Raw genomic sequence first — 118,703 nt, forward strand, 5'->3', positions numbered from 1 at the left:
CCCCAAGAGTTGCTGCACAACCAGCAGGCCTTTGTCATTGAGTTCTTTGATGAGGATACGCCCCGCAAGAAACGTTCACAGTCCTTTACACACACCCCACCCGTAGACCCCAAGGCTGACAAGCGCCGGGGCACCGGGACTGCCGACAGAGAGCGTCCTGGTGTCACGGTCCGTGCAGCAGGGAACAGCTCGGGACCCCAGAGGGCCAGCTCACTCAAGAGAGAGAAGACGGAGGAGCGGCTGGGCAACACTTCCCCCATCCCCCGTGCCTCCACACGCCCCTTTGGCAGTGTGGGGCGCCGCTCCCGCCTGGCCCAGGACTTCATGGCCCAGTGTATGCGGGACAGCTCCCCAGCTGCCAGACCTGTCCCTGAAAAGACACCTCCAGTGCTGCCTGCCCCCCTGACACCCCGTGGGGCCAGCCCCGTGACCCCCTCCACCACTCCACCACCTCCCACTGACCCCCAGCTGACCAAGGCACGTAGACAGGAGGAGGACGACAGCCTTAGCGATGCGGGCACCTACACCATCGAGACGGAGGCTCAAGACAGAGAAGTCGAGGAGGCTCGGAAGATGATCGACCAGGTATGGCGTATGCCCAGATGTACTCTCGTGCAGGCTGTGGGGCAGGAGGGGACTCCAGGGCTGATGGTCATGTTGGGGGAACAGATGCTGGCCTCCTGCTATCAAGTCATGTGTCTAGTCCAGCTGGGCAAGAGGACTCGGAGGAGGGAGGGCCCCCGGCTCTGCCTCTTTACCTTGTCAGAGTAGGGCTTGTTTCCCACCCGCCATGCCCAGCTGAATAGTTGGGGCCACATCTGGGTGGGAGTAGAGATCCAGGCACCTCTGACCCTTGGTACTGTCTCCTTTTGGCAGGTTTTTGGGGTATTTGAATCCCCTGAACTCTCTAGGGTGTCCTCAGCTACCTTCCGCCCAGTCATCAGAGGTGACAAAGATGAACCCAGTGATGGAGGTATGGCCCAGCGGATGGCTTTGCTGCAAGAGTTTGCTTCCCGAGCACCAGGCATGGCCCCCCAGATGGAGCAGCAGGTATGAGGCTGGGCAGCCACCCCAAGAGCAGTCATGGTAGCAAAGGCCATAGCTGCAGAGCCGGGACTGAGTCCTGATACACTGATGAGGCTGAGCACTTGGTGGTGACCGGGGTCACACGGGCCCTGCTGGTGGCTCTTGGAGGGGGTGTTGCCTGTGGCAAGTACAGCGTGAGTGGGTCTCTTCTAGACCCTGGCCCCTGTTCTGGGTGTGTGCCTCCCTTGCCGTGGGTATATCTTCTTGCCCTTCTCTCTGCAGAGCCTCTTGGTCCCAGGCTCCCCTGGAGGTCAGAAGTGGGTTTCCCGATGGGCTAGCCTGGCTGACAGCTACTCAGATGCTGGCTTGGCAGGTATGTGAGCCCAGAGTTGCTGTCAGGGTTGGAGACCATACCCAGATGGCCTCAGATCCTGACTGTAGACAGTCTGCCTCAGCCTGTGCCTGGAAGAGGGTTGGGGCTCTGTGCACGTAGGACCTGCAGGTCTGTGGCCATTCTAACTGCATTGTCCTTGTGCTTTGCAGAGGACGGTCCTGGGCGAAGAACTGGAGACCCTGAGGGGGCCTTGCCTGTGCGCACGCGGCGACTGCTCCCTCAGTTGCCCAGTGATAGGGCTGACAGTCCTGCAGGCCTTGAAGCTGCCAGGCGGAGTGGCCCAGGGCCACCAGAGCTGGGCAGTGAGCAGGCTAGTCGCCTTATAGGCCAGGAAGATCTGGACCCTGATAGCCTCAGTGACGCCAGCGGATCAGATGGCGGCCGTGGCCCAGAACCAGGCCCAGAACAGCAGGAGGAGCTAGTGTGGGCCAGGGGTCGGCGCTCACCAAGAGCCCCTGGGGAGCTAGCCCCCACCTCTTTCTTCATTGGTGATCAGAATGGGGAGGCCACCTTCCCCAAGAAATCATCTGTGGCTTCTGGAGAGGTGGATGGCCTGGGACGGATGGTCCAGACCAGCCCTTCAGCAAGGGATGGCCTCTACGTCAGTGCCAATGGGAGGATGGTGATCCAACTGCGCGGTGGTCGGTCCCCAGAGCCTGACACGGCTCCACCCAAGGAGGCCCTGGCCTTTGCCCGGCAAGAGAGCTTCACCAAGGAGCCAAGCAGTGGCCCCCCAGCACCTGGAAAGCTCCCTCACATTTCTAGTCACCCACTCCTACAAGACTTGGCTGCAGTGCGGGCCTCTCGCATGGACTTCCACACGCAGGACACCCACCTGATCTTGAAGGAGACTGAGACGGCCCTGGCAGCCCTGGAAGCCCGAATACGCTCCAAGTCTGCAGATGAATGTGAGGGGGGCAGCACCCCCAGGCCTCCAGAGGACTCCCTATCTGGGGATTCAGATGTGGACACAGCCAGCACCATTAGCTTGCTCAGTGGCAAGAATGGACCCAGCCCAACAACCCCCCAGACTCCAGGGCCACAGAAGGAGAGCCTGCTGTCTCCACCAGCAGTACCAGACCCAGGGGGTGCTACCCAGGGCAGTGCCCGAGATCGATTGTCAGAGAAACAGCTCCGCCCACCAGGCCCTGCAGACTTGGGCCATGGAGAGCCGTCAAGGCGCCTGGCTATGCGGCGTGGCCATGGGTCTCGAGGGTCCCTGGACTGGCCTGAAGAGGAGCGAGGCTCTGGTCTTGCCCACATGCCCAATTCTAACCATGAGACCCCTGAGGCCTCTGGGACAGGTCGACAAGGGCCCCGCCGGAAACAAGTGGCGCCCCCACCGTCCCCAGCTGCCCGGGAGGAGCAGAGCCGCAGTTCCGCCACCGCGCAGAAGGTGCAGCAGGCATTGACCCGCTCCAACAGCCTGTCTACCCCGAGGCCCACCAGGGCCTCCCGACTCAGGCGGGCCCGTTTGGGGGATGCCTCGGACACCGAGGCCGTGGATGCCGAACGAGGGACCACAGCCAACCCTGAGCCAGCAAATCGACCAGCCCCTGAGCAGGCCAAGAAACTGACACGCTTGGACATCCTGGCCATGCCCCGGAAGCGGGCAGGCTCCTTCACGGGACCCAGCGATTCTGAGACAGCCCCGGCCCGCACCGGCTTCTCTGGCCGCAGCGCTGAACTCTACAGCAGCAGCCGCAAGCCCACGATAGCCGAGGCCCGTGCTGCTGCCAGGAAGGCTGCCGCCGCTGCCGCCGCCGCCAGCACGGGCCCCCGCCAGCCCTTCAGCAGGGCCCGCCCGGGCAGTGCCAGATACTCTTCCAGTGAGTGTGGGGTGACAGGTAGTGGGATGGTGGGCGGACAGGATGGCCAGCAGCAGCTGAGCCCCTGGGTAAATGTGTTGTAGACCTGCACACACATGTACACTGGCCAGATGTGCCCATGGCTCCTGTGTGGCAGAAGACCCTCCCCAGGGTGCCTCCCCTCACCCCAGGGGTCTCGATGCCTGGACCTTGAGGTTGGCACTGCCACTCTTGGTATCCCAAGGCTAGCACTTCTGATGACTGTAGGGGCCCTAGCTGCCCACCTGGGAACCCAAGGAGGGCTCTCCCAAAGTTCTCTGTTCCCTGTCCCCTGTGCTGCTGTGGCTGTGAATCCCAGGGAAGGGTATCTATCTAAGGGGAGCCTTTCTGACACCCTTGAATGCCCACAGAGCCCCTGGCCTGAGAGGGTTGTGTCAGTCCACATGAGCAGTGACCTCTGCCCCATCCCCTGAGCAGTGTGTACAATAAGAAGGGACAGACGGCTGCAGATGCTGGAGCCGGCCCCATTCCTGGGATGGCCGGGCCCTGTCAGTATAGCCTCTGTCCCACCCGACCCAGGGAGCTGTGCCATGCCCCAGTGGATTGAGTGGATTGGTTTGAGCCAAGGTGCCACAGCCCCACCCCTTGGCCTTGCTGTTCCTGGCTGTCTCCATTTACCCCCTCTGCCTCCCAGCATCTTCTCATAGACCCCTGCCTGCTGGGCCCACTGGGAAGGGACACTGTGGCTGCCTTGATTGAGGACTTTATTTGGCAGAAACTGCTGTCCCTAACCTGCCACACTGCTTAGCATGCAGGCCCATCCACCCTTCATCCAAAGTGTTGGCTGTCAGAGCTGCTTGGGGCTCAAAACAGCCCTAAGCCAAGGAGTCTATGATCCTACCTGGGCAGCCATACCTGAGGATGTGAGTCTGATGAAGGCTGTGGGAGCCTGGCATGGGCTGGCAGTGGCCTGACCTCACCCACCTGTGTGATCCAGCTGTGCAGTACCATAGCTGGTCCTTGTGTGCAGCTTATACCATTTTCTGCCCAGCACCCTTTCCTGGTGCCCAGGGAGCAGCTCTCACCTCACCAGGCACAGGCATCTACTACCCTGACCCATCCCATCCCCCTGGATGTTGCACTGGCCCCAGGAGTGCCCAGTCCCTGGCTCTGCATGTCCTCTGGGCTGGTAGTGCTTCTGCTGGGGACAATTGTGATGCATCTTGTCCTTCAGCACAGGGCCCTCATCCTGAGGGACCCTGGGGCTACCGATGCACTGAAATGTTCTCTGTTCTGTTCTCGCTTCTGAAACCAACCCACTCACTCAAGGCACACGGCGGCGGCAGCAGGGTTCGGATTACACGTCCACCTCCGAGGAGGAGTATGGGTCCCACCACAGCTCCCCTAAACACACACGCTCCCATGCCTCAACAGCCACACAGACCCCTAGGGCCAGCAGCTCTGCCCGGGCTCGTTCCCAGGCCCCCGGCCCCCGGGACACAGACGATGATGAGGAAGAGCCTGACCCTTACGGCTTCATTGTACAGACAGCGGAGATCGCGGAGATCGCTAGGTGAGTGATCAGGCCATAGATTCTTCCTCTTGGCGGAGAGCTCGGCTGCGCTCCCGACCCTGAGTAGGTGTGGAGATTGTTTGGTGGGTGGTGGATAGATGAGTGGGTGGCTGGGAAGATGGACAAACGAGTGATAAATGGGTTGATAAAAGTGGATGGATGAGTTAATAAGTGGGTTCGTGGATGGATGGATTGGTCCCTGGTGATGGCTCAGTAGGTAAGTAGATATTGGATAGATGGATGAGTAGGTGGATGGGTGAATGTCTGTCTAGGAGGGTAGGGAACTTGGAGTTCAAGTAGCTAGTGTGACCACAGTTTTTATTCTAAATAAACTTACATGGTCTTCTCTGGGTGTGTTCTGGGGAGGGGTGTGCAGGGGTGAATCTAGTTGAGGTATATATGGCCAGTGCCTTGATGGCCAGGCCCTGAAAGGTAGAGGACCCCCAGGACCTATGTGGACTTCCAGGGGTGTTGTTGAAGATGCTGAACTCGAGAGCTTCTGAGGCACTGAGAAGGTGACCAGAAGCAGATGGCTCTCAGGAGAGTGGCCGTGTGGGGCTGGGGACACAGTTACTGGAATGAGGTCATCTAGGGGACAGGGTAAGAGAGATGGGTTGAAGAAGAGAGGCCTCCTGAGAAGCAGTGTGGACTGTAGGGGGATGCACAGCCTTTGGGTGAGAAGCAGAGGGATGGGCTCCCCGGGGCTCAGCCTAGTGTAAGGAGGAACAGGAAGAGACATGGTCCTGTGGGATTCTCAAGCTCTAGCATGCCAGCCTGCTGGGCCCAGGAGACGGGCGCAGTGTGCCTCTTACAGAGAGGAACCAAGAGTGGCACCGCTGGGGGAAGTGGCAGAGCCCTTGGTGCCGTCCAGAGTCAGAGGGTCCTGCTTCTGTGTCCTCTTGATTTCAGAGCCATGGGACCAATGACGGGCCCAGACAGCCCAGTCGGGGGACCATGAGGGACTTTCTGGGGAGGGACAAGTAATGGCCCTGCGGCAGCTGGGACCAGATCTCTGGCCAGGGTGCAGGTCCTAGGTAGAACCCTGAGGATAGCCATAGGGTAACCCGGGTCTGGTGTAAGGGTTCAAGTGGGTGGACCGTGGTGGTAGTGAGCCCCAAGAACCTTTAAGGCAAGAGACAGGCTGTGGGACCTCTTTAAAAAGGGGTTCAGCCGTGTGCTTAGGAGCTTGGTTAGACCCAACCGGGGCCTCAGGGCAACCAACTCAGGGAATTGCTGCTGCCTCCTTGGTCCTCTGTCTTCTGGCTGCCCTCACTGGGACAAGCCCAGGACCCTTGTCAGCACAGAGATATGTTCCCCCATGGTGTGAATCAGAACTTAGTTCTCAGCCATATTGGAAGAGCCACACGGTCCCTCTACTCAACTCCAACCCTTGAAATCAGGAGCCCCATATGGTAGCTATGGTGGTCTCCATCCACACCTCCCCTGCCTCCATTTGCCTGCTTGCCAAGGTGGTGCCCACACACTCTGGCTGGGTTGTATCCATGCTGGGAGGGCCCAGCAGCCACTGTGTCTAGGTTTAGTGCACAGGGAGAAGAGACAGTCTGGAGGATTCCTACTCACTCTTCTTACTGGACCCTTCCCCAGGCCCAGCTCTGATAGGCCACATACCCCGGGCCCAGGCCTTTACCCAGCATTGCCTCAGACAGTGGAGTTGTGCTCCCCTAACTCAGTGTGCATGGGGGTTTGTGGGTCCCCACCACCCCAGAGGACCTCTAGCAGAGCTCATTTTTTTCCTGTTGGCCACAGGCTGAGCCAGACACTAGTAAAGGATGTGGCCATCCTGGCCAGGGAGATTCATGATGTGGCAGGAGATGGGGATTCACTGGGCTCACCAGGACCCACTCGCAGCCCATCTCTTGGAAATATGCCCAGCACCCCTGCCTCGACCATCTCGGCCCGTGAAGAGGTGAGTCCCCAACTTCTCAGGTGCACACATTGGGGAGGGTGTTCATCCTCCAGGGTAGAGGTCTCACCTTGTGTTTCTTAATTTGAGGGCTTCCTACAGAGTCCCTGAGAGTTTGTGGTGTGGGAACTTGTCCTCAAGCTTAGCTTTCTACTTCAAGGGCGTGGGTATTGGGAGGGATCTTGAGCAGATGGGGCTTGGGGCTTGGGGCTTGGTTTATCCCTGGTCCATTTGGAGCCTTGGAGGGCTCTCTCCACCCCTGGTGGCTGTCTGCGTCCAGGCAAGCCAAAGGTGCCTGGCTCTGTTCTCTGCAGCTGGTACAGCGCATTCCAGAGGCCAGCCTCAACTTCCAGAAGGTGCCACCTGGCTCCATGAACTCTCACAACTTGGATCAGAACATGAATGACAGCCGTGAGGATGCCCTGGCCAATAAGACAAGGCCTCGGAACCGTGAGGAGGCACGGTGCCCCTCCCCCAACCCCACCCCACACTGTGTAGATGCGGGTCAGGGAATGCTTTGGACAGTGTGTCTGGGTTGTAAGATGGAGGCCAGCTAGCTGGGGGCGGGGGGTAGGGCTGCAAGCATACTAATGCCCAAGTCCTTCCAGGTGATCTTTGATAATCTGATGCTAAACCCGGTGTCCCAGTTGTCACATGCCATTCGTGAAAACACAGAGCATCTTGCTGAGAAGATGAAGTAAGTAGGCAGCCCCCTGGGTGCAGTGCCAACAGGGTTACACGGGCTGGGCCTAGCATCAGTATCCGAATGTGCAGCCTGATAGGCCGTGTGTGGGTAGCGAGCTCCGCATGCCTACACTGCTCCCTGAGGTTGGGCCCTCCTCCTCTCTCCAGCCCTCATCTCCATCCCAGCTGCCCCTGCCGGAGTTGTTCTTGGCTGGAGCATCAGGCAGCTAGTTGAGTTCCTGCTCTGGGCTTAGTTTCCCTCTTAACTCCAGCAAGGGATGGCATCAGCTTCACTATGGCAAGAGAGAGAGAGGTCTGCGAAGGTCCCATTCCATGTCTCTGTCACTGTCCTTGTCTCTGCTCCCTCCCCAGGATCCTCTTCCAGAACACAGGCCGGGCATGGGAGGACCTCGAGGCCAGGATCAATGCTGAGAATGAAGTGCCCATCCTGAAGACATCCAACAAGGTCAGGGACAGAAGGACCCATCCTTGGGCCTGGCTCCCCACCCCGTGGGCTTGGCTGAGCTGGTGTGGACCGTAACCTCAGTCTTGCTCCCAGTCCATCCGGAGGATATGAGGCCCCTGCATGTTCTTACTGTAGCCTACCTCCTCTCTGTCCTTCCCAGGAAATCAGCTCGATCCTGAAGGAACTAAGACGTGTACAGAAGCAGCTGGAAGGTGGGTGTGGCCCAGGCCTAGGGCAGGCAAAGGCAACCTTATGGGCTTACAGCCAGGTTCTCAACTGGCCTGACTCTTGGCTCTCTTCCAGTCATCAATGCCATCGTGGACCCTAGCGTGAACCTCGACCTGCTCATGGGAAACAGAGCTCCTGCAGGGCCCACTCAGCCAGGGCTTGGGAAAGCCCGGCCAGCAGCTCAGAGCTCAACTTCACCTGCCTCTGTGGACACCTTGCTGCCAGCCCTGCCCCTCAGGAGCTTCCCACAACGGGCAAACTGCGGGCCCCCTGGCCTCCCGGAGCCTGCCTTTCTTCCTGATGCTGAGAGGTTCCTGATCTAATCTGTGGATGGGCAAGGCCAGCCTTCTTATGCGTGTGTCCTGTGCCTGCCTGTGCATCATCCCACAGCCCACCTGCCTGGCTGCAGGCGGTTCTCTGTGAAAACCCCATATGTGCCATAACCCCATGGACGGGTGCCTCCCAGGCCCCTCCTCAGCCAGCACCCCAACCACTTCATCCAGCCCATGGCTACCCCCACCTTCACAGGCCTCCTAGCCTAGCCCCTGGGGTACGCACTGCCAAGGGCCAGCCGTTGAGGCCCCATATTCACCTCCTCTCCATCACTGTTGTTTTTGTCCCTAGCTTTAAAGGAAAGAGTATTTTGCCCCGTTGCAGGACTCCACCAGGCCTGACTTAGGTGCAGCTCCAGCCCAAGAGGCCCTGTATCGTCTCTATGTGCTCTTAGGCCAGACAGAGAAAGGGGCTGACCCTGGAGCCAGTCAGTGCCAGACACAGAAGCTGGATGGGCCTGGCATGTCCCCCGGCTGTCTAGGAAGGAGGCTACTTGCTTTGTGGCTCCTGTCTGAATCCGTGGCCGGAGCTGCTGCAGAGTCCATCAGCCTGGGCAGATGAGTGGCTCATGGAGGTATTTGGGGCAGGAACCCCACGGCCCTAAGCCTTTGGTGCCAACGCAACTGCCAAACCCACTGAGTTTGGATACTGTCCCAGCAAGTCCTCCTGAGTGGTTTCTGCCCTACTAGGGACCTTGGACTTCCTTACAGTGGGACTGGATGTAGCTGGGTGGGCTAGCAGTCCCTTTGGTTGTGGTGAGTGCTTTACCAGTGCGGCAGAAAAAGAGATTTGGAAGCTCCTGGCTTTGTGATCTAAACCATATACCCCTGCCGTCCCAGATGCTGTGGGCACAAAGTGGTAACTGCAGCAGGCCCCTGTGGCCTGATCCTTTGTGGGGGCCTGGCAGGGACAGGCCCACTACTGGTTATGCTTTCTCAGGATTTGTTTGGCTGGGGCCTGCCAGGTGAGCAGAGTGTGGCTGCCCTGTTGCTGCCCCTTGCTGATGTTTCTGGAGGCACTAAGCCAAAGAGCCCGTTGGCTGGAATGGGATGGGGAGCGTCCCATGTCAACCAGGCTGGCGTGGGTATACTCTATGCCCTGCCTGATGTGTGTGTGGGTGTTGCTCCTGAACAGGACCTATCTGCTGGGGCCGAGGTAGCTGCGGCGGGAGACCTGGAGCCCTCAGGGGTAGCATGGGTCTCCCTGTTTACACTTAGATGATAGAGATTCATGCACGGGTCCTGTGTGCCTCTGCCCAGCCCACCTGATGTTTACGTGTGTATGTAGAACCTGCCGTTTGTCTGGAGGAGGTGCCAGCCCAGCCTGTTGGCTGCTCCCCCTGCATGTCCCACACATTGCCCACAGCCTGCTCCCCATAGTAAATGGCTGTCCTTCTGCAGAGTCCATGCCTCCCACCCCTGGTCATCACTGTACAATTTTTTTTTTTTTTTTAATGCACAAATTGGTGTTCCTCCTCACATTAGCTCCTTCGTCCCTCCAGCCTTCGACCTGGCACTGGTATCCTACTTGCCTGGCTTCTTGAAGGTATCTCTGTACATTGTTCTCAGGTGGTCTTGTGGATGTCTATCAGAAAATGGTTATTTTATATGATTTGTCATGGAATTTGTTCTAATAAATCATTCTTCCACGTGGCAGCACACCCGCGTCTGCCGCCTTGGCTCTCTGGGGATGGTGTTGGGGTAGCTGTGTTGTCTTGACACAAGGAATCTCTTTGTGGGTTCAAGACACCAACTATGCTTATGCCTTTGAACCAAGAACTTGGGAGGCAGGGATCTCTCAGTTTGAGGCCAGCCAGGGCTATACAACAAGACCCTGTATGTATGTATATGTATGTGTATGTGTGCGTGTATATGTGTGTGTGTGTGCGTGTGTTTAAAAATTCATTCGTACAATAATCCCTACTGCAGCCCCCTCTCCTCCCAGTTACCCCACTACCTCCCTTCTCCTGCAGATCCACTGCTCCTCAGTTTCCCTTCAGAAAAGAGCAGGCCTCCCAGAGATGTCAACTAAACATGACATAACAAGATGGAACAAGACTAGGCAAAAACCTTCACATCAAGACTGGGCGAGGCAACCCAGTAAACAGGAAAAGGGTCCTAAGAGCAGGCGGAAGAGCCAGAGACACTTCCCCTCCCACTGAAAAGTCCCAAGCCAAACAGCCACAGTGTATGTGCAAAGCACCTGGCACAGACCCAGGCAGGCTCCTTGACTGCCCCTCCAGTCTCTGTGACCTCTAGGAGCCCTGCTTAGTTGATTCTGTGGGCCATGTTCTCCTGGTGTCCTCGACCCCTCTGGCTCCTACAAGTCTTCCTCCCCCTCTTCTGAGGGGTTCCCCAAGCTCTGTCTAATATTTGGCTGCTGTGGGTCTCTCTATCTACTCCCATCAGCTGCTGGAGGAAGCCTCTCTGATGATGGTTGGACAAGGCACCAATCTATAAGTATAGCAGAACATCATTAGAATCATTTCATTTTTTTTTTTTTTTTTGCCAGTTGTGTTTGGTTTTTGACCTTAAAGACATCATGAAATTTGCAGGCAAATAGAACTAGAAAATATCATCCTGAGTGAGGTAACCCAGACCCAGAAAGACAAACATGATATTGCTCACTTATAAGTGGATATTAGTTGTAAAGTAAAGGATAACCATGCTCCAGTCCACAGACCCAGAGAGGCTAAGTAACAAGGAAGGCTCGATGGGGGTTGAATAGATCTCTCTGGGAAGGGGAAATAGAATAGATTTCATGGGTGGACTAGGGGTGGGTGGGGATGGGAACAGGAGAGATCAGGTTGGGGCAGGGAGGGATGGGAAGAAAGATGACTGGAATTGGGGAGCATTTGTGGGGTGAGCTGGAAGCCTAGTGTAATGGAAACTCCCTGGAGTCTACAAGGGGGACCCTAGTGAGGACTCCTAGCAATGGGGGAATATGGAGCCTGAATCAACCATCTTCTGTAACCAGGCAAGGCTTCCAGTGGAGGGACTGGGACACCAACTCAGCCACAAAACCTTCCACCTACAATTTGTCCTGCCTACAAGATGTGCTGGGGTAAAGGTGGCACAGATCTTATGGGAGTGGCCAACCGGTGACTGGTCCAGCTTGAGACCCACGCCACAAAACGGATCCCACTCCTGACACTGCCCAGAGGGCCAGGAGCCAGAGACTGGATAACCCAGAGACCTAGGATACAACTCAACATGACTGGCAGGAAAAAAAAAAAGATACTCTGCTATACTCATAGACCAGAGCCTAGCATAACCATCACCAGAGCGGCTTCATACAGCAGCTAATGGGGGCAGATGCAGAGACCCACAGCCAAACATTAGGTGGAGCTCAGGAATCCCATGGAGGAGGAGGAGGAAGGATTGTAGGAGCCAGAGGGGTCAAGGACACCACAGGAACACAGCTCACAGAATCAACTAACCAGGGCTCACAGAGAGTAAGTGACAACCAGGGAGCCCGTATGGGTCTGACCTAGGTCTTCTGCATTTATGTTATGGTTGTGTAGCTTGGTGTTCTTGTGGGACTCCTAACAGTGGGAGTGGGGGTGTCTCTGATTCTTTTGCCTCCTCTTGGGACCCCTTTTCTCCTACTGGGTTGCCTTGTCCAACCTTAATGTGAGGACATTGTGGGAGGCCAGCTCCCACCTTTTAAAAGAGTTCCTATGAGGAGGAGAGAGGGATAAGAAACTTTTAGATAGAAAGATAGTGAAGAGGAGACAGACAGAAACACAGGATAGCTTCAGGAGGACCTGGGTCAAAACCCACTAGCCCCTTCTGCCTCTTCAAAAGGGCTTTTTATAACAACGCCAAAGGGCAGGCAAAAGACCTCCCCCTTGCTAGATCAAAGCACATTGCACAGCCACGTGTAGACCCTGTGTAGACCCTTCCAACCACCTGCTCACCACGCCCGTGGTCAAATCCATCCCCTTATGCAGCCCTGCGGGGTAAAGCAGACTCAGATTCTCGGACCCTGAGTAAGTTCTCACTAGGAAACTTCTGTGGGTCTCTACAGGATAGGTGCCGGTCAGATTGTAACTTGTCATGCTGTGTTTGGTTGGTATCCCCAGGAGACCTGCTCTTTTCTGAAGGGAAACAGAGAAGGAGTGGGTCTGGGAGAGAGGGGAGGTGGAGGAGGGACTCGGAAGAGAGGAGGGAAGGGAAACTGCCCATCAGGATTTAATATATGAGAGAAGAAATAATTATTTTTTTTAAAAAGGAAATAAAAAGCCATTGCTGAAATTCAGATGTTGCCACCAGGTGGCAGCCTAAGCCAGGGAGCAGCAGATGTTTGCTTTGTTTAAAAATTGTGCATGTCGGTGTTCTGCCTCCGTTTATGTATGCACTTGTGCATGCCAGTGGAGAGCAGAAGGGGCCGTTGGATCATCTGGAACTGGAATTAAGATGTTTGTTAGCTGTTAACTAAATCTGGTCTCAAACACTGAGCCAGCTCTCCAGGCAGTTCTTGACAGATCAGAGAGCGAACAGAACCAGGCCTGAGCTGTCACCTCCAAAGACCCTACAGTTCCGCTTCTGCCAACCAGGCCCCACTTGCTGCATCCACAGTCTCCAAAAACAGTCTTACCTGCTGGGGTCCAAGTAGCCAGATCATGAGCCTGTGAGGGGACAGTCCAGATTCAAACCACAACGAGGAGTCATGGGGATGACAGGACAGACTACCCCCTCCCCCCAACACACACACACACACACACACACACACACACACGCACACGCACACGCACACGCACACGCACACGCACACGCACACACACACACACACAGCAGCTTTCAGATATGGGACAACAGACAGAGCAGGACTGTCATCCTCCTGAAGGGACGAGTGAGCTGATAGCTGCCCTCTATGGCATGGGAAGGGCTAGTTACCCCAGACATCATGGTACCCTGCTGAGGAGAGAAATGTCACAGTAAGGAGGACAATGCAACCCCATGCGGCAAGGAGAGCGTGGGAGAGAGCAAGCTCTGGGCTGCCTAGATTGTCTGTGACCTGCGCCTGTGCGAGAAACTGCAGAAGGCTATGGAGGCCAGCAGTGGGCAGGGATGGAGGCTGTACACAGGTCACCATTTAGAAAAGAGAGCTCAGGACAGGCACACAGGACACGGGCCTTAGTCTTCAGTGGCTTAGTAACCACCCCAGTGGTGCTTACAGGCAAGTCTCAAGAGGACAGCTTTGGCAGGATAAAGTCAGTATTCATTCGGAGGATACAACAAAATCCAGCACCCAATAACATGTCAAAAGTGACCCAGCATGCAAAAGTGCACACACACACACACACACACACACACACACACACACACACACACACAAAGAATGTAGTGGATGTGAGTCCAGCAGGGAGACATGTCATAAGAAAGTGTCGTGCTTTGCTGTTTTTGTTATGAATGGAAAGATTATCCTCCAGGATTCCCTGCCACCCCAGTCTTTGTTCTTTGCACTTCTGAAGCAGAATTCACGCTGGGCACGGGTGGGTTAGGCAGTAGTCAGAGTTTATTTTTCGGTAGATAAGAAAGCAGAAGTGGGTGGAGAGCCGATGGAGCAGGGGCAACAGCAAAGGACTGTCTCAGGTGCCTCTGTTTACCATTTCTGCTGCCTGTGTCCACTCCTGTGGTGGTCTGGGTGGTCTTCCTGGAATCTCAGAAGTCCTCCTTACCCACAATTCACTGTGTTGCAGTTAGATGCATTGGATGCAGGAAAGTATATAATAATGTAATAAAGATGTAAAGCCCCATAAACTGAGAAGTTGGCTAGAAGGAAGAGCAGTGCCCTTGTGTGCTCCCCAGGAAGGGAGTCGTGAGGAGCCAGCTGAAACTTGCTTTGTAGTTTTCCCAGAGCCCCGACCTTCCTCTGGTTAGCGTGGGTACCTCATATCCAGATGAAGCCTTCTTATTTATTTCCTCACGTCCCTGACCTTGCCATTTAACCCCAACATTTATTTGAACTGTAACACTTTCATATATTGTAGATAAAGCATGAACAACACTCAAAAATGCATCACAGAAGAAAACAACGAAGCATTCACAGTTTATGTGATAACACCAAGAAATCCAATTTAAGCAGGACAGCGGTGGCACACACCTTTCATCTCAGCACTCAGGAGGCAGAGGCAGACAGATCTCTGAGTCTGAGGCCAGCCTGGTCTATAGAGTGAGTTTCAGGACAGACAGGGCTACACAGAGAAACCCTGTCTTGGGAAAAAAGAAAAAACAGAAATCCAACTTATAAGTAACCACAATTCCAGAAAAAATCATGACAGAAAAAAATGTTCAAAGAAACAATGACAAAATAATTTCCAAGTATGATGAAAACTATAAACCCATGAGTCCAATAACCCAACCAAGAAAAGTACAAATGAAAATACTGAAAAAACCTCTGAGATGGCCTTTTGACACCATGACGTGATACCTGCCGATGGTGTAAGGGAGAGAGTTTTGCTTTGGTTCTTGGTTTCTCACATTTTGGTTCAAGGTCAAGCACATAGGAGATGCTGGGTTTGATCCTTTGCACTGCTGAAAAGAAAAGGCCCAGTCAAGGTTAGCTGGGTCCACTGCTTTGGGCTGGGGGCCAAGCAGAACACCATAGTGTGGGAGCTTGTGGCAGAGGCAACTGTTCACCTCCCAGCAGCTAGGAAGCAGGCAGAGGGAGAGGAACTGGCCTGGGAAGAGGTTCAGATCCTAGGAATATACCCTCAGTGACCAGCTGCCACCAGCCAGGCCCAATCTCCAGAAGTTTCTAGCCTTTCTCAATAATGCCATGAAATTGTGACCCTACCAGAGGATTAACCATATGCCATAAAGTCATTTTGGTGGTTCACACCTGTCACCTGACACACGGGCAGCTGAAGCATGAGGATGAGGATTTCAGGTCTGCATAGTAAGACCCTGCCTCAAAAACAAAAAGTAGCTGGATGTGACACTGCACACCCTTAATCCTTGTTGTAGAATAGAATATTTGTTTAACTAAGTAAAGCTGTATTGCATTTGTTTGTGTTGCAGAATAATTGTTTAGCCTTCTAAAGATGTGCTGCATTTGTTTAATTATGTAAAGATGCGTTGCTGTTTTACCTTGCTGCCTAAGACACCTGATTGGTCTAATAAAAAGCTGAATGGCCGATAGCTAGGCAGAGGAGGCGTAGGCAGAGCTGGAGGGTAGAGAGAAAAGGGGAGCCAACTGGAGGAGGCAGGAAAGCAGGATGGACAGTACACAGATGAGGTAAATGAGCTTCAGGACAGCACACATATGAATAGAAATGGGTTGAGTTAAAGAAAAAAAAAGCCAGCTAGAAACAAGCCTAAGCTAAGGCCGAGCATTCATAATTAACAATAAGTCTCCATGTCATGATTAGGGGTCTGGTGGTCCAAGAAAGCCTGCTACAAATCCTAGCCCTGGAGAAGCAGAAGCAGGAGGATCTCTATAAGTTCAAGGCCAGCCTGGTTCTATATAGTGAGTTCCAGACCAGCTCGGACTACAAAATGAGCCCCTTTCTAGAAAAAGAAGATGAAGAGGAGGAAGAAGATGAGGAGGGAGTATATTGCACTGTGATTAGAAAAGATGCTTTGAAGGGACCTCAGGAATTGGCCAGACCCAGGCTCAAGAGTGTGAAGGCGAAAGCTCATGTGGCAGGCTTTGCACTGAGCAGAGTGCCAGGATACCCATCGGCGCTGTCCTCTGTCATAGCTTGTTTTATTACTGCTGTTACTGTTACCACAGAAACAGCAGATTAAGCTGTTTGGTGTGATACAACCATGTGTTTATTTCCTGACACCAGAGTTGAAGACTTCTGATTTGTCCTAATGTCAATAAAGCAAGAATCATAATAAAACACTCTTTTACAACCCCCAACACCAAAGCAACCCTCACAAACCTTTTTGTATAAAAAAATGAAAACCGCGTATTTTTAAAAGAAAATACTATATCACTTCCAAACCATTGGACATACAAGATCAAGCAAGTGTTAAAAAGATTCATTAATTTCAACAACGAAAAAGGAAAAGGGCATGAAGGAGGCTGGGGTGTGCTGTCTGCAGACCGCTTACCTGGCGTTGGCCAGACAGCCGTCATGGTGCCTGCTGTTGTAGCGCTCTGGAGGTGGAGGCAGGAGGATCAGAAGTTCAAGGTGATTCCCAGCTACACGGGCAGTTCTGTGGTCGCCCTGGGCTTTGTGAGACCCTGTCATAAACAAAAACAACAAAGACCCCGCCTTCTGTTTCTTCTTTTAAGCATCGAGGGAAAGCTTAGGAAATCAAGCTCAACGCGGGGTGTTAAAGGCCGGTGAACAAAGGCATGTCAGTCAAGGAGAGAGCACATGCCACAGCTGAGAAGACAAGGGAGCTGGAAGCTTCCTCACACCCAGGGACTCCACAGCCGCCATCAGGAGCCAGCCTATGACTCACATGTGTGTGTGACACTGGCGTGAATCAGCCTACAGCATTGCCCATCCTGTGAAAGTGTGGCCTGTTCTTTATGCACAGCATGTTGTACTTGTGATGGTGATATCATGCTGATGGAGTCACCCTGCTGCATTCTGAATCAGTCCTAGAGTGTGCTCCATCAACCTGTGATCAAACAAAACAGGGCGATTTCACCAGCAGCAGCCTCATGCACTTTAGTGGTTGTGTGTGTGTGTGTGTGTGTGTGTGTGTGTGTGTGTGTGTGTGTGTGCATGCACTTCAGGGGTTCTGTGTGTGTGTGTCTGTCTGTCTGTAAGCCAGAGGAGTCTGTTTTGTCCTGACATTTTCTCTGTGGCCACTTTGTCCTACAATGTGGCATGAGAAAAAACAAACCCCAAAGATGGTTCAGCATCCCAGCTGTTTAGATGCTGTGTGGTGAAGCTGAAGTCTGCCGAACTCTGAGTGGCCAGGAAGGACCATGAGGGAAGAGTCAGGCTGCTCCACAAAGCAAAGGCTGGAGAAAGACCAGCTCCTCGGGGTGTGGGGACAAGTGGGGACAAGTGGGTCTCACTTGGGTCCTCATGGACAGTTGGTCTCCTTCAGTCTCCAATGATCAAAACCAATCTGTTTGTCCGAGGCAATCTGGACACAGGGTGTCACCAAGCTTCCAGTCGTCATGTTGCCAAAAGACCTGTGCTGGGTGTCCACCAGCCCCTATGGGTCCCCAGGCTCCCTTAGATAGACTCAAGCTGAATCTATCCCAAGGTGGTGCCACATGCCACACCCAGTCCTGCCTAAGATGTGGCAGAGGAGAGGAGCTGTGGCTGACGGGCTTGGGCTTCCTTGAAGCCGCAGGGCCAGTCAGTTCTTCTATACCTGAAAACTACTTATTGAGAGCTTCAGGAAACCTAAGGTTCCCTGCCTGCCCTGCCCTGCCTTCAGGAGGAAAGCCCCTGTTCCACTGACCAGTACAAGAAGACACCGACCGAGTTCTATCCTGCCATGGTTATTGTGGTCTGTTTCATTCAAAATCCCTGAAGAACCATCCCTCAGGGTGTGTACCTGGAACACAGTGGTATTCAGGCACGCAGTGGCTTAACCTGAAGAGGCCACCTTCTGTGTCCTAAAGAGGATAACCAACTCCAAAGTTATCCCACAGGAAGTGAAGGATGGGACTCTTCCATGCACTTTCTCGACACAGGTCACTGAGGTCAGGCCCTGCCCTCAGGAATGCTACCCACCCTGTGAAGTTGGCCTCCTTCCCCTGAGGACAATCTGAGGCCAGACCCTGAATAGAGGCCCATTTGCCTGCCGAGGAGGAGGAGGGAAGTCAACCTAGACCCCATTCAAAGTAGGGGCTGTTCTCAAGACCCTGATCTAAAGGCAACGAGGTTTGGCCTTCAGGAGGTCCATCTTGGAGCGTGAGGGGAGACAGAATCCCTGCAAGGAGCCACTAGCCACCCTACTTTTATGGTCAGACCAGGGAACAGCCTCACCTGAATTCCTCAGCAGGGTGGGTCATGGCTGCCTCCACATCCCAGCTTCCCTTGCAGCTAGGTCTGGCCCTGTGACCAAGTCTAGATCAAGTTGTAGGTAATAGATAAATGGAAGTACCTTGTTCAACCCCCAGAGATCTCCTCTAGGTGTGCTTCATTGTCTCCTAAGGACATGGAGGTGATGGCTGAGCTTCAAAAGCCATTTTAAGGCTGTGAAGTTTGGATCCCAGGGTTTGGAGGCTGAAAGCTAGATTCCCAGTGACTGTGGCACTGGTAACTCCTCCAGACATGAGTCCTGGGTATGGTTAGTGGGTCAGTCAGTTTCTCTTCATTGTGACACACACCTAAGGCAAACCATTTAAAGAATGAAGGACTTATTTTGGCTCACAGCTTTGGAGGTTTCAACCCATGGTCAGCTGTTGCCATTGCTGTGGACCCATAGTGAGGCCAGGCATAGAGACAGGAGCAAGGAAAAGGGAAGCAGCTTGCTCTGAGGCAGCCAGGAAGCAGAGAGAGATGAAGAACCCAGGTACACAATAATACAAGATATGGCCTGCAAAGTTCTGCCCCCACCCAGAAACCTACAGCCTCCAATCAGGCCCCATTTTCCACAGTCTCCACCTCCTCCCACTAGTCTACCCATCACGAATGTATCAATGGACCAATCTGTCAATTAGCTCGTGATGCTGTTTGAACCACTCTCACTTGAGTCCCTGGTGCCTACAGTCAAACTTAATTCTGACATTAGGCATGTGACCGAGGGGCCCTCTCTAGGAGTAGGCAGGGTAGATTTTCTCTAGAGGAGAAAGTTCTCAGCTCCACCCTCTAGAGGCCCACTTGGTCCTGAGGTGGGGGTGGGGTGCTCAGAACAGAGAGGAAGTGGATGGAAGGGGAAGCAACAGGCCAGAGAGCAGGCAGGTGCCGCACAAGCAAAGCCTGCAGACGGTGGCTGGAGGCATGATGGACAAGCCAGGGCACCTAGAGGTAAGTGTCAGCCAGGCTGGGGCCAGACAGAGGACCTCGGGAGGGGCTTCTGTCTACTTCCCACAGCTCCATCCTCCCAGCACCCCATATCCCACAAAACACCCAGATTGGCCTGCAGACAACCACTCTTTGCTTAATCTATGAATCCAGGACCTGGATACCAGGGTCTCCAGTCACTGGGCAGCCAAATCCTGTCCTGCAGCTTAGCCCACAGGGCAGGAACTCCAGCCTTTAAGGCTAGGGAGGCTCAAAAACCCAGCTCCCAGCTCACCCCACTCCTGAGATGCCAGTACCAGAGAGTGATTCTAGGTAGACAGCCCCACTCAAAGGATGAGAAAGATCCAGAGCCCCAAGATGGGACAGATCTGCAGCTACTTAGAGCCACCCTTCCTGGCTCTCCTTCCCTGGCCTCAGAGTAGTTCCCAGTGGCCAGAAAGAGGTCAGAGCCCTGTGGCCCTTGGAGGTCCTAGGTTAGGGCTGCTGTGTTCTTGTCCTCCTGTCAGTCCAGGTACTTTAGGGAGTGAGAACCTTCTCTCAGAGGAGCCAGGAAAGGTGGGCCAGCAGCTCTGTGAGGGCTATCTCTAGTGACCCTGGCCCAGAACCTCATGTCTATGCCTCTCCTGGAAGTTATAAAGATGGGTAGAAGCCAGAAGCTGGGCTTCCAGAGCTGCCCAAGTCACCTGAGCTGCCCCCTGTGAGTTAGGGTAGCTCCAAGAGCATGAGCACTGCTCTGGGGTGGAAGTGACCTCCTGACTCCCCACTTCTGGGAACTCTGGTAAGAGGGTGCTGGGCCTCTGTGGGTGACTCTTCCTCAGCACACACACACCCACACACAACTCCATGCTCTTACTGTGGTTTCTAGGCTCCACTTCCCTGTAACACTGTGCTCCAGGGCAGACACAGCCCCAGGCCTGGCTCATGGAGTCCACTCCCTGTGCTGAGGCTAGCCACATTCTCTGTAGGCTGCCTTCCAGCACAACTCCTAGTGGACAGTGGGATGGGGCCTACTGACCCACAGAGCTGAAGAAGCCCCCAGATCCCAACACCCAGCCACCTACAATCATCCAAGGCATCTAGGCTGGGAGTGATGTCAGCTCCTGTCCTTATGGGTGTCTTTGCCAGGGCTGGGTGACCCATTTGCTGTGACAGGATTTCCCCATCTGAGGCCGCACTCAGAGCTTCAGGGCCTCCTGAGGGGCTGCCTCGGCTCTGTAGAGTGACCATTCTGAGCGCACAAAGCAAGTTCTCCATCCCACCTAGCTGCAGCATCCCTTCTGGTACCCTGCCCTGGACAGCAGTGCAGGGGTCCAGACTCAGCTCTCGGTGGCCCTTCTGTCGTGCCCCACTTTTCGGCCAGCTGTCCATCCTGGGGCCAAAACAGGGGGCCAGCTGGGGAAGGGAAGCAGCTGTTCATGGCTAATAAGAAAGAGTGGATGAGGCAGCCAAAGCAGAAATGGTACTTTCAGACCTGGTTTCACTTGTGGTTGGAACAAGGAACCGAGACACATACGCTCAAGACACCCGCATCAGGGGAGACCAAGGGGAGCCAGCGGGGACAAGCAGCACACAGCCTGAATGGGGCCCACAGAAGACCTCATCTGTAGGCCAGATGCCTGGGGTCTGGAGTCTGGGCTGGCCCCATATCTGAGCTGTGATTGGCATCTGAGCGTTGGAGTGTGCATCTGTAGGGACTGCTTAAGGAGGTGATACCATGGAGCTGGGGTTGCTGGTGACACACACTGTTCTGTACAGATGCTGGCACCTCTCCAGACAGCAATGGAGGTCCCCAAGTGGCCACGCTATGCTTCACCCCATGGTCCACACAGCAGAGCTGTCATGGTAGGCAGGTGAACCTAAGGGAGGGCTGGCTGGGGACTCAGCATTCTAAAAACAAGTTTGAACCCAATTTCCAAACAGAACCACGTTCAAATTTTAAGTTTCCTAAATATTAGGTTCTAGGGCTTGATTAAAGGGTACAAAACCAGCCTGGTGGTGGTGGTGGTGGTTGTGGTCATGGTGGTCATGGTGGTGGTGGTGGTGGTGGTGGTGGTGGTGGTGGTGGTGGTGGTGGTCATGGTGATAATGGTGGTGGTGGTGGTCATGGTGATAATGGTGGTGGTGGTCATGGTGATAATGGTGGTGGTGGTGGTGGTGGTGTATGTGCCAGGCCAGACCAAGGCCATCTGGACTGCTGCATATCTTGTCCATGCCTCATCACTGCAGGTAGAACTGCAGACCACCGACCCCAGGCCTTGCTCTATGTATCCCTCATCTCCCCTTGCTTACCCCCAGAAGCCTGGACATTATCTCTTACAGTATAGGGAGAGATGTCTTGGCGCCTAGGAAGTCTGTGGGGATGTCTCCTCCTGCAGGTACTGGGGATGCTGGCCGTACTGGGGCTCAGCTTTGTGACTCTCACCTTGATCCTGGGGCAAGTGCCCATTTCCCTCACCAGTCATCAGATGTGCCCTAAGGAAGTGCCCTCCAGGTCCTGGGAGGTCCTGGGAGGAGACGCTGGGCAGCAGAGTAACTCCTGTCAGTGAGTGAACACTGGGGGCTCTCGGGGTTGTGGGGGTATGTGTCCTGGCTGGGTGCATCAGTGGGTCCCTAAGCGGGTGATATAGGTCACAGAGAGGCCTTGATCATCCCAGGAATGGAACCTGGATTCCCCCAAGGGAATTCCTCGTGACCTCTTCTAGGCTGAGCATGCCCTCCCTCAGGAGCCTCACTGTAAATTCTCCTAAGTATCCCCACACTCAGGGTTTGCGGGGCTCAGGCTAACCCTTCCCACTTTACTGTCCCTTCTTCTGTACCTTTGACCTGGGTTAGGGCCCTGGAGCTGCACTGGGGCAGTCCCTCCAGTTGGGCAGCAGGAATGGAGCAAATCGCTGACTGGGCCCCTTTTGGTTCTGTTCCCAGGCTCATCCTTGTGGAAAGCATCCCCCAGGACTTGCCATTTGCATCTGGCAGCCCTGCTGCCCAGCCCCTGGCCCAGGCTTGGCTGCAGCTTCTAGACTCTGCTCAGGAGAGCGTCCATGTTGCCTCATACTATTGGTCGCTCACTGGACCGGACATTGGAGTCAATGACTCATCTTCCCAGCTGGTTGGTCCTTGGTTTTACTTTCTGGTTTTGCTTTTTTGCACTCAGCAAGTCAGGCTCAGCCGGGCACAGGGCTCAGCTCTGGGTTGGGGCTGATGTAGAGCAGCAAGGCCACATACCCCCGCCCCCCGTTGGTGGCTCCTGGGGGTGGGGGCAGAGGGACTGGGATAGAGCACTTGGCTGTGCATGATGTCATTGATTTGGCTTCTAGTCATGGGCCAAGACTTGGCCTACCTTGAGCTGTGAAAGGGGCCAGCCTGGGGCAGCTTCTCATGCTGGCTTGGCCTTTCAGGGAGAGGCCCTTCTACAGAAGTTTCAACAGCTCCTGACTAGGAACATCTCCCTGGCAGTGGCCACCCACAGCCCAACACTGGCCAGGACATCCACTGACCTCCAGGTCTTGGCTGCCCACGGTAGGTGTCTGCATGTTGAGGTTCGGCTCCACTGTGTGGCTGGCACCATGGGACAAAGTCAAAGGCAAGCAGGATTGCGAGGTGTGTGGGCAAGCTCCTCTATTTGCTAGGACCCTGGAGGACTTGAGCCCAGGGTCTACGGGGCAGAGAAGGGGGACCTAGATAAAGCCTTGGGATAGAGGCTACCGTGAAAAACACGAGGCGGTCGGCATAGCCATCACCACGGCTCTGGAGCTGGACCGCCTAGAGGAATCTCAGGTCAGCCTGTGCCTTTGCTTCCTCACCGCAACAGCCTTGATCAGCAAGGTCGTTCTGAGGGTGAACGAGTGAACTCAAAGGCACATGTCTCTGTTAGGCTGTGCTGAAGCCAGCATTGAAGAGCCAGCTATCTGTCTGTCTATCTGTCTATCTATCTATCTATCTATCTATCTATCTATCTATCTATCTATCTATCTATCTATCTATCTATCTTTCTATCTATCTATTATCACAGGTGCCCAGATACGACAGGTTCCCATGAGGCAATTTACAGGAGGTGTCCTACACTCCAAATTCTGGGTCGTGGATGGGCAGCATGTCTTCGTGGGCAGTGCCAACATGGACTGGCGGTCCCTGGCTCAGGTGGGTTCCAAGACCCAGGGATGGGGGCCCAGGAGCAGCTTCTCTCCATCCTCAGGGGCTATGATTGTGTCCTCAGAAATCCGAAGGAAACTGGTATTATGAGAAGTTAGCAAGCAGAAACTTGGGTCACATGCCAATTTTGTCATGCCTCCATAGTGGGGACCAATCATAGAGCTGTTATAAGATTATAACCAGTTATAAAATTTTACACGACCTTGCACTCGGGCCCTGGAACAGCTTTTAAGAACTTGGACAGACACTCAGGTCACCGCTCACAGGGGAAACACAGCTCACAGTGTTGGGGAGACAGTTCAATCGGTGAGGTGCTTGCCTTGCGTAAGAACCTGAGTTCTAGCCTTAGAATCCATGTGAACAGCTGGGATGGGAGCAAACACTTGAGGTCCCAGTGTTGGGGGAAGTGGAGACTGGTGGATCCCTGGGGCTCGCTGGCCAGCCTATCAGCAAGCCCCAGGTCCCAGTGAGAGGCCTTTTCTCAGAAAGCAAGATGGAGGCCTGAAGAGATGGCTCATCAGCTAAGAGCACTGGCTGATCTTCCAGAGGACTGAGGTTCTATTCCCAACAGCCACATGGCAGCTCACAATAAACTGTAATTAGTTCCAGGGGATCTGATGCCTTCTTCTGGCCTCTGGAAGCACCAGGCACACACAGGCATACATGTAGGCAAACCATAGTCATACACATAAAATAATCATAATCATCAACAAGGTAGACACCTCCAGGAGTATGACACCTAAGTTTGTCTTCTGGTTTCCACACGTGCACATGTACCTGCACACACATGGACACACTTGCTCGCATGTACATACACGTGTACAGAAAGTAAATGCAGATTACAAAGCCCAAGACTTTTTAGAAGTGATGATTTCAAAGACTTGAGTAGAACAGTAGAACAGTATGTGATTAGCATCTGCACATCCCTGGGTTCAATCTATGTCAACACGTTCATACATGCACACACCTACACACACAGCTGTTAGTGCAAACGGTAGATATAAACATCAGGAGCTATGGCTCGACTGAATTTAACAATGGTTTTGTTTCCTTTGTGTTTTCATGCATTTTCTACTGTATTTTCTTTGGAATAGTGTTAAGGAAAACAGGGACCCTGGTGCCCCTATCCCACCCTGGAGTTGATGCTGCCTAGTGGCTGCCAGCTGAACAGGAATTGCGCCCTGCCTTACATCCCTGGTGGTTTCCACACAACCCCAAGGGATCTTTACTCTCCATGTCTACTGACCCTGATCCCTGCAGGTGAAGGAGCTGGGTGCTATCATCTACAACTGCAGCCAACTGGCTCAAGACCTTGAGAAAACATTCCAGACCTACTGGGTGCTAGGGGCTCCCCAAGCTGTTCTCCCTAAAACCTGGCCTCGGAACTTCTCATCCCACATCAACCGCTTCCATCCCTTGCGAGGTCTCTTTGATGGGGTTCCCACCACAGCCTACTTCTCGGTAAGATGGCTAACCCATAATGGCCCTGGGGCTGCTGCAGGAGGCAGGCTCCACACTGGGCCGCATTGACACGCAGGATGCTGGGCCAGCACCAACAGTGAGAGAGAGGTGCTGCGAGGTGGCAGACCTGAGGTCCAGGAATCTCCAGGCTGTTGAGGGGGCTTGGGGGCCCAGAGGCAGTGGCTGGGCTCTGGAGAGGGTAGGAGAGGCCCAGAGCACGAATTACTCTTTACTCTGAGGGGAGGAAGGCGATCACAGTACCTACCCTTCCACCACAGTGGAGGAAAGCTCCACGTCAGCCCAGACACTGGTCCAGACCAGAGACCGCGGCAGATGGAGCAGAGCCCCCTTACATGTGTAGAGCCCAGCTGGAGAGAGTAGGTCTACTTCCCAGGCAGGACAGACCATGACCAGTTAGGCCAGCCCCCTGGAACCCAGGATGCCTTTAGTGGCTCCTACCCAAGCCTCAGGAGCACCCCTGGGCATTGGGAGACTGCCTCTCTCACCACATGGGGTTTCTTAGGGCCATGCAGGGTGTGCAGTGTGTGCAGTGGAGTCATGAACCCAGGGAAAGCCTGATTCAAGGGTGGTAGCTAGGGGGCGGTGTTCTGAGAGACGCCTCCCCCACTACAGGCCTCACCACCCTCATTCTGCCCCTATGGCCGCACCCGGGATCTGGACGCAGTGCTGGGAGTGATGGCGGGTGCTCACGAGTTCATCTACGTCTCAGTGATGGAGTACTTCCCTACCACACGCTTCACTCACCCTGCCAGGTGGGTCTAGATGAGGTCCACCCTCCTGACTGGCAGCTCCTAGGCACAGTTTGCCTCCAGCTGAGACTCCTGCTCATCCCAGTTTCAGGCAGAACACTGATCCCCTCTTCCCAGGTACTGGCCCGTCCTGGACAATGCACTACGGACAGCGGCCTTCAGTAGAGGTGTGCATGTACGCCTCCTGATCAGCTGCTGGTTCAACACAGACCCCACCATGTTCGCTTATCTGAGGTCCCTGCAGGCTTTCAGTAACCCCTCAGCTGGCATCTCGGTGGATGTGGTAAGAAGCTGACCTTATGGGTTGGGGGGAAAGGAAGTTTCTTCTCCCACCCTGCCCACCCTAACTCACTCTTATTCTCGGAAGAAAATCTTCGTTGTGCCTGTGGGCAATCACTCCAACATCCCATTCAGCCGTGTGAACCACAGCAAGTTCATGGTCACAGACAAGGCAGCCTATATAGGTGAGTGACTGGGATAAGGCATGAGAGGACAGACAGCTGGACAAGAGAGATGCACTTGAATGTTCTGGGAATCGCGCACTCGGCCCAGCTTGCCAGGTGAAGTCCTGGTAAAGAACCGACTGCGCCTACATGAGGGGCTGCCCTGTCTGCAACCTGATGGCAACAGACTAATCAGTGTTCTGAGCTGCTCCTCAACCTGTGGCGAGGGCCACAGCACAGGCTGGACTGCAGGGGACACAGGCTCAGGAACCAGGGTCTCTCTCCCTCCAGGTACCTCTAACTGGTCAGAAGACTACTTCAGCAGCACCGCTGGTGTAGGCCTGGTTGTCAGCCAGACGACCCCCAATGCCCAGCCAGGTGTGACCCCGGTGCAGGAGCAGCTGAGGCGGATCTTTGAACGCGACTGGAGTTCCCGCTATGCTATGGGCCTGGACAGTCAAATCCCAAGCAAGGAATGTGCCTGGCGGGGCTGAGGCTTGACCCCTTTGACTCTGGCCTACTGCTCTAGGTGGACACCAGGCTTCCATTCCACTCAAGCTTAGAAGCTTAGAAAGCAAAAGTCCGTCACTCAGGGCCTGAGATCGTCATCTGGCTAACAGCTGCTGACAGAGCTCCGGGATAAAGGACGGAGGGGATAAAGCAGAGGAAGGCCCACAGTGACACGGAAAGAAAGCCACCATACATAAGTGACCCCAGAGCCCAGCTCTCCCTCTCTGGCCCATCCATGATCAGTTGCTATGGCTGTCCCCAGATGTAACGTTAGTGCTGTCCGGCTATAACCACCAATAAAACCCTGCCACTGGCTTGCAGGCCCGACCCAGGTCCAGAGTAGGCATTTCTGTGTCATTTATCCCCCACTCTTGTTTGGGGTGTGTGTACCTATGTTCATGCAGGTCCACATGCCATGCATGTACAGTGGCCAAAGGTTGGCACTGGGTGTCTTCCTCCACTTTAGTTTTTCAGACAGGGTCTCCCTCTGAACCTAGGGCTTGCTGGATTGGCTAGACTAGCTCGTCCACAGGCCCCAGGAATCCTGTTTCTGCCTCCCCAGCATTAGAATTACAAGGCACTTGTCTTAAACCTGGGTGCTAGAGATCCAGATTCAGCTTCTCATGCGTTCACAGCAGGAGCTTTACCTACTGAGCCATATTCCTGTTCCCTGTGAGTCACTTTCTCACTATGTGTGGGCCCTGATTTCCTGCCAGCCTCCAAGGGCATGCTGAAATGCTTTATCATGACCGCACCCACAGGCCTCTCCTGCCCAGGCAAGGACTCTGCCTGCAAGTGCTCCCAGGATCAGGAAGACTTAGCCCCTACAAGGGACAAAAATTCACCCCCTAGGCCTACCTCCATCAGGAATCCCTCAGGATATCCCTCTTTGGATACCCCAAAACAGCAATGCTGTCTCACAAGCAAGGTGTCCTGCAGAGTGTTCCAGCACCCGAAGCAACCTCTCCATCCGCAGGGAGTCCCAAAGACTTCATGAATATGGCCACTCCTGCCAAGCCCTGTGTTCATGAAGGGAAGTCTTGTCCACCCCTGGCCCTCAGAACTGGGGCTATGTGGGGTGGGCATGAGCTGTATGAGCAACTGAGGAGCCCACTTTCCAGCCTCATTAGGAGCTGGAACTGTGCCTCACTGTTGTGTGGGGACAGGGCTGAGGAAGTGGGACAGGGTGGGACTACAGGGATGAGGCCAGGGCTGCAGGGGCATGGCTATTATGGGGGTGGGATCAGGACCCTGTCCAGAAAGAGTGGGTGGCATCCTGAAGACCAGTATTAGAACTTTTGACGTCAATCCAGAAGGACTGGATGCAGCCTATGGGAGCTCACTCGATCCTGTGTGCCAAGGCAGGTCATGAAGCCGTGTTTAGAATGGAGTCCTGACTTTTTAAAATCTATTTATTTTAATCCTGGTCGAAGACCCCCACCCTCACCCTCCCCTCCCAGTACTTCTTCCCCATTCCCTCCCCCACTCCCTAATCCCTTCCTCTTCCATGTCCATCCAGGAAAGAGCAGGTCTCCTATGAGTATCAACAAAACATGGCACATCAAGTTGCAGTAAGACTGGAGCACCTCCCCATGTATTAAGGCTGGGCAAGGAGACCCAGTATGAGGAGTAGGGTTCCAAAAGCCAGTTAAACAGTCGGAGGCAGCCCCTGTTCCTGCTGTTAGGAGTCCCATAAGAGGACCAGGCTTCACACCTGTAACATAGGTGCATAGTGAAGCACTATGAACCCAGGTTAGTTGATTGTGTGAGCCTTCCTGTGGTGTCCTTGACCCCTCTGGAGTCCTGGCTTTTGGTGCTAGACTGTGTGATACTGAGTTGGAAGCCTGCCTCAGCACCCAACCTCCCACTTGTTTCTGACCAAGACTCGGGGCCTCCTGCTCTGCTGCTGTCCCAAGGGTTATATAGTGACAGGAGCTCAAGGATGGTTTGGTGGTGTGAAGATCCTGAACGGAAGTCCAGGGTCCTCTGGAGTCTTCAATAGCCTCCTCTGCCCTCTCTGTCTGCACTCATGGAGAACTAACATGGTCACACCAGGCAGGGGTCAACCTCCTGCTATTTCATCAGTGCCCTTGAACCCACCTGCCTGAAGGACACCTCAGGCACCAGCATCCCCATCTGTGCAGAAGGTCCCTTAAACCCAGCCTGCCTCCCTACCAATTGTGTGAAGATCTGAAAGTGTGGCTGCCTGAGGCCCGGAATCCACACAACCTTGCAGGACCCGACAGTTGCTGGGGATGAGCCAGGCCAAGCTCTGCCACAGCTGTGGCTGCTCCCTGTAGCATCCCACCACGTTCCAGGTCCTCCTGCTGAGAGTTACACCTCACCCAGGAGCAGAGTCTGCCCCTGCCCCAGCTCTGCCCTCTAAGAGTGCACACATGGGTTTGCTCTGTGGGCCCTGCATGGCTCTCAGACATGCTCCAGGAGAGATCCGGGTTCATGCTGTCCTGCTGGCTTGGCCAGGAAGGTTCTGTTTCACTCACTGGTGTCAGTACTAGACTTCGTGGTCTGTTCTAAAAGAGACCCAGCTTGACAGACTTAGGAGACCCTGGGGGTATGGTACCATGACATGGCCCTTCTTGATGTGGCAAACTAACTCTTAATGGGCTCTGTGGTACCCAGCTCCTGGTACTCACACCTCTATGTACTCTCACCTTGAGTGTGGGCAAGACTCATGTCTTGTTGTCTCTAAAAGGACATACAAGGAGATGTCACCTTGCTGTGGGATAATGCTCTTGTACACTGTAAAGATTTGTCACTCGAATTGGTTTAATGAAACACTGATTGGCCAGTAGCCAGGCAGGAAGTATAGGCAGGAAAACCAAACTGATAATGCTGGGAAGAAGGAGGGCGGAGTCAGGAGTCGCCAACCAGATACAGAGGAAGCAAGATGAGAACGCCACACTGAGAAAAGGTACCAAGCCACGTGACTAAACATAGATAAGAATTATGGATTAATTTTGCTGTCCAGACACAGAAACTTCCGCCTCCATCACCTCCTCAGCTGAGTGACATGAGAATGTACCATCATCTGGCTGGGCGTCTGTCCCTTGATGGCTATGTGGTTAAGTCCATGTGATAGAGTACCCAGTGGCCTCCAGGCAACAAGAAGCTGAGGCCTGTTGTGCCCACCCACTCCCAGGTAACTGACACAGCCAGCAATCATGGCAACCTCAGTGGCTCCTACCCTTCCATCTGGAAATAAGACATGGCCCCTGCTTACATCTGATGGCAGCCTTGTGGAACCTTGGACAGAGGGCCCACCTAAGACAGGCAGGGACTCATGACCCTTAGAAGCTAGGGATCATAAATGTGTGCTAGACAGACACTCTCTGTTGTGCCATTGGGCACACACCAAGTTTGTCTGGTGTTTGGAAGTCAGGCCAAAGGGAGGCTAGGTACCCTGGTCAAGGATGACAAGCTGACCAGTTTTCCAGAATTTTCAGTCTCCTCAACTTGGATGACACCCCCATACTGTGTAGCTACTCATGGGGACATGGAGAGAAGGCCCAACCTCTCTTCCCTGACCATTTCCCTGTACCTGTCAGCTGCCACGCTTCTGGCCCTCTGAGGGCATCCTTGGGAGTGGCCAGCACCGCCCCCTTTGCCGAGTCTTCCAGGAAAGCTTAGTCAAGCCACAAGCCATCCTGTCTGAGACAAGGAACACCTGTTTGCAGCGGCCGTGGGAATGTACAGCAGTAACAACTAGTGTTTAACAGGTCGACCCACCAGACCCACCTGATGGGGAGCCCCATCTGGCCAGGCCATGGGGTCACTGGCTGTGGAAACCGGTTGTTCTCTGGCTGTAATTTCTCTCATGTGCCACCACATTTCTCCGCTAAGAACTGCTATGAGTGTTCTCCACTGCTCGTGTGTTTATGTCAGAATGTATTCCATCTTTGGGCACACATAGAGCTGTGGATGTTCTGGAAGATGATTTCTGTTTAGGCTGTATAATTCTGATGTATAGAAACAGAACTAGGATATTTTACATTATCAGACTGACATAGGATTCTCAGTCTGTTTAGGCTGTATAATTCTGATGTATAGACACAGAACTAGGATATTTTACATTATCAGACTGACATAGGATTCTCAGTCACCAAGACAGCCTTTTACACAGACAGCTAATTTTGAACTTCAGAACAAATTCAAAGCAGACTAAACTGCCCCTGCAGAAAATATTTAAAAGACTAATTCCCAAGTGTTGTTTATTGCTAAATCAAGGCCTGGCTGTTTACATTGAGACACAGTTTCTTGCAGTAGCTCCCTTTCTGCATATGTCCTGATGGCTCAAGGTTCAGTCACTTGTTTACTGTCTGGGATCCCTCACCAACTTAGAGCTACATGCATGGGTCATTGCGACATTACTAGCCTAAGAAAAACTACATGACTTATCTTGGATTATGAGAATTGGTTGGACTATGAAAATGTAACATAATTGTCCAGAGTTTGACTATGAGGCAGCGGCGGTGGCGGCGGTGTGGGGAGACGGCTGGGGAAAGTTGGGTGAAAGAACTGCTGCCATGAAGGAAGAGAGAGCTATGTGAAGGAACTGTGGAAAGAGCAGGCAGTGTGCGTGTGTGTGTGTGTGTGTGTGTGTGTGTGTGTGTGTGTTAGAGTGTGAGTGTGTGTGCGTGTGTGTGTGTGTGTGTGTGTGTGTGTGTGTGTGTGTGTTAGAGTGTGTGTTAGAGTGTGAGTGTGTGTGTGTGTGCGTGTGTGTTAGAGTGTGAGTGTGTGTGTTAGAGTGTGAGTGTGTGTGTTAGAGAGAGTATGTGTTAGAGTGTGAGTGTGTGTGTGTGCAGAAGGAGCTGAGGCAGGAGAGAGAGCAAGAAAGATTTTCAAAGAGAAGAGGGGGCTGTGTAAGTGTGTGTGGAAAATGTATATAAAGAGATGTAACTGTGTGGAGACAGGTATTTTCAGAGAGGGGATTTCTCAAGTTGAAGTAAAAGAGAAAGTTATCACCAGAACGCATGTGTGTTTCCTTATTATTTACTCCTCAGATAGAAAAAGTCTAGCCCTCAGATATGTAAGAATTTTTCCTAAGCCCTGGCTGCCTTCGTGGACTTTCTTGCATTACCCTGGTGGTAGTTGGGGGCTGCCCCCCCCCAAAGCTACCGATACTTGTTGCCAAGAGCCTCTGTGCGTCAGGAGGGAGCTGGGTCCAGGTTCCAGTGGTACCCTGGAAACAATGAATACCAGCAGGGTGTCAGCGGGCAGTTGGGGGTTGCAGAAAACCCCTGGCCTTGCTCTAGTAATATGGATTCGCTGCAGACTGCTGAAAGGCCACTTGGGTGAAAGCAACTTCTGATGATGGGCCAAGCCCCCAGCTCAGCCTCCAGGTCAACTGCTCTCTCTTGTCCCTACTCTGTATGCCATGCTCCATCCTAGCACTGATGACCAGCTGGCAGGAGGGGTGTCTTATCATGAACTCAGAGCCCCAATTTCTTCTTCTGTATCCATCGAGATCTCCGGCCATGGGTGTGGACAAACACGTGAGAAGTGGCAGTCTCTCTAAGATGAAGCTCAGCTCTGGTTTCTGGAGTTACGCAACAGAGATGGGGACTGAAGTGCGGGGGAGGGGAGCAAGCATCGGCATAAACGAGGACACCAGAGCTAAAGACCTCGGCACACTGGACCACTGGGTGCATCATTCCTTTTATTGCTCAGCAGGGGGTGGCTGAATGGGACTGTCTGTGTAGGCTGCAATCAGTTCATGAGGTGCTCAGGAGCCAGAGCAAAGGGCTCGTACACAGCTGGGAAAAGGGTCGACACCGGCAGACAGGTAGACAGAGAGACACATACCAATAGGACGCTAACAGCAACCCCGCGTCCGCGACGTACTGGGTAACCCACGGTTATCACTGAGCGCAGTCAGCCACCGGTCAAACCCTTCTGCTACACATACTAGCCTAAAAGAAACTACGTGACTTATCTTGTGTGAGGAGAATGCATGGGGCGCTGAAAATGTAACGTAATTGTCCGGAGTTTGGCTGCGAGGCAGCAGCGGCGTGGAGTGGAGAGAGACGGCTGGGTGAACGTCATCACAGTCACCGTCCCAAAGCTTGCCATTAGTGAAACAGTCAACAAAGGAGGAAGTTCATGAGCAAGAAGGCAAGGGGCTTTCCCAGGACGCACCATATTCTGCCTGACAGGAAAACCGAACTCACCAGGAAACAGCAACAGTGGGGCAGAGATCACACCCAAAGCTGCTTCAACTCACAGACATGGGAACGGCCGAGGCAATGGTGCTCTCTCGGCATTGGGTGGCCTCTTGCGACTTACCCCACAAAGGCCAGCGGAGCTCTCCAGCTGTAACTTGCTGCCTTCGTGGCTTCCGAGGCTCGGAAGCAACTAGCGTTATTTTCGGTTTCGTACAGGAGGGCTGTGTGATGTGACAGACGCACTATTCATTTCTGCGCTGGTTTCAAGTCTGTGGATCAAGGTGGACAACATGTATTCCAGGGGAGGTTGCTTTCGCGGTGCCCAGCCCCTGGCTTTTAGCTTAGCTTGTCACTTGCACTGACTCTGACCTCTGGCCCTCACTTGGCCACAGGCCTGGATGCAGATTTGTCAACGGTGTCTTCAGTCTGTTCCAACAGTACTAGTTCTGTTCTTGCAGAGGACGCCACCATCGCTCTGGAACCGGGCCTGGCATTTGTCACCTCTGTCTCGGCTTCCTCCTCCTCCTCCTCTTCGGGAGAGAAGCTTTCTCGAGCATCAAAAAAGGTGATAGCTTCTTCCTGGGGTCTCTGCTCTGCGTGCCCTTCCTCACCTTCAGTGCTTCTGCTCTTCTTGGTGGGCGAAGAGGAGAATCCTAACTTGGGAAACCGGAACCAGCCTGCCTTCTCCTGTTTCCTGGGCAGGTCAGGGTCCAGCCGAGCTGCAGGCTGCACGTGGACTGGAGCAGGTCTTTGGGCGGTGTCTCTGGAATCAGCAGCCGTCTCTTCCACAGAGGAGAAGCCAATGCTTGGAAGCCAGGACCACAACAGGCTGGCCTTTTTACCTTCTGACTTCTGTTTTGTAGCCATCTCAGGGGTCTTTACCTCCTGGCTGTCCTCGGGAAATTCAAGAATCTCGGCTGGCTCTTCATCAGAGGTGCTGTCTGCAAGCTGGGGCCCAGGGGGCACCTCAGGTGACAGTGGTGGCATGCCAACACTGGAAGAGATCATTTCAAATGGTTCGCCGGCATCAGGAGGGATATCGCCAGCAGCTGGCAGGGGAACTCTACCCAAGCCCTCTTGCACCTGCGAGTCGGGAGCCACAGTATACACACTAGGCTGCACAGGGGTTTCTGGGATTTTCACTTTCAGCAAAGAAAACCCATAAGAAGGAGTCTGAACTGTAGAAGCAGGAATCTCTGACTCCCGCACAATCTGAGTGGAAAAGGCTCCGTGTGCTGAGGAATCCGCACCCTCTCGTTCCACCCTGCTGCAGATCATGACTTCTTGACTCTCGCCTTGAGACCCCTGAATGTGCACTCTGACCTTAGAAATTGGGGATGCTTCCAAGGACTGCTCAAGGCTTGCTGGTGGCGCTCTGGCATCCTCAGCTCCTGTTTTTAGAATGCTAGCTTCCCAAAGCCCAGGGCTGTCTTCATGTACGGTACTGCCAATGCTGGCCTCTGTACATTGCACCTCCCTCACCACAGGGAAGAATACATCAGCCTCGGAGCTGGAGGCTTGGAAGGAGAACTTGGGCACCTTTAGTTTGGGGAATGTTACAGTCAACACAGAATCCTCCCAGAGCTGACTTGTGCTCACCACAGAGACCTGGGATGGCATCTCAGTGAGGGAAGCCTTCAGCCTCAGAGGCCCTTGCGGCTGGGAAGGCCTGCTTCCTGTTCCAGCCTCTGCCTCAGCAAGAATGTTTCCTCCTATTCCTTCTGGAGGAAGTTGGGGTTCTGAGACTCTCACACCAGACATCTCAAGGGAGAAGGAGTCCTTAGCTGGATGGTTCCCTAACTCAGGGGTGGACAGACGTGTCTCGGACATCCCAGCAATGGAGCTGTGCAGCCTAGAGCCTGTTCCACGGAGATCACGTTTTACAACATCTGCATACGTCGGGCTTTCTGGGGTCTTCACACTGGTCCCTTCCTCTGGGGACCCCAGGGAGACATGTGCTCCTACCTTCGGCTCAGGCACGTGGGACAGTTGCACAGTGGGTACTGCCACTTCTGCCTCTGAGGGTATGCTGACACCAGGAGTCTGTGTCTGAGTAGCTTCCTCTTCTCCAGCCCCATCTCGCTCCTTGGATGAAGAGCGCCTAAAACCAGGAACTCGGAACTTGGGCATTTTGAACCAGCGCTCATGCGAGCCTGTTGACATCTCCTTTGCTGTGGGATCCATCTCAGGGCTTTCCGTGGTGGAGGCATTATCTCTTTGTCTACAGGATGGCTGCAGGTCTCCAGTTATAGATGCTGTCAGTTCCCCAAGGGGCTCACTTGCAGACACACCCACAAACATATGACTCTTGCTGTCACCTCTGACATCCAGGTCAGTCACCCCTGCTGTCATGGAGGGGGAGATGACACAGGGCTCTGTACTGACATCTGTTGAATGAGTGCTCCCAACATGCGTGTCACTGACAGTGGTTTCTATGACTACCAAGTCAACTCCAGCTGTGGTACCAGTAAGTGAAGGCTTCACATCTCCATGGAGCAGGCCAGCCCGCCCCTTAGAACCCTTTATCTTGGGTAGTGCAAGTCGTGGCATGGAAAAGCTCAGTTTCCGGGTTCTTCCCTTCTCTGTTTCCTTCTCGACAGATGCAGGCTGGTGTGACTCCACTGGGTAAGCACAGGTCCCAACCTGAGTGTCCGTTTCAATCATAGAGAAACCTAAACCAGTTACGGGGTCCACCTGAAGGGACTCAGAATCACTTGCAGACCCTCCTTCCTTTTTTGGGGACCAGTTGAATGGAGGGAGTTTGATGCGTGGTAATTTGAAGGAACTTCCCTTTCCTTCATGATCAGATCCTTCAACTGGCGATGTCATGGCAAAGTCAATGGAGGATTCATCCAAAGCAGGAGAAACAGGGGGATCTGAAGATGGAACTAGGGAGCCTAAAGAATTGGACACTGCAAGAGGACTAGAGGAGGAAGGAACACCATGCTCAGACAGAGACAAATCATGTTCTGCTGATGATGGAAGGGAAACTACAAATTTGGGTTTATAGAACTTAGGAAACAAAATCTGAGCTTTAAAAGAGGTAACAGAATGATCAAAAGAGTCATGAGACTGAACAAAGTTACCTGAGGAAGGACAAACAGGTGAACGAACACTAGACAGGGATACCTCAAACTCAGGGCTGCTCAGCTCTCCCGTGGGACCCTTCACGTCCACTTTGGGGCCCTTCAGGTCCACGTGCGGGCCCGTGAGGTCCACCTTGGGCATCTTCAGGCTGGGCATCTGCACCTTGGGCAGGTGGCCCTTCAGGCCGGCCCCAGCGGCAGCCTGTGCGGGCAGCTCTCCCTCGGGCAGCTGGCCCTCGGGCAGCTTCACGCCCACCTGGCCGGCCTTGACCTCCAGCTCGGCGGAGGGCAGCTGAATGCTCAGGTCAGGGGTCTTGAGGTCGCCCTGCGCGGAGGGCAGGGCCACGTCCGCCTCCACCTTGGGCGCCGCCACCTCCAGCGAGGCCTCCACGGAGGGCCTGCCAGGCGCGGACACGCCGAAGGAGGGCATCTTGAACTTGGGCATCTTGAACTTGCTGTCTTTGGCGGCCACGTCCTTGTCGGCCAGGGCCAGGTCCCCCTCCAGCTTGGCACCCGGGGCCTGGATGTCCACCTCCACGCCGGGCAGGGCCACGTCCACCTCGGGGCCGCTCAGCTCCCCCTTGGCGCCCTTCACGTCCACTTTGGGGCCCTTCAGGTCCACGTGCGGGCCCTTGAGGTCCACCTTGGGCATCTTCAGGCTGGGCATCTGCACCTTGGGCAGGTGGCCCTTCAGGCCGGCCCCAGCGGCAGCCTGTGCGGGCAGCTCTCCCTCGGGCAGCTGGCCCTCGGGCAGCTTCACGCCCACCTGGCCGGCCTTGACCTCCAGCTCGGCGGAGGGCAGCTGAATGCTCAGGTCAGGGGTCTTGAGGTCGCCCTGCGCGGAGGGCAGGGCCACGTCCGCCTCCACCTTGGGCGCCGCCACCTCCAGCGAGGCCTCCACGGAGGGCCTGCCAGGCGCGGACACGCCGAAGGAGGGCATCTTGAACTTGGGCATCTTGAACTTGCTGTCTTTGGCGGCCACGTCCTTGTCGGCCAGGGCCAGGTCCCCCTCCAGCTTGGCACCCGGGGCCTGGATGTCCACCTCCACGCCGGGCAGGGCCACGTCCACCTCGGGGATGCTCAGCTCCCCCTTGGGGCCCTTCACGTCCACTTTGGGGCCCTTCAGGTCCACGTGCGGGCCCTTGAGGTCCACCTTGGGCATCTTCAGGCTGGGCATCTGCACCTTGGGCAGGTGGCCCTTCAGGCCGGCCCCAGCGGCAGCCTGTGCGGGCAGCTCTCCCTCGGGCAGCTGGCCCTCGGGCAGCTTCACGCCCACCTGGCCGGCCTTGACCTCCAGCTCGGCGGAGGGCAGCTGAATGCTCAGGTCAGGGGTCTTGAGGTCGCCCTGCGCGGAGGGCAGGGCCACGTCCGCCTCCACCTTGGGCGCCGCCACCTCCAGCGAGGCCTCCACGGAGGGCCTGCCAGGCGCGGACACGCCGAAGGAGGGCATCTTGAACTTGGGCATCTTGAACTTGCTGTCTTTGGCGGCCACGTCCTTGTCGGCCAGGGCCAGGTCCCCCTCCAGCTTGGCACCCGGGGCCTGGATGTCCACCTCCACGCCGGGCAGGGCCACGTCCACCTCGGGTCCGCTCAGCTCGCCCTTGGGGCCCTTCACGTCCACTTTGGGGCCCTTCAGGTCCACGTGCGGGCCCTTGAGGTCCACCTTGGGCATCTTCAGGCTGGGCATCTGCACCTTGGGCAGGTGGCCCTTCAGGCCGGCCCCAGCGGCAGCCTGTGCGGGCAGCTCTCCCTCGGGCAGCTGGCCCTCGGGCAGCTTCACGCCCACCTGGCCGGCCTTGACCTCCAGCTCGGCGGAGGGCAGCTGAATGCTCAGGTCAGGGGTCTTGAGGTCGCCCTGCGCGGAGGGCAGGGCCACGTCCGCCTCCACCTTGGGCGCCGCCACCTCCAGCGAGGCCTCCACGGAGGGCCTGCCAGGCGCGGACACGCCGAAGGAGGGCATCTTGAACTTGGGCATCTTGAACTTGCTGTCTTTGGCGGCCACGTCCTTGTCGGCCAGGGCCAGGTCCCCCTCCAGCTTGGCACCCGGGGCCTGGATGTCCACCTCCACGCCGGGCAGGGCCACGTCCACCTCGGGGCCGCTCAGCTCCCCCTTGGGGCCCTTCACGTCCACTTTGGGGCCCTTCAGGTCCACGTGCGGGCCCTTGAGGTCCACCTTGGGCATCTTCAGGCTGGGCATCTGCACCTTGGGCAGGTGGCCCTTCAGGCCGGCCCCAGCGGCAGCCTGTGCGGGCAGCTCTCCCTCGGGCAGCTGGCCCTCGGGCAGCTTCACGCCCACCTGGCCGGCCTTGACCTCCAGCTCGGCGGAGGGCAGCTGAATGCTCAGGTCAGGGGTCTTGAGGTCGCCCTGCGCGGAGGGCAGGGCCACGTCCGCCTCCACCTTGGGCGCCGCCACCTCCAGCGAGGCCTCCACGGAGGGCCTGCCAGGCGCGGACACGCCGAAGGAGGGCATCTTGAACTTGGGCATCTTGAACTTGCTGTCTTTGGCGGCCACGTCCTTGTCGGCCAGGGCCAGGTCCCCCTCCAGCTTGGCACCCGGGGCCTGGATGTCCACCTCCACGCCGGGCAGGGCCACGTCCACCTCGGGGCCGCTCAGCTCCCCCTTGGCGCCCTTCACGTCCACTTTGGGGCCCTTCAGGTCCACGTGCGGGCCCTTGAGGTCCACCTTGGGCATCTTCAGGCTGGGCATCTGCACCTTGGGCAGGTGGCCCTTCAGGCCGGCCCCAGCGGCAGCCTGTGCGGGCAGCTCTCCCTCGGGCAGCTGGCCCTCGGGCAGCTTCACGCCCACCTGGCCGGCCTTGACCTCCAGCTCGGCGGAGGGCAGCTGAATGCTCAGGTCAGGGGTCTTGAGGTCGCCCTGCGCGGAGGGCAGGGCCACGTCCGCCTCCACCTTGGGCGCCGCCACCTCCAGCGAGGCCTCCACGGAGGGCCTGCCAGGCGCGGACACGCCGAAGGAGGGCATCTTGAACTTGGGCATCTTGAACTTGCTGTCTTTGGCGGCCACGTCCTTGTCGGCCAGGGCCAGGTCCCCCTCCAGCTTGGCACCCGGGGCCTGGATGTCCACCTCCACGCCGGGCAGGGCCACGTCCACCTCGGGGCCGCTCAGCTCCCCCTTGGCGCCCTTCACGTCCACTTTGGGGCCCTTCAGGTCCACGTGCGGGCCCTTGAGGTCCACCTTGGGCATCTTCAGGCTGGGCATCTGCACCTTGGGCAGGTGGCCCTTCAGGCCGGCCCCAGCGGCAGCCTGTGCGGGCAGCTCTCCCTCGGGCAGCTGGCCCTCGGGCAGCTTCACGCCCACCTGGCCGGCCTTGACCTCCAGCTCGGCGGAGGGCAGCTGAATGCTCAGGTCAGGGGTCTTGAGGTCGCCCTGCGCGGAGGGCAGGGCCACGTCCGCCTCCACCTTGGGCGCCGCCACCTCCAGCGAGGCCTCCACGGAGGGCCTGCCAGGCGCGGACACGCCGAAGGAGGGCATCTTGAACTTGGGCATCTTGAACTTGCTGTCTTTGGCGGCCACGTCCTTGTCGGCCAGGGCCAGGTCCCCCTCCAGCTTGGCACCCGGGGCCTGGATGTCCACCTCCACGCCGGGCAGGGCCACGTCCACCTCGGGGCCGCTCAGCTCCCCCTTGGCGCCCTTCACGTCCACTTTGGGGCCCTTCAGGTCCACGTGCGGGCCCTTGAGGTCCACCTTGGGCATCTTCAGGCTGGGCATCTGCACCTTGGGCAGGTGGCCCTTCAGGCCGGCCCCAGCGGCAGCCTGTGCGGGCAGCTCTCCCTCGGGCAGCTGGCCCTCGGGCAGCTTCACGCCCACCTGGCCGGCCTTGACCTCCAGCTCGGCGGAGGGCAGCTGAATGCTCAGGTCAGGGGTCTTGAGGTCGCCCTGCGCGGAGGGCAGGGCCACGTCCGCCTCCACCTTGGGCGCCGCCACCTCCAGCGAGGCCTCCACGGAGGGCCTGCCAGGCGCGGACACGCCGAAGGAGGGCATCTTGAACTTGGGCATCTTGAACTTGCTGTCTTTGGCGGCCACGTCCTTGTCGGCCAGGGCCAGGTCCCCCTCCAGCTTGGCACCCGGGGCCTGGATGTCCACCTCCACGCCGGGCAGGGCCACGTCCACCTCGGGGATGCTCAGCTCCCCCTTGGGGCCCTTCACGTCCACTTTGGGGCCCTTCAGGTCCACGTGCGGGCCCTTGAGGTCCACCTTGGGCATCTTCAGGCTGGGCATCTGCACCTTGGGCAGGTGGCCCTTCAGGCCGGCCCCAGCGGCAGCCTGTGCGGGCAGCTCTCCCTCGGGCAGCTGGCCCTCGGGCAGCTTCACGCCCACCTGGCCGGCCTTGACCTCCAGCTCGGCGGAGGGCAGCTGAATGCTCAGGTCAGGGGTCTTGAGGTCGCCCTGCGCGGAGGGCAGGGCCACGTCCGCCTCCACCTTGGGCGCCGCCACCTCCAGCGAGGCCTCCACGGAGGGCCTGCCAGGCGCGGACACGCCGAAGGAGGGCATCTTGAACTTGGGCATCTTGAACTTGCTGTCTTTGGCGGCCACGTCCTTGTCGGCCAGGGCCAGGTCCCCCTCCAGCTTGGCACCCGGGGCCTGGATGTCCACCTCCACGCCGGGCAGGGCCACGTCCACCTCGGGGCCGCTCAGCTCCCCCTTGGCGCCCTTCACGTCCACTTTGGGGCCCTTCAGGTCCACGTGCGGGCCCTTGAGGTCCACCTTGGGCATCTTCAGGCTGGGCATCTGCACCTTGGGCAGGTGGCCCTTCAGGCCGGCCCCAGCGGCAGCCTGTGCGGGCAGCTCTCCCTCGGGCAGCTGGCCCTCGGGCAGCTTCACGCCCACCTGGCCGGCCTTGACCTCCAGCTCGGCGGAGGGCAGCTGAATGCTCAGGTCAGGGGTCTTGAGGTCGCCCTGCGCGGAGGGCAGGGCCACGTCCGCCTCCACCTTGGGCGCCGCCACCTCCAGCGAGGCCTCCACGGAGGGCCTGCCAGGCGCGGACACGCCGAAGGAGGGCATCTTGAACTTGGGCATCTTGAACTTGCTGTCTTTGGCGGCCACGTCCTTGTCGGCCAGGGCCAGGTCCCCCTCCAGCTTGGCACCCGGGGCCTGGATGTCCACCTCCACGCCGGGCAGGGCCACGTCCACCTCGGGGCCGCTCAGCTCCCCCTTGGCGCCCTTCACGTCCACTTTGGGGCCCTTCAGGTCCACGTGCGGGCCCTTGAGGTCCACCTTGGGCATCTTCAGGCTGGGCATCTGCACCTTGGGCAGGTGGCCCTTCAGGCCGGCCCCAGCGGCAGCCTGTGCGGGCAGCTCTCCCTCGGGCAGCTGGCCCTCGGGCAGCTTCACGCCCACCTGGCCGGCCTTGACCTCCAGCTCGGCGGAGGGCAGCTGAATGCTCAGGTCAGGGGTCTTGAGGTCGCCCTGCGCGGAGGGCAGGGCCACGTCCGCCTCCACCTTGGGCGCCGCCACCTCCAGCGAGGCCTCCACGGAGGGCCTGCCAGGCGCGGACACGCCGAAGGAGGGCATCTTGAACTTGGGCATCTTGAACTTGCTGTCTTTGGCGGCCACGTCCTTGTCGGCCAGGGCCAGGTCCCCCTCCAGCTTGGCACCCGGGGCCTGGATGTCCACCTCCACGCCGGGCAGGGCCACGTCCACCTCGGGGCCGCTCAGCTCCCCCTTGGGGCCCTTCACGTCCACTTTGGGGCCCTTCAGGTCCACGTGCGGGCCCTTGAGGTCCACCTTGGGCATCTTCAGGCTGGGCATCTGCACCTTGGGCAGGTGGCCCTTCAGGCCGGCCCCAGCGGCAGCCTGTGCGGGCAGCTCTCCCTCGGGCAGCTGGCCCTCGGGCAGCTTCACGCCCACCTGGCCGGCCTTGACCTCCAGCTCGGCGGAGGGCAGCTGAATGCTCAGGTCAGGGGTCTTGAGGTCGCCCTGCGCGGAGGGCAGGGCCACGTCCGCCTCCACCTTGGGCGCCGCCACCTCCAGCGAGGCCTCCACGGAGGGCCTGCCAGGCGCGGACACGCCGAAGGAGGGCATCTTGAACTTGGGCATCTTGAACTTGCTGTCTTTGGCGGCCACGTCCTTGTCGGCCAGGGCCAGGTCCCCCTCCAGCTTGGCACCCGGGGCCTGGATGTCCACCTCCACGCCGGGCAGGGCCACGTCCACCTCGGGGCCGCTCAGCTCCCCCTTGGCGCCCTTCACGTCCACTTTGGGGCCCTTCAGGTCCACGTGCGGGCCCTTGAGGTCCACCTTGGGCATCTTCAGGCTGGGCATCTGCACCTTGGGCAGGTGGCCCTTCAGGCCGGCCCCAGCGGCAGCCTGTGCGGGCAGCTCTCCCTCGGGCAGCTGGCCCTCGGGCAGCTTCACGCCCACCTGGCCGGCCTTGACCTCCAGCTCGGCGGAGGGCAGCTGAATGCTCAGGTCAGGGGTCTTGAGGTCGCCCTGCGCGGAGGGCAGGGCCACGTCCGCCTCCACCTTGGGCGCCGCCACCTCCAGCGAGGCCTCCACGGAGGGCCTGCCAGGCGCGGACACGCCGAAGGAGGGCATCTTGAACTTGGGCATCTTGAACTTGCTGTCTTTGGCGGCCACGTCCTTGTCGGCCAGGGCCAGGTCCCCCTCCAGCTTGGCACCCGGGGCCTGGATGTCCACCTCCACGCCGGGCAGGGCCACGTCCACCTCGGGGCCGCTCAGCTCCCCCTTGGCGCCCTTCACGTCCACTTTGGGGCCCTTCAGGTCCACGTGCGGGCCCTTGAGGTCCACCTTGGGCATCTTCAGGCTGGGCATCTGCACCTTGGGCAGGTGGCCCTTCAGGCCGGCCCCAGCGGCAGCCTGTGCGGGCAGCTCTCCCTCGGGCAGCTGGCCCTCGGGCAGCTTCACGCCCACCTGGCCGGCCTTGACCTCCAGCTCGGCGGAGGGCAGCTGAATGCTCAGGTCAGGGGTCTTGAGGTCGCCCTGCGCGGAGGGCAGGGCCACGTCCGCCTCCACCTTGGGCGCCGCCACCTCCAGCGAGGCCTCCACGGAGGGCCTGCCAGGCGCGGACACGCCGAAGGAGGGCATCTTGAACTTGGGCATCTTGAACTTGCTGTCTTTGGCGGCCACGTCCTTGTCGGCCAGGGCCAGGTCCCCCTCCAGCTTGGCACCCGGGGCCTGGATGTCCACCTCCACGCCGGGCAGGGCCACGTCCACCTCGGGGATGCTCAGCTCCCCCTTGGGGCCCTTCACGTCCACTTTGGGGCCCTTCAGGTCCACGTGCGGGCCCTTGAGGTCCACCTTGGGCATCTTCAGGCTGGGCATCTGCACCTTGGGCAGGTGGCCCTTCAGGCCGGCCCCAGCGGCAGCCTGTGCGGGCAGCTCTCCCTCGGGCAGCTGGCCCTCGGGCAGCTTCACGCCCACCTGGCCGGCCTTGACCTCCAGCTCGGCGGAGGGCAGCTGAATGCTCAGGTCAGGGGTCTTGAGGTCGCCCTGCGCGGAGGGCAGGGCCACGTCCGCCTCCACCTTGGGCGCCGCCACCTCCAGCGAGGCCTCCACGGAGGGCCTGCCAGGCGCGGACACGCCGAAGGAGGGCATCTTGAACTTGGGCATCTTGAACTTGCTGTCTTTGGCGGCCACGTCCTTGTCGGCCAGGGCCAGGTCCCCCTCCAGCTTGGCACCCGGGGCCTGGATGTCCACCTCCACGCCGGGCAGGGCCACGTCCACCTCGGGGCCGCTCAGCTCCCCCTTGGCGCCCTTCACGTCCACTTTGGGGCCCTTCAGGTCCACGTGCGGGCCCTTGAGGTCCACCTTGGGCATCTTCAGGCTGGGCATCTGCACCTTGGGCAGGTGGCCCTTCAGGCCGGCCCCAGCGGCAGCCTGTGCGGGCAGCTCTCCCTCGGGCAGCTGGCCCTCGGGCAGCTTCACGCCCACCTGGCCGGCCTTGACCTCCAGCTCGGCGGAGGGCAGCTGAATGCTCAGGTCAGGGGTCTTGAGGTCGCCCTGCGCGGAGGGCAGGGCCACGTCCGCCTCCACCTTGGGCGCCGCCACCTCCAGCGAGGCCTCCACGGAGGGCCTGCCAGGCGCGGACACGCCGAAGGAGGGCATCTTGAACTTGGGCATCTTGAACTTGCTGTCTTTGGCGGCCACGTCCTTGTCGGCCAGGGCCAGGTCCCCCTCCAGCTTGGCACCCGGGGCCTGGATGTCCACCTCCACGCCGGGCAGGGCCACGTCCACCTCGGGGATGCTCAGCTCCCCCTTGGGGCCCTTCACGTCCACTTTGGGGCCCTTCAGGTCCACGTGCGGGCCCTTGAGGTCCACCTTGGGCATCTTCAGGCTGGGCATCTGCACCTTGGGCAGGTGGCCCTTCAGGCCGGCCCCAGCGGCAGCCTGTGCGGGCAGCTCTCCCTCGGGCAGCTGGCCCTCGGGCAGCTTCACGCCCACCTGGCCGGCCTTGACCTCCAGCTCGGCGGAGGGCAGCTGAATGCTCAGGTCAGGGGTCTTGAGGTCGCCCTGCGCGGAGGGCAGGGCCACGTCCGCCTCCACCTTGGGCGCCGCCACCTCCAGCGAGGCCTCCACGGAGGGCCTGCCAGGCGCGGACACGCCGAAGGAGGGCATCTTGAACTTGGGCATCTTGAACTTGCTGTCTTTGGCGGCCACGTCCTTGTCGGCCAGGGCCAGGTCCCCCTCCAGCTTGGCACCCGGGGCCTGGATGTCCACCTCCACGCCGGGCAGGGCCACGTCCACCTCGGGGATGCTCAGCTCCCCCTTGGCGCCCTTCACGTCCACTTTGGGGCCCTTCAGGTCCACGTGCGGGCCCTTGAGGTCCACCTTGGGCATCTTCAGGCTGGGCATCTGCACCTTGGGCAGGTGGCCCTTCAGGCCGGCCCCAGCGGCAGCCTGTGCGGGCAGCTCTCCCTCGGGCAGCTGGCCCTCGGGCAGCTTCACGCCCACCTGGCCGGCCTTGACCTCCAGCTCGGCGGAGGGCAGCTGAATGCTCAGGTCAGGGGTCTTGAGGTCGCCCTGCGCGGAGGGCAGGGCCACGTCCGCCTCCACCTTGGGCGCCGCCACCTCCAGCGAGGCCTCCACGGAGGGCCTGCCAGGCGCGGACACGCCGAAGGAGGGCATCTTGAACTTGGGCATCTTGAACTTGCTGTCTTTGGCGGCCACGTCCTTGTCGGCCAGGGCCAGGTCCCCCTCCAGCTTGGCACCCGGGGCCTGGATGTCCACCTCCACGCCGGGCAGGGCCACGTCCACCTCGGGGCCGCTCAGCTCCCCCTTGGCGCCCTTCACGTCCACTTTGGGGCCCTTCAGGTCCACGTGCGGGCCCTTGAGGTCCACCTTGGGCATCTTCAGGCTGGGCATCTGCACCTTGGGCAGGTGGCCCTTCAGGCCGGCCCCAGCGGCAGCCTGTGCGGGCAGCTCTCCCTCGGGCAGCTGGCCCTCGGGCAGCTTCACGCCCACCTGGCCGGCCTTGACCTCCAGCTCGGCGGAGGGCAGCTGAATGCTCAGGTCAGGGGTCTTGAGGTCGCCCTGCGCGGAGGGCAGGGCCACGTCCGCCTCCACCTTGGGCGCCGCCACCTCCAGCGAGGCCTCCACGGAGGGCCTGCCAGGCGCGGACACGCCGAAGGAGGGCATCTTGAACTTGGGCATCTTGAACTTGCTGTCTTTGGCGGCCACGTCCTTGTCGGCCAGGGCCAGGTCCCCCTCCAGCTTGGCACCCGGGGCCTGGATGTCCACCTCCACGCCGGGCAGGGCCACGTCCACCTCGGGGATGCTCAGCTCCCCCTTGGCGCCCTTCACGTCCACTTTGGGGCCCTTCAGGTCCACGTGCGGGCCCTTGAGGTCCACCTTGGGCATCTTCAGGCTGGGCATCTGCACCTTGGGCAGGTGGCCCTTCAGGCCGGCCCCAGCGGCAGCCTGTGCGGGCAGCTCTCCCTCGGGCAGCTGGCCCTCGGGCAGCTTCACGCCCACCTGGCCGGCCTTGACCTCCAGCTCGGCGGAGGGCAGCTGAATGCTCAGGTCAGGGGTCTTGAGGTCGCCCTGCGCGGAGGGCAGGGCCACGTCCGCCTCCACCTTGGGCGCCGCCACCTCCAGCGAGGCCTCCACGGAGGGCCTGCCAGGCGCGGACACGCCGAAGGAGGGCATCTTGAACTTGGGCATCTTGAACTTGCTGTCTTTGGCGGCCACGTCCTTGTCGGCCAGGGCCAGGTCCCCCTCCAGCTTGGCACCCGGGGCCTGGATGTCCACCTCCACGCCGGGCAGGGCCACGTCCACCTCGGGGCCGCTCAGCTCCCCCTTGGCGCCCTTCACGTCCACTTTGGGGCCCTTCAGGTCCACGTGCGGGCCCTTGAGGTCCACCTTGGGCATCTTCAGGCTGGGCATCTGCACCTTGGGCAGGTGGCCCTTCAGGCCGGCCCCAGCGGCAGCCTGTGCGGGCAGCTCTCCCTCGGGCAGCTGGCCCTCGGGCAGCTTCACGCCCACCTGGCCGGCCTTGACCTCCAGCTCGGCGGAGGGCAGCTGAATGCTCAGGTCAGGGGTCTTGAGGTCGCCCTGCGCGGAGGGCAGGGCCACGTCCGCCTCCACCTTGGGCGCCGCCACCTCCAGCGAGGCCTCCACGGAGGGCCTGCCAGGCGCGGACACGCCGAAGGAGGGCATCTTGAACTTGGGCATCTTGAACTTGCTGTCTTTGGCGGCCACGTCCTTGTCGGCCAGGGCCAGGTCCCCCTCCAGCTTGGCACCCGGGGCCTGGATGTCCACCTCCACGCCGGGCAGGGCCACGTCCACCTCGGGGCCGCTCAGCTCCCCCTTGGCGCCCTTCACGTCCACTTTGGGGCCCTTCAGGTCCACGTGCGGGCCCTTGAGGTCCACCTTGGGCATCTTCAGGCTGGGCATCTGCACCTTGGGCAGGTGGCCCTTCAGGCCGGCCCCAGCGGCAGCCTGTGCGGGCAGCTCTCCCTCGGGCAGCTGGCCCTCGGGCAGCTTCACGCCCACCTGGCCGGCCTTGACCTCCAGCTCGGCGGAGGGCAGCTGAATGCTCAGGTCAGGGGTCTTGAGGTCGCCCTGCGCGGAGGGCAGGGCCACGTCCGCCTCCACCTTGGGCGCCGCCACCTCCAGCGAGGCCTCCACGGAGGGCCTGCCAGGCGCGGACACGCCGAAGGAGGGCATCTTGAACTTGGGCATCTTGAACTTGCTGTCTTTGGCGGCCACGTCCTTGTCGGCCAGGGCCAGGTCCCCCTCCAGCTTGGCACCCGGGGCCTGGATGTCCACCTCCACGCCGGGCAGGGCCACGTCCACCTCGGGGCCGCTCAGCTCCCCCTTGGCGCCCTTCACGTCCACTTTGGGGCCCTTCAGGTCCACGTGCGGGCCCTTGAGGTCCACCTTGGGCATCTTCAGGCTGGGCATCTGCACCTTGGGCAGGTGGCCCTTCAGGCCGGCCCCAGCGGCAGCCTGTGCGGGCAGCTCTCCCTCGGGCAGCTGGCCCTCGGGCAGCTTCACGCCCACCTGGCCGGCCTTGACCTCCAGCTCGGCGGAGGGCAGCTGAATGCTCAGGTCAGGGGTCTTGAGGTCGCCCTGCGCGGAGGGCAGGGCCACGTCCGCCTCCACCTTGGGCGCCGCCACCTCCAGCGAGGCCTCCACGGAGGGCCTGCCAGGCGCGGACACGCCGAAGGAGGGCATCTTGAACTTGGGCATCTTGAACTTGCTGTCTTTGGCGGCCACGTCCTTGTCGGCCAGGGCCAGGTCCCCCTCCAGCTTGGCACCCGGGGCCTGGATGTCCACCTCCACGCCGGGCAGGGCCACGTCCACCTCGGGGCCGCTCAGCTCCCCCTTGGCGCCCTTCACGTCCACTTTGGGGCCCTTCAGGTCCACGTGCGGGCCCTTGAGGTCCACCTTGGGCATCTTCAGGCTGGGCATCTGCACCTTGGGCAGGTGGCCCTTCAGGCCGGCCCCAGCGGCAGCCTGTGCGGGCAGCTCTCCCTCGGGCAGCTGGCCCTCGGGCAGCTTCACGCCCACCTGGCCGGCCTTGACCTCCAGCTCGGCGGAGGGCAGCTGAATGCTCAGGTCAGGGGTCTTGAGGTCGCCCTGCGCGGAGGGCAGGGCCACGTCCGCCTCCACCTTGGGCGCCGCCACCTCCAGCGAGGCCTCCACGGAGGGCCTGCCAGGCGCGGACACGCCGAAGGAGGGCATCTTGAACTTGGGCATCTTGAACTTGCTGTCTTTGGCGGCCACGTCCTTGTCGGCCAGGGCCAGGTCCCCCTCCAGCTTGGCACCCGGGGCCTGGATGTCCACCTCCACGCCGGGCAGGGCCACGTCCACCTCGGGGATGCTCAGCTCCCCCTTGGCGCCCTTCACGTCCACTTTGGGGCCCTTCAGGTCCACGTGCGGGCCCTTGAGGTCCACCTTGGGCATCTTCAGGCTGGGCATCTGCACCTTGGGCAGGTGGCCCTTCAGGCCGGCCCCAGCGGCAGCCTGTGCGGGCAGCTCTCCCTCGGGCAGCTGGCCCTCGGGCAGCTTCACGCCCACCTGGCCGGCCTTGACCTCCAGCTCGGCGGAGGGCAGCTGAATGCTCAGGTCAGGGGTCTTGAGGTCGCCCTGCGCGGAGGGCAGGGCCACGTCCGCCTCCACCTTGGGCGCCGCCACCTCCAGCGAGGCCTCCACGGAGGGCCTGCCAGGCGCGGACACGCCGAAGGAGGGCATCTTGAACTTGGGCATCTTGAACTTGCTGTCTTTGGCGGCCACGTCCTTGTCGGCCAGGGCCAGGTCCCCCTCCAGCTTGGCACCCGGGGCCTGGATGTCCACCTCCACGCCGGGCAGGGCCACGTCCACCTCGGGGCCGCTCAGCTCCCCCTTGGCGCCCTTCACGTCCACTTTGGGGCCCTTCAGGTCCACGTGCGGGCCCTTGAGGTCCACCTTGGGCATCTTCAGGCTGGGCATCTGCACCTTGGGCAGGTGGCCCTTCAGGCCGGCCCCAGCGGCAGCCTGTGCGGGCAGCTCTCCCTCGGGCAGCTGGCCCTCGGGCAGCTTCACGCCCACCTGGCCGGCCTTGACCTCCAGCTCGGCGGAGGGCAGCTGAATGCTCAGGTCAGGGGTCTTGAGGTCGCCCTGCGCGGAGGGCAGGGCCACGTCCGCCTCCACCTTGGGCGCCGCCACCTCCAGCGAGGCCTCCACGGAGGGCCTGCCAGGCGCGGACACGCCGAAGGAGGGCATCTTGAACTTGGGCATCTTGAACTTGCTGTCTTTGGCGGCCACGTCCTTGTCGGCCAGGGCCAGGTCCCCCTCCAGCTTGGCACCCGGGGCCTGGATGTCCACCTCCACGCCGGGCAGGGCCACGTCCACCTCGGGGCCGCTCAGCTCCCCCTTGGCGCCCTTCACGTCCACTTTGGGGCCCTTCAGGTCCACGTGCGGGCCCTTGAGGTCCACCTTGGGCATCTTCAGGCTGGGCATCTGCACCTTGGGCAGGTGGCCCTTCAGGCCGGCCCCAGCGGCAGCCTGTGCGGGCAGCTCTCCCTCGGGCAGCTGGCCCTCGGGCAGCTTCACGCCCACCTGGCCGGCCTTGACCTCCAGCTCGGCGGAGGCCAGCTGAATGCTCAGGTCAGGGGTCTTGAGGTCGCCCTGCGCGGAGGGCAGGGCCACGTCCGCCTCCACCTTGGGCGCCGCCACCTCCAGCGAGGCCTCCACGGAGGGCCTGCCAGGCGCGGACACGCCGAAGGAGGGCATCTTGAACTTGGGCATCTTGAACTTGCTGTCTTTGGCGGCCACGTCCTTGTCGGCCAGGGCCAGGTCCCCCTCCAGCTTGGCACCCGGGGCCTGGATGTCCACCTCCACGCCGGGCAGGGCCACGTCCACCTCGGGGCCTCTCAGCTCCCCCTTGGGGCCCTTCACGTCCACTTTGGGGCCCTTCAGGTCCACGTGCGGGCTCTTGAGGTCCTCCTTGGGCATCTTCAGGCTGGGCATCTGCACCTTGGGCAGGTGGCCCTTCAGGCCGGCCCCAGCGGCAGCCTGTGCGGGCAGCTCTCCCTCGGGCAGCTGGCCCTCGGGCAGCTTCACGCCCACCTGGCCGGCCTTGACCTCCAGCTCGGCGGAGGGCAGCTGAATGCTCAGGTCAGGGGTCTTGAGGTCGCCCTGCGCGGAGGGCAGGGCCACGTCCGCCTCCACCTTGGGCGCCGCCACCTCCAGCGAGGCCTCCACGGAGGGCCTGCCAGGCGCGGACACGCCGAAGGAGGGCATCTTGAACTTGGGCATCTTGAACTTGCTGTCTTTGGCGGCCACGTCCTTGTCGGCCAGGGCCAGGTCCCCCTCCAGCTTGGCACCCGGGGCCTGGATGTCCACCTCCACGCCGGGCAGGGCCACGTCCACCTCGGGGCCGCTCAGCTCCCCCTTGGCGCCCTTCACGTCCACTTTGGGGCCCTTCAGGTCCACGTGCGGGCCCTTGAGGTCCACCTTGGGCATCTTCAGGCTGGGCATCTGCACCTTGGGCAGGTGGCCCTTCAGGCCGGCCCCAGCGGCAGCCTGTGCGGGCAGCTCTCCCTCGGGCAGCTGGCCCTCGGGCAGCTTCACGCCCACCTGGCCGGCCTTGACCTCCAGCTCGGCGGAGGGCAGCTGAATGCTCAGGTCAGGGGTCTTGAGGTCGCCCTGCGCGGAGGGCAGGGCCACGTCCGCCTCCACCTTGGGCGCCGCCACCTCCAGCGAGGCCTCCACGGAGGGCCTGCCAGGCGCGGACACGCCGAAGGAGGGCATCTTGAACTTGGGCATCTTGAACTTGCTGTCTTTGGCGGCCACGTCCTTGTCGGCCAGGGCCAGGTCCCCCTCCAGCTTGGCACCCGGGGCCTGGATGTCCACCTCCACGCCGGGCAGGGCCACGTCCACCTCGGGGCCGCTCAGCTCCCCCTTGGGGCCCTTCACGTCCACTTTGGGGCCCTTCAGGTCCACGTGCGGGCCCTTGAGGTCCACCTTGGGCATCTTCAGGCTGGGCATCTGCACCTTGGGCAGGTGGCCCTTCAGGCCGGCCCCAGCGGCAGCCTGTGCGGGCAGCTCTCCCTCGGGCAGCTGGCCCTCGGGCAGCTTCACGCCCACCTGGCCGGCCTTGACCTCCAGCTCGGCGGAGGGCAGCTGAATGCTCAGGTCAGGGGTCTTGAGGTCGCCCTGCGCGGAGGGCAGGGCCACGTCCGCCTCCACCTTGGGCGCCGCCACCTCCAGCGAGGCCTCCACGGAGGGCCTGCCAGGCGCCGACACTCCGAAGGATGGCATCTTGAACTTGGGCATCTTGAAATTTAATTCTCTTTTTGAACACTCTCCTTCTTCATTACTTTTTTGTTCCACTTCCATGGTCTTTGTTTTCACTCTATTTTCTGTTTTCTCTCTCTTGTCTCTGTCTTTTACACAGTCCCTGTGTTTTCTCTGTATGGCCTCTTTTATGTTTTCCTCATCCAGTGTTTCATAGTCCAATGTCTTCATTTCTTGTCTGTTTTTCACTGCTGTTTCCTCCCTTGTTGGAGACCATCCAAAGGATGGTATTCTGAATTTGGGCATCTTCAACCTTACATGCTCTGTCTGTGTTACCTGTTCTTTTTCTTCTCTTGCCTTCTCTTCATTTTTCCAACTTTCTCTCCCATCCTCTCTTCCTTTAGAGTGCACTGTTCCTCCTTGTGAGTCTACTTGTACCTGTATATTTTTCCCGTCCCTGTACCCTGATTCTTGCTGTACCGTGTCCCCTAGGACAACTTCTTTCATGTCTCTTTTTGTCTCTTTCTTCTTTTTTTGGGAAATCCCAGTTTCCGGGGTTTTCCCGTCGCATTGTGAAACCTGTGGGCTGCCTTGGTCAGGTTTGTCTTGCAGAGACAGTCTTGCAATGCCAATTTCCAGGCTCTCTACCTCTTCCCATTCGTCATCCCAGCTCCTTCCTGGGGCTGGCTCAGCTCTATGCTGGCCAAGTGTCTTCTCCTTTTCTTGTTTTGCCAACTGCTTCTTCTTTCTGTGATGTCTGTCTGTTTTCCCTCCCATTTCTCCAGGGCCTTCTCTGTCCACGTTGGGATGACTGGGTTTCGTAGGCTTCTGCACAGTTAGAGCAGACATGAATCCGGGTGCCGGAGTCTCATCCTCCTGTGGCTGGGACTCTTGCAGCTCCCCAGCACGATCCTGCCTGTCCTGGATCTCTCTGCCCACTTGCTCAGTTGTATTTGGGCCTTGCCCAGAGCTCATCCCAAGTCTCAGGTTCAGGAACCTCCTCCTTCGTCTTCCTGACCCTGACTTCTGCTCTCGGCTGTCAGCAGTCAGCTGGGCCTCTGTGTCTGTGCTTGTGGGGGACACATCACGTGTGTCCCTGTGCTCTGAGGCTTCTGAGGAACTGTGTGAGCGTCGGGGGCCTGTCCCCCGCTTGCTCCTTAAGGCTTGAAATTTTGGCCAGGAGAGTCTGTCCTGGGGCCGCCTCTGGCGACCATCCCTGGACTTAGAAATAAGTCTTTCTCGGTCTCCATCTGCCTCTAGCGTCTTTGTAGGGGTCTCCATGTATCCATCAGCACTGTCCTTGTCCTGGAACAGGAGAAGAAGCTGTTTGTTTTGGGCACAAGAGTCTGTACCATAGACACTGTTCACAGGAAGGGGGTCTCTAGTGCAGCTGAGGCTGCCTTAGATCTCACTGGGCACGACCTTACCTGTTTTTCCTGGCCTTTCAAGCCTCGCTGAGATTGCTGAATGGCTGACTCCTCTCCCTTGCTGGCAGAGAGTTTCCGTTTGATTCTGAACTGAACTTTGTATGGTTCTGAGTACTGAAGGATTTTAAGAGCATCTTCGTATTTCATGTGGTCAAAGAATATGGTTGCACTGAGAAGTTGATCCCCTAAAGGAAGAAGAAACTAGGTTCAGTGCCCCTGTCCCCACCAGAATAGATGTGGTCTGGGGGCTACACTGGCAAGGGGAAGCCCTTCAGCCTATGTCCCGCTCCCCAGTGGCACCTCAAACAACATGCGGGATATCAGGGCACAGTGGGCAGTCCCACCCTGGGGTGACTGAGCAAAGCCCTTGGGGCCATCCCGAGCCTGAGGTGAGGCCCACCCCTCAAGGTTTCTCCATTTCCCCCTCACCCTGGTGTTGATGGTGGAGCCCCCAGGGACGGGACAGTTGTGATACCTTCTTTCAGGCTGAATAGTTTGGCAGCAGAGGAGTCCTTCAGCACTTGCTTGACAAAGATCCCCTGGTCTCCTCCACCTGTGACAGTGTAGCCACTGGCTCCTGACTCTACCTCAGTCTTCAAGGTCACCTCTGTTGCCTCCTGCGTAGACTGAGGCAGAAGAAGGGTATGATGAGTGCTTGCCTATCTCATGTAGGCATTACTGTAGTGGCCAGTATCTCCCAAGGATGGTGATCTGTGCTGCCTGAGTAGAAGCTGGGGTACCATCCAAGTGGGCCAGGCTACTGGGTCTGGGGTTTAGAGAAAGCCCAGCTGCAGGAAGCCTCAGTTGGAATCAGGGGACAGTCTGTCTAGGCAGCCGAGTCTCCAGGGGAGAGGCTCTAGCCAGCCTTCCTTCTGCTGATCCTTCACTGGTTCATTACAAATGTGTGAAGCATTCATGCCATGTAAAGCACCAGGGCTGGATCCCAGGAGGGACACAAACACTGGGGACGTCTGCAGTCCCCCTGATCCTGCAAATGATGGCCACCCACTTTGCCCATCAAACTGAGGCTATCCAGGGAAGCACAGAGGCAAAATGACCCTTAATGGGTACCCAGCTGAACCCCTCCCACCTTCCTTGGCCAAGGCTCTTCCTCACCACAGCCTGGGTACCATTGTCCACAGTGCTGTCCGCTGCACATTGAAGTATGGCTGTACATACGCTAGTCAGGTGTCAGACTCTTTCCCATTAGAGGGTGGACACTAGCCTCTGCATCTGCCCCTCCCAGGCCTGAGGCACAGGCGCACTATCCCCAGGACACAGGGTATGCCTCTCCCTCCATCTCCTGGGGCTGAAGCCCTTGAGGAAGGGTTATCCCCCGACTCTCACTGGTATGGCACCTACCTCTGGGTGACTCATACTGGAGAAGGCTGTGGATTCTCCTGAATCCCTTTTCCACCAGGATCTCCGTCTGCCAGAGGAGCTGTGCCTGCCCTGGTTGTTTTCCTGCAGTCAAGGGGTTGGGAGTTACCACTTACTCTGCTAAGGAGACATGAGTGTCAGGGAGGCTCCGAGCAGGAGAACCCAGGATGCAGGAATACAGGAAGTCCGGGTGCGAGAGTACCGGGGAGCTAAGTACCTAGGACCTCACTGGGAAAGGCAATTCTCAGCCTCCTGTTTCCTCACTGAGGAACAGGTATGCCCCCACCCTGTAGCAACTGGAGGTACTTTAGAAGGGGGAAGACTTTCAAAGTACAAAATGAGTCTTCAGCGCAGACAGGTCTCCTCTGATTCCTGCATGGCTCCTCTCACAAGGAAGTCAGCAGTCTCCTCTCCAAGATGGTATGAGTGTACATGTATGGGTGTGCTATGAAGGAGTATGCCCCTGCCACATCCCACAGTGGGTTCTCAGAGTTTGTCACACACACACACACACACACACACACACACACACACACACACACACGAGCTGCAAGTGTCCCCATCTCCACAGTGGCTCAGCCAGCTAAAGGGAGGGGCAGTGGAGAAGAGGGCAAGACCAAATGCCTACGGCAGAGAGGGCAAGCGGGATAAGGTGCCTGTGGGCCACACCTGAGCCTTCCTTCGACCAGCAGTTCTGCCCTGCAGGCTTACCTGGGCTCCAAAGCCAGCACCTTCAGCTGTGTATTCATAAACAGGGGAGGACCCCTGCGGCCTTGGCCGAATGATCTCACCCACAGGCCCTTCAGTCACCTGGTGGAAGATAATAAAGTTACCTCCAACTACCAGCTCTCCAGCCTGGGGGAGATGGGGCGGGGCTGAAGAGGAAGGGGTTCCCCTTGGGGTGACACTCACAGAGTAGTCTTCTTCAGTCTCAACCCCTGGCTCCTGGTTCTGCAGCTGTCGTCCAGACACTACAGAGACAAGAGTGGTTAGTGGACATGAGGGCGGTAGGCTGTATGGTGAACACGGGAAAACAGGGTACGCAAGGGTGAACATGGGCCTGAGGGAAGATCCAGAGACCCTGGGTGGAGCAACCACAGGACAGCAGTAGAGTGGGATTTGCAGATTTAGTCCAAGAGAGAAACACAAACAATAACTACCCAGAGCCTGAAATTAACATCCAGAGTTGCTGTAATATGGTCTGCTAAACATCCTGCATCCATCCCCAAATCACAGGCAGTAAAAAGAAACAAGAAGATGGAGCTCCACACTGAAGAGCAAGGAGTGATGGACGGTGTCTCCAAGAGTCCGCAGACTCCGACTAACCGCTAACAGATGTTTAAAATGCTAAAGGAAACCACGCATAGGGTTAAAGACTGATGGCAGACTCTCAGAGAGAGAACTTACAGGGTTAGAGATGTAGTTAAGTTGGTAGACTGCTTGTCTAGAATGCACAAAGCCCTTCTTCGATTTCCAGGAATGCAAACCCCAGCACGGTACCCACAGCTGCACCCCCACCACTTGAAGGGTGAATGCAGGAGGACTGGGGTTCAAGGTCATCCTCAGCCGTATGTTTTCAGGCCAGTCTGGGATACCATGCATCACATAAAAATCAATCAATTCAACCCTGAGTTTTTAAAGCCAAAATTGTGGAAATTCTGGAGTGGAGTATGTATTAGAGACTCAATAGTAGATCGGAGGAGCCTGGAGAAAGCACTTCAGACTGAATTTCATAACCGCTTTGAAGAACACGATAGAAAAGCTGAAGAAAGATGAGCAGAGCCTCAGGAATCTTCGGGAAGAAAAAGAGAAAAAGGCGGAAAAAACCTGCTGAAGAAGCAATGGAAGGAACTAGTGGACAGGTCCAAGGGGTTCGACAAATCCTGAGCAGGAGAGACACAGAGATCTTCACGGAACAAACCATGATCAAAGAAAGTGGCCCAGCACCCAGAAAGACACGAAAGCACCGCTGACAGCCGGCTTCTCAGAAGAATGGAATAACAGCTAGCCCCGGACCTGCTGAGACAGATGGCCCAGCAGGTGAAGGCGCCCCCGGGACCCATGTGATGAGTGGAGAGAACTGACCTCCACGGAAGCGCCATGGCATGGGCACCTGTGTGCACAGTCCAGGCCACACAAGACCAGGACTCAAAGAGACAGTTAAAGAGAAGGCAGGCATGGTGGCGCTTGTTTTTAATCCCGGCATTCCAGAGGTAGATGCAGGCAGACCGCTGTGAGTCCAAGGGCAGCCTGGTCTACATGGTGAGTTCTGAGCTACCCAGAGCTACATTCTGAGACCCTGTCTCAAAAATAAAATTAAATAAAAAACTGTGGAAATGAGAAGAAAATTCAACAATATTTGCAAAGACTGAAAGAAAAAAAGCTTTCAGGCAAGAACTTGATCCCCCATTCTCCTACAACAGCCATTACACTTGTACACATTGAAAGAAAGAAGAAAAAAGAAAAGAAGACAGGGAGGGAGGAAAAAAGGAAAGAAAGCCTGAGTTGGTAGGTGAAGTCCCGAGTGAATGTGTGTTATTGGCAAAGACCAATGCCTCAGGCCCCCGGGAACTGGCAAGACGTTCCTCTAGTCCATGTGCAAATGCTGACAGAAAGCCTGAGTGCAGCAGCCTCCTCCCAGGTGGACGGCAACCGAGACAGCGCCCTACAGAGACTTCCAAGCAGACTCGCATTAGATTACCCTCCTTCTTGTACATAAGGAACGCCCCGAGGTTCCAGGCTGTGTGTGGTTGCTGCCGCTCCATCAGAGTGAGCATGGCCTAGCCAGTACCGGCTTTTCTGTATGTGTGTCTGTTTATCTGTCCTTTCTTTATTCACTTTCTTCATTTCCAGAACCAATCCATGCTGGACAGGCTTCCACGGAACTCATCTTTTTTAAAACGCGGGTGTGATGGCTTGCACGTGTAACCCTAACACTGGGGAGGTAGAGATAAGTGGTTTCCTGGGGCTCACAGGCCAGTCAGCCTAGCCTACAAGGCCAGTGAGAGACCCTGCCTCAAAATCTAGTGTGAACAGGATCCAGGGAACAATATCTGAAACTGGCCTCTGGCCTACACACACACACACACACACACACACACACACACACACACACACACACAGAGAGAGAGAGAGAGAGAGAGAGAGAGAGAGAGAGAGAGAGAGTTCAAAATGTGCATGCTTTACAAAGGATGGTGTGAAAATGGTCAATTAATACAAGAAAAACCGGCCAGCCCCCTAGCGAAATGCAGATTTAAAAACCACAAAGCAAAGTAGATCTCCCAGCACCATAGGAATGGAAGGCTCTTCTCGGTGAGGGGTGCAGGGGCCACTGGACGTGGGAAAATACTAATCTTTATTGCCAACTCAGCCACAGAACACATTGATTTTTATGTGAATTACAGTTCCAAAGATGAAGATTTAATAAATCTTAAAGAAAACAGAAATTACTTTGGCAGAGAACAAAAAAATCTTAAACAAGACACCAAGGCTTGTGAGATGGCCCTCGGGTAAAAGATGCTGGCCACCAAGCCTGGTGACCTGAGTTCAGTCCTTGGGACCCACATGATGTCCTCTGACCTCTCCATGTCCTGTGGCACATGTGTTTGTACACATACACAGACACACACACAATAAAGAAAGAAATGTAACTCTTTTTTAATTAGCCCAAGTGAAATAAGTGAGAAATCAGTCTACCTTAAAATTTGGAACTTCAGTCAGGCGAAGACACCGGTGAGGGTGTGAAATTCAGGCTCCAGCCTGGGCAAAGATGTTTGTAAGACATCTTTGTAAATTAGCAACTACAGGCGCCCTGCCCGGAAAGTACAAATAGTTCTTGCAAACCAAGAAAGGCTAAATGACCCAGTGAAAACCAGGCCAGGGCTGGGAGCACAGGTCAGTGGCAGAAGCCAGGAGTTTAATTTCCAGAAGAAAGGAGGAAGAAGGAGAGCAGGAAAGGAGCTGGGGAGGGAGAAAAGTGGACATGGAGGGCACGCACATAGGATGTACAACTGGCCTTCCAAATCCACAGTGAGGACTCATGCTGTTCCCAGAGCGGCTGAAATGAAAAGGCCTGGGTGTGCTGAAGGAGAGGAAGACGTCGGCAGCTGGAATCCTGTCCCATCTAGGCAGGAGGTGAACTGGGACAATCGGTTTGGAAAATGGCCTGCTGATATTGACCAAGGCCATCTACCTGCTGGCCCTGCAGCTTCACAGCCAGGCACAAGCTAACAGGCACCAGCATGTCACCATGGTGCCAGCATGCTCTGCTGCTCCAGTGACACTCATGCTCATCTCCATCCTACAAATTTTTTTTTTAATTTTTGGCTTTTGGTTTTGTTTTGTTTTGACATAGGGTTTCACCATGTAGCACTGGCTGTCCTGGAACTCACAGAGATCCAGCTGACTCTGCCTCCTGAGTGCTGGAATTAAAGGTGTGTGCCACCATACCCAGCACCCTACAAATTTTTAAGTGATATAAGTCAACGTACTTTCTCTGTGCTGAGAATAGTGTTTATTCGTCAGAAGATAGAACGGCAGTGAGTGGCCTCTTTAGTCCATTGCTGCCTTTGCAGATAAAGTTTTATTGGGACACAGAAAAAAACAAAATTTTCCCCCACATAGAACTCCAGCCTAAAGCCCCTGAATTCTGCTAAATATTCACAGGAAGAACAGCCCTGATGCACATGGAAGGCGGCTGGGCCTGGGCTCCAGGACTACCTCCACAAGGGAAGCAATGCTGAGGATTAAGCCCCTCCGCTGCTTCAGGCCTGTCCTGAGGGGTGGAGTCCCTGCTACACAGACATTGTCGCTGTCAGTAATGGAGTCCTGTGCACTGACCCTGACATTCTCATAGGATTCTGGATGTAGCTACTATGCTCTGGTCAACCTGGATTCCCGCAGGTATGCTCAGAGGCCACCCTGCCAGTCCCGACACTCCTGTCCCCAGAGGCACCCCAGGAGTTGTGCCTATCAGCACTTGACACTCTAGCTTCTTCTCCTGCCTGTTTGCTGTTGTTCTTTTAAAAGCGGCTCTGAGAGGGCCAGGGATGGAGCTTCCCGGGGTTAGTCCTCCCGAGGGAGGTGGGGAGGGTCAAAGACTGCCTGTCAGGTCCCACCTCTCCTTCCTGTTACTCTGTGGGCTAAACCACAGACCCTGACCTCTAGGACATCAGGAAAGTCACAGTCTCCATTTATAAGACTGACCTTAGGCAAGATAATAGTCAAGGAACTCCATATCCCTGGAATCCCCGTGTTCATGTCCCATAACCTAGGGATAGAAAGTGTGCCAGTCATCTGTCTCCATCATCATCCCCGCCCAGTCTTTGTCCAGGCACCCCACCACTGCTGGGGGCTCCCAGGATTGCTCAGAGAATCCACTCTTTGCCCTAGCCACATATTGACTTAGGGGATGTGGAAAGGGGGTAGCTATAGGAGGGACTCTGGGTCAACTACCCTTCCTGGAAGCCAGGCAAGGGTAGATGAACCTACGTCTTCCTGTTTCCCTGGCTGAGGCTGGAGCTTTGGCCAGGGTCCAGGCCTAGGACTGGGCCCAGCTGGTGCTGGGATGGGGGTCCCAGAATGGAAGACCCCCATGGCCAGGCAGTGACCTACCCCTGAGAAATTGTATTCCATACCTGTCTCACAGGAGTTTCATGAATGTCAAAAGCCTCTGAGGAAAGGTGTTGACAGCTGGGACGTGGGAAGCATGAGGCAGACCAGCCCCGGCCCTGCTGGCTGGGGTTCAGGCTCCTTCTCAGGCTCAGCAAGCTTCAGTATAGCCAATCCCACCCACACAGGCCCCCCTTCCTTGTGAGGATGGAGAGACGGCCCTGGGGAGAGGCATGAACTCTGCCATGAGGCTGCACTCCAGGCTTCAGCAGGATCCCCCACCCAGGAACCACAAAGAGGAAAGCAGAAACTCTACTGACTGCTAGATGGAGAGAGGCCTGCCTACGCCCACCAGCTGTGGGGATGAGGGAAGCCTGGGGCAGAGTCTCATCCACCTAGAGCATGACTCCCAGATCGGGGGGAGGGGGACAGGGAAGTACCCTAACAGCCTGCCCACATACATCTCTCAAAGACAGCTCTGTAAGCAGTCCAGCCTAGAATACTGCCATCTAAATAATGACACAGGTTGTTGAAGGTCACCAAAGCGCTGTTTTATAGAGGAGGAAATGGGGACACACCTGAGCCAAGCCTAGCAGGTCTGGCCACTGTCATCTGATAGTCCCCCAAATTCCCTGCCCTACCCCCTAGCACCCCAACCCCTTCACACAGTTCCAAACACTGCCGCTGACATCCCATGCCTACATACACAAACCTTTACTCAGGAAGGGACCACAGGACCCCAGGGAAGCCACTTCCCCGCCGGGACATGCTGGTGCCGAACAAGGACACAGACCTGCTTTAGAGAAGATGAAGTTCTAGGAACTGGACTAGTTTAGGGTGAGGCTGAACAGGTCAGACCCGGAGGAGGGTAAGGGAGCCAAGCAGGGGCTGCATAGAGGGGTGTCCTGCCCCCATGATCCATGGCCACTTTCCTGTTCAGGGCCATCCCAGCAAGGCCATGGAGGCAGGGTGGGGCATGCGGGTAAACAAAACTGGAGTTTGCATTCAGACTGCTTGACTTCCAGGTGGGGCCTGGGTCAGTAGCCATGTTTGCATGTTACCAGGGCAGTGGGATCCTTAGGAAACTGGCTGAGAGACTCTCCAGTTGCCTGAGGGTTGTGTGTATGGGTGCCCAGGACAGGCTCACACTGCCGAGGCCACTTCTTTCAGAGTGGGATCCTAGTACCCTTACAGGCTCACATGCAGCCGGGTCCACCCCACCTTGCATGCACTCAGGCCCCGCCCCATCCGGGCACTTCACAAAGCAAGTGCCAAGCCGGGCTGACTGTCATGAGACCTTCAGACCTCGTGAAGCAACAGCCAGGCGGTGGCAGGTCTGCCCACTCCGTCCCCCAGTGCGTCTGCAGATGAGTCTGAGGACTAGGGAACAGCGCCAGCTCCTGAGGGTGAGCCACACAGTCCAGGGCCAGAGCTCTTCCCCACACAGGCCAGCTATACCCAGGAGGATGTTCCCATGTTTGTCCCCCAAAACAAACTCTCTGGAATCACCTGCCTCAACTCTCTCCACTGCTGAACTCTTCACAGACTGCTCCCCCACACTCCCCCAGAGGCAAACTCACAGGCAGGGAGGTTGCCCTGCTGTTGTTGCCTCTGCATCCCACACACTTGGAGCTTGGTATACAACAGGTACAGAATAAATGCTAGTACAAGAAATGGCTAAGGAGGGAAAGAGAATGAGCTGGTCAAAACTCCCGGCCACGCTGAGTGTGGTGGCATGTGGCCATAATCCCAGCACTCAAGAGGCAGAGACAAGAAGAAAGGCAGGCAGCTCAAGGCCAGCCGGAGCTGCAGAGTGAGTCCCAAGCCAGTGTGGGTTACAGAGAAAGAACCTGCCTCAAAAACCAAAATAAAATGGCGATGGGCAGCCCTGCCCGGACTTAGAAGGACGCTGCATCTGTGGGCCATAGGAGCAGCAGGTAGGCCCAGGCCAGCTCCTGTATCTGGAGAAACTCAGACATGGAAAAGTATACTAGCCCATCAACCCCCAAAGATTCAGAAGCCAGCAGGAATGGCCACCACACCTTCAACCATCCAAGAATAAACCAGCTTCCCTTGTCCTTTGAGTAGAAAGGCAAAACTCTGGACACCAGGAACAGTGTGGCCCATCATGGGCAGTCCACTCTTCCAGACCCACCTTGGGTAACCCCAGTAAGTGAGTCAGGTCTTGTCTGAGCCACCTTCTACAACCATTCCAGGCCTCTGCACACCAAACCAGGTCAGTGGCCTCCATCTGAGGACCCCTCCCTAGGCCACAAGACCCAACCTTGCAGGTCTGTAAGAGCTACTTGGTACCTGTGGCACCAATGTCCCTCACAAACTAGGCTCTCTCCAAGCAAAAACCACTAGTCACACCAGACAGGGGCAGAGGCAGGGGCAGGGGCAGGGGCAGGGGCAGGGGCAGGGGCAGCTGGGAGTTTTGTCTCACCCCACAGCTTAGAACGCAAACTGGGAGGTACTGCTCCAGGGCTTTCCTGGCTCCAGGCCATGTGGGGTCCAAACAGCTCTTTGCTAGCATTTTCCCAAACCAGCCTGGCTGGCCCTGGCACAAGTCAGCTGCGGCCACAGAGAGCTGACACCCCTATCCTTCAACATCAGCAGGAAGCAGAACAGGAGGAAGGTGCCCAGCCCAGCTCTGCCCCTCCAGCCTCCCTTGCTGGCTGCCCATCCGGCCCCCTCTGACCTGCTGAGTGGCGAGAGAGAGGGGCAGGTGTTGCTGCGGGCTGAGCCCAGAAGGGGACGGGGCGCAGAAGGGTGCAGCCACTTCTCCGAAGAGGACACGTTCCCAAACTTGTGTAGAAGAAACCCTGGGCTGGCTGCTCCCACCAGTCCCTCCCTCCACGGCCCCTCCCCTGCTGTCTCTCCTCCCAAGTCTTCAGCCAGGCTCAGAGCCCTGCCAACCCCCCTCCCCAACACACACACACACCCTACCAGAGGGAGTGGGCGGTGCCCCTCACAGGCTCGACTCTGGGAGCCAGGGACCCCACCCCAGCTCCCCACCCCCACCAGCCCAGGCAGCTGACCTGGAGAGGAAACGCCTGCTATCTGACTCACAACCACTAGCCCAGCCAGTCAGCAACTGTGTGAGCAGCTGCCTGTTGTGTGGCCACACAGATAGGAAGCGGGTTCTCCCATGCCCAGGTCTTGGGCCTCAGTTTCCCTGTGATGGTTGGGGGTTCAAAAAAGGGAAAGAGGCCGGATGTGGTGGTTCATGCAGCACTTGGGAGGTAGAGACAGGCAGATCTCTGAGTTTGAGACCAGCCTAGTCTACATGATAAGTTCCAGAGAAGTCAGAGGTACATAGTGAGACCCTGTCTTAAAAAAAGGAGGAGGAGGAGGAGGAGGAGAAAGTCTGGAAAGGCTAGCTCGATCCTCAACACACCTAACACAACACCTTTCTAGTGCTCTGGCAAAAGGCATCTCCTGCACTTGGAGATGGGGTGAGGGGTACTGCATAATACATGTGTAGCTGGACCTCAAAACTGACATTTGCACTTCTCTCCCACCCTTAGGTTTTGGAGACTAATGGTGGCTGAGAAAGCTGCCTCCTTGGTCTTCAGATCTCCAGTCACGCACTGCCCAGAGCTCACACACCTCCCTCAGCTCCTCGTTTCCAACCCCTCCCTGCTCTAGGCGGTCAGCGGGCCTGAGCAGGAGCCACCAGATGTACTAGCTGTAGCTCTGTTGGGATCCCAGGGCCGGCTGTGGGCACCTGAGCCTAAGGACAGGCTGCAGCAGGCTCACAGAGCGAAGGGGTCCAGCCCAGGGTTCCAGGATAGGGAAGGTCAATATGGGCGGTCCTGCCAAACATACCAGGCCCTAGATCAGCAGAAATGAGAGCCACTAGAAGCAGCTGAAGAGCCAGGCCCTCTACTGGGATACAGAAGTCAAGAGCTGCCTGAAGTGGAGACCAGCTCAGAGAACGCCAAGGACAAGAGAAGGCAGGGGTCACTGGCGAGCAAAGAGGCAAAGGGGCAGAGCTTCAGGGACACCCTCAGTCCTGGAAGTGGAAGAACTGGCCAGCTTCTCCCAACCTTGCCCTAAAAACCTAACGGTGGTGACAGCAAAAAACAGCTCTGTTTACACTGCACAAGAAAGCCGGCTAGGTATGCTCCCCCACCCCCCACCCCCCCACCCCCCACCCCCGCTCCAGGGCCCAGCTCCCAGGCAGTTCTCACCTGGGAACTCTGTTTACTGCCTGACACCAGACCAAACTGTCAACTCTAGGTGGGGCAAGGCTGGCTGAGTCAGCAAGGCCCTGCAAGCTGGGGCAGTTCAGCTGGAGGTGGGAAGGATGCTGGCATGAAGCAGGTCTCCTGAGCCTGGCAATCAATCCTATCAGGCCCCTCTGTCCCTGGGGCCAGTGCACAGTGCCTTCTGACACCCCTTGCTTCTTCTGTCCCTTGCCCCACCCACCTGGGGGGGGCGGGGGCGGATCTGAGATCACCAGGGCAATAGCCTTGGAGTCCCACTTCACTATAGCCAGAGGGATGGTCCCTGCAAAGGGACACGCTGCTGGATGGCTGAGTCATCTTCCAAACCCGAGTGGGTCATGATCCCCCAGCACGGGCTCGGCCACAGAAAAAGCACTGGCGTGGCCCATCTCCACCCCCACCCCCACCCGCACCCCCACCCCCACCCGTGTGCTTGGCTGAGGCGAGCCGCTGCACCAGTGACTCCTGAGATGACAGGGACAGGGACGGGTGACAGCAGGGAGGGAAAGCCGGGATCGCTGTGATTCTGGAGGACCTCACGAGCTGCCCCTGCCTAGAGCCGACCTAGAGGGGCTCACTTGACTCTCAGCAGGCTTTGCCTACCTCAGATCCCAAGGATGGCCACACACACCCTGCTCAACCCTTGATTCTGTATAGCAGGGCCCCGTGGTCAGGGAGGGCTTGGGCATCTGCGAGTCACACGCCACAGACCCTAAGACTTAGGGGTCAGGACGTGTCAAGTGACGCCCACTGCACCTCTAGCTTGAAGCTGCCAGGACCCCAGCCCAGCTCTCTGATACCATGGGAACTTGGCAGTGACAAGATCGGGTGGGGCCAGGGGGCAGCTGATAGTGACTCAGCCGAGGGCATTCCTAGGGGATATGTCACAGCACGTCCTGGGTGCCGCTGCCACCCTCCCACCCTCTAGCAAGGCCTGCCAAGGAAGGAGCCACCCAATAGTGAGCTGGCCCCAAGCATCTGTGGCAGGCTGCTCTTCTTCCTCCCACAGAGGGTCCAGCTCTCGGGAAACAAAGGCCACCAGGGCATCAAAGAAGACATGGGAGGGGGACAAGGCAACTCGGCCTCAATGCCTGCAGGCTGGTTCCTGTTCTCATCTCCACTCAAGGCAAGCAGGAGCCTTGACTCAGCTGTAAATCCCAGTGCTGGGCAGCTCTACGGGGCGGGTGGCAAGCCTGTGGACAAGGAGGCCCAGGTCCGGTTGAGGCCGAGCTGTTTGTGCCCTCACTGCCAGCACTGCATCCTGCAGGGAAGGGACTTGAGGTCCCTTCCTGGTCTGCCCCACAACACCCAGCAACTCTGCCGACCGCTCCTCCTTCATCATTGGGATGCAAGGACCAAGTGTACAGCCAGGACCCTGGAGAGGGACCTCAGCACTGTCCTCTGTTCCCACCTGTACGCACTGGGGCCAGGTGTATACTGCAGCGTGCTGGCCAGGAAGGGGCTCAGCAGCCAGCGTCAGGAGTGGCTGGAAGCGTTTCCGCCATGCGTGGGGTGTGGGGTGTGGGGAGTGGGGAACACAGCCTCCCGCCCCAGGCCTCCTGGGCCCAGACCCAATTTTCCATCTGAGAAAGTGCTTCTGACTATTAAATATTTATCCCAGCAAGGCAGGCCTTGGCTCCCTTGGCCCATGCCTTCCAAAAAAAGAAAAATAAAGGGAAACCCAGAGGCAGAGGCAGGGAACAGGAAGACAGGGTCCCTGGAGACATGCTCTTCACAGGACAACAGCTTCCCTTAGAGTGGGGTCCAAAATTGGGAGTCAGTGTTTCCATCAAACTAAGCCTCCCTTCCCTCTGTATAACTCCATTTGCCCAGCGCCTGTCCCCTATCCAAGAACTGCCCAGATCCAGCCTGGTGAACATGGTTACTGCTGCCTGTGGCCTCCCTCCTCATGGACACCTTTGAGCCCTCCGTGACACCTCCATGTACTGGGGCCACTTCCCACTTGCTAGACAAGCAATGAGTGAATCTCTGCTCTCCCTCCTAAGTCTGGGGACCTCCAGGAAGTAGTGTACCAGCTCTCAGGCACAGTGGACAGGCAGAGATGAGTAGGCATCTCTCATACTTGAGACCATCTGTGGGTGCAAGATCTGCCTCCTCCTGGGCAGAGGACAATATCAGCGAGATCTTGACTTTTTGCTCCCATGTGGCCGTGACACCCAGGTAGATAAGAGTTCCTCTCTTTCTGCCAGGGCTCAAACCTCTCCTCCCTAGCCAAGCTGGTCCAGGCTGCACCTGAAACACAAACATCTTCAGTGAAGGGTGTGGAGGAGGTCACAGAAGGAAGGAAAGACACAGAAGTCTGGAGTGAAATGCTCTCATCAGGGGCAGCAACTGGTGTAGCCCAGGACAGAAGAGCCTGTCTGAGCAGAGAGAGAATAAAGGCATTGCTACAGGACCACAGGTGGCGGTGGGCACAGCTGCCTGAGCACAGGAGGCTGGGAGGCTAGGGGATCTGCCAGCTCAACCCTCCTGTCTACTCTCAAGCCTAAACTACCCCTTTCTTGGCTGATAGTAAAAAACAGATACAGCCTGGTGCTTGGAGAGAGCAGGATGAAGTACGGTCCTGTCCCCTGAGCTATCCAAAGAGCCTTGCTGGGTGATGGTGGCACACGCCTTTAATCCCAGCACTCAGGAGGCAGAAGCAGGCAGATCTCTGAGTTCGAGGCCAGCCCGGTCTACAGAGTGAGTTCCAGGACAGCTAGGGATATGCAGAGAAACCCTGTCTTGAAAATTAATAAATAAATAGAGGAGTGGGGGAGAAAGGAAAAAGGAGCCTCAGATGTTGTTAGCAACTGATACAGCCCCCAACAGCGGCTTTTAATCTCACCTCATTCAAGTAGGGAAGTGGTCCAGGATAGCCCCCACTGCTTCCCCTCAGTGCCCGTCCACAGATATGTGTAAGCTGAGGAGGAGCCACCAGAACCCAGCCTCTTTTGTGCCCTGCCTGGTAGAGCAGGACAGCTGGTACCTCTCGGAACCACCTACCACCTCTCTCTGCTGGGTGTCTAGCGAGTTCCACTGTGACGCAGGGCTCAGCGTCCCTGCTCCCTGCTTCTGTATCCCATCTTCAGAACAAGAACATAGATTCCTACCAGTGTGGCAAACCCTATCCAGGAGATGATGAAGTAGTGAGTGCTGCATGTGTCCTCACTGGGAACACAGCTCTTTCCCAGCATGGCAGCCCAGGCACTCCTGGGCACAGATGTCAGGTCTGGACCTACGTCCTGACCTCAAGGCCGGGCACCTAAAAGCTGTTCTGGCCCTATACTCTTTGGGGGAAGGAGCTAGCCATGGCCATGGCCCCCGACCCCAAAGAAAGAACATCCAGATATCCCTCATGAACTCCCCAGATCCAGCAGTGGTTTCTTGAAGAATGCTGGGAGTTAGTGCCTCGGCAGTGCCAGGCTCATGCAGGTGCAGCACAGGAGCCACCGCTTGGAAAACAGGACTCGCTCTAACTCTCTGTGACTCAGCTATGCCTCTGGGAAGACACTCACACATACGCCCGGAGCGGTGTGACAACCAGCACCTATGGTGGTAAACTTCTTGGTGTCAGTCTCACGGTGGGTGAAGGCACTTGGGCACTCCTGGGGTGGGTGTGTCCCTATACAGCGCCACCCCTCCCCACCCTTGCCCAATCTTGTGTAGGTACATTCCCAGAACATCCACCAGGGGGCAGCCTCTGAGCAAGTTAGCCGGAACAGGGGTGGCTCTGCCCTGGGCTGTAGGAGGCGGCAGATGGCCAAGGGTGTGCACCAGGAGTTTAAGAGACCAGGTATGCCTGGCACAGGAGGGCAACTCCGCCCTGTTGGGAGTGGACCACAGCTGGTACAGGCCTAAAACCAACCCTCGCCTTCAACCCACAGTGAGTATCCTTACGAAGCATGCATATCCCTGGGCCCGTGGACAGGGTGGAGCCAGCCTGGGCAGAACCATCCAGGCCCTTATCCTGAAAGTCTCCTACCACAGCTGCACAGAGGCCACTGCTCTAACTCCCTAAGAGCAGGCAGACACAAGGAGAAACTGCTCCAGACAATAAAAGAGGGAAGAGACACCCTTGTGTGAGGTACAATGGGGTGAGGTACAGAATGTGAATGAGGTGGTCCCTTAACCTGAACCCAAGAATACGGAGGCCACTCATGCGCACTGGAGACAGAGCAGTCCTGTGCACGCGGGCTTCTTCCCTCTGGGGAGGCCCATCTGCAGCGACATGGGCCAGAGCCAGCAACGGGGAAAGAGGAGAAGGTGGGGGTCCATCACTCTCCCACTGCTAGTGGGGCTAGTCAGGGCCCTTGGGCTCCCATCTGTACGTGGGAGAGTCCCAGCAGAAGAACCCCTGGGATAGCAAAAGCCAGTTCCCAGAGTCCCAGGCTCCAGTCCGGCCTCAACCCATAGTGGACAAACGGGCCACAGGAAGGGCTCTGGCAGCTCCACTGAGTGGAGAAGATGCCAGGCAGGGCCACCCCTCTGCATTGCACTCTGCATCATGAGTGGCCTCATCGCCATAACTGTCATCAACTTGTTTTCTCTCACAGGGAGGGGCTCAGCCTGTACCAGTGCAGCGCCTCTGTCCCAATCCCCTAGCCAGTGGCTGGCCAGGTGCCCTGGGTGTGGCCAGGCTGCTGCATGACTGACCCAGGGTCTGAAGGACAGTTCCTTGCTGCCCCACCCGGTCCTCCAAGACACCAGAGGTAAGGTCCAGGACAAGGACCATCACATAAAAGCACGAGGTACCCACTCTGCAGCAGATGCTCAGCTCTGACCATGGGCTGGGGCCAACCCCCTTGACTGGAGCAACAGGACCCTACTCGGGCCCCTTAGGAAGGAAGCCCCAGACCTCAAGCCTCACCCTGCCCCAGCCACACCTAGTTGGCCATCCATATACACAGTAGCCACACAGTGCATCCAGCACAGTGCCTAAGCCTGGTAGCCCCAATCTAAGGCTTGGTCTAGCCAGGATGGTCCCCCCAAAAGCAGGTCAGAGGCTAGATCTCGAAGGTCTCCTAGCCTAGGACTGATGACTGACCACCTGGGCCTGTTCCATCCAGTATGAAGCACACATGCCTCTATAGCCACCTCACTGGGCAAAGCAGCGTCCCGGGGGTTACAGGAGGAACGTGATGAAAAGGTGAGAGAGAGGAAGGGACAGCGAGCAAGTCCAGAGTGCAAGGAGCCACACAGAGTAATGCAAACCCAAGAAACAGAGTGAGCAGCAGAGATGGGGAAAGGAGTAAGAAGAACGAGGCAGGCACAAGTACGAGCGAGAGATGCAGGGACCCACAGAGCCAGCGAAGGACCAAAAGCACCGGAGACCCGCCCGCCAGCCCCCATCCATCTCTCCTGCCCTTCCTCCCACGCGCAACTTGTCCCGCACTGCGCGCCCCCGTCACGCCCCGGCGCGCCCCCAGAGCCCACCCGCCCGAGGGAAGCGGGCTGCAGGCGGGGGTGAGGCGCACCGCTGCCGGGGGCTCCGGGCCAGGTGGGCAGCGCCACGTGGAAGCAGTCGCACATCTTGGCGGCTGGTGGTGCGGGCCGGCGGCGGCCCTGCGCGTCCAGTCAAGGCCAGGAGCTGATGCGCCTGGAGAAGGGCGGAGCCCACGGCTTCGGTACCCTGTGCTGCCGCGGGCAGCCGGGCTGTGACTGCGGCTTACGCCCGGGGTACCTCCAGACCTTGGCTACGGCCCCGCCCTGGTCCGCCCAGCCCACGCTGACCACTCGGCAGAGACGGCGCGGGCGGTGCCGCCGGTCTCATTCAACCCATTGGTTGCCGCAGCTGAGGCCCCGCCCTACAACGGACCCGCCCCGTCGGACCCAGGCTCCTGTGGTCTACCCTACCCCCCCAGCTGACCTCACCCCCTCCCTCCTCCAGGTTGCGTTTCTGGGGCAGAGATTTGTCAAGTTCCTCCAGGGGCCACCAGATCCCCTGCACCCGGAATCCAGGGCTTCCTTCCCTCCAGCTTGACTGTGGAGCACAGCAGTCCAGGGAAATGACAGCTTGCGATCTGAGCTCCTCAGGAGAAGATGGGGTTCAGGGGCAAAAGACAAGAGACGGTAAAGCAGATGCAAGAACAGGCTAGAAGCCGATAGTTTGGACATGGTGCCCTGGGCAGATCCCCTGTAGGCCGTCCAACAGGGCCAGAATTGGAGCCATCCTACAGCCCCAAGGCAGGATTTGACTTTTCAGTGTTTTTTGTAAAGAGCCTGGCACCTGGCACCTGGCCATGACAGGACTCTACTGGCTTGGCCCCCGGGCTGCATGACAGCGAAGGTACAGTGGGGCAGTGCTGGATGGCTAGGGAGGGCTCCTGGAAGGTTCCTGGCAGCCTAGGGGGCCGTGAACAAGACAAGTGTGGGAACTATTCCTGTCAGTGGAGAGACAACATTGGTTCTCAAGATGGGCATGAGAGCAGGTGCTGAACATGGCCTGAACAGGGACTGTCAGGGGCTCCAGGTCGAAGCTTGGGGGAGGCATTCTGAAAAATCAAGAGCTGCTGGACGAGGGCAGTGAAGCTGGGTGGGATTTCAGCGATCCTGGGACATCCTGGATGCTAACGAAGAGGACTGGGTAAGGCTTTGACAGGAGAGGACAGGATCTCACCGGCCTCTACCTGGGCACCATGCAGGAGGGAACACATTTTGGGGAGAGAAAGGCCCAAGTTCTGTTTCCACAGACTCAGGGTTGGCTAACCCCAGCCTGGTGCAGACCTGAGGGACAGAAATGTCCCGGACAGTGGGTTGGCCATGCCAGGTGGACAGAGAGGGAGGTGTGCACACCGCTTTTTCTAGGGCAACAAGATGGGGTGGGAGCCAGGGGAGGCTAAGATGCAGCAGAAGAGCCACATGGACCCAGGAACAAAACCATGCACTCAGGCCAGCACACACACCACAGGCCACCTTGGATTTGTCCCCGTATACTCAGACGTGCACACACCACACACACACACACACACACACACACACACACACACACACACACACACCCCAAGTGTAACAGGACATAGATGCATATGCACACAGTCTTAGGTGCAAGCGGGAACTCCCCACAGAAGTCAGGGCCCAGGTGAGCCAGTGAGCATTGGGATGACTCACCCTCGGCAGTTCCCGTTAGCTGGGCTGCAGTGCTGGGCAGCCTGCCAACAACTCAGGTCAGACAGACACCAGGCACTGCTGGGAAGGAGCCTTGGCAGCCTTCCCCTCCAACTGAATAGGCCTCAGCCCTGCCTTGGTGGGACACGAGTCTCATCCCATCCCCGGGGAAATGCCCTGGATGAAGAACACTACCTTGTCTCTGGGTAGAAGGGTCTCTGCGTTCTGGGGTACATCTCTGCCTGCTGGGTAGGCTGGAAGGTCTCAGTCTGTCGGTCCAGTGTATCTGAATCCGGCTTCAGGATCTGAGAGCAAGGGCCTGGGAACAAGGCGTGGTTTTGTATAACCAAAGACCTTTGGGTGCAGACCTGGCTATGTCCCTGGTCTCTCGGCAACATCGTTCAAGCAAAGTGGTCTCAGGTTGTCTAGCATGATCCACCTAGGGCTGTGGCGGTGCCCATCAGCTCTTTTGGGATGTGGATGTTATCCAGGCTACCCCAGTTCCAACAGGCCTAAGGCTGTCATGTTGATGGCACAGTACTGGGTAAGAGGTACCTAGGTGTGCCAGCACTCTCCCATTTGCCACAGTCAGTATGAGTTGTGCTTGGTCATGAGGCCTCCCTTGAGACACCTGAGACCCTCTTGAGCTTCCTCCATGGGGCCTGGACACCCTTGACCCAGTGAGAAGGTGACCATGCATGAACCTGGCCGTGTATGGTCAAAGCGTCTGTGTCTGCTCTGCTGGGGCTTGAGAAAAATGCAAGGCTGCTCACTGCCATACTCATTTGCAGTCTTGAGGGTTGCTTCAGGGCTGGCTTAGGCCCCAGATCCAGGATGTGGGGTGGGAACCCAAGGACTCTCCCTCCCTTCTCTCGCCCACTCCGACTCAGGGCTGGTAGGCAGATCCGTGCTGCTTGGGGTCTAGCACTTGGACTGCAGCTTGAAGGTCAGGGCGAGGTGAGGCCTAACATGGGGAGTCCAGCTGCCATCTCCTGGAAGATCCCCCTTGGACTAGAGGTCAGACCAGACACTGTGGGGGACAGACACCTTGGGGTATCTGCCTAGAGAGCTTTCCACCCCAGGGAAGAGCCACAGATGGAAAAACAAGACCATACACTCACACCAACACACATGCCACAGACCACCTTGGATTTGTCTCAGTATCCACAGACATGCACACACACTCCTGCGCACACACTCAGGTTCATGTGCACAGATATGTACACTCCTGAGTAGTGCTCCTGGGGCCTCGTGGTTGTGGCTGACTCACTATGCCTTTGGAAGACCCTGTTATGGAAGCCACTTACCTACGTGGGTGGACAAGTCAGACTCTCTCCCCAGGGCCCAGCTAGACCCTTCTATCACTAGTAGTATTCTGAAGCCTAAACCTAGCCATGGGATCACAGTGAACAGGAGCAGGGGAGAAAAACGTATGTGGTAGGGGACCTGCTCTGCTCCGTGGGCTGTCCCTTCCCCCAGTCTGAAGCCTGGCCATCTTCTGCCGCAGAGCGATGCACTGCCAGGAGTTCCCGTCACCACACCCCGGCTCCAGCCTCCTCCCCATGTCCTCCTCTGGGGACAGATGTCCTGCTGGGGAAGGCTCCTGCAGCAAGGTCTAGCTCAGGAATTTATACCCCCTCCCCAGCATGTGGGGAGATGACCCAGCTCACAACCACACCTCCTCTAAACGTCCACTCAGGGGTGTTGTGCGGCTCCGTAACACCCCATGATCTTTCCCCCCAAGAGCTGGGGCCCGGGGACTGGAGGTAAAGAGAGGATTGGACCCGATGTGGTCATGGCTATCTCACGCTCTGCCCCTCCCCCACTGGCCTGACCCAATGCTCCACTGCCTCTCCAGGAAGGCTGACCATGATGCCCAGAGCATCAATGATTGATGTATCCTGCAGCAGCCGCAGCAACATGGCAGAAATAGTTTTGCTATCACCATGGCCCTGCCCCACCTCGGCCCACAGGCACGCGGAAGGCAGTGGCATCTGTGGCCACTCTGCCGCAGCCACCCCACTCGTCTCAGTCCTTTGCTTAATTCTTTGTTCAGACCATGAAGAAGGTTCCAAGCCTGCATGTCCAAGAGGCTGAGGGCTGTCATAAGTAGGTGGGAGCCCCTTACCCAGAGCCCTCTATATCCATGACCACAGAGGGCCTGCCTCGACTTCCTCTTCCTCAACGCTGAGTACTTTGTCAGGTCTGGGCATGGTCCCAGGTCCTCCCAACCCCTGCATCCACACAGCTCAGCACACAGCTGGGGTCAGGAAGGAGGGAGATGATGGGGCATATTGGAGTGTTCTGCTGCCCAGATAGCAGTGGACTGAGCAGGCCCACCTGGGACTTGGGGAAGCCCTGGACTCTACAAACCACAGGCACAGAAGCAGGCATGTGACCTCCCACATCACTGGAAGACACCAGTGGTTGCTGGGACAGTCTGTTCAACTGGTCCTTACCATCAGGTGACCTCGGGAGGCACCAGGTTGACTGTGGGCTTTGGGCAAAGCAGCACTACCCCAGGCAGAGGAACTGGGGGCTGGAGAAGGAGAAACAGGTGAGGGGATGGAGGACTGTTAGGGCTCTGCCATTTCGCGGCCACTCGGGACTCAGCCCATCCTCTCACACTTCAACTTTAGGGGCCGCTCTAGCCCAACCTGCCCTAACTTAACCAAGTAGAGCTGCTGCCTCCTTTGCCCACCCACCCGGGCCGTCTGACCTGCTCTTCAGGCAGCACCAGGCACCCCTTCCTCACGACGGCGGCACGTATTTAGTGGGGTCCCCGGGGTCACCCAGGTCTATCGGTTCATGACGTTTGCTGCAGAAATATCACTAATGGACTGGGCTAAAATGACACACACTTGTTTTCCGGCAGCACAGGCTTTCACACACCTACCTCTCCATCCCCTTCTCTCCCTCCCTCCTGCTAGATAGGGTCTCACCATTTAGCCCAGGCTAGTCTCAAACTCACTATGTAGCTTAGACTGGCTTCTAACTTCTGATCCTCCATCAGCTTTCCCAGTGCTGGCATGACAGCCCTGTGCCACCACACCCCGTGCCCCCTTACAAGGACTTGTCTCCCCTGGGCACAGCTACAGGACCCAGGACTATCTCCACATCTCCACTTTAACCTCACACAGCAGATCTATCCATTTTCTAAGGTTTCATATCCACGGCTTCTGGAGATCAGCATGGGGAGCATCATTCAGATGACTCACTGTTCACACAGGCACCCCAACCTAGGCCTGTGACTCAAGAACTAGACCCTGGTGTATTCTCCAGTCTTCCCTCCTACCTGACAAGGCTGAGGCCTAGACAGACTCGGGAGGAACTGGAGGCCGGAAGGACTGCTCCAGTCCCACTCTTTTTCCCAGTCTACTTATCCCACTTTGAGCCCAGGCCTCAGTCTTCCTATCTCCTTCCAGCTCCCTGGACCTCGAAGACAGCAAGGGCAGTGGGCGAGGGGAATTGGAGCAGTGCAAATGGAGAGGAGGACCTGCGGGGTCATAACGAGGCCAACAGAAGCCAGTGTCTGCAAACACAGACAGTGTCTGGCCCTACCCTACCGGGCCACTCTGAGAGCTGGGACGGCTCGGCCAAGACCTAGTCCTGAGCTCTCTGCCTGGCTTAGAGAACAGTGCCAGGCTGCTCTGCCCAAGGGAGTAGGGAAGGCTGTGGTCCAAGATGCAGAGAATGATCTCATCTTGTCACTTTTAAATCAAATTTTCCAATAGATCTGAGGAGGCTGGGGATGAGAGACCGAATAATTCATGCAAGGGCAGGGCCCAGGGAAGTCCAGGGCAGGGAAATCTGTGTATGGAGGACGGGGCTAGCACTGGGCTTAGATGCAGGCCTGACCCACCTGTTTCCCAGGGAAGGTTGGTAATGGCTGCTAGTCCAGGATGGCTTGGGTAGAGATGTGACATGCTGCAGGTTGACTTCATGAACCTCAGAACTGGGGACAGATGGGAAAGGGCCAGGGATTTCTGTGGCTGGGGGCAAGGCTGGTTCATCGGGGCCCTTACGCCGCAGCACAGCTGGCTGCCAGAGACTGTGAGAGTCTGATTGCCCATGACCAAGACTGGCCCTGCTCTGCTTTGAGACTGGCTGGTGACCAGGCCCAGACTGTGAGCACATGAGAGAAGACAGTGTCTCTCCTGCTCTGCAGGCAGTAGACCCTCATCCTCACTCAAGGGAGAGTGGTCTGGGATTGGGCTAAATCAGCGAGACACTTTTTCCATCGTACCCATGTGGCCTCCAGTCTTGAGAAACCATTCAACAAGAGCGCAGGAAGCGGGGCCAGGCAGGGTGGGCGGGTGTAGGCTTAGGGGCCAGCACCCTGGCAGTGGCTTTACTCCCGGGCCAAGTGTGCGACTGCAGGGGACACATCGAACACACAAGCACCTGGCGCCATAACAAAACGGGAACCGCTCATTTGTAGGGCGGAGGAGGCAGGAAAGCCGGCCAGGATAGCAAGCTGGACCCCACTAGCTGTGTAGCCACTACCCTCTCCTCTACTCCGCAAGTCGCGGCCCCGCAAGGGTCCAAAAGGGGCGGGGCATGGGCGGGGGAGCTGTTGGCTACGCCACGCGGCGGCGTGCTGACGCCACGCGAAGCACGCCGGAAGCCTGCGGGCGCGCACCGTTGCCCGGCAACGCGCGGCGCCGGCTTGCGGGCTAAGCTGGCTTTGGGTATCGCCCGGCCGGGCGCCGGGAGGCGCGTCGCGGTGGCCAAGGTGGGTGCGCGCCTTGCAGGCCTCTGGGAGCCCAGGACCTCCTCCGTTCGGGCCTTGGACCTGGTCTCGGAGCCCGTGAGACTCCCGCCTGGGACGCGATCCCCGAGCTCCCTGCCTTCAGCCAGCGGCCTCGCAGACCCAGTTCTGCGGCCCATCTGTCCACAGGCCTTCCTTCGCCTCACTTGTTTGGCCCTAGGACACGCCCCCGTGCAGGACTGGCCACCCACGCGTGCCAGGAGGGGTCGACTCCACAGAGGCACGTGAACACTCCCAGGAAGCCCTGGGCAACTCCAGCTCAGCAGCTGCATGTTTTCTGAGCAGCTTTCCTTCGGGTCGGCTGGCCTGGCCACACCAAGATGCAAGGCGGGCAGGAGGTGAGGAGAGAGGCAGTGAGTGACCTTGCACAGGAACCTGGAGAGGGGTCCCTCCACCAAACAGCTGGAGGACAGAGTGGTGACGGTTTGGAACGGAGGAGAATCTGCTGCGATGGTCCCCTGACTCCTCTGCCTGACGCGAAAGCTAGCAGCTCCAGACTGGAAGAGGGTCTTCCGGCCTGCACACTCAGCTGTCCACACCCAGGGGAGCTCAGCGGAGGGTGGGGAGAGTTCGAAGGCTTCCGGGAGTCTTCAGCTAAGTCTGAGCAGTTTTCTCAGTCTTTTGAACTCCTAGGAAGAGCCGCAGAACATCAGCCGCTGAGAACCCCTTCAATCCCAAAAGAGCATGGTTCTTGCCAGGTGCAGCAGGGTGGACCCTGGGTGACAGGAACTGCTGCTGGCCCGTCTTCAGAGGTATTTCTGTGGTTGAGTGGAAAGTATTTTGTATAGCCATTAGAGTTTGCCCAGGCTTCTGTGTGCTGAGGGCGTGGGGGGGGGTCTTGCCAGCCTTTGAGCCCCCTCTCCTGGTCTGTCTTTTGCTGTGTGGTTGGCTGTCCTCTGCTTAAGAGGGGGACAAGGAATGGAGGGCTTGGCCAAGGGACTCCGAAGAAACGGATCGGAACAAGGCACGGTGGGGGTCCAAGCTGGGCAGCTTTCTCTGAACTTTCTCCTGGGGCCTGAAGCCGCACTTGTATGGTCCTGTTCAGGGCACATGGGGTATCCCGAATTTGAGATTTACGAAGTCTCAGACCTGAACGTCAGAGCTCACAGTTCAGTTTTGAGGACTGAACCAGGTAATGCCAGTCCAGGGTCCTGCTCAGCCCTCAGAACTGACCACACCTTTGCCTCCTTGACTGCCTCCTTTCAGCCATTCTCCTCCCCCAGTGGCTCGCCCCAAACACGGGTGAACAAATATGGGTACAAATAGAAAGAATGGAAGGAAACGGTGCTGCTGGGTAGACACTGCTGGTGAGGCCTGTCTCCTTGAACCTCCAATGAGGACCATTATTACTGTAGTCAGCTGCACCTTAACACTTGTTCTGAATCGAGGACTTTCTCCACCATATTAGAAATGTCAGAAAACATTTGTGCATAACAGAAATTTTACATAAAACACTGGATGAGTGTAGGAATGTGCTGAGCTGCTGCACATGGGCACACCTAACACTCACCCAAACACTTGCCAGCCCCACTCTGCTACCACCTGGTTCAGATCCTGTCCACACCTCCTCACCTAACTCAGAGCGTGTGCAGGTGAAGTATGTCTCCACTGCCATTCCCATGGACTTCTCAGCCCCTTGACATGGAGACAGGGGCAGTGTTGAAAGTCCACCTTCTCCACATGTCCTGACAGAGTTTGAGCTGTGCACTCCTTTCCTGCAAGCCCATGGCTTTCACTGTATTTCCACACAACCTGGAGAATCTGAGGAATAATATCATCAGTGATGGCAACACCAACTGAGCATGCAACCAGGGACAAAATGCATTTATATTAAAGTCAATTATTTGGAATAATATAACGTATACATTGCTCCTAACATTGGAATGTTCTTTCTTTCCAGTCCATTCTCAGCTATGAGAAGGTTTTTAGGTTTGCGTTTCAAGAAGTCCCAGTGGAACGGGCAACTGAAGACATTTGTTCTTTAGACCATTTCTTAGAAATAAGCAGTGAAGAAAATGCTGGCCTTGCATCTGTGCCTAGACTGTGGTAATGAACTATGATTGGAATCAAGGGTTGTCAAAGCAACTTCATTTTTGTCTCCTGAAGTGGTTTCACAATGCTTTTTGATTGTTCCTAGAGAGTATGGTGTCCCTGTAGCCACCTATAGGCTACAGCATTCCGGAGGGACCAGCAGCACAGATGGACACTCCAGCAGTGTCCCTGGTGTGGTCTCTCAGGGCTGCTGCTAGGGACTTGGCTCAGTGGCAAGTTATGACCCATATGACCTCAGCCATAGTTATAGGAAACACCTCAAGAGCCATCACTGGCCTTTAGGATTACCTTGTGTGCTTCTAGAGAAAATCACACATACAGTAGTGTCTGGCTGGCCATTCGTTAGGGTGTGCTCTCCACTGACAGTAACAGTGGTAAGGGCCAGAATACTAAAGAGACACTGTGTGAAGAGAAGGTAGAGTGAGCAGGCTGTCTGTCACCCAAGGCTCAGGGAAGGTTAGCTGGTATGCTTCGGGTTTCTGCATGCCTGAGCAGGCCTGGGCATTGTCAGAGCTCTGCAGACCCTGCACTGTTATCCATCATGACCACCATGTAGGGCCAACCCAGAACCTGCCCAGAAGACCCTCCACCAGGGCCTAGGGATTTAGGCCTGGAGCCCAGGGGCTGTGACCAGCAGTACCCAGCTGCCTGGCGCTCCTGTAAAGTGAAGCCCCAGCTAGAGGTGATTGTGCCAATGTCAAGTTTTTCAGAGGCCCAGGTGGCCCAGGTATCATGTTTGGCAAGGCTAGACATGCTGGAACAGGGGGATGGGTATTGCTTTAGGGTGGAACACTCTTGTATGTTCAGAAACATGTGAGTGTTTGGGAAAAGATGACCCAGCATTTGACATATCCTATATGGCCTTGCAGCTACTGGGTGCCATTTTGCTTCTCACAGGCTCAGTGCACATGGCCACAGTCAACATTCCCCTAAGGATTTCTTCATTGACTCTCTTGAGTATGCATTCTGTATTGTATGTACCTGTTCTGTGACCAGTACAGTTGTAGACACTTGAGTGAATAACACCAATAAATCTGGCCTCGGCTTCTCCAAGAAGATGCATGGGTAGAGGACATGTTGTTAGTGAATGCTTGGGTTTACAAGAGAGGAGCGCCCAGTCCTGAGTCCTCATGGGCCAGTGCCCTCTGCTGGAGGGCTGGGCTTCAGTGATGTGCGGGGAAGTCTTGGAGGTCTCCTGTCGTGACTGCATCTTTCTTCCAGCTCTGAATCTAGGAAACTCTGGAGAGCTCTTCAGAACACCGACACTGCATCTGCTTCACAGCGTCTCTGGAGCGAATCTCACTGTTGGGAAAACCTCTTTCCTGTCCTTGGGGTAGATGCTGCTCAGAAGGTAAGGAGGCCTGGGGAGTGTGGCACTCAGGCTCGCTACTGTGCTGACGTGCCCAAGCAGAATACCTGGAGGGGGAAAAAGATTGATTTTGGCTCAAATTTTAGCTCCTTCAGCCTGTGGTGGGCTGTCTCCATGTTTCTGGGCCTGTGGTGAGATGAAGGGCATCATAGAAGAACACTGTCCTAGTGGACAGAAGCGGAGAGAAGCAGTAACAAGCAGGGACCACTTCCTTCACCCAGGCCTCACCCCTAAAATTTCTGTCACTTCACAATAATGCTGTGGGATTATGAACCCATTGGTGGATTAATGCATGCATGAAGTTAGGGTCCTCAGGATCCAATCACTTCCAAAAAGCCATAAGCTGGTGACAAGCCCCCAGCCAGGAGCCTGTGGGTTTTGTTTTTTTTTTTTTCATATTCAAGAAACTGTTACAGGGAGGTGGAGACTACACTGTGGCCAGTCAAGCCGGCATGGCACACTTTGGAGACTACTGACCAGGGACAGGGTGGGTGGTGTTGAATACACTCTGTAGTAAGGATACCTACCTGCCGTCAGCACTGGGAAGACCATCTTCCACAAGGTCTTGATGTTCTTCTCAGACTGGAACAGGGCAGAGTTGGGGAGGGCAAGGCATGGCATGAGGGTAGTGGGGTGGGATGTCCTATCACTCTTGGGTAGCATGCTGTCCTTAGGTTCATGTGCGTGACTCCAGCAGAAGTATACACCAGCAGGCATGAGGAGACAAGGTGTATGTGGGTCAGGACTGCATGAAAGGAGGTGGTACCGTGTCACAGCAGAATGCAGTGACGTGCTACCCTGTCGGTGGTAGGCCTCTTGGGAGCCGCTAAAGGGAACAGAAGCAGGTGGAGAAGAAGGATGGGCAGGAGCCAGGTGCCTGCCAATGGGGGTGCATGTAGAGCCAGGGCTACAGCAGCACACAGGAAGGGTTGGGAATGAGGTCAAGTTCTGCATGGATATGTGGCATGTGTGGGATCAGGCACATTTGAGACACCTCAGCGATGTTGTGGGTTGATTTGGTGTATACCTGAGAGGTGGTTTAGGTGGCAGTCGAAGCCATCAGGTACCCACTAAACATATGGTGGTCCCAGGAAGAAAGCCTGATGTCTGAGATGAGAGCCAGCCAAGTCCAGGGCAGAGCAGCAGGAAGGAAAGGCTCAGGAGGTGGCTGGAGAAAGTAGGAGACAGCGCCCAGTGAAGCATGAGCATGCACAGGTCAAGCTCCTGAGTTTCCGGAGATGTTACACCTCAGAGCCAGAGGTCAGGTGGCCAAGATCTTTTCATTCTTAAATATTATGCAAAGCTTTAAATAGAGAAACTTTAAATGGGAAGCTTGGCCCTGGTGAGGGCAACGATGTGGGCTGGTTACCTTATCAGCCCAAGGTCATCAGGCTGGTCAGGAAGTGAGTGAGGAACTGGGAGGAGGGAAGAGCACCTTCCCAACCCCTTTCCCACCCACACCCCACATAGGAGGTCAGCCTGACCTTATGATGCAGGAAAAATTGAACCTGAAGGCTAGAAAATAGGGTTCCTGGGTGTCAGGCTCCAGAGGGACAACTCCAGGCAATAGAGAGGCGAAGGGGACTTCGTGGAGGTGACTATGAAGACATTCTTTTTCTGTTGCTGTAACAAAGTACCTAACACCAGGTAGTTTATAACATTCACACATTCATGTGAGTCATAGTTCTGGAGGCTGGAAGTCCAAAAATGTGGTGCTGATGCCTGCTTCAGCATCCTGTTCCATTACAGCACGGCTCAGCATCATGAGGGGAGACACAGCATGCTGGCGCTAGCCTCTCTGCCTCGTAAAGCCACTAATGCCACCATGGAGGCAGACTTCTGATAACCTCCTCTAAACCTAATCACCTCCCTAAGTTTCCCTCCAAATGCAGTTAACATATGAACTTAGGAATTCAGTTTATAACACCTAAACTTTTAGAGACACATTCTAGCCACATCTGGAAGGTTGCAGAGCACCCCAGTTCTTGAGGCTCATGAACCAGGTGATGTTCAGCAGGTGGCAGGCAAGGGTGGGAGTGAGGCCATGGGTTGGACCCTCTGAGGGACCCAAAGCATCCAGAATTAAGGTTATTGTGATCTTAGAATGAAATTGGCAATGCTGTAACAGAGGTTTCTTTCCTTAGAGCCTTTCTGGAGGCCAGGGTCATGTTCTAGAAGGTTCTGACCTCAGAAAGCCTGAAGAGCTGCTGGCAGTCAGCAGTTTCCGCCTACACCACTGCAAAGCCCTGATTCAGACCAAGGTGAGCAGAGTCAGGAGCCCCATCCCTCAGAGTGCCAAGGACCATGGACTGTTAGTCAAGAGCACTCGGGGACCAGGATGGGTGTCGAGAGGCCAAGGTGGCTGTAACTGTTGGGTCAGAGGCTGGCAGAGGCACCTACAGGTCTGAGGAGCAGAGCTTCTCAGGCTGAGGGTCCTTCTGCAGCCAACCCATCAATCCATTACAGCAGGGCCCAGCAGGAAGAGAGGTGTGGACAGGAAAGGGGTCTTGTTCCTACCCCTCTCTTTTACCAGGGAGGAAGAGAAGGCCTGTCTGGACTGGATCTTGTACCCACCTTTAATCAGACATTTCAGGAAGGGCTGTCTGTATGCGTGCCCAGGAGACAGTCAGTAAGGCAGTGACGGGAGTATATGCCACAAGGATCTGCTTTGTAGTGCTGGGGAGAGGTGACAGGAGGGGAGGGCATGGAATACAGCCCTGTGTCTCTGTGGGAAGCCAAGCATCAGGGCACAATGGTGCCTGCCGCCCAGCTGAGGTGAGCTGCAGCCTTGGTTGATATATGGGGCAGATGATGGGTTCTATGGCACTCAGGAAAGGGCATCATTATGAACTAATAGGGCATGATGCCAGAGGTCCCCTAAGACTGTCCCTCAGCTTTTGGAAGGACAAACCTCTGAAGGAGTGCTGCAGTTGCCTTTAAGCAACAAGACAGACATTTAGAATGTTCATCCTTCACCATACTACTTGGAGGATGTCCAGCAGCAGCTCTGAGGGTGGACATCTGTGACGTCCACCAGATGCTGGAGTCAGGAGTGCAAGGGCCAAGATGGTGAGACCCAGTGCAAGGGCCAGGAACACAGTAAGGAACAGACCCACCCTGCTTTTGGACAGCAGGGCAGTCACAGAATTGTAAGAAACTCGGTTTGGCCATATGGGAAGTTATGTGGCAGTAACTAGATACAGGGAGAAGAGGCCAGGGGCAGAGTGGATGACTTCCTGTAGCCTCTGTCCTCATCCCTCTTGATGGTTCTCTGGTTGAACTGCACATTGAGGCCAAGAAGGGAATCCCGGGGGGCTCCAGGGTATGCAGGGAACCTATCCAGGTTTCTTTAGTGTCAGGTCTAGTACCTGATCACCACTTTCCTCTCAGCTCTCAGGGACATCTGGCAGCAGACAAGGCAGCCTGATTACCTACAGCCTGTTTCTGAAGACACCACTACAAGGAAATGGGCACTACATCACCATTCCACAAAAAAAGATCTTTACTCCACGCAACCTAAAAATGGCATTCTTTAATAATGATGTTTGCTAAAAGCAGGAGTACTTTGTACCTTTATGAGATATTTTACATTCTTATTGGTTTTAGTACTGAGAACTATTCTATGGCATTGTTTCCCCGATCCATGTTTGTTTCCTAGGACCTCTGACAACCTACTGTATACCTAATGTGCTCAGATCTGATGGGGTGCACAGAGGTAATGTCCTAGGGCAGAGTCAGTCTCCATAGAGTTTCTGGGGACACTCTAGGCTGGCACCAGGTGCCTGATGAGCCCTGCCTGGCTCACAGTTGGATCCATGAGTTCAGAAATTGGGAGACAGCTACTGATCACTTGCAGGAACCCACCCTGGCCCTGGCTTCCCTCGTGCTGTTTCCTAAGATGTTAATGCACACCCCTGTGCTGGATCCTTCCCTCACCCAGCAGCTTTGAGACAAGCTTTTCTCGAGTAGAAGGGTGGGTGGGAGACCACACTGGGTGTCCCAGGGGAACAGCTAGATGAGCATCTGCTGAGAGAACTTTTTTCTTCTAGGGGCATACACAAGCAGGCAGCACTGAATTTTGTAAACTTTTATTAAAAAGAAAAGACTGTATAAGCCTGTGTTCTTATTGACTCATTAGCTCTTGGAGATGCTACTGTGGGGCTGACTTGCTCAGGAGACACTAGCGTCACTATTGACTGAACTGACCAAGTTGTCTGGAACCAGACAACAGTCTAGACAGGACATACAGAGTGTTGGAACTGCTCCTATCAGTGGAGGAGAAGAAAGGTGCTGTTGATACATCTGATCCTTGTACTCAGCCACTACTAGGTGACATATAGTTTGAGGCTTATAACGAAAGGATAACCCATTATTTTTCTTTTATGTGGGGAGGGGGTGTTTGTTTTGGTTTGTTTGGGGGGGGTGCCAGATGTTTAGGAAAGCTGCCTTAACTTTGCATTTTCAGAAAGCAGCATTAACCAGCACATGGCAAGAGGAAGCTACAACTTCTCTGTGGCTGTAGATGCAGAGCTACTGCTGTCTGGAAAGGAAGCAGTGTGTAAGTTACTCAGACTACCCAGTAGAAAAGATAACTGGAGTAAAAAATGCTTCTCAGAAAATGTAAATGAAAAAAAAAAACATGTAAATGGCCAGTAGGCATATGAAAAACATGCTTACCATCATCAACCATAGAGAAGTGCGGAGAAGTGCAGTCAGGCTCAGTGAGGCACCACACTCCTGTTAGGATAAAGATGAGCTGGCAAGAACATGAAGAAATGTAGATGAGAACAACTATTATGGGAAACAGTATAGAGTCTTTTTAAAACAACTACCATGTGATCCAGCAATCCTGCTGCTTGGGGGCATATCCAAAGGAAGGAACTGTCTGGAAGAGCTGTTTGTACCCTCTCCAGTGCAGCCTGGTCCAGTGTCCAGGATGGCGTCATCTGGGTTGTTCTGCAATGGATGAGTGGATAAAGAAAGAGTACTGTCTATCCAGGAAAAGATGAAACCCTGATACTGCAGCAACATGGACGAGCCCAGGGACATTAGGATGATAGGATAACAGGTGCAGAGACAAGCAGATGACTCTTTCAGGGTGGTCTTAAAATGTGAAATTCCTAGAGTCTGAGTGGCAGTTAGCAGGGCCTGGTGGAGATGGTGTCCGCCTCAGGCAGTCTCAGGTCAGCATTCAAGAAGTCCATTCAAGACTCCTACAGTGGAAACACTGGGAGTGTTTAACAGTTACGAAGCTGGAAGTGGTGGTGCATGCCTTTATCCAGGCACCAGCCCGGTCTACAGAGTGAGTTCCAGAACAGTCAGGGCTATGCAGAGAAACCCTATCTTGGGAAAAGTGAATGTTCTCAGAAATCACTGAAAAGATTTAGTATTCTCATTACTCAACTAACTGCTGAGGTAATGCCTTCGGTCACCAGCTCCATTTAGCCATCCTAGACATCTGAAAACATCATATGCCTAAATGTATGCAATTCCTGTCCACTGAAGCAGGAATGAACAATGTAAGGCAGAGCATGCTGCAAGTACTCTGAAATGCACTCTGCCCTTGGGCTCCTGGCAGCTGCAGTGAGGTGAAGCTGCCAGGCACTTCTCAGAACACATGAATGCTGAGAGCCAGGGGTCCAGCTGCCTGGGACAGCCAAGCTTGAACTGAAGACAGCACCTGAACAGCACAGCACAGGAGAGCAGCAAGTCCTCCGCAAGGCCCTTGCCCTTCCCACTCTCTTCCTCACCAAGAAGTGGGCTTTGAGACATACAGGCAGGAGCCCAATCCCCAGCCTCACTCAGGCTCTGGCCAAACAGGAGGTAAGAGGCTTAGGTTTGAGGCTTACTTGCCTGTTAGCTTTGCTTTGGGTGTCACTGTGCCTGGTTCCTATTCCTCACCCTTCTGCCCTCCTCAGCATGGTGACTTGTCCTGTTTCATGTCCTGTACTGAGCTGAAAGGGCAGGGTGGGGCCTTGGCAGAGCCTGAGCCTCCTGGGGGCTGGCTTCTATCTGGCCTGCTTCAGCTTAGGGGCAGCAAGGGCCCTCACTGGGTTTGTGTCCTGCACTCAGCTCTGCTGTCACACTGGTGGGGTCAGCAGTGAGGCAACATACATGGAGCATGTAGGAGGGCAGGGGTCAGCACAACACTGCTGTCAGTCAAGTGTTCTCAATCAGCTGGGCAGTGTTCCACTCACCTCACCGCAGCTGCCTAGAAGCTCTAAAGCAACACATCAAAATTAACTAATTGTCTGGAGGGATGCAGTGGGAACTGAAGGACAGGTAGAGGATGTGGTTCATATATTTGGGACTTAAAAAAATATATCCATTTTATACATGTAGTCATTTCATCCCTTCTTCCTCTGAACCCTTCTTACCTCCACGTCTTTTTTTTAATGTGACTTAACTAAGTTGCACAACTGTAGGAACATTATTTATTGGAGAATGGGGACCACCATATCAATGGCCACACCACTTAAGAAAATGATATTCCCTCCCCCAACCTTTAACTGAATAGATCATCAGATGGGTAGGGCCTCATGGACCCCACCCTATCCCTTATGAAATGTTGGGTCCACTCTGGTACACATTTGGGGTACTTTACAAAAAAAGATGAGGTACATGCAGTCCTAAGCATGAAAAACTTGGGACAGCTCTGACCTGAGTACCTTTGAGCCCAGTCTGCACAGAAAGCAGCTGTGGGGACAGGCTGCCAGGAGCACCTACATTCCTGGCCTGCCACTGACCAAATGGTTACTCAAGAGGCATACTGGCCAATGATCCGTACCACAGGCCTGCCTGGATACTACCTAGATTAGCTTTGAATTTTTGGCAATCCTGCTTCTCAAGTGCTGAGATTTTAACGCTGCATTCCTAGTTAAGTATTTGTAAACAAAATTAGTGAACACATGGGAAATTTGCTTCTAAGCAGTGGTCAAATTTATATCTAATCTAAAAATGTCATCCAAAGGTGCTTGGGAAATTCAGCAACTATACTCTGGGGCTCACTGCCTTCTGAGGTCATTCTAAGGTTCAGGCAGAAATGTAGGATGCGGCAGGGTGAAAGGTCACTCAGTCTCAGGTCTCCCAGCAACTTTCTAAAAACAAAGCATCTTAAAGCTGACACACCTCATTCTCCGAAGATCTTACTTTTTAAGGCTGCCAAGCACACTGTAGCTACCAGAAAGAGCAGAAATGTTTTAAACAAGCAAACCCTGTTTTAGGGACTAGACAGACTGCTCAGCTGTCTGTGGACCCGAGTTCCATCCCTGGGCCCATAGGGAAAGCTGACTCTGAGAAAGATGTCCTCTGACCTCCACACGGGCACTATGACAAATACATTCCACCATAAATAAAATGTAAAAGAAAAAGCCTGCTTCAGGTTTATTTAGTAAAACACACCCTTTCAACTAGCTTTTGTAAGGACACAATATCATTGTCATAGACCGGGGCTCAGCCAGTCTGTTCCTACAGCTTACTTAGAGTCCTTAGGCCCAGGAAGGCAGGAGGGGCTGAAAGGTAAGGGAGAATTTTGCCTTGGGAGCCATGAGGTCAGGAAAATTAAACCCATTGCCTATTGAGCACAAAAAAGTTCTTTGCCGACATTACAAAGCATATAAGATGCTGAAACCACTGAAAGCAAACTCAGTAGAAGGGCTAGGAGGGAAGAAAGTTCGTAACACATTCCATTTGCTGGATACTTTTAATAGGTTTACATTGTTGACATTAAAGTATAGTTAATACAAACAGAAAAAAAAAAAAAAACAGCAACAAAAAAAACCTCTTAGGCTCAGGTGGGGAAATCCAAAAAAGCACATGAGAAACAGAAAAACATGCAGGGGAGAGGAGTCTGACACATGATCAAGTAGCAGACCCTTGAGATCCAAGCAGACAGCATAGGGGCCACCCCAGGAGGAAGGGGCCCTAAAATTATATGAACTCAGGTTGTTTTTAACCTTAAGATGTTCGAGCACCATTCAGAAGCAAGCAAGCACGGGTGTTCCCTACTGAGGACATGGGTGAGGGTACACACCCTTTCCAAGTGTACACACAACCATGCCTGGTACCCAGCAGCCTCCATGTACACACTTGACATGGAACGGGAGGCGGTGAGTGTGTTAGGATGTCATGTCTTCCTGTCACACACAGTGCTGTGCTGGGAACCAGAAAATGGCCAGGGACAAGACCTACATAAGGCACTGCCTGAGACAGAACTGGTGGTGTACTTTCCAGACATCTGATCTTAGCCTTCAGTGGCATTTACATATAAATAGGCATAAATAAAACTCTCCTGCATGAAGCCCAGGAAGACAGCACTTGCAGAACAGACCCAGTGAGGGGGCAATGGAGCTGTGCATGGTTCTCATTTCAGGCACACTACTGGAATGCAGACCACGATGGAGCCTCTCATGTAAACACCTGACCAGCTACATTTACACTGTTGCCTTGGGATTGTAGAGACTCATCACCAAAAAAATACTTTCTATTTAAACCTTAAAAATGACACACACCAATTGTAATTATTTAGGTTATAAATGTTTCTAATGTAGCAGCAAAGGATGTTTGTAGAAAAAATATACTTTTAAGAAAATAGCTGAAAAAAATCTAAAGTATAAAAAGTTTAAAAAATATATCTTAAGACAAAATATTGCCCAAAACATATAAAACTTAATTTTAGAAAGTTCGCCTACCTAATTTAAAATGGACTAGACACAACTGTGGCACACCATCCTCCACAGTGATTCCCACAAACAGGAAAATGAACCCAGGGCCCAAAAGCCTTCAGAGAGCTCAGCTCCTGGCAATGGCTTGCTCTGTCCTCAGGGTATATATAGCCCTGAGGCAGCTCCAGGGCTGCAGCCTTGCAGAGGAAAACCTGTCCCAGGATATTTTCAGAGTCAGAGAGTCAGAGCCCACTTCGGGTCAAGTGCTTGTCTGTCTCTGGATCATAGTACGTGTGAGCTCCGTGAGGTGTGTGGCCTTGTCCTTGGCCCACTAGGGGCCTCTTCTCAAGTCTCCACCAGAATCTCTACTACATGGTCCAGCTCAGCCAGGTCAGACTTGCAAGTAGAGCTGGGAGGTGGGGCAGCTGCAGCAAAGCCCTCAAGGCCATTGCAGAGACTGGGCTTGGTACCACTCATCATTCCTGTTAGCACCGTGTCCAGGTCATAGTAGGAACTGTCCACATCTGAGAAGAGTTCCTCCACTGAACTGGGGTTTTTGTTCTCCAGGGTCTCAAATATCTGGTCCAGTGACTTCTGAAAGCTTCCCCGGTTTTCTTGGGGGTTGTCCATCTCCCAGAGGCTGCTCTGAGGGTTCCTTTGCCCCTGTGCTGAGCTGACTATGGGAAGCTCGGAAGCTGAGCTTTGCAGGGGACCATCTTCCAGTTCAGGAGTGGGGTGCTCCTCGTCAGCTCCCCTGGCTGTACGACACAGGATCTCTGTGGAGACTAGGCGGTCAATTGGTGCCCGTTCTACATTCTGGGGTGCCATCCCATGCCACACACCATCCCGACTCATTTCCTCCTGGATCTGACGGACTGTGTTGGCAATGAGGACTGAGCGGCAGAGGTTGGGCTCCACTAGCATGTGGCAGAGCTGGAGCTTGACCAGGGACATGTCCAGGAGTGACTGCCGCTGCAGGCTATAGGAGGGGACAGTGCCAAAACCCTCTACTACCTCCTCCTGGTCACCGTATTTCCTCTTCAGCCCTCTAGCAAACATCGTGTCCTGTGGGAACCAAGGAAAACACCATTTAGCAGTCTTCAGCCTCCTGGATTACAGTACTCAGGGCAGTTTCTAACAGCTAGAGAAGTGACAACACACAAGTGCCAGAGACACCATCTGGGAGGCTGCCTCAGACACAGCCACTGTCAGACAACAGAGCTCTAAGTTGCAGCATAATTGTCATCAACAGATAAATGAACACAAACAAGTGAAATATGTTATTTGTATAAAGAGGTGTTGTTGCTTTGAGATAAGTATCTTGCTATGTAGCCCAGGCTGGCCTTGAACGTGTGACCCTCCTGCCTCAGCTTCCCAGAGCTGAGATTAAAACAGTACACCACTACACCCATCTACAGAAATGCATTTTAAAGAGAATAAAAATCTGGATACTGGGATAGGAACTTTGGTCCTTATGTTTGTGGGACAAGATCTTTTAGCTGCTGAGCCATCTCTCCAGTTTTTAAATTTTTTTGGTTTTTTTGTTTGTTTGTTTTTGTTTTGTTTTTTTTTTTGAGACAGGGTTTCTCTGTGTAGCTTTGCTCCTTTCCGGAACTCGCTTTGGAGACCAGGCTGGCCTCGAACTCACAAAGATCCGCCTGCCTCTGCTTCCCAAGTGCTGGGATTAAAGGCGTATGCCACCACCGCCCGGCTAGTTTTTAAATTTTTATTTTAAAATAAAAATATTATTTTAAACAATAAATTTGAAATTAAATGCCAAGTTGTTCTCAACAGAATCTCCAAAATATGTAAACTTTAGGATTTCTTTACAGACACAAAAAGGCTATACCTTTTCTTCCTCCTTTCAAAGTCACAGACCTTTACATAATTTATGTGACCTCTTGAATATTTATTCCAATGAAATGAAAGCTAAGGTTCATGTAAAAACTTGTATAAGAATGGTCGTAGTACTCTACTCACAGTTGTCCCAAACTGGAAATAATCAAGCTGAAATGACCGGAGCTCCCATTAGAACTACAGACCAGAGAAAAGCCATTCGCCAGTCTCCAGAGGCCACACCCATCAACTCCATCCTCCTTATACTCATGCAGGAGATCTCAGGGGAGAGAACATGCCTGGACAAGTGAGCTGGCCACAGCGTGCCCAGCTCCCAACACATCCCACGCAAACCTAAGTGAAAGAGAAGTGACGAGAGGAATGCAGAGTCTCAAGTTCTTTTGCAACTTCATATAAAAAAATTAGACCTAATGCCAATAGCTTCTTTTTTTCCTATAAGACCATGCCCAGGAAAGTAAGCAGCTGTTCCTGCCCATGCCACCCCTCAAGTTTTATCATCTATCTCATAGTGAAGGAAAGGAGCTTACCACCAAAGTACAAATAATATCAAGAGAGGCCAGAGAAATGGCTCAGTGGTTAAGAACACTGGCTGCTTTCAGATGATCCAGGCTCAATTCCCAGTACTTACATGGTGGATCAAAACCATCTATAACTTAAGTTCCAGGAAATCCAATGCCCTAGTCTGACCCCCAAGAGCACCAGGCATGAACATACATAAATGCAGGTAATACACAGAGAACATAAGTCTAAAAAATAAAAGAATATTTCATGAGGCCAGGGCAATAATGGTTCAGCAGGTTAAATCTTTGCAGTTAAATCCTTACTACCCATATAAACGCTAGAGCTTGGGAGGTAAAGATAGGGGATCCCTGGATCAGGCTAGCTCTGGACTCAACTGAGATCCTGCCTCAATAATTAAAGTGGAAAGCAAATGAGCAAGTACCAGACATCAGCCTCTGACCTCCATACATATACACACACACATGCACATAACACACAAACATAAAACAATTATTTTGCTTCTGGTAAGAATATTCAGGGTTATGTTGTTTTTGAACCAGGGTCTCACTAAGTAGTCCTGGCTAGCCTGGAATTCACTGGGTAAACCAGGCCAGCCTCTGCTTTCCAGGTGCTGGGATTGTAAGGTATGTGACACCATGCCAGGCAAATGCTTTTTAAACTTCTGTTCGACTTGGAGCTAGAGATGGGGACTCTGATTCTACTCCCAGCACCTATATGATGGCTCATGACCATCTATAACTTAGTTTCCACGTTATCCAACAGACACCCTCTTCTGGCCTCTGGAGGCACTGTATGCATATAGTGCAGACATAAATGCAGACAATATACCTACACACATAAAATAAAATCTTATAAAAACAAATAGCTGGGCTCATGACCATCTATAACTTAGTTTCTACGTTATCCAACAGACACCCTCTTCTGGCCTCTGGAGGCACTGTATGCATATAGTGCAGACATAAATGCAGACAAAATACCTATACACATAAAATAAAATATTATAAAAACAAATAGCTGGGTGGTGGTGGCGCACCTTTAATCTCAGCACTAGGGAGGCAGAGCCAGGTGGATCTGTGTGAGTTCAAGGCCAGCCTGGTCTACAGAGCGAGTTCCAGGAGGCACCAAAAACTACACAGAGAAACCCTGTCTCGTAAAAAAATAAATAAATAAACGTACGTTGTGTTTGAGCACTTGGTCCTTAGTTGATGGTACTGTCTGGGAAGTTACAGAACCTTGAAGAGGTGAGGCCTTGCTGAAAGAACTGCAAACCCAGGACCGGTTTCAAGGTGGATAGCTTAGCTCTACTTTCCATTCTCTGCTTCTGTGTGCGGATGACGTGTGATCGATCACTCAGCTCCCTGACTAACAGATTGGCCTCAGCCTTCCACTGCTGTGCCTTCCCTGCCACGATGGACTAAAGCATCCCTGCTATAACTGCAAGTCCAGACAAACCCTTTCTTCCCCAAGTTGTTCTTTGTCAGAGTATTCTATCACAGCAACAGAAGAGCAACTAATACAACTTTGCACTACAGAAATTTCTTTTTTGGTGGCGGTAGTATGTGTATTTTTAACAGGCTGTTCTCTTAACTTGAGATCCTTCTGCCTCAGCCTCCAGAGTGGAGGGATTATAAATGTGGGTCCCTAAGTCTAAATTAGATTTTTTTCCATTTTTTAAAAAACAATTACACGTTTAAAGCCACGGGGGGGGGGGGGGGGGGGGGGGGGGGGGGGGGGGGGGGGGGGGCCTAAAACTAAGTTTATTGAGAATTAATATACTATGTCAAAGGCTGGGTGGTGGCGGCACATGCCTTTAATCCCAGCACTTGGGAGACAGATGCAGGCGGATTTCAGTGAGTTCGAGGCCAGCCTGGTCTAAAAAGTGAGATCCAGGACAGCCAGGACTGTTACACAGAGAAATCCTGTCTTGAAAAAAATATATATCTAGGCCAACTATATCAAGAAACCTTGGATTAGGGGTGGGAAGTCCCAAAAGTTCCTTTTTGTTTCAGAGTTATCTCTAAAATTTCAGCTCTTCGTGATTTAACACAGATCTCAAACCAAACTTGCTCATATGTCATGAATTAAACCCTGTTTTGCAGACAGAATACCTAGCTGCCCACTCTGACCCTGAGAATCTGAAAGATAACCCAACTGGAAGGCAGAATGGTCGAGGGAGGGCAGTGTGGCCAACCAGAGGCTTCATGCAGTGGGGCAAACTCAGAAAAGGACAGAGAAGAAGGAAAAATGGGCTCCTGAACTGGAAGTTTCCAGAAAGTGGAGTACAGGCTGAAGAGAGACGTCATCAGTGGTGTAAACTAAAATACCAATCTCTAAGATAAAAGATGCTCACTGGAGAGACAGTGACATGACTATTACGAGATAACCAACTGCTTTCTGTTTGGATCTGAAGTCTGCTCCACAGGACAGAATTCATACCTGGTATTGTAAACCTGGTCAAAAGCCCATGGCTAGGAGGTCTAATTCCCTAGAGGAAAGCCTACTCCTGTTACCTTCCTAAATGGACATGATGCCCAAACTACCTTCTAAATATATTTAAACCCTTGGTCAGAGCAGCTTCCACCATTTGCAATAGACCGTATGTAATGCAGAAGAATAAAGAACTAGTGAGTGCTTAGCCTTAAACCAGACATCTGTATCAATGCTCCTTGGCTCCAACGCTCAGGAAATATCCTGGAAGCAGGGCAGAAAGAATCTAAGAGGTAGAGGATGGAGAGTTTTGTGAAATAATAATGTCTAGACATGACATGCTGCTACACACATGAAATCACAGCAGCTGTGGTTATGTGCACAAGATGGGATCCCGTTAACATTCCTTCACAACTGAGGGGAGGTGCTCAGGAAAGGTGGCCAGGGGAGGGAGCCACCAAAGAAGGTTAAGTTGTTAAGTTGCCCATGCTCCAGTAAATAACTCCTGCTCATGTTCATGCAAACAACCCTGATCAAACTGAGGGTCACAAAACAAAAAGAAAAAAAGAAAAAAAAAAGATAAGCAAGCTTCAGAGACTCACACTTCACATGTGGAGACAGATCAAAGGACATTAAAGCCAGTAACACATGCCTTTGAACCTTGTTTTCAGGAGGCAGGACGATCACTGGTTTAAAGCCAACCTGGGCTACACTGACACCGTCTCAAAAAAAAAAAAAAAAAATTAATACTGAGCACAAGGCCCCTTGGTACCTCAAACCACAAATCCCTGGGTGGGTACACCCAATGAAGAACACCCAATTCTGAAATCCAGACAGGGCTCTAGTACCTCTTTGAGGATGGAAAGTTGACTTTGTATTACTGAGCCACAGCCAGACTGATCAGCAGTCAGTAGTGTTAAGAACACACTACTGCCAAAAAAGAAAGCCCAGAAGCACCTATGAGCATATGCTCTTATAAGAGACAAAGTACAAATGCTTCTGGCTGGAGCAGAGGAAACAATTCTGAACCATAATCTGCAATGACCAGCTCAGAAGGCTCACCTATAAGAACAGCTTAGAAACCAGCAACCTCTCCAAGACACTAATTGGTAACTGCCCAACAAATGCCCTATAGCCAGGATATAAAAAGATAACAGCATCTTGTTGTAGAATATTATTCAACTAGGCAAAGATGTGTTACATTTGTTTATGCTACAGAGTACACTTTAACTGTGTAAAGATGTGTTACTTTTGTTTCACTTTGCCTGCCTAAGGCACCTGATTGGTTTAATAAAGAGCTGAAAGGCCAATAGCTAGGCAGAGAAAAGATGGGCGGGGCGGGCAGGCAGAGAGACTAGGAGGAGAAATCTAGGCTCAGAAAAACAAGAGGAGAGAATGAGGGATATGCCCTGGGCAAGAAGGCAAGCAGCCTCCAGCCAGCAGACACAAGTAGTGAAAGTAAGACATACAGAAGGAAAGTAAAAAGCCCCAAGGCTAAAGGGAGGTAGAGAAACATGTTAATTTAAGTTAAAAGAGCTAGCCAGAAACAAACCTAAGCTAGGTCAAGCATTCATAACTAGTAAGTCTCCGTGTTATGATTTGGGAGCTGGTTGATGGCTCCAAAGAAAAAGCTTAGTACAGCATCTCTGGTGCCTCTCAGGACTAACCAAAGTGGCAAATACCTACTACAGCCAGTCACAGAACCTAAGAAACAAATGACAGTCTTACTTACTTATTCATTCATTCATTTAATTTTTTTGGTTTTTTGAAACAGTGTTTATCTGTGTATAGCACTGGGTCCCTGTTTTTCCTAGGTAGCAGCTGGCCCTGCTTGTCTAGGCCCCCTTAGTTCATCCTAAGGTTGAAAAGTTTCAGTCTGCCATGTGACTACGTCCACAATAAGAAAAGGAGGGAATCTGGAACCCCATTAGGTGAGGCTTTGCACTCTGAACCAATTCTGGGGAATCCATCAAGCAGGCTATGCTAGACAAATGTGAAGATTTTTATCTCTCTGGAGAATCAGCCTAAGGGAAAAAGAAGACAGAACTGTAGAGTGTGATGGTAAAAGCCTTTAAATCCCAACCCCAAAGGCAGGTGGATCTCTGCCAGTTCAAGGCAAGCCTGGTCTACATGCAAGTTCCAGGCCTGCCAAGGATACACAGTGAGACTGTCTCAGAAAACCAAAAAGGCAGAATTTTTCACCAGGGACTTTAAAAACTACTCCTTGTGCCAAACTGAGAAGCTATTTTTGCTAGGCTGACATCTGTTTCTGCAGAATCATAAAATTAAAACTGTTTTGCTTCTTAAATTTGTGATTACAGAATGAAAATGTTGTTTCTCACATAGGAGATGCTTATCACCTAGTCAGCCCACCCCTAGCCACCCTGATGCAGAGCTTTCCTCACGACTGCAAAACAGTGATGGGACCGACCGACTCCGAGCTACAGAAGCTCTGCTGTACCGAGAGCCTCCTCCTGCTCTCACTTGTTTGATTGCTTATTTCCACAGTTCACTAGACAATCTGGAAGAGAATCAAAAATCACAAACAGAAATGTTCCACAATTCTAACCACTCAGAGAAAACCTGCCATTCTCTAGATTCCTTTTTCCCAGCCCTTTTCTTCTTCCTAAGCACTAGCTTTCACTTGTGTTGAGTCCACAGCAAGTTCTGTTTATCATGTTATGTAACAAGTGGATCATTTCTGGTGAGTGCCTACTTGTATGCACAAGTATACCAGGCAGTCTACAGCCAGGACCATGTACAGTTTCCAGTCACCGATGTTTTCTATTCTTGGTACTTGGTTTCTGTACCCTTAACTCCTGATTTAGTACTAAGACTCAGGGCAGAAACATTTAAGGCCCTTGATAACCTCATCAAACTGTTTTCTAGGGAGCGTAAGTCCTCACCAATTTCTTTCAACATTAATTTTTGCATATTTGCTATCAAACTACCTCTCCCGATATACTAATTTTGCAGGTTAAACACTCTCCTCTGTCCCTTTTTCCTTAGGGTACATACAACTCTTGCACAACAGAGCTCTAACCTATTGTACAAATTTTAATTTGGTCTTATAATAAAAAAACCAGAGCCAGCCGGGCGGTGGTGGCGCACGCCTTTAATCCCAGCACTCGGGAGGCAGAGCCAGGCGGATCTCTGTGAGTTCGAGGCCAGCCTGAGCTACCAAGTGAGTCCCAGGAAAGGCGCAAAGCTGCACAGAGAAACCCTGTCTCGAAAAACCAAAAAAAAAAAAAAAAACCAGAGCCAGATATCAGGGTGAAAGCTGAAAGATCAGAGAAACAGAGCAGCCAGCCACTAGTTCTTCCCTCTAAGAAATCCTCAGCCTCAAGAGAGTGAGTTCCTGTTTCCTCAAGCCTTATATACCTTTCTCTGCCCTGCCATATTACTTCCTGTGATTAAAGGCATGTGTGCTTCCCAAGCAAAGGCATGAGATCTCAAGTGCTGGGATTAAAGTTGTGTGCCACCACTGCCTGATCTCTATGTCTAATCTAGTGGTTGGCTCTGTCCTCTGATTCTCAGGCAAGTTTATTAGGGTACACAATATATCACCACATTAACCAACACTCCTTATCTTTGCTAGGGCCAGATGCTATCCTTCAGACTTATTCATCATCCTCAGATTTAGAGATTTAAAATAAGGTGGAACTGGAGAGATGACTCTTACAGATGATGAAGGTTGGGTACCCAGAACTCACATGATGGCTTACAACTGCCTGTAACTCCAGTTCCAGGTATCCAATGTCCTTTCTGGTCTCTCCACACACATGGTGCACATGAACTCACGCAGGGTTGAACTCATCAACACATACATTAAAAACAAAGAGGGGGTGGTCCCACAAGATAAACTGTGGGGTATTCACAGAACAAAAGCCCTGGAAGGAAATATGCAGGTGTGGTTGCTTACCTGTTGCTCTGCAAGAGGAAAGAGGGAACTTGAGGTTGAAGGCCTGTATCACCAGCACATGTTCTGACCAGCCCTAAATGGTTGAGCCCTAGGGGGCTCTCCTAGACTGGCCTGGGTATAGTTCCCTGTGGCCACCTGTGTGTCCGTCCTGAGGTTGCTTAATCTTTCTATTGAAGGATGACATGAAGCTTCCTGGGCTCTGACCATGAGTTTAGGCAGCCATCAGTCTTGGTTTTACCCGAATAGACCTATCACAACCAGGGCTTGGACTGTAGCCACAATTAAGCAGTAATCTGGATGTTGCATTTTTAAAGTGAATCAGGATTTAGTGATTTCAGAGCTGGGCATGGTGGCACACGTGTAATGCCAACACTTGGGAAGCAGAGGCAAGAAGAGTAAGAGTTCAAGGTTATTTCTGGTTACAGTGTCAAGTCTGAGGCCAGCCTAGACTAAAGGAAACCCTATCTCAAACAACAACCATAACTGCTTTAAACTACTTCCTCAAAAAGAGAGTGGGAGGAGGGACCAAGTTGGGAAATTGCTGAGGCCAGTAAACTTGGTGGCTATTTGATGGAATTTATAGTCCCACTATTTCTGCTTGAGATTTTGTATAAACAGTTAACTAAAAGGTCCTTATTAGCGTTATCCTTGGAAGGACCTGGCGCTTTCTTACGCCTGGAGGTAGGTTCCAGTGACAACCTGAGGGAAACTTCCTGACCTCCTTCTAAGTCTAGCACCTCTAAAATGGGGAGGGGATTCCTCCCTGCATTTTAAATTTCACCTATAAAATGTCGACGAAGCTGCATGCAGGAGGCTGATGGGACAGTTTCCTGTGGATCAAGTAAATCAATGGCTGGCTCAGTCCTGCCATCTGGTAGTCAGATACAAGGGCTACCAAGAGAAAGTATAAGGGTTCTGTCTGTCCCAGGTTCTCGGAGGTCCCCCTTCCCTGGTGACCCTATTTGGGTGAGAGAAAGTATAGAAAAGGTCTCCGGCACTTCTTTCTATTCCCATTTAGTCTCAGGTCAGATTAGGGAAGGCCAAGCTGGCTTCCAGTCGATTCCCAACGATGCCAGTGTAGGCAGTATCTACTGGGCCACAGATGATGAGTTTGGAAGGAAGTGGGGTCTACTACAGTAGGGGAAGAGCGGGCAACACAAGACACTTGATAACCTCAGGGGAACTAAAATTCAAGAAACAAAGGAAAAGAACTCAAAGCCAACACTCACCAGGCAGGAGGCTGCAGGGAGCCCACCCTGACCTCTCGGAATCCGTCCCTAGCCAACAAGCAGACGCTCGGAGCCCGGCGTTGCTAGGAGCCAGGGAAAGTCCACTGCCCCCAAAACTGCAGCCCACGCGCAGTTCTGAAGAGAGACGCACAGCAGTGGCGGCCAGATGGGCCACGAGCCGTGGGGTGGAAGACCGACCCAGGCTAAACCAAAGGAGGGACGGAGGAGAGAGGGAAGGAGAGAGGACACAGAAAGGAGGGCCACAGGAGGAAGAAAGAGCGGAAGCTAGGGAGCGTGGGCGGCGGGCGGGAGGGCCGGCTCGTACCCGCCGCTCCGGCTCTCGGTATGTGTCACTCAGCACGCCGCAGCGTCACGGACGCGAAAGGGCGGCGGGCGGAGGCCCGGGCACCCCGGCGCGGCCTGGCTGCCCTGGAGGTGTTCTGCTCGGCCGCCGCCTAGGCCGCAGAGGCTCCGAGGAGCCAACCGCCCAGCCGCTTACCTGGGCCGCAAGGCAGGCCGCTACTCGGTCGGGAAGCGAGACCGGTCAGCGGCCACAAAGGGTCGCCATGGCGCCGCCGCACGAGCGCCAATTGGTGGAGTGCGGGGCGGAGCTCCGTTCAAACCCACGCCGGGCGGAGCCTCCCCAGGGCGGACTCCCGCGCAGCGTCCTCAGCCGTTAGGATCGCGCGCCGGGCCGCCCCGCCCCCCGTTCCCATACCTCCCCGCGCCTCGCTCCGCCCCCACCCCTTGTCTCTCGACCGCTCGACCCCCCCCCCCCCGTCCCAGGATTCCGCGCGCTCGGGCTCCCAGCATCCCGCGCGCCTGGCTGCAGCCGGGGTTCCCAGTTCTCCGTGCGCCTGGCCCCGCCCCCGGACCCCCGGTTTCTCGCGCTCGTCCCTTCCACCCGGTTCCCAGTCCCCTCCCTCCTGCCGGCGCTTCTGACTCCTCGAGCAACCTGCCGTCCTACGGTTGAACCTGGTGGCGGCGGCGGCGGCGCTGTGCACGGCTCCACTCCGCGCCTCCTTGGAAGTATAGAAGAGCTGAACGAGTCCCGCCGGTGGAATCCCTGCACAGGTCCTGGTTCGAACTCCCAACACCGACACATACAGTGTCCTGGTAGTGCACAAGTTCTTAAACAGAACACCAAGTCCCGACGCCGTTGATTAGGGGAAGCTGAGTGGATGCTGCATGTCCAGCTAAAGGGAGGATATCACATTAAGGCATGAAACAAGCTTGTTTGCGGGGAAAGACTGGAAAGCTCCCCACCTGGGCTTCGAATGAGCAGAGCGTTCGGGAGAAAAGCCGGTGCCAAACGAGAAAATATATCAGTGCCCTATGTTTTGTGGGCTCTCTCCTCAACTCACTAACCCACTCCCATTCTTGGGCTTACTTTCCCTTTCTTATTCTGCTGGAAGGGAATGTCCTCTGAATTTAGACCATGCTTTTCCTTTTTAGTTACTATTATTTTTTGGATTTACTTTATGTGCATTAGTGTTGCGCCTGCATGTATGAATGTGTGCTTGCAGATGAGGTAAACTCAGCATCGCTGCCTGAGGAGCTCTGCCCAGGATCTTAATGTACACTGCAGGAAGGTTTCAGGAATCTGTGAAGCAAGATTGGGGAGGGAGTGCACACCCAAAGGGGTGTGTGTGTGTGTAGCTCAAGAGAGTCCTACTTGCGCATCGTAACAGCAGTCCATAATTTTGGTGGCTTTTGAAGTTACTTTGTTCAAAGGATATCATCTAAAAGATGAATAAGGCAGTGGAAGTTCAGGACTCTAATCCTAGCCCTCAGGAGGCAAAGGCCAGCAGATTTCTGTAAGTCTATATGGAGAGTGCCAGGCCAGCCAGGCTATGGAGTGAGACCCTGACTCAACAACATTTTTTGTGGGGGCTGGCTAGATGGCTCAGTGGTTAAGAGTCCTGGCTGTTCTTCCAGAGGATCAGGATTTGATTCCTAGCACCCACATGGTGGCTCACAGCCAGGCATGAAAATGGTGCACAGACATGCATGCAGGTAAAACCCCTATACAAATAAAAAAAAAAATTAAATGTTTTTTGTCAAAAGGGTTTTGGTTGGTTGGTTGATGGGGTTGTTTGTGAGACAGGGTCTCACTAGGTAGCCCTTAGCTGAACTGGACCTTGCTATGTAGACTGGGCTGGCTTCGAATTTACTGAGATACACCTGCCTCTGTTTCCCAAATGCTGGTATTAAAATTCTGTGCCATCACCACACCCACCATAATGTTTTTTTTTTTTTTTCTTGGTTTTTCGTTTTTCAAGACAGGGTTTCTCTGTGTAACAGCCCTGGCTGTTCTGGAACTAGCTCTGTAGACCAGGCTGGCCTGGAACTCACAGAGATCTGCTTGCCTCTGCCTCCTGAGTGCTGGGATTAAAGGCCTACACTACCACTGGCCTGGCTAAGTGCTGTGGGATATCTTTGTATGCTGTGACTATGTGTGACTCCCATTGGATAATAAATAAAGCTGTTTTGACCTATGGCAAGAAAGTGTAAGCCAGGTGGGAAATGCAAGCAGAGATACAGAGAGAAAAAGGTGGAGTCAGGCCAAAGGAACAAGGTGTCAGCAGACCAGTAATACCACAGCTACGTGATATAGATTTATAGATATGGATTAATTTAAGATGAAAGAGCTAGCTATCAAGAAGCTGAAACCATAGGCCATAGAGTTTGCAATTAATATAAGCCTCTGAGTGATTACTTATAAGCAGCTGAGGGACCTGGGGTGGGGGAGATTCAGCCCGACCAAGGGGCAAGGCAGGACTAGAGAAACTTCCAGTTACAGCTGTTTTTTGTTTTTTTTTTTTTAATTTTACTTTAAGATCATTTTATTTTGTGTATGAGTGTTTTGCTTGCATGTCTGTAAGTGCACCGTGTTTGTGACGCCTGGTGCCCTTGGAGGTCGGAAGAGAGTGTTGGATCATTTGAAGTTGCAAATGGTGAGCTAATATGTGGGTTCTAGAAACTAAACCCACATCCTCTGCAAAAGCAGTAAGTACTCTTAACCACTGAGCCACCTCTCCAGACCCCAAGATTTTCTCTTTGAAAGTGAGATTATAAAGAGGTATGAGGTGTGTGAGAAACAAAGATCCTCACTTCATGCAAGAACACTAGAGACCGGAGTAGCCCAAGTGACAATTTATTTTACAACCTTCCAAGCCCCACTGTTAGCCTAGACTGGCGGGCTCTCTGACTGAATGCAGAGAACAGTTTTCATAACCCTCATACAAGCCCCTTGCTCCCTTTCTTCACGACTGACTGGTTGGGAGGGTGCAAGCTCTTGTATCATCTGGGTCTTACTCCTCCCTCTGCTCTTCTCCCTGATGTTTGCCTTTTTCTCAACAAAAATGGTGACTGGGCTCTGTATTCGAGGGCAGTAGAGAAACCACTGAAAAGGCCATTCCATGGGCGGAAGGTTTTTATTGTGGGTAAGAGAAAGAAAATATCCAGGAGCATCTGGAGGAGTCTGGAGCAGAGAGAAAAAAGAAGCAGACTGGGCATGGCTAAGGCTATCTTCAAAAGAAGGGAGAAGAGTGGGGGCAGGGGAAACTTGGCCATTAGGGGAGGTGACAAGGGACAGAGGATAGCGTCGGGGCTTGGGAAGTATACCTGGTACTTGTCAGTAGGAACTGAAGGAGCTTGGAGGCCAGCCTGGGATTTGATATGCAACCAGGTATATGTCAATGAAGAGCCATCTGTCCCTTCTCCCAGAGGCAAGGGCAATGACTCCTTCCGGTGAACAGAAACCTGTTCCACAAGTTCCTGAGGAATGCTGGCTTTTGTCTAACCATCAGAAATCCTATAGTCCAGCTTGAATTGGACCAAGACTGCCAATTTTGCACACATGCACTACCTGAGCTCTAACAGATTTACCTCTATCTTATCAGATACATGACCCTGTTATGTCTGCAGGTCTTCAGGCAAGCTTGGTTGGAACTGATTTTGGACTCTAAAACTTCCAGTTTGGGTAGGGGGTAATACTAACAGAATTTGTGTTGGCTGTCTTTTTTTTTTTTTTTTTTTTTTTTTTAACTTTTGGGGCTCTTTTGACTCTGGGTGACCCAACACCCAGCTCCCAAATAAATCACATGTGGAGTCTAAGTCTTACTTATAAATGCCTGGCCTTAGCTTGGCTTATTTCTAGCCAGCTTTTCTTAAATTAGCACGACTACCTTTGCCTCCGGGCTTTTTCCTTTTCTTACTTCTGTATATCTTCCACTTGTACTCCGTGGCTGGCTGTGTGGCTTGATGACTGACCCTGGAGTCCTCCTCTCCTTGTTCTCCTGCTCCTCGATACTTTTCCCCCCAAATTTCTTCTTCTATTTATTCTCTGCCTGCCAGCCATGCCTATCCTTTCTCCTGACCTGCTATTGACCATTCAGCTCTTCATTAGACCAATCAGGTGCTTTAGACAGACAAAGTAACACAGCTTCACAGAGTTAAACAAATGCAACATAAAAAAATGCAACACATCTTTGCATCATTAAACGAATATTCCACAGCATAAACAAATGTAACGCATCTTAAAATAATATTCCACAACAGATTTGGGTGGAGGTAACTAGCTTAGACTGTCACCAGGGATCCAGTGTTTCTATTTATCCGTAATTAGACTTAAGTTGACTCAAGATAGTTGGGAAGCCAACAGTCCCAATGAAAAGGTCCAACATGGGACACATGTTTCCACATAAGACTCGAGAAAGCTTAAAAAATGTTCTAAACACAAAATGGAGCCAAACATGGTTTCCTAGTTCCTCAGTCTCTCATGAGGGCCACGGTACAGAGATGTGTCTCCCGGGCACTGCCTGCTGGCTTGAGCCACCAGTGCATCATGAGCTGAGCTGCGCGGCTGTTTAAGGTTTTGCTCATGCAGACAGAAAAAAAGCCTCTAAACAGGTTACAATGTGTTTAACAATGTGCGTAAGTTAGCCGGGCAGTGGTGACGCACACCTGTAATCCCAAAACTTGGGAGGCAGAGCCCTGCAGATCTCTGAGTTCGAGGCCAGCCTGATATACAGAGCGAGATCCAAGACAGTCACCAAAACTACATGGAGAAACCCTGTCTCGAAAAAAAATAAAAGGGTATAGACAGTCATAAAAAATAGTTTTAAAATAATAGAGAAGTAAAGTAATAATTAACAAAAAGAATAAGCTACATAAGGATGGGGACTATATAAAATACAGAGAGTTTGGATTTCATATGGTGCTTTGTTAATTTTGAGTTTTTTAAATGCTAATGAACAGACAACAGCTTCTGAGAGACATTGGATTGTGGAAGGGACTGCTGAATTAAACCAACCTATATACTTTCGGAATGCCTTAATTTTAAAATGGAAGTAAAAAAATGTATTATGTTGGGGAGAGGTTGTGTTTTTGTTTCCATATGAAACAAAAAGCTATGGATTCTTTCAAAATTAATAAAGATCAGATTTGACCAGAAGAGACCACCTGAGGATCTTGGCTGCAGATGTGAGGGAGGAAGCCAGGAAAGACTGCAGGACAGGTGACATGTATGCTGATCCCTCTACATGGGAACAGCTCTGAGACTGGATGAGACTTGATAAACCTTATTGGCTACAGAGTCCTCATATCAATTTGATTATACAGTCCAAACAAACATAAAGTTAACATAGGCCTTTTAAATCTTTTAAATTTTAAAGATTTAAATATAAATCATCTTTAGCTGACGTGCATGCTGCACATTCCATACTTGTTTTAATACAGCTATGTATGTTACCTTTAAAAGTCTATGTTTTCATAACAAAAGGACTGGACACAAAGATCAGACAAGTAGCCCAAATGATTCAGCCTCTCAGAATGCCTCAGTTACAGTTTGCTCAAAAATCTACATCCAGAACAGTTTCAACGCTGCCAGCTGAGATGGTCCAGCCTCACAGACTACTCCAGCCAGGACTTCAGTTAAGCCCTGCACTTTCCCATCACACAGAGACTAAACAACAAATGATACAGCTAGCACCCCCAGGACTTGACCATTATCCCAGTTTGCCCGGCACCCCCAGACAACAGGAAGCAGTCTAGAGAGCATGACCCCCACATACCCAAGAGATGGAGTGGGTGGTTTTTGGTCATTCTGTGGTTTATGGATGTTTGTCATCATTTAGAGGGGTTGATTATAAGTTGGTATTGGAATGGTCAGGAAAAAAGCTAAACAAAAGATTAGATTCAGGGATCTCATTCTGAAAAGAAAAGGGATATAAGAATGATAGGATAAATGAATCTACTTTCAAACTAAAAAACTATCTCAAAAATTTACATTGGTATGGATTTTTGTATATTGATGCAAACTTAAGGTTATTTTTGTTAGTACATACTGTACATATGTTCCTACTCTTGTTTAAGGTATGTAAAGTTTTAGTCTTTGAAAGCTATTTACGATATTAAAGAAATACCGTTTTCAAAGACTAAAACTTTACATAACCTTTTAAAATGAGCTACCTAAGTACACTACCTTAAACAAGAGTAGGTAGAGATGACTATAACAATTAAACTTATAGTCATGTTAGGTATGTTTTCAAGGTCATACATGAGAGGACTGAGCAGATGCCATAACAGGCTGCTCAGTCTTCTCTCAGAGATTAGGCCTCAATTTCAGTTTCCTAAGACTGAACAAACAGTTTAGGGAGCCAAAAACAAAGGATAATCAATCTCAAACACCCCTAACAGCAAAGATGAGGAGACCTGGTACATTCAGTACCAGATCAGGCCAGGCCTGATCCACATCAGCAAGCTCAAGGTGATAACCAAATAAGGACAAAGCCTAGGACTTGTCCAGGCATTCCCCAAAATGAAAAACTCTACCCCTGACTAGCCTTGGTCAATTAGAATGTACTAATATGATTGCCACTTGCTTAAGCCAACCGTATCTAAAATGACCTGACTGCCTTAGAACCTCACCTTGGCTGTGCTTAAAAGGAGCCTGTGAGCTCCTCTTGGGGTCGTTGCCATTTTGCCTTTGTGTGGGATGGAGGCCCAGTATTCTGGAATCTTTCTTGAGATAATAAACACTCTTGTTGATTGCATACATGGATGGTGGTCTTTTGTGGGACTTCTCCAGGATCCTAACAATAGAGAGATATATTTTAGATAGATAGGTGATCTTCAAACACTTCAAGGACTACAGAATAGGATACTTAAAATGTTTTAATAACATAAGGCTTTTCATGACAGTGAGAAATGCCTGCTCCTGGCAGCACTTATTTACTTCAAAAAAGGATGACAGGCATCAAAGAACCTCCATATGAAGTTTGCTTTCTCTGTGACAAAGCTAGCCATTTGGGATAGAGGTCACCCTTGCCTCAACTGCTGACAGTACGCTGTCCAAACTGGACAAGCAGGATACAAAGAAAGTGGCTGCCAAACTTTGCCAAGACAAGGTGGGGCAGTCCTTCAAATACCCTGCTTTACAGAAAAGTCTGTCAGATATGCTAGGCCTGGAGGCTGAAGACAGATGCCTCAACATTGCAGAGGAGCCTTGGCTTGACCTTCCAAGCAGCCAGATGTCTCTGTCATTTCTGTAGTTTTAGAAGTTGCTTTCTCTGCACTTCCTGTTTACTCAATATTTTATCCTTTTTGGTTCTCTGATGGGGATTTAAAACTAGATATAGTTTTACAGTTTTCCTTGTTACCAAATTCAGAAAAGAAACTTACAAAAGAGATATAAAGTTTATAAGGTTGAGAAATATAAAAGCTTAAGTTGTTTATCTAAAAGGATGTTTTAAGGTCTAAAAAGATTTTTAGGATGGTAATGTAAGTTATGACAAAAAATGGTTTAAGTATAAAACTTTGGACTAAGAATAGATAATGAAGTATTTTCTCTGAAGTATAATTTCCTTTTTATTTAGACAAAAAGTGGGAAATGCTGAGGAATAATCTTTTTGTACATTGTGAAGATGTATCATTCTGATTGGTTTAATAAAAACCTGAAAGGCCAATAGCTAGGCAGGATTTTCAGGGCAGACAGGATGCTGAGAAGAAGAAAGGAGATGCCCAGAGACACAGAACAAGCAGAATGGGCAATAGGGAGATGAGGTAATAAACCATGAGGCAGAAAGTAAATTAATAGTAATGGGTTAATTTAAGTTATAAGAGCTAATTAGAAACAAGCCTAAGCTATCAGCTGAGCTTTCATAATTAGAGTATTTTTTTTTTCTTTTGGAGACAGGGTTTCTCTGTTTTGCCCTTGCTGTCCTGGAACTTGCTCTATAGACCACGCTGGCTTTGAACTCACAGAGATCCGCCTGCCTCTGATCTTTCATAATTAATAATAAGTTGCTTTGTTATTATTAGGGAACCGATGGTCCTGACAAAAAAGTTTGACTACACATCAGGGTTTATTTCTTGCAGGTGTACTGTTACAGAGTTGATAAGATTAAAAACAAAAGCAAAATTTGGTCAAACAAAGTCAAAGGAATTCTTAGTATAGGTCACAAGAAGTTCAAGACATGTTTTAAACAGGATTCATAATCTTACAAAATTCTCTCAGGCAAGTACAGGTTTGGGGTTTTTGGATTATTTTTTTCTGGGGTGGTGGGGTTGAGACAGGGTTTCTCTGTGTAGCCCTAGCTGTTCTGGAACTTGCTGTATAGACCAGGCTGACCTCGAACTCAAAGATCTGCCTGCCTCTGCCTCCCTGCAGGGATTACAGGTGTGAGCCACCACTGACAGCAAGTACAGGGGCTCCAGCCCCAGGGACAAAGAGCCAGGAGGCAAACAAAACATCCCCATCTTCCCACCTTGTTGGGTGGGAGCCAGCATGGAAACCCCAGGGTGTCCAGAGCTGGGAGCCCCCACAGCCCCCAGGACAAAGGTCATCTGAATGACACAGCAGTAACGGGAAACTGATTCAAACTCCGGGCACAAGCTGTCTTCAAAATGCTCTTCTGACAGCCTGTCTGCTTCCCTATCACTGCTGTGCCAAGAAGACACATAGCCCAGACCTGAAGGGAAGCCTGGGGGGGGGGGGGGGGAGCCTGGTACTCTCCCTGTCCTGCAAGTCTGACAGCTGTTTCTTAATTTGTCTCATTCTTCATGTCATCTGCATTCGTACACTCAGCCAGTCAGGACCCACCTGGGTCTGTATAACCCGGTGTCCTGGCTCTTGGTAGATTGGACCACCTCTCAGAGAAAACGAGGATAAAGTCTGTTCTTGCGTTTAAGAACTGAGACAGGCCAGGCGGTGGTGGTCAGCACCTTCATGCTAGCACTCGGGAGGCAGAGGCAGGCCAGACACTAACTTGCTGATTCCTGCCCTTGAGGATCCACTGGCTCTGAGGCCTGCTCTCTCCATGGACTTGGTCCAGGAAGAACGGTTGGCATCCTGAGGCTTGCCTGAGCACCCAGAGCTGTAACTTTCGCTGATAATCTCTCAGCTGGTGTCCCACCATTGCCAAGACTGTGGGGCCTTCTCTTTTGCCCTGCTTGGGTTGCTCCTCCTCGGGGCCTCTCTGTCCTGTTTCTGTTGTTGCTCACACACAAATCAAACCTCCCCATTTGCTCACTCTTTTCTGTCTGCCCACTTCATTCTTGGAGAGGGCAAGATAAGAACCAGTTGGAGACAGGAAAGTTGACAGTAGGTGAAGGGCAAGGGGCTTGGTAAAGACAACTACGTGAAAACTTACACCTGAGCATGTGAAATATAAAGTCAATGACAAAGATCCAGTTCCTAATACACAGTCGTCCTGCGCCTGGAAACAATATCCACAAACAGATGAGGTGGCAAACAAAATAAAACACACCAAAGCAGCCTCTAGAGAGGCTTACCTTGTCAGAACGGGCAAGGCAAATTGGCCATGGCAGATGCTGCCTTCTGCCCATCAAGCTGGCAGAGAAAGAAAAAAAATGTAATTTATTGCAGATTGGAAGTGCAGTCAGGCTCAGGTGGGAAAAAAGAATGACATTGTGTCATTTTCAGAGGAAGTCAGACGGAGAAACACCATGTTTTCTATCATGCAGGATCTAGATTTAAACATTGCTGTTGTGGAACATGAGGGGGAGATGTGTTACATTCGTTTACACTGTGGAATATTTGTTTAATGATGCAAAGATGTGTTGCATCATTTTATGTTGCATTTGTTTAACTCTGTGAAGCTGTGTTTCTTTGCCTGTCTAAAACACCTGATTGGTCTAATAAAGAGCTGAACAGCCAATAGCGAGGCAGGAGACAGAAATAGATGGGACTGAAAGGCAGAGAGAATAAATAAGAGAAGAGAGAGAGGAGCAAGAAAAGGAGGAGAGGAGGGTGCCAGGGACCAGCCACCCAGCCACACAGCCAACCACGGAGTAAGAAGAAAAGCAATACATATAGAATAGAGAAAGGTAAAAAGCCCATATGCTGAAAGGACAGAACTAATTCTCATGGGTTGTCCTCTGACCTCCACAGGCATGCTATGACATGCACTAGTCATGCCTCCAAACAAATAAGCAAATAAATGTAAAAAAAAAAAAAAAGTCATAATGAGAACCATTATTCCTTATGCCTAAGGTCTTAGTTTCTTTTCCTGTTGTTATTATAAAATACTCAGCTGGGTGGCAGTGGTTCATTCCTTTAATCCCAGCACTCGGGAGGCAGAGTCAGGAGGATCTCTGTGAGTTCAAGGCTAGCCTGGTCTACAGAGCAAGATCCAGGACAGGCACCAAAACTACACAGAGAAACCCTGTCTCAAAAAACTCAAAAAAAAAAAAAAAAAAAAAAAAAGATAAGAGAGAAAGGTTTACCTTATCTCACAGCTCAAAGTACTGCCTGTCATGGTGGGGAAGTCTCGGGACCAGAGCCTGAGGGAGCTGGTCACAGCACATCCACAGCTAGGCAGAGATTGATGATGTTGAGCCAGGTGTGCTGGCTGGTTTTGTGTCAACTTGGCACAAGCTAGAGTCATCAGAGAGGAAGGATCCTCAGCTGAGGAAATGCATCCAAGAGATCCAGCTGTAAGGCATCTTCTTAATTAGTGATCAATGAGGGAGGGCCCAGCCCATACTGGGTGATGCTATCCCTGGGCTGGGTCCTACAAGCAAGCAGGCTGAGCAAGCCATGCGGAGCAAGCCAGTAAGCAGCACCCCTCTATGCCCCTGCATCAGCTCCTGCCTCCAGGTTCCTACCCTTCTTGAGATCCTGTCCTGACTTCCTTTGGTGGTGAACAGCAATGTGGAAGTGTAAGCTGGATAAACACTTTGCTCCCCAACTTAGTTTTTGGTCATGGTGTTTCATCACAGCAATAGAAATCCTAGCTAAGAAATTAGTGCTCAGTTTTTCGTTGTACAACCCAGGTCTTACCCAGGGTTAAGATGGATCTTCCAACCTCAACCAACACAGTCAAGATAACCCCCCACAGGCATGGCCAGAGGTCCATCCCTTGGGTGATTATAGATTCTGTCAAATTGACAATTAATCCCATCACACCAACTTTAAAAAAATTACTCTCTGGAGTAAAAATGTATTCCAGGGCCTCTGTCCCTTCATTTTACCTCATCTACTCTTTTGAAATATCTATAATTTAATCACATATTAACAGGCATTCCAGGCCATAGGACCAAAATGAGAAAAAAAAAACATGGCAAACAAAAGGAAAAAAAAACAGGGTGGAAACAGATTGATGAGTGACTCTGATACAGAAGTTTTCTGGTTGTAATTAGCAGTGATCAGTGTGTTCGGGGAAATTGAAGAGAAACATAACCAGTACCTATGGAAACTAAAACAGTCTTGCACTGCTCCTTTTCCTTTCCTGCTTCTGGCTCCTCTGCCCATGTTGCCTCCTTTAGGTCCTTCAGAGCTGCCTCCCACCGGTCATTGCCTTTGCAAGCCCACTCACTCCCACCTGCAGCCGATAGAGCCCCTTAAATACACTGTTGCTTAGGACCCCCCAGGAGCCCCATTTCTGGTGCTCAGAGGAAACCGCAGCATTGGTGCCTGGCTTCCCAAGTTGCCAAGCCATGTCCCATTCCCATGGTCCCCCCCCCCACAGGTACCTCACGTGTGCCCTGATCCAGTCTTTGCCCATGCCTTGCCTAGACCAGCTGTAAGCCTCCTTTCCTGCCTTCCCAGCTCACTTTCAAAGTATCTGCTTTAAGAGACTACCCTCTCTAGCAGATAACCACCACTGCATTACTAATTCCAATTAATCTTTAAAACAAAACAAAAACAGTGACCTTCCATTGTCTCACAAATAAGGACAGTGAGACAGAGAAATTGGGTGAACTGTTCAAGATCCCAGAAAATAGTTGGTGGCGCCAGGGTCTAAGCTCAGCTTCACGGTCTCAGTGTGTGAGTCCTGGGCATCCCCAGCAGGTTATCATGCTCTTTGCTCTTTCCAGGGCATGTAGGATGGAGTGCAACAGATTTGTTGGACAGAGGCAGGCTGAATAAAGTCCATTTTCAGTCATAAGCAGCTACCCCACCGGAAACACACTGTAGCCAGCGCAGGCAGTAATAGGAGGGCTAAGAACCAAGAGTTTGGGAACCAGCTTTGAGCTCTGTACCACTGGATAGGATGCTGGCTTTTGGCTTGATGTCCCCCAACTCCAAAGCAAACCAACTTTGAGCCACATTATTAAAACACACACACACACACACTACATAAGATATGGCAGTTTTATGTAAAAGCTAAAAAACAAACCCATTTCCTCAGAGAAGTGAGTGTCCAGTGGTTCCTATGCTTAGACCTACCTTGAGTAGCAAAGTCCTTCATCTCAGAGACAGGGATCTCCTGTCTTCTGTCCACATCTGGAACAATGGCATACTCCCCTGGGACTTGGGCCATGGTTGGGATACAATTTGTGTGTGTTATCGAAAGGCTTACATGTTGAAAGCTTGGGCCTGGTCTTGGGAAGAGGTGGGATCTTTAAGGGATAGGGCCAGAGAAAAGTAAGTAGGTCTTTGGGGGAGTGGTCCTCGGAGCATGTCCCAGGATTGAGAGTTGTGAAGGAGCAAAACTGGCTCCTCCCTATATTCTAGCTTCCTGTTTTGACATGTGATCTTTTTTTTTTTGGTTTTTCGAGACAGGGTTTCTCTGTGTAGCTTTGCGCCTTTCCTGGAACTCACTTGGTAGCCCAGGCTGGCCTCGAACTCACAGAGATCCACCTGGCTCTGCCTCCCGAGTGCTGGGATTAAAGGCGTGCACCACCACCGCCCGGCAGACATGTGATCTTATGTGCTTCTACATTGTGATGCCAGCTTCTGTAAGGCCCTCACCAAAGCCAAGCCAATTCTGGCACCATGCCCTTGAACTTCCAAACTATGAGCTCAATAAACTTTACAAGGACCAGCTTTTAGCCTACTAGCCAAGACAGAATTAGGAGGCTGGAGGAGCCAGGATTTGTTGAGCAGACAAACACACATTGTGGAAGAGGAATCTGAGGAGTCTCACTGTTAAAGAAGGGAGTCTGTATTAGTCAGGGTTCTCTAGAGAACTTATAGAATGAATCTATCTATATCTGTATATTTATACATCAAAAGGTGATTTATGAGAACGGCTTACAGGCTGTGGTCCAGCTAATCCAACAATGGCTGCCTGTGAATGGAAGGTCCATGTCTTAGAGTTTCTATTGTTGTGAGACACCAAGACCACAGCAACTCTTATAAAGGAAAACTTTTAGTTGGGGTGGCTTATGGTTTCAGAGGTTTAGTCCATCATCATCATGGCAGGACATGGTGACGTTCAGGCAGACATGGTGCTGGGGAAGGAGCTGAGAGTCATACAAGAAGTGAACTGAACTAGGCAAAGCTTGAATATATATAAGACCTCAAAGCCTGCCTCCACAGTGGCACACTTCCTCCAACAAGGTCATATCTAGTCCAAAGCCACACCTCCTAATAGTGCTACTCCCTATGAGTTTATAGGGGCCAAATTACATTCAAGCTACCACAGTCCAAGAATCTAGTAGTGTTCAATCCACAAGGCCAGATTTCTCTGCTGGTCTTCTGTATACAGTGGAATCCTGAAGTAGGTCCTAATGCCAGTGAAGGAGTGGACTTACTAGCAAGACTAAGAGCAAGCAGGCAAGGAGAAAGCCAGTTTCCTTCTTCCTTGTATAGGCTGCCAGCAGAAGGTGTGGCCAAGACTAAAGGTGGATCTTCCCACCTCAAAGATTGGATTAGAAGTAGGTCTTCCTATCGAGGACTATGGGGGTCCAGCCCCTCGATAGTCCCGTCCCAGGGTCTGGGAAGAATCTACAACCAGCTGATAATTAATCTTTGAAGAAAAGAAATGAATCTATGTACATGAAACTCCTTAGTCCATACACTTTATTATTCTGTGTCAGTTCTCTCGCTACGAGCTTATACTCTGCTCTCATTTTAAGCTCCTTTCTTGCCCAATTTCTCTATACATTTATCTGTTGTCCCCTCTAGGTTCTATCTTAATTCCTTCATCTAGTTCTGCTCCTTCTAGGTTCTCATCCATCTAGTTCTTTCCCATATCAACTCCTCTCTCATCTCCTTCTCTCTCATCTTGTTCTTCCCCATCTGGCTCTTCCTCGTCTTCCATCTCGTTCCTCTAGTACTCTCTTCTAGCCCTTCAATCTAGTTCTTCCCCATCTCAGTTTGTTCCTCTCAAGTTCTTACCCATCTAGTTCTTCCATTCTCTTTTCTCTTCTCCATCCTTTCGTGCCCTGGAAGTCCTGGTATATATACTTGCAAGCAGTAATCCCTTGGCAGTGCAAAGCCAGGCTTCCAGGGTCAAATGGAGGGGTAATAAGAATCACATAGAGAGGCAGTAATTGTTAATTATCATTTGCAACCCAAAAGGGAAGTGACTAATGAATTAACTGAAGGCTAAATTCAGGTAATATCTAAGAAGAGGGATCTTATGTGCTCAACTATAGTCTTAAACGTGATTGGTAGAATCTATAAGTTGCTAGGTCAATGGGAGAAAATAAAACTGTCTTCTTTTTTCCTGTGGCTCCTATCTGTCCAAGTTATCTGCGTTTTTTTCTGCAGGATGGGGGGAAAGTGTGCTCAGTCGCTAGGCAACCTGTGTACAGCTAGATGCCTCTGGTGATAGTTAAAGGGAGATCTGGAACTAGAGGTAAGGTTTGGGAAAGGAGGAAGTTAAGCTTAATTGGCACATCAGCCAGGCCTTCTCAAACAGGTAGCCTGGATGCTTAAGTCTGTTCTTAGAGAGTACAGAGGTATTTTTTTTTTTTTTTTTGGTTTTTTCAAGACAGGGTTTCTCTGTGTAGCTTTGCGCCTTTTTCCTGGAACTCACTTGGTAGCCCAGGCTGGCCTCGAACTCATAGAGATCCACCTGGCTCTGCCTCCCGAGTGCTGGGATTAAAGGCGTGCGCCACCAATGCCCGGCTCCAGAGGTATTTCTGATAAGGTACTTTCCTCCATCTGGGGATGGACCTAGCCAGATGCTGCCAATGATGATAATTACAGAGAGTCCTGAACTGGGGTTTGGGCTAAGCATAGCTGTCAACACAGAAGGTTATCTAAATATTCCTAGAAGTGGTTAGATAAGGAGTTAGAGGTCTATAAAGTTAGTAAGGCTGTAAGAAAGGAGGGTCCGAGCTGAATTGTGTAAAGCTATTACTTAACGTTCACCTGACCTAGGCGGTGTCTCCTTGTGGAATTTACCTTAAATCAGGAGACTTGCATGTGGACTGTTATTACTGTTAGTCCTTGAAAGTGGCTAAGGGAGATATCTGATTCCAGAGGAAGCCTTTCCTGAGGCTGTTCTCCACATACCTTGAATGTGTATGTCTAGAGAGTGATCAGTCCACACTGTTAGTCCTTCTTAGGGAAAAATCAATTGGGAAAACTATGAAGGCACACATGATTTTCATAACAGAGTACAGCTGATATATAACAAGCCAAATAACACCAAAAGCTCCTTGGAATTTGGCTTCCTCTGGAGAAATTCCTTCATTCCTTCAGGTAGTGACTTTGCCATAACCGGCTGATTACTTATGATATATTCCTGCCGTCCACAGCATCTTCCAGGGGCTGGAGAGATGGCTCAGTGTTTAAGAGCACTGACTGCTCTTCCAGAAGACCCAGGTTCAATTCCCAGCACTCATATGGTAGCTCACAACTATCTATAACTCCTGTTCCAGGGGATTCAACACCCTCATACAGACATACATGCAGGCAAAACACCAATGTAAATAAAATACAAATAAATAAATAATTAAATAAAAAAGAAGTGGGTCTTCCCACTTCAGATGATTGAATTAAAAAAAAAAATCCCTCACAGACATGCCCAGCAATTTGGGTTTTAGTTAATCCCAGATGTAGTCAAGTTGATAACCAAGAATAGCCATCACAAGTCCATCCCTTGTCAACCATATATCCTTATGTGATGTTTAATTTCCAAATGAAAACAATAACCAGGTCATAATCATGCTTAACATGATGTAACTACCCCATATACAGTAGCACATGCATTATAAATTTAGACTATGTGGCAATGTCCCTTGAGAGATATTCTTTTGGTATCTCAAACTTAAATATAATCACTGAAGTTCTCTTAATTAATGTTACATTTCACAATAAAGAAATCAAAGAAAAACATAATTCTTCACAGACCTGGAAAGAACAATACTCAACTTCATATGAAAAAACAAAAAACACAGGATAGCCAAAAGAATCCTATACAATAAAACAACCTCTGGAGGCATTACAATCCCTGACTTCAAGCTCTACTATAGAGCTACAGTAATAAAAACAGCTTGGTACTGCCATAAAAACTGACATGTGGACCAATGGAACCAAACTGAAGACCCTGACATTAACCCACACACCTATGAACATACGATTTTCGACAAAGAAGCCAAAACTGTACAATGGGGAAAAAAAAAAAGCATGTTCAACAAATGGTGCTGGCATAACTGGATGTCAACATGTAGAAGACTGCAAATAGATTCATATCTGTCACCATGCACAAAACTTAAGTCCAAGTGGATCAAAGACCTCAACATAAATCCAGTTACTCTGAACCTGATAGAAGAGAAAGTAGGAAGTAGTCTTGAACGCATTGGCACCGGAGACCACTTCCTAAATATAACACCAGTAGCACAGACACTGAAAGAAACAATTAATAAATGGGATATCTTGAAACTGAGAAGCTTTTGTAGGACAAAGGACACAGCCAACAAGACAAAATGACAGCCTACAGAATGGGAAAAGATCTTCACCAACCTCACATCTAACAGAGGGCTGATATCCAGAACTCAAGGAATTAGACATCAAAATACCCAACAGTTCAATTAAAAAATGGGTTATAGAGCTAAACAGAGAATTCTCAACAGAAGGAGTTCAAATGGCTGAAAGACATTTAAGGAATTGCTCAACATCCTTAGTCATCAGGGAAATGCAAATCAAAACAACTCTGAGATACCATCTTATACCCGTCAGAATGGCTAAGATCAAAAACACTGCAGACAGCTTATGTTGGAAAGGATGTGGAGCAAGGGGAACACTCCTCCACTGTTGGTGGGAATGCAATCTTGTACAGCCGCTTTGGAAATCAATATGGTGCTTTCTTAGAAAATTGGGAATCAACCTCCCTCAAGACCCAGCTATACCACTCTTGGGCATATACCCAAGGAATGCTCAATCATACCACAAGGACACATGCTCAACTATGTTCATAGCAGCATTATTTGTAATAGCCAGAACCTGGAAACAACCTAGATGCCCTTCAACTGAAGAATGGATAAATAAAATGTGGTACATATACACATGGAGTAATACTCATCAGAGAAAAACAATGACATCGTGAGGTTTGCAGGCAAATGGATGGAACTAGAAAATATCATCCTGAGTGAGGTAACACAGACTCAGAAAGACAAACATGGTATGTACTCACTCACTCGTAAGTGGATACTAGATGTAAAGCAAAGGATAACCAGACTGCAACTCACAACTCCAGGGAGGCTCCTAGTAAAGAGGACCCTAAGAAAGACACAAAGATTGACCAATGACAGAAAAATGGATGAGATCTACATGAGCAAACTGGGGGTGATGGGGGGGTAATGGAGGGCAAGGGTTGGGGGAAAGAGAGCTTAGGGGAGTGGGAGGTCCCAGCTGGATCAGGAACAGAGTGGGAGAACAAGGAAAGAGATACCATGATAGATGAAGACCCCATGGGGATAGAAAGAAGCAGAGTGCTAGAGAGGTTCCCAGAAATCCACAAGATAACTCCACTATAGACTAGTGACAATGGTCAAGAGGGTGCCTGAGCTGACATACTCTGGTGATCGGATGGCCGAACACCCTAACTCTCATGATAGAATTCTCATCTAGTGACTGATGGAAGCAGATGCAGAGATCCATGGCCAACCCCCAGGTGGAGCCCCAGGAATCCAATCAGCAAGAGAGAGGAGGGATTATGTGAACAAGAAATATTGAGACCATGATTGGAAAAAGCACAGGGACAAAAACCAAACTAGTGGAAACACATGGACTGTGAACCAATAGCTGAGGAGCCCCCATGGAACTGGACCAGGCCCTCTGGATAAGTGAGACAGTTGATTAGCTTGAACTGTTTAGGAGGCCCCCAGGCAGTGGGACTGGGACCTGTCCTTAGTGCATGAGCTGGCTTTTTGGAACCTAGGGCCTATGCTGGGACACTTTGTTCAGCCTTGGTGTAGGGAGGAGGGGACTGGACCTGTTTCAACTGAATCTCCCAGGCTGGGCTGACTTCCCAGGGGAGACCTTGCCTTGGAGGAGGTGGGAATGAGGGGTGGATTGGAGGGGAAGGCTGGGGGTTGGAGGAGGGAGGACAGGGGAATCTGTGGCTGATATGTAAAATTAAATTAATTATAAAATAAAAATATTTTTTAAAAAAGAAAGAAAACAAATATCTTTACAAACACATTCTTAACAATGTGACAGAATCATTTATGAAAACTATAATCCTCATTTCTGCAACTGGTCACATGGCCTTAGCTGGTATTTATAACTACCTTTCTCTACTACCCATTCTGTATTTCCTCCAGGGATGCACTACTGTTTCTGATTCACTGCTTTTCCTGGCAGAGACAATTCTAAAGGCTTTCATTTAGTCTTCCCATAATAGCCCTCAATCCACAGGCCAGGGAACCGATGTGAGAATTCTGCCAACTTCTAAGTATATCTATCCCAATTACACATTCTGGGGCTGGGAAAATAACCGCAGGATGAGTTCAGGGACCCACTGGACCGACTGTGAGTTGGAGTTCAGGCAAATCTCCATTAATCACTTGGCCTCCATAAGCCCCTACTCTAACTGGAGGGACACAATATTTTGTGGGGCTCCCCAGAATCAGCATTAATTCAGAGCCAGTATCCAATAGACCCCAGAAAGTCTGATAATTTCCTTACCCCAGTGTACAGTTACTCTTGTAAAAGGTTATAGTTCCTTCCAGGAAAGGACTGGAGAAAGGCTAACTGTAAAACTCTTAGGTATTTTTTCAAGATCCTTCCTCAGGGGAACCCGGCCTTCCCTTCACACAAGGAGTTCTGTGTCTACAAACTGGCTCAAGTCTGGAAATTTGTTCATGGGCCAAGGGACTGAGATTCTCTTTTGCCATGATCTAGCAGTACCTTTCTTTCATTTGTTTATACAGCTCAAATAAAAATGCAGTAGCATCCTTATCTACTTCATTCCAGGGACTGGGATACTGCTGTGGCAGGCCTGCCCATGCTGGTGTTTAGAGGGATGTGGAAGACTTTGGAACTTTAGACCAGAACAGCGGTTGGACACTAAGTGGGGCTTAATGGGTCATCCTCGTAGGAACATGGAAGACAGTGCTGAGGGCAATTTGGACTGTGGGAGCTCAACTCTGGAGGTTTCAGAGGGGAAGAATATTAGGAAGACGCCTAGATACTGTTCTTGTGATTTTTTGACAAAGAATGTGGCTGCTTTCTGTCCTTGTCCAAAAATTCTACCTGAGGCTAAATTGAAGAGGTTTATATTAATGGTCTTGACAGAAGAGATTTCAAGTCAGCCAAGTATTGACTATGTTGCGTGCTTACTAGTAATCACTCTTACACAGCTTTATAATGAAAAGGAGCAAGCTGGACAAAAAGAAATACAAAATGTACAGTTTGAGGAGAAAAGGAGCACCAGGAAGTGTAATGGAGCCAAGTCCTGTGTTCAAGGAGATCAAAAGTTCAAAGGAAAGCCTGATGCTAAATGGAATACAGGGAGTGGTGACCTCAGGGCATGACCCTACTCCTGGTACCAGCTTCTGTTACTGTTCTAATACTGTGACAAGACACCATGTCCAAGGCAACTTGTGGTCGTTTGAAAGAAAATGGCCCCATAGGGAGTGGCACTATTAGGAGTTGTGGCCTTGTTGGAGTAGGTGTGGCTTGTTGGAGGAAGTGTGTTATTGTGGGGACAGGCTTTGAGGTCTCATATGCTCAAGTTATGCCCAGTGTGGGACACAGTTCACTTCCTGTTGCCTGCAGATCAAGATATAGAACCCTCAGCTCCTTCTTCAGCACCATGTCTGCCTGCACACTGTCATGTCCTGCCATGATGATAAGGGATTAAACCTCTGAAATTTTAGCCAGCCCCAATTAAATGTTTTCCTTTATAAGAGTTGCTGTGATCTTGTTGTCTCTTAACAGCAATAGAAATCCAAACTAAGACAACTCATGTAAAGAAAGCACTTAATTGGCGCTTGCTTACAATTTCAGAGATTTAGTCCATTATCATCATGGCAGGGAGCATGGCCACATACATGGTATTGGAGCAGTAGCTGAGAGCTATATCCTGACCTGCAGGCTGAAAGAGAGACACTGTGCTTGACATGGGATTTTGAAACCTCAAAGCCCACTCCCAGTGACACACTTCCTCAACAAGGCCATACCTCCTAATCCTTCCAATCCTCATAAACAGTGCCATTCCCTGGTGAGTAAGTATTCAAATACACGAGCCTATGGGGACCATTCTTTTTCAAACCACCACATATCCAAAGATAAGGAAAGGAAAAAGGTTGACCCCATTTGGATTGTTGGATTGAGGTTGGAGATATCAGAACAC

The 118,703-nt window shown here is 53.5% G+C and overlaps 5 protein-coding genes across 11 annotated transcripts in view; 3 read left to right on the forward strand and 2 right to left on the reverse strand.

Moving 5' to 3' along the window:
- Positions 1-10,096, forward strand: part of Cep170b (centrosomal protein 170B) — a 23,135-nt gene extending 13,039 nt beyond the window's left edge. Inside the window, exons 8-18 of one of the 2 annotated variants that reach the window (XM_052739130.1) lie at positions 1-585; positions 877-1,050; positions 1,309-1,399; positions 1,570-3,249; positions 4,558-4,801; positions 6,569-6,728; positions 7,040-7,183; positions 7,334-7,422; positions 7,782-7,875; positions 8,036-8,087; positions 8,179-10,096. The exon at positions 1-585 is cut by the window's left edge and continues 128 nt beyond it. In XM_052739130.1, coding sequence (XP_052595090.1) covers positions 1-585; positions 877-1,050; positions 1,309-1,399; positions 1,570-3,249; positions 4,558-4,801; positions 6,569-6,728; positions 7,040-7,183; positions 7,334-7,422; positions 7,782-7,875; positions 8,036-8,087; positions 8,179-8,426 — 3,561 coding nt within the window. In that variant the 3' untranslated portion in view covers positions 8,427-10,096. The remainder of the gene's footprint in view (positions 586-876; positions 1,051-1,308; positions 1,400-1,569; positions 3,250-4,557; positions 4,802-6,568; positions 6,729-7,039; positions 7,184-7,333; positions 7,423-7,781; positions 7,876-8,035; positions 8,088-8,178) is intronic. The other variant, XM_052739132.1, reaches the window with a different exon arrangement.
- A 9,147-nt stretch (positions 10,097-19,243) lies between these two features.
- Pld4 (phospholipase D family member 4) lies at positions 19,244-26,998 on the forward strand. Its single transcript, XM_052738223.1, has 11 exons — positions 19,244-19,336; positions 21,089-21,175; positions 21,709-21,875; positions 22,256-22,439; positions 22,729-22,849; positions 23,343-23,470; positions 24,743-24,943; positions 25,577-25,716; positions 25,831-25,996; positions 26,081-26,177; positions 26,448-26,998. The coding sequence occupies exons 1-11, from the start codon at positions 19,310-19,312 to the stop codon at positions 26,648-26,650; spliced, it is 1,521 nt and encodes a 506-aa protein (XP_052594183.1). The 5' UTR covers positions 19,244-19,309; the 3' UTR covers positions 26,651-26,998.
- A 5,325-nt stretch (positions 26,999-32,323) lies between these two features.
- Positions 32,324-75,190, reverse strand: Ahnak2 (AHNAK nucleoprotein 2). Its single transcript, XM_052738132.1, has 9 exons — positions 69,257-75,190; positions 54,850-54,908; positions 54,649-54,747; positions 53,920-54,021; positions 53,033-53,183; positions 52,558-52,742; positions 48,665-52,435; positions 39,995-48,169; positions 32,324-39,499 (listed from the first exon to the last, which is right to left on the reverse strand). The coding sequence occupies exons 1-9, from the start codon at positions 69,309-69,311 to the stop codon at positions 33,227-33,229; spliced, it is 18,870 nt and encodes a 6,289-aa protein (XP_052594092.1). The 5' UTR covers positions 69,312-75,190; the 3' UTR covers positions 32,324-33,226.
- Positions 75,191-75,555: 365 nt separating this feature from the next.
- On the forward strand, positions 75,556-83,191 carry Clba1 (clathrin binding box of aftiphilin containing 1). The gene is made up of 5 exons (XM_052739133.1): positions 75,556-76,409; positions 77,558-77,703; positions 78,931-79,060; positions 81,223-81,339; positions 82,469-83,191. The coding sequence occupies exons 1-5, from the start codon at positions 75,978-75,980 to the stop codon at positions 82,628-82,630; spliced, it is 987 nt and encodes a 328-aa protein (XP_052595093.1). The 5' UTR covers positions 75,556-75,977; the 3' UTR covers positions 82,631-83,191.
- Positions 83,192-86,437: 3,246 nt separating this feature from the next.
- On the reverse strand, positions 86,438-98,352 carry Cdca4 (cell division cycle associated 4). Of its 6 annotated transcripts, none has more exons than XM_052739137.1 (3): positions 98,198-98,352; positions 89,722-89,931; positions 86,438-88,806 (listed from the first exon to the last, which is right to left on the reverse strand). In XM_052739137.1, exon 3 carries the CDS (start codon positions 88,798-88,800, stop codon positions 88,087-88,089), a length of 714 nt encoding a protein of 237 aa, XP_052595097.1. In that variant the 5' UTR covers positions 88,801-88,806; positions 89,722-89,931; positions 98,198-98,352; the 3' UTR covers positions 86,438-88,086. The 6 variants fall into 6 exon arrangements, with proteins under 6 accessions (XP_052595097.1, XP_052595098.1, XP_052595095.1 ...); XM_052739138.1 differs by lacking the exon at positions 98,198-98,352 and adding an exon at positions 97,699-98,191; XM_052739135.1 differs by lacking the exon at positions 89,722-89,931.
- Positions 98,353-118,703: the final 20,351 nt, after the last annotated feature.

The sequence above is a fragment of the Peromyscus californicus genome, unplaced genomic scaffold (assembly GCF_007827085.1).
Source record: "Peromyscus californicus insignis strain IS unplaced genomic scaffold, ASM782708v3 Scaffold_15__1_contigs__length_86483966, whole genome shotgun sequence".
Taxonomy (NCBI): domain Eukaryota; kingdom Metazoa; phylum Chordata; class Mammalia; order Rodentia; family Cricetidae; genus Peromyscus; species Peromyscus californicus.

Excerpts from the sequence above, each read along its gene's own strand:
- Cdca4 (XM_052739135.1), bottom strand. The coding sequence starts at position 88,800 with ATGTTTGCTAGAGGGCTGAAGAGGAAATACGGTGACCAGGAGGAGGTA.
- Clba1 (XM_052739133.1), top strand. The coding sequence starts at position 75,978 with ATGCAAGGCGGGCAGGAGGTGAGGAGAGAGGCAGTGAGTGACCTTGCA. Across the intron at positions 79,061-81,222 it reads GGGTAGATGCTGCTCAGAAG|AGCCTTTCTGGAGGCCAGGG; the intron begins GTAAGGAGGCCT and ends TTCTTTCCTTAG. Across the intron at positions 81,340-82,468 it reads AAGCCCTGATTCAGACCAAG|CTCTCAGGGACATCTGGCAG; the intron begins GTGAGCAGAGTC and ends CTTTCCTCTCAG.
- Ahnak2 (XM_052738132.1), bottom strand. The coding sequence starts at position 69,311 with ATGTGCGACTGCTTCCACGTGGCGCTGCCCACCTGGCCCGGAGCCCCC. Across the intron at positions 54,748-54,849 it reads AGACTGAAGAAGACTACTCT|GTGACTGAAGGGCCTGTGGG; the intron begins GTGAGTGTCACC and ends ATCTTCCACCAG. Across the intron at positions 48,170-48,664 it reads CCAAGCTGGAGGGGGACCTG|CTGGAGGGGGACCTGGCCCT; the intron begins GCCCTGGCCGAC and ends CCGGGTGCCAAG.
- Pld4 (XM_052738223.1), top strand. The coding sequence starts at position 19,310 with ATGATGGACAAGCCAGGGCACCTAGAG. Across the intron at positions 22,440-22,728 it reads ATGACTCATCTTCCCAGCTG|GGAGAGGCCCTTCTACAGAA; the intron begins GTTGGTCCTTGG and ends TTGGCCTTTCAG. Across the intron at positions 25,717-25,830 it reads CGCTTCACTCACCCTGCCAG|GTACTGGCCCGTCCTGGACA; the intron begins GTGGGTCTAGAT and ends CCCTCTTCCCAG.